This window comes from Strigops habroptila, chromosome 10 (genome assembly GCF_004027225.2).
Source record: "Strigops habroptila isolate Jane chromosome 10, bStrHab1.2.pri, whole genome shotgun sequence".
NCBI classification, from domain to species: Eukaryota; Metazoa; Chordata; class Aves; order Psittaciformes; family Psittacidae; genus Strigops; species Strigops habroptila.
The window spans coordinates 31544116-31688294 of NC_046359.1; the positions used below are offsets into that span (position 1 = coordinate 31544116).

The 144179-nt window shown below is 37.0% G+C and overlaps 1 long non-coding RNA gene across 1 annotated transcript; it reads left to right on the plus strand.

Annotated features, from left to right (window-relative positions):
• Positions 1 to 18505: 18505 nt before the first annotated feature.
• Positions 18506 to 72606, plus strand: LOC115613966. The gene is made up of 5 exons (XR_003993586.1): positions 18506 to 18636; positions 21282 to 21416; positions 23772 to 23951; positions 71616 to 71796; positions 72208 to 72606. It is a non-coding gene; the product is annotated as an uncharacterized LOC115613966 (long non-coding RNA).
• The last annotated feature ends 71573 nt before the right edge of the window (positions 72607 to 144179 follow it).

Consider the following 144179-nt stretch of genomic DNA (forward strand, 5'->3'; position numbering starts at 1 on the left):
AATTACGAGATAAAGAAGGTTCATAGCAATTAGTTGCCAGTCTTTACTAGATGAACCAGTTCTCAGGGGACAACCTTTTTTACAATCTACCCTTCCCCTAGGAAGCCACTTTACAGTTCCACTCCACTACAGCTCTAGGCTGTCTCCTCTCAAACCAAACCCTAAGCCAAACCAAACCCTAATTAGAGACAAATGGTATCTCTAGGTTCAGTCTAAGCCTCAGCACAAGCTCCTCATCCCTGTCCTTAATGAGGAATTTCTCAATGGAGAGCTCTTGGCAGCCTGTGCCTTCCATTGACAGCCTTAGCAAAAGCATCTGTACGCAAGCCAAATGAAGAAGTTCTCGGAGAAGAGACATGATTGCAGCTTACCCCTTGCTTTGGCAACCCTTTTCAGCCCCACTCCAACTGGAGCGTTAGTAAATGCCTCTCACTCCAAAGTACACCCAGTTCATATTAGGTTTCCTCTGAAGAAATCTTGATGTAGGGCAGGTGTTTGGTTTTAGGCTCAAGCACTTGTCTGTCGTTAGAGTTAGGCTTATGATTCATTTTCGGAGAGGGACATTCTAGAGCTTCAGTTGGGAGCAGAGCTGGAAGAGGTAGGCTGCAGACAGATTTCTCCTGTGACAACTTGTCCCTCTTCTTTGACAGTCTCTTTTCAGCCAATCTCCAGCTGATAGTCTAGGCTTTGTTGCTTCTTTGTCACTTAGCCCCGAGCCCCTCAGACATGGCCCTGAGGAAAGTGGTTAAAAGCAGAGAGTTTGGAGTTTTTCTAGCAACAAGAGACCTGTGTGAGGATGTTCGACTTGTGTTTTTCCAGCCATTCATCCTCATGGTGTGAATGGAGCTCTTACAGGACATACATTTTTAGTTGTTGTAATCTCATCATAACAGCAGTTGTGTTCATACCAGCCTTCACTGGGCTGGACATTGCAGGAGGTTACTTTAAAGCCAACAAACTATCAGGGTCAGACTAGTGATAGACCACCATCTGTTCAATGTTATACCTGTAAAGAAAATCAAGTAGTACATCTAATAATTTTCTTTAACATTGTGTAGCTACTGTAGAGGCTTTTCATGGAATTGCATGATTTCTGAGTTAGCACAAGGTGTCATTCTAGTTGCCTTTCCTGAAGGGAAGAGGGTTACCTAAGAGATTCAATTCTCTGCTGCGGTATTTTATTATTCAAAGTACAGATCCTTTTTGCACTTCGTCATTAACCTATATACACATAAGCAGCCACTTACTTGGTGACACAAATTCTGTTATAATTTGTCACTTCTGTTGGTGTGCTGGAACTTTGCCCTCTCTCTTGCATTTCCCTTTAATTAATATAGATTTTCAATTTAAAACAGTTCATAGGTTTTTATCAAAGCTTTCAAACAGAAACCTGAGAGTTTTAATGTTTCCTTTTACCTTTAACAGATCTAACTTCAGTGCATGTGGGAAATGTTAACTAATGAGAGTTTTTTTGAAGTAATTTGTAGAAGTACATATCTACAAATGATAAATTAAATGGGAACTTATTTGCTGACCACATATTAGTTTGGGGTAGGAATTGAGAGATGTCAAACTTTGATTTGCCTTAGGTTTATGTTTAAATATATAACCTTATTATGCAAAATTCTTTTTCAGGATTCCCCCCCCCCCATTTATTAGTTTGTTAATAAAATAATTAAAAATCAGGTTTAGGGCAGTATTCAAAAATAGGAATAAAAACTAGAATAAGTGTGATTGACAGAAGGATAAATACTTGGCCAGCACAACTTATTCTGAAGTCAGGAAAATTCTAAGTATACGTTTCCGTGTTTTATTAACTTTTACTCATCTCAGTTTTCCTTATCAGCCATTAAAACTGAAGAAGGAAGTGCCAGAATCCCATGCAGAAAGGTGTTCTTGCTTTATTTCTAGACAGAAAGCAGATGGAAAAGGCTGAAAATTTTGGTAGTATGTACTTCATTTCTTTTTCTCTCTCTTTTTTTTTTTTTTTTCTCCCCCCCCTTTCCCAAAGCTGGGGGGGGGGGAGGGGGCTAACTTCCAAAATACCTTTTTTTTAATTTTTCCTTTTACGATTAAAGAGCATAACCTGAAGTTTATGTATCTGTATTAAAAGGGCAGTCCTCAGACACATCATGCAAACCAGATGACAGGGATCATTTTAGCATAAAAACTAAAGTAGTAGGTGTTAACTCTACACTCTAGTAGTAGGTCATAATACTACACAGTGTCTGAAAATAAAACATCACTTGAAAACCAAGGTCATTTTTAAGAAGATGCTGAAACTTCCTTATAAGACTGTCTGGGGTTTTTTGTTGTTGTGTTTAGCAGTAGTGGAGGTAACAACATTAACTTTAGATTAACATTAACAAGGTTAACACTCCATTGATGTGAATGAAGAAATTCAGGTTCCTGTTCAGTCCTCTAGGACAGGATTAATGGGTTGTAGATATCAAGGTTGCAGGAATGACGCAGGGCTAGATGGTCTGGCTTAAAATTGCAGTAGTTCTTTCTGCGACATGCCTATCAGCAAATTTTTACAGGACGTCTGGGCTGTATCACGCTGCTTTTTCTAGTGCTGGAGAAGTGACAGACAGGGGACTAAGATTTTCTTCCCGCTGGAAAATTCTCCGTTACTACAGTAGGTCATAATTAAGTCAAAATAACATTCTTGCTCTCTCTCCAGGAGGAAACTGGAATCCTGACTCCCATGTTCACTGCTTGCTTAAGTGAATGGTGCCTATAAGCTGTTCCAGAATAGCCCCTTATGTCTCTGGGCATCAGCGTGGTGGTGGAGCTCTTTGTTCCCTGTGATTGAAAATGACATAAACTCAGTATACAAACTGTTGGAAGAGTTTGGTGACGTGAAGTTTTGCAAAATAGTGGCAATAGCAATTGAACATATGCACTTATTTCAGTGCTTTAATTGAGATAGTGAATAAAATTCTTATGTATGTGAATAAGAATAGAGCAGTCGGTGTGATCCTATCTCCGTATGTGAAATAAGTAAGAAATGCGTGTCAAAGTTTGCCTTTAATTGATGTTAAAAATCCTGAGAAGTATGCAGAAAAGAATTAACAGGTACCTGATCCAAAGTAGAAGTTCCGAAGACAAAGTTCTTTTCATTAGAGGCCTGAGCACTGTAATCTATTTTTTTTTCCCAAGTAAAGCTTAAGTGTTGAAATGTACCTCATAGCAAATGACTGTTTAAAGGTAACAAAAAAGAAGAGGAAAAGACATAAACATTAGAAATTCAGATTAGAAATAAACTGCATGCGTTTAGCAATGAGGGTTATTAAACTCTGGAATGGCTTATCTAGTGATGTGATAGATTACTAAATACTTCTAATCTTGAAAACAAGTTAGGTCCATCTTTGACTTGAAATCCTTGATTTTTTCATGTTTTCCTGCACTTGAAAATCATTGGTTTATTATTAATATATAAAAATTATCTTTCCATCAAGTCAGATGATGAACCACTCATGAAGAGCAATAGCACGTGACTATTCATATATGCATCTCTTCAGTTTTTAAAAGTAACATATCTAATTCTGGACAGAATTGTGCTAAATTGTTTGCCAAATCCCACTATGGGATAATGCCTTCTTAGAAGAAATGAAATTTAAAATACAAAAAGTAGTTTTGTTGCATGAGAAAATGGGACCTGCTTTTAAACAGGCAAGTATGGTTACGAACACTGAAGTGGATTCTGTGTCTATAGAGTGCAGTCATTCACTTTAACATTACTATTCCAGCTTGCCTTCAGCAGTCTTCTCAATTTAGTTATAAAATCAGTCATAAATTAAACTCCCAGTGCCGTAGTTGAGCTTTACCTTGTGTAGTATGTTCCTGACTGCTTCCTTTCTGCTTTGGCCTCTAACCTTTAACTGATTCTCTTTTTTACTTTGCTATTTCACTATTCTGCTGATGAGACTTTCTTCTTACCAGAGGTGGTTATTGTGCATCTTTTTGCTTTACTGATACTCCATTTACAGCAAAGCTCAGCTAAAAATAAGTATTTTCTTTTTCTCCAAAGCCCATTCATTTTCTTATTTTCTTACTCTGACTTTTTTCTTTTTTTAAAAATACGTAAAGGGATATGTGCCAGTGGCTTATTATGCTGCTTGTAAATCATTGATAAATTCCAGTCAGAAGAGTGGAGGCAGTTTATGGTCATGAAGTTAAGCTTGTTACTGTTTCGCGGGGTTTGGGGTTTTGTTTTTTCTCATGTTCTCTGAAGAACCAAGGCTTCTTTTTGAGATCTGTCATTGTGAATCCTATTTCAGGATTAAGCTCGTTATGCTGTATTTGGATATTCCTGGAAAGTACTTCGAGATACATTTTAGAATCAACTGACAAAATAAATATACATTATTTTTACGCTTTATGCAGTATTAGATACCAAATGTGGCAGAGCCATTTCTAACAGACTTGAATTCAGGACGCATCTGCATTTTGCTCTTTTGGCATGAACACTACATTTAGATACAAACCGAAAGACACAATAAGGAGCTGCTGTTAGATTCCAAATAAAGTTTATGTAATGAGTTCTGATTAAATGTTGGGAGTTTTACTTTACATTTATATTTGATGTCACAAAAAACTCATTAACTGTTCTCTGACTTCAGTGTCTCAGTTTTGAGATGATACATTAAATGGCTTCTTGGCATGTTGTATAATCTGACAGACGCAAAAGGGCTCAGGTAGAAAGAGACCAGCCACCTGCTCAAGAATAAAAAAGGCCAACCTGAGATTCCAGCATATGGGCCTTTAAGTTCCTTGAAACCAGCTATGTGCAATAGAAGACTCTGATTTTGAGTACAATTTTGACAATTTCAAACCTCACATTTTGAGGTTTTAAGGAGCATGTGTGTCATCCACAACTTCTGTGGAAGGAGTGATCCTCAGATCACCCTCGCCCATCAGATTACCTGGTCAGAGATCCACTTTGACTCACCCCAGGCTATGCCATTTCTTTGAGGTCCTGATCAGTTTTGCTTTCCAGCCTCACGTATGTGAGGGAAGTACTGTGGTCATTTAAGTCTGCCGTGTTGCCTGGCAAACAGTTCAGACAGATAGAACAACCTGCACAGGTGCATCTGGAAAGACAAATACTGAGTTTGATTTGATCGGAAATGTGCTTTGGCATTTAAATGCAGCAGAGATCTAGGACCAAGGGAGAAGAAATTGAACATGTAGCAGATGATCTTCTGGAAAGCTTACACTTTTTTTTTTTTTTTTTTTTAATTTAAGCTTCTCAACATTTCTCAAACACATTTCAATTTCAGCATCTATCTATAGATGGCATCTATCGCAGAAATTTTTCATCCAGTTCTGTCAGTCTTCATCTCATGATGTGCTTAACAATGAATCCTAGTGTGACTTGAAGGAAGGTGACCTATCTTCTTTGCAATTATCGTTGATTTTCATGCACAAGCAGAATCATAAGCTGTTTGTGCAAGCTTCTTCATTTTCCTGCCCTTGGGAGAGCATTATTAGCTATAATACTAGTATACATGGCCTGCTGATTTCCTAGGAAATGTCGCTTTTCATACACAGGACCCAAAACAATGTCCATGGATATCAATAGGAGACACTGTTTATTTTAATGGACTTTGGATTAGATCCAGGTTTCCCCAGCACTATTCTTTGTGGTTTCACTCAATAAACATCTCTATGAAAGAAAGAGAAATTTTGCAATACTAGTGCTCTTGTTAAAAGAAGTGCTTCACATTTCATCCTGCTTTTTACGGGATTTGCTATTGTATTCTGTTTTGTTTTGTTCTTACCTTTGGAGTTCAGTGGGTGTGAATAGTAAGGAATTTGGAACTCGTGAATTGCTTGATAATAATTGTGAGCCCTTTTAGGTGAAACAAAGCAGTAGTGCCAGCCATTGTAACACAACAGACCAGCCTCTGTTACCTGACAATTGGGTTAGCAATGTCTAGCTTTGAAAGTAAACACATGTTTATAAGCCTGTAGAGAGGAAATTGCTGAACAAATTTATTCCACAGATCATCAGATCATACTGACATTCTACTTTTTTTTTTTTTTTTTTGTGCTGCTCTCTGTGTAAGCATTTTAACTGTTGCTTCCCTAGACACTTCTACCTTCAGCATGTATAACAAGCTCCAGAGGTGGACCATGTTTTTGCTAATTTAACCCGTAGGATGGTTTTGTTTGACCCAATATTATTCCTACTGAAATACATTAAAAGCTTGCTTCTAATGATTACTGTGACTGCAGTCTCAGAGGCTCTAAGAAGACCTTACTCAGATTCTCAGGACTGTCCTCTGCAAAACAGTTGTATGGACTGGCGAGTAGATTGGAATTTTAAAGGTATTGAGGGGAGGACTCACATATGAGAATTATTCCATAAATCAACTCTAACAATCCAGTTACAGACCACAGAGTTACTGACTTAGCAGTTTTATCTAAACCATTGATTCTTGAGAGCTTTAAGGATAATTTGCTTAAATCAAGGTTATGTTAATTATGGAAACTTGATTAATTGCTGCAGTGCTCTGGCTTTCTTGAAACATATTAATCCTAATAGAGGCACCTAGGTACCAAAGCCTTGACAAATACCAAGTGTTGTGTATATGGCATACAATTTATGTTATCAGCAATATAACCATTACATTCAAAGACGCATTGTTTCCACCAAGTGTTATTGCACCATTTTGTGTAATTGTTCCTGACTGGCATAGCAATGTATATGACAAATGAAACAGTATACAATCAAATACCCAAGAATGCACTCTGCATTGCTTGCAAAAATGCAGCACATAAATACAAATTGAGCAAGAAAGAACCGAAGTTGACTTTGATTGGAACATAGGCAAATAGTGTAGGTTTGTTCCCTGTGTAGTTTAAACAACATGGAAAAGCAATTTACAACTAAATAAAGTGCTGGGTGTGCTTATCTGAAATTGCAAAATAGAGCTGCTGGGTTCTGAAGTTCAGATGAAATGGTACAGTGTTCTTTGTCTACTCATTTCTTTTAATCTTTTCTCACAAGGGACGAGGTGGCTCAGGGCCTTAGCAATGAGATCTGGCACTTTTTTTTTTTTTTTTGGTGAAACATTGAAAGAATTCTTAAACTGTGCTTTAGTTCTGGCATAAGCTCCAAAGAAGAAAGAGTTAAGCAAGCAAATGCTTTATAAATATTCAATATTAATGTTTTCCTTCTCCTCTTAAATTTGCCACCAGTGGTAAACTGGCAGGTTAATATTCCCCTCTGCACGTCTGTCACACTGTTTCTGTCATACAGGACATCACATTTCAGTGAGATGGTTGCCTTCAGCAGTAGATTCAGAAATGTCTAACTGCCAGCTTATACAAACAAATTTCAGTCTTCTATTGACAAGTGTTTCTCAGCTTGTTAACTTTTTGACTGTTTGGCTGAACATAATGGGCATCAGTTAGTTTTCATAGTTGCTCCCCATTTTACTTGTTTGAAAGACAGAAACGGCTTGGGTTTTCAGCAGTAGCTGAGCAGTGAAGAGCATAGCTTCAGAAGAGTAGGTACATGAGTGATAATACATACATACACCCACTTACACCCTCACATACAAATAGCTGTATAGGGTAAACTTACGGAAGTGCGTAGGTTCACAGATGAAAACATGAGGCTAATGAACTTCAGATGCTTAGACACATTTATCAGGCTCACTTCAAGCACCACTTCAATCTTACAGTATCGAAACACCATCTAAAACATAGCCTTGAGCAATACTGTGCTCCTTTGATCCCCAGAATAAGTAGAAAGAGCCTGAAGGCAGTTACATATCATGTGGGCTGTTTAAGGGCCTTGTAATCCGTAATTTGTAAACCATCATTCGTAACCAGTCATGAAACTGTTCCTCCTTTACACACGCCCCAAAAGCTCGGGTGAATGGTGGCGAGGGAGCTGCCACGTGCTGCCCTTGTGCCATGGAGAGTCTCACTGCAGAGTGGCAGCTCAGGTGCCCTTAGGGTTGCTTAAAGCTGCTTCTCCGACAACAGAGATTAAATTCAAGGCAAAATTCTTGTCACAGTTGTGGATCACTCAAGAAGAGGTAAGTAAAGGCACAGTGTGTGGTTATGCAATCTTTATATGCAGAAAAACGTACTGGTTTTACAAGGAATTACAGTTTTACGAAGATGCAAGTTAAGGCTTGGTACTGCCAGTGTCTAGAATTCATGCTATAGAAATATTACCCAGTTACCCAACAGCAACAATATATGTTTTCTTCAGTTTATTATATGACTCAGGGAATGGGTACATTAATAAACTGCAGTTAACACTATGAAGCGTTTTCATCTAGTTAGGCATTTTAAAAATCATTAGGAGTGGGAAAAGAGTCTGGAAGCCAGCGTCCTGGATCATCTGAGATGTATGAAATAATGAGCGCATTGGAAAATAGAGGTTGTTAGGCCTTATTTGGAGTTTACTTTGCTTCCTCCTTGTCTCCAAAGATGGAATTATGAAGCTCTGCTTGGGTTTTGTGATTTCTTTGTTATGTAAGTGCCCTGCTCAGAAATAATCAAAATGTATATATTTAAGGAAAGATATGCATATTATTTTACTATAGGTCAAATAATATTTACATGGGATGTACAGCAATGCAACTCACAGATAACAAGTATTTATAAGCTAACACAGAATTTAATGAAAAAATAGAAGGTAGTTATTTAACCAAAGTTAAAAACATTGTTTCCAAATTTATAGTAGATGATAGATATTTTTCTTTATACTAAATTTTAGATTCAGAGTCTTAGACTTAAATTATGTTTAATCCTCTTGAAATTTGGGGCATAAGTATTGTATATGTGATCAGTGGTCCTAGACAGAAATTAAATCTGTGGTTAATACCTTATTTGGAAGTCCCAACTACAGTAAAATTGCATATCACTATCTTAATGATGGAGTACATTGCAAATTTGAATTCCTTATATTTAGTTAGGAATTACATTGCATATGGTAAACAACTGAACATTTCAACTCTTCAAAGATGATAATGTATGTTCTTTAACTATAGATAAATATGTAGGCATGAATGACAGACTCCTACCATCAGTAGTCTTCAAAAGAGTCTATGTATTATGCCATTTAGGAAGTGGCTTTTGGTGGTGATAGTAATTCTTGCTGCATGAAAATCTGTGAACATTGTAGGACAAAGAAAAATGCTAATTTCTTCTGCGTGCCTTGGGATAAGGTTACAGGTGTTATGTTAGCCAGTACTGTTAGATATCTTCCACATGAGGAATAATTTCTTCAAATAGACATTTCAGCAACTACTTTTCTGTACACGACTTAGCTGGGACTTCATTCATCCCTTATACTTTTTAATTTTGTTTTTCCTCCTCCTTTTAGGTTTTCACACTACACTTACCAGCACAGACTCTTTCTTCCAAGTCCCTTTGACAGTCCCCAGGCTGCCTGCCACCTGTGGATGCAACTCTGTATGAGCCGCCCCTTCAGTTAAAGGGGCTGTGTTTGTAAGACTAACATATCCCTATACAGGCCAATATACCTGTGGTTGAAAACTGTATATTACATTTCTCATTGTCACTGGGCTACAGAGTTCTTGTGTACATTAGGCAGGCAGGGTCCACAGACTGGTGGATCAAGCTTTGCCTTTCAACTGAATTCAGTGTAACCCTAAAAGCTGTACTCAGTGTTGGAGGTTAGTATTTTTCTCTTTACTATCCAAATCTAAAGTGTGTGTCTGTTGGGATTTCAGACACCAAATGCTGATCTGAGCTCTTCCAGGTAACTGAGAACCTTCAGACCATTTTTATGTACAAGATAAACTTGTCACCGTCAGTAAAGATCTCTGTCACTTGTTACACTGAGTCTCTTCCCTCTCTGCTTTTTTAATACCATCAGATCTCGGGGAACTCACAATTTAAAAAGTAACATGTAAAAAGAAAAGTAATTTGCTGATTCCCTGACTTCCTGCTGCTGCATTGTCAGATAAAAATAAAGCACAATAAGATGAAAATGATTTTTTCAACAATTTAATGACTGTTAAGAGGAAAAAACCAACAAAACCAAAACCTCTGATTCTTTGCCCTAAATGGAGTCTCATCTCTTTACCAGAAAGGGTAGAGCTTTAGAATCAGATGCTGCCATTCACTCTTAGAAGTTTTGAAAAGTCAGCGTCCTATTCTTAACCTGGATTTTGAAGACATCTGGGTGCTTCAGCCGGTGAAATGTGTTTGTCAATCATTTGTATACAGACATCTGAATAGTTTAATGATAGTGCATTTTTTCTGGGTAGGGGTGTATTGTGAGGCTGTGCATCAGTGCTGATGTTGATAGTTGCACTTAAGTGCTGGCTTAGCAATGAGAGACGATGCATCTCAAAAGGCATCATGGGTTATTTTGCCTTTAGGAATCTTTGGATTTAGTAAAAAGAAAAAAGTTACTTTCTAGTAAAAGAGTTTTTAGTAAAAAAATCCTTAGTAAAAACTGGATGCAATATCTAATCTAACATCTGAAATAAGAGAACATTTTGCTTATTTAACCACTAAATTGTGTCAGACTAAAAGGGGAAAATGCATAGTTTTGTTCTGGAGACATCAACTGATAAAAATCAGTGCTTCCCTTTGAATCTTATCTCAGTAGTTCATAGACTTCATCCTTAGAATTTCTGAAAAATCAGAACTGTTTATATTTTCATTGAGCTTTCAGAGAACCTCTGCAGGTTGAGAGGTCCTAATTTTCCTTGACTAGTTTTCCTTCCTGAGTGAAGCCCACAGGAAAATCCTCAGCGAATGACAGTTCCAGCACCCTGAACACCAGACAGGTCACACCGGGTTGGTATAGCAGGCTCCTTGTGACATTTGGGAGCCTTTCATCCCAGGTCTAGAAGGGTACATCCCGCTCTGCCCAACTGTACTATTTCCTCATCCCTTTATTGTCATAGAGCACATGACCTCTGTAGTTAAAACCTAGGAGATTCTAATTAGGTGTAGGAAATGTTGATAGATGTTTTGTTTTGGCTTGCTTTTTCTCCAAGAGAAATTTTGAGTGCCTTTGGGTTTAATTTTTTTTTTTCTTCCAGGTTATTTATCGAGAATATGTGATCTTTAAAAAATATCAAGGTTATAAATACAAAAAGTGTTCCATACTGAAAGCAAGGATGACTGGCCACCAACCATATGAATAGAGGCAGAGCATCCTCCAAATGGTAAGTAGATTTTGGCTAAGGCAGAATTTGACCCCGTTTGCTCCTGCAGTTCTATCAAAGCAGAGATGGGATTGTGACAATTATTTGTTTGCTTGCAAACTTCAGACATGCAAAAGGAAATTTTAAGAACTGTATCCCACTATAAATAACTTTCTAAGACTGCATGAGTTCATTATAGTAATTACAACCATTTGGATTTATAGAGCAAATTCAGTCTATTCCATTTCCTAAGATTGGAGGTAGCTTTATGAAGTAAAAATTGGCAGTTTTACACTAGATACTTTAATAGCTAATTAAGCCTGCTACTTCATTATTTCGTCTTGAAAATGATACCATGCAGATGTAAAGCTTAAGAGAAGGGCAGTGTAAGTAGCTGTGATTACTGTCAAACTACTGACGATCTGTCAGAGTGAAACTACACAATAAAGTGAATGTGTGGTAGTTACCTTTCACGGTCATATCTGGTTTAGAAACTATTTGTTTGCTAAAGAAAAAGTGGTTGTAGTGGCAAGAATTCCTGGAAAACAGAGTTCCTGTTTTCAAAGCATTTTTCTTTTATAACAGTATTTGTTGTTAAAATCTGCTTTTGTTTTCAGCGAATATCTCCAATTGGTGAAAAATCAGTTACACCAATATATCAACCATTTTTTTTTCCTTTGTATTCAAATGAAAAGTGATCATTTAAAATCACATCTTCTCAGATAGTATTCAGTATGTCCATGAAGTAGTTAAGACATAGCATGCCAGGCAAAGAAACAAGCTTTCTGCCTTCCCTTTGAGATTAGAAGAACAGGATCCAGCTTTGACCTATGTAATATGACAGCCCTTTAAGATACTCTTTTTCTCATCAGGATGTATTGTCTGTAGTTTAACAACACAGTTGCAGGATCACTTGCCTTGTGGTTGGCATGTGGTTTTTCACACGTGTACGTGAGCAACTGATCCTAAAGTAAAGTAAAGGATTTAGGCTTTTAGGCTGAGCTCAGCAATAAGGTTTTGTGATCAGGTTGTGGGACAAAAGTGGTGTTCATGCCAGCATTTTAGGGTGTACAATTCATATTTCCATACATGCTGTATGGATGTGCTTTGCACATTATTTCAAGCCACACGGTTAGCAAATGTTGACTGATTAAGGCATAAAAGGAAAACTTGTTTTCCGCCATACTTTCTCCCACCATAAAGCAGTCTTACCCACCATCCTGCCTCATTACTCTTCAGTGCTGCACAGGGAAGTGGTGGACTCACCATCCTTGAACGTATTTAACAGATGAGTAGAAGTGGCGCATAGGGACATGGTTTAGTGGTGGACTTGGCAGTGCCAGGTTTATGGTTGGACTTGCTGATATTAAAGGTCATTTCAAACCTAAATGATTCGATGATATCACAGGGAAAAAAAAAATCTGAAACAATTAATAATGAGCCCATCCCTCAAACAATACAAGCTATAAAAAATAAGGCAAACCCCAAGCTTGCTTGTTATCCTTGCCAGCACAGAGTAGGACACACTGACACATACTTCCCTGACCTTGAGAACTAATTAGATGAGTTCTTTACACCTAGGAATGAAGTCTCACATGCTGAAAATATTCTGAATAGTTTCAAGGACAGAAATCCCTTTGGTCTCAAAAAAAAAGAAAAGAAAAGATCCCCCCATTGTTCTGCTCTGTACACACCTCCAAATATTGAAAATCCAGGATGATTTAAAGTCTTTATCCTCATATTTAAAATCTCCATGGAGATTTTTCCTGAGAGGAATTTTTAGCTTTAAAATTGAAACTGTCAGGCACAAGGAAAGCTCACACAGGTGAGTAGCAAATACTTCAGAGAAGTAAAGAATTACTGTGCAGTTCTCTGCAGTGGGAGATCAAACTGGCCGTGTGCCTCTTCACCCTGAAAACAGCATGTGAAGTTACCAGGTTTTGACTCGGTGTCATTTTGTCAGACAAGACATCCATTCACACACACAAGCCAAAGTATGCAAACCAGAAGAGTTATTTACTGTGGCAAATCAAGGAAGTATAAAATGAGAGACAAAAGGAAGGTTGTAAGTCTTATTTCTGGGTTTGGGTATGTACAACATTTTCAGATATTATAGAGATAAGCACATAAAAATATAAAGCTTGTTTTCCACTTCCTGAGAGTGCATAGGCTTTTGAGACATCAGTGTTAGTTATAGTGTTATAATTCTGTTAGATTTGTGCACAGATACCAAATTAAGTGATGACAATTTTATCTCAGCCTTGCTCCATAAAGCTAGTGTAGGGACCTACATTACAATTTGCATCTTTAATGTATTACATTCGAAAGTATATGTCTGAGGTAGGAAGTGTCTTTATGCCTATGTTACAAACTGGACACTGTAGCACAGAGAAATATTTTTTGTTGCAGTTAGGATCCCAGTGATGCAGGGATGGGTAATGAGATGTTTAGAGATGTCTGGGCTCCTATCATCACATCCAAGTTTGGTCTACATCATTTGCTTCAGGTCCCATTGGCAGTGATAGGAACGGATCCAATTTCTCGAATGACTTGTCCTGGCAATCTGGCTGGTGGATCATCCATTTTCTCTCAGGCATGAGAAAAGGCAATAGCCACAGAGAGCAAAGGACAGGACACTGACAAGTTCTGATTATACAGTGCAGCCAGTAGCAACAGCATTTGTTCTGGTTTCAATTCTGAGGGAGGAAGTTGGTAAGAAAATATTGTAAAAACTGAGGTTTGTCTAATGTTACTGTTTTCACATAGATTTTTTTGTCTAAGTGGTACACTTGTGTTCTCCTTTCTGGCTCTGTCATGCATAGCTATTTTATATGATACAAACCAACATGAAGCTGTGACACTGCCCCTGAACTGTGACATCCTGTCAGCTGGAAGCTGTCACGTGGGGAGAAGAACATGCAGTTCTTGCAGTAGAAGGTATTTGCAATGATCCCTCCATGAGAAGGTGCAGCCTGAATTTCTCCATGCCAGCTAGTGCCATAAACATGGAGAAGGTATGTGGAAGTCATTTTTACATATATATATTTTTCTTTTTTAAATGGTTGATGTTGTTTCTGCTTTGCAACTTCTAGCTGGCCTTCCATGAAGTGCTCAAAGAAGATTGTTATTCCTGTCTCTGACACAGGCACAAGGAAGGACAAGGACTATTGTTACAGAAACATATTCCCCAGGCTCTGGCACTTTTACTGTCTGGAGGTGGTAGAACATGTCTCTTCATTCCACCATCAAAGCAGAAGCGTGCTCAAGTTACCAACTGATCCAGTTCTGGAAAAAATGATCAGTCCCCTTACTCTGGTGATTTTTTTCTGGAACTTTTTAATTCTCTAAGGAGAGCTACTACTGCTGTAGAGAGTGTGTAGGTTACTCTGGACGCCCTCAAATCTTCCCCACACAGCTTAACCTTACACAATACTGGGACCTTATTAAGGCTCCCCCACTTTAAATCAATCAGATTCCATGCTCAGTGGAAGAGCAAAGGCAATACATGTGTGTATACAGCTATGGATCTGTTGTTGCTTTCATTATTGAACCTGGAGATTTTGCTGGTTGACTGTATATCCATCAAAAATACATTTCATATTCATTATGCAGTACAGCAAGAAATGGATACCGGATTCAGAGTAGAAAAAAAAAAAGCACAGAAGCACTAACAGCACCCTCCAGCAAAAGCATTTCAAATGTTTAAGCCACTGTATTCCAAGAGGCGAGATTTCAGTTTGTATTATTGCTCAAAATGGCTAAATATAGAAGCAAATGAAAAATCATCCACAGAGGGATGCTAACACGAAGGGCATCTTTCTCCCCTCACAGCTATATGACCCTGCCTGAATGGGGGTTAAAGGGATGTAAGTAAAAGCAGCATATGACTGGTAATTCTCCAGTTTCCTTTGAGGTACAAAAGGCAAGCCTGAGAGGTGTGAAGTTGGCCTGAATGTGAAAACAAAATCATAATGTGAATATGTGAATAAAATGAAAATAACCAGAACATTCTCTAACCAGTTTATAGTGTCATCTCCAGCCCAAGAGACAGCCTGAACCATGGTCTCTGCAGGTACCTCTTCTTTAGCATCACTGACTGCTGCTGCTGCTACCCACAGAGCCTCCTAACAAGCAGAAACTTTTAGCTGAACTAATGAGCCTGGGAAGGTGCAATGAAATCCATAGTTCGCTAAAGCTTCTGCTGTAACTCTGAGTCTCTTCTGTTCTTTGTGGCAAGAGATGCAGCAAGCCCTTCCTTGAAAATGCAAACACTTGCTGAATTCATTCCTGTTTTGGAAAGCACTGGAAGATTTTCATAGCTTCAAATGAAGATTTTCCTTGAAACCACAGAGAAGGGTGTTTTCTTTATCCTTTCACACAGGACAGCCCTGAAACCGAGGGAAATTGAGCACTTCTGCACTCCCACATATTTCCCAAACAGTTGATACTGGTAATTAATAGAGGCTTTATCCTAGGGCTGCTCGGTCAATTTGAAGTTCCAATATAACTTATGCCTTTGAAGCTATAAAAATGACATATAAATATGGATAAAACCATCATATATTCAACTTTGCCACATAGTGGATTAGGCAGGTAACTGGACCATACTTGGCAATGCAGTTAGGATGTTCTTCATGCATTTCATTTACATAGAAATGCTTACCCATTTTCACTGTTCCATGTTTTGTCTTCCTATACTATTATTTTAGCTGGGTTTTTTTAAGTGGAAAAAAACCATTCTTAAAATACTCACATTAAACGAAGGGGGGCTAATGGCATGTTGATACTTTTTCACGTACCTGCAAGGCTAGATATTACTGTCTCAGTGATATTAAGCTTGGAAGGCATTTTGCCAACAGAAGACACTAGAAGATACCCTGCAGAGCCAAACTATTGTTAATCTCCATACACTATATAACTTACAATACCTGGACATACACCAAAGAAGAAATATTTTGCTAGATCTACTTGTATTTTTTTAATCTAAGCAAGACATCAGCATTATGTATAGACACTTCTTGCAAGTATTTTATGACCTGTGTAACAAACTTACATTGTCTTAATGAGTATCAGGCTACTTGATGTGTTTGTTAAAGCAGTAGTTCCTGGGGGCATGGGTATATGAAGGCCTTTTGATTTTTATTTTAAAACATCTGAAAATCTCCCCTTGTGACTGCAAAATAAGCTTTGGAAAATGTGTGCCATGCAGGCTTAAAAGGCAGAAAAAAAACCATAAAAGAATGAAAACATAAATTTGAAAAGTCTAGAAAAAGGAAAGTCCGAGATTGTTTTTAGTGCCTGACATCAGATTTTTTTATTCTTTAGAATTGTTGAGACAGTACTATATTAGTGAATTTTACTATGAGCAAAACATAACATAAAAATGAATAGTAATGATGCTTGAGATACATTTTTTCCATGATCTGCGTGTAGTTCTGACATATACCACTGTTTAAGTCAAAATGCAATGCAACCTTTTATTTTTTTTCTTTTTTTACCATGAAAAAAAATCACAATTTCTAGTGAAAACCCCATTCTGCTAATACTTCTTCAGAATTTCTATTTTTTGTGTTACCAAAAATGCCCTTTGGAAATTGGAGGACAACTTAATAGTTATTTTAAACACTTCATAGTAGTTGACTTGCTAAATCAAGATAAATTACAGTCATGCCCAGACATGTTCATGAGCTTGTTGAGATCACAGCCTACAAACACATGAAACAACACAGGGTATTCCCTTCCATATGCAAGCTCCAGGAGCAGTTTTAAAGTTGTGAGGAGACATCAGCTCTGAGTTCCTCTTGAGTGTGAGGGCTTTAAATGGCAGAATGCTGACTGCTAATTACTAGAATGAAAATGTATGTTTTCTAAATGTGTGATAAACTGCTCTTGAAACGTGAGAACCCACAAACAGGATGTGGTTTTCTGCTACGCATATAGTTGTTCTAGGGTATTTTTTTGCATTCATTTTACAAACTCTGTTTTAACACAAGACCTAACTGGAAGTCACAAGAATTGTCATTTGAATATTTCTCACATTTTCCTTTTTATCTTGAGGTATCATCCATGAGAGAGTGCTACTACATGCTATTCACGCTGTGGTAGCCTCATGGTCCTCATGGCCATAACATAGTTTGGCAGATGCAACCATTAAGCTTAGCATTGCGCTATGAAGGTGGTATGTAGGGCAGTGTGGACACAAAGTGTGTGCACTTTCAGCATTTCAGAAATGATCCCTGCAGTGCACTGGTCCAGATTTTGTTGACTGGGCCAAAGTGCTTTGCCACTGACCGTGGAGGAAGGTATGTTCTTAATACATCTGGCTGCCTGGACCCAGCTTCTTTGAACAAGATTAAACATAGAAGTGACGGGAGTTGCTAACTGCTGTCTGCCTTTTTTACCTAAATGCTCACTTGTGCAGGATAATATCAATGGGAGTAAAATGATACAGGTTCAACCACAGGTATCTGTGGGGTTGAAAATGCCATGCTTTGCAAACTGCTATCAATTCCCTCTGCAAGTACTTTATATGACACAATCATATGAGGGTGGTGAGATACTGGCACAGGTTGCCCAGTGGCCGCCCCATCCCTGGCAGTGTTTAAGGCCAGGTTGGCCAGGGCTTGGAGCAACCTGCTCTAGTAGAAGGTGTCCCTGCCTGTGGCAGGGGTTGGAAGTAGATGAGCTTGCAGGTCCCTTCCAACCCAAATCATTCTGTGATTCTATGATAATGGCCTCTTGAAAACATAGTCTGTATATAAAGACTGCACTTAAAATGTGTAATGGTTTAGATACAAAGATTGCACTTGCTGGCGTTAGTCTTCATTAAGCTCCTTTGACTTCAAGATCCTGTCCCCACCATAGGCCAGCCAGGTGGGCTCCTGCTGAAGTTCAGAGTGAGGGGACAAATCGTTCTCTCTGTCAGTCCTGTCATAGCCATTTTATGTATGACACATTTTGGCCTTTGCCACATCTTTGACTATTTTATTACTTATAGTTAGTATTTTAAAGTCACCTTTTTCCCCTCCTCCTGTCACAAGAAAATGAATGCTGGTTGCTGGTACATTTTGACCTCATTTACATGCCCAAAATCTAGAATGACTCTGCTAACCTCACATCCACTGATTATTTCACAAAATACCAATTCCTGTATTCAAAACAACTTTCCAAACAACTTAATGGGATATTTCTCCTCCTTGTAACTACATCATTAACCTGAATCATGATAATATGTGATATACAGTCTCTGTTTTTTGGACCATGCAGCATTTCAGACATCTGCCTGCAGAATAAAGTGAGCAATGTCTACAATGATCTCTTTCTGTTATGTGTGTAAATATTGGCTTAATCATTTTTCTGTTTTTGTTTCAGCAGCAGTTTGCAGTATGCAGATGGACACTGACCAGCCTGCATTCAGTAGTTATATTGAAGATAAAGGTGGAGTCATGCTTGGAAGGCTGTACACCTCCAAAAATCAGAGGTTGCACATATTGAATGCTCTTCTGCATAACGTCAGGGTTAACTCTTCTTGCAGTGTGCTGCATGTGATATATTGGACAGCTTCCACGATATTCTCCTGTATGGCTGGCATATTCACAATTCAGTGTCATGGGCTCCATTCTCTCTGCAACAACAACAAAAAAAGTCAGAAAAGCTGATAAGCCTTTCTGTTAAGACTGCAGAGAAATGGTGGGTTAGCAGATGGTTTACACTGCATTTGGATGCTTTTTTTCCACTGCTTTTCTATGAGTAGGTCATACTGGCTGATGCAGCTGCTTGTGTTAAGTTCACTGCCACTAGCTGGCAGGGGCATTTTTCACTTTTGCTCCTTTTTCCTTTTTTGTAAGCAAGTGATTTGGGGTCAGAAGTGGGAAATAGTATATTATTTACAGCGCTTTTATCACTATAATGCTCTAATTACCTGATCTCTTGGTCCTTCTTTTTTTATTATTGCATTGTGACAAACTAAATGGCAAAAAATCTCTGATAATTCTTGAAGCAGAAGCTCCAGATTAATACCCATGAAAGTATTCAGACCAGTGTGTGCAAGCTTTTCTTCCTTTGAAATGAGTTTTGACATCAGTAGTGTGGATAGTTAAATGTTTGCCAGTGGAGGATGAGCCCTGCAATTGCACTACCCGTTCTGGACCTTTTCAGAAACAGATCTCGTCACCAAATCAGTATGTTTTCATATGGGTTTGATTGATCTAAAGAAGCAGAATTTCAGTACAGTGATGTGAGAGGATATGCAGAGAGTTTATTCAGTCAGTGTACCGGGGAAATGACCTTTTGTCTTAGAACAGGCAACTTTGTGATGTTGACATCAGTGTAAAGTACAATATGAATTAAAGGAAAAATATGGTTCCTTGTAATATCATATAGTGTTGTCCTGCAAGATACTGAGTGCCTAATCTTCAATTGTCTCCACAGAATCATGGAATCATACAATAGTTCCATCTGAAATAAAAACTTGTATTTAATGGTGACACTGTCTTCAATGTCAAAAATTTAAATGTTTTTTTCTATGTTGGATTATTTCTGCAAACAGAATAGCTATTAGTGAGTTATGTGGATCATACAGCGTAGGTGTCAGTAAACTGTTTCCCATATCAGTGCTGGAATGAGCATTTAACATGGAGAAATGCCAGCAAAACCCTAGAAACTGTATATTTCACTTCCTCTGTAACTGTTTTCCCTACTAATGAATATTGCAAATCAGTTTATTTGATTTTATGGTGTTTGTTTTCAGACTGGGTTGTAAAACCACCATATTAAGGTGAGATCCTCAAGCATTGCTGGGAATGAGATGTGTGCAAATGGCTGGAAGAGGGACCAGGCTGCCAGAGCCTTGTATAAAAACACCAGCTGGGCTCCCATGCGTGTACCTGGCTTAGTTTCCACGCAGTGTGGTGGTGGTTGTAGTGGAGCTTTATGTCCTCACAAGAGAAACGAGGAAAAAATAAAATAAATGAATTATACGGATACGCATGCTGTTTGTTGCAGGGACTTTTCTGTGTGTCCTCTTTGTGTCAAAACTTTTTCGGTCTGTCACAGTATCGTGTGGAAGAGATGAATTTTTAAATCATGTCCTGTTGTCTTAAAAATTGGGACATATGCTGTTGTCCTACTTCAATATAATCACCTATTTCTTCATTCAGGAAGTTTATTTCACCATAATTGCTGATGATATCTTTAAGGCATAGTCTAAGTAAGTCAAATAGATTTTACTGAAGGTTTGCCAAAATATACTAAAAACAAATTATTGTATAGCGGTTAAAGGGAAAAGGATATTAACAACAAAATCAATATTATTTCAAAAATAATATTTACCTTTGAGTTTTGTTAACAATCCTTGTTTGATATAATTATAAAAGTAGGATTGACCACATTACTTGACTCCTCCAACAATTTTGAAAATAGAAACATCATACTCTTCAGTAAAAATCTGCTTTGGAGGAACTAAATTAAAAACAAGAAGTTCATAAATATTTTCTAACATTACATTACCAGAAGTGTTATACTTTAAATAATATACATATTAGCACAGTATTTATTTTTTCTTTTGTGCAAAGACATTGTTTGTTTGTAGAAAATTCATGACAAAGGTAAGGACCTCAAAGTTCAGAGAACTAATTCAGATTTGCCTTTGGATTGTGCTTTTGCCACTCTTTTTTTCTACTGAGAAAAAAGTGTTTTTCTTGCTGACCTATGGGTAATATATTCTCTATTTAATAATCTAAGTATTTATTTAATACATTTATATAAATATTTACTACATTAATGATTATACTATTGAAATATTTATTTGATAATATAAATATTGCCAGTAGACTGGCAGAAGACTGGCTGTTACAGAAACAAGGAGAATAGTTTAAATCTACTTTGAGTTTTCTTCCCTAAATTACTAGTTTCTGTACTGGCAGAGGGAAGCAGAACTTTATCTCCCCTAAGAAAACTGTGAACACTTCTTTTTGCCATGTTCACTACAAGCAAAAACAAATTTCAAAATCTTTGGGAAAAAAAAAGTGGCTGACATATTTGTACTTTGAGCAAGCTATAATATGATTGTGGTTCTCTGGAGAGCTATTCTTAATTGTTCTCAAGACTGTGTGTTTTCTATACCAGGTCAGTATTGAAGGAACAGAAGAAGCGCCAGTCTTATAACCTCCAAAAGCAAAGAGGAGCTTAATAGCAAGAGGTCGAATGGATTGGGGTCCAATACAGCTGCAATGGGGAGTGTTTATCCAAAGAAGAACTCTGGTAAGGCTGTGAGAATAAGATTAATATTGGCATTTTTCTGTGAACAGAAAAAGAAGCACATGCTTCTAATTATTTCACATAATGCATTCAAAACATATGCTTGATAACCATGGAGAACATTTGATGGAGTGTTTACAGAATAATAAGCAGAACAGTTAGAATAACAGATCACTCTCTGTCCCTGGACCTGCTCCTATTTCCCCCATACTCCATTTCCTCAGCTCTGGTGTTTTTTTCCTATTCTTAAAGTCTTTTTAGATTGTTGCTTTTCTGGAGTTTGGGCTGATTTTAAATTTCTCATCAAACTATTTTATTCCCATTGACAATATATTTTGTATACCCCTCTGCCGGGTTCAAAGACAACAAAGCCCTGATGAATTTCTGGGTTTGAACTTGAGGTCAACTAAACCAAACCATTTCCCTCTCAACCACCCATTGTTATGCTATCTTTGAATAACCACAGAAAGGCAGAAACCTCTAAAACACCCAGTCTGAGAGCAGCAATCCCACACTTCCTGGCTTATCACCTTTTTTACTTGACTTCTCTAACCTGTATTTTAGCAAGTGCAGAGGCAGAAGGAGGTCAGATGATCCCCGGGCCAGTGTGAAGTATACCTGAATGCTGAATGCACACTATAAGGACTTCAGCAGAGTTCAGTGTTGGTGCCATCTCAATGGCAAAAAGTTAGACACTGGATGTCACTGTGGATGTACTCTAATTACTTCTACCTTGATTAGAGATTTCTACTTGTTTGGCATAAGCCACATTCTGTGATAACAGCTATTTAATTGGATTTTGGCTCTGGGTTCTCTTCGTCATAGGACAAGGGGGAATGGGTTAAAACTTAAACCGGGGAGATTTAGATGAGACATTAGGAAGAAATTCTTCCCTGTGGTGAGGTGCTGGCACAGGTTGCCCAGAGAAGCTGTGGCTGCCCCATCCCTGGCAGTGTTCAAGGCCAGGTTGGACACAGGGGCTTGGAGCAACGTGCTCTAGTGGAAGGTGTCCCTGCCCATAGCAGGGGGTTGGAACTGGATGAGCTTTGCAGTCCTTTCCAACCCAAACCAGTCTGGGATTCTATGATTCATTCACCAGAAGTTTGTTAAGTTAAATTAATTAATAACAAGACTGTGTTGATTTTTGGTGATGGTTTTGGCCAATGATTTCTTTTGGCAACTGGTAAGAGTAGCTTCACGTGAATTCACATACTCAATTGTTTAATTGAACTGGATAATTTTGAATATTCCTTCTCTCTCTCCCCCCCACCCCAGCAGTTAATTTTGAGATAAAAACAAATTAAAAAAATGGTAAAAAAATATGCAGAATCTGTCCAGTTCTGTTATTCCTGTGGGCAGCATGAAAACTCTGAAATTCAAGTCCTAACTAGATTTGACTGTGACCTTTTCCCTTGATCTGAAAGATAGCAAAGTACTAGATACATATGCCTTAAGCGTAGCTGCTTATCTTACACTGTATGCAGTAGTATACGAGTGGAAGGTCCAGCTTGTATGTGTGGGTGGGTAAGGTGAAACAAATCTAGCCAACATTCCCATTCCATAGCTCAGATCTGATGGACCCGTAGCATAAAAGAAGAGGTAAAAAATTGGATAAAGAGGTATAGGATGTCGCATGCATTAGTTTGGAGACTGAAACTGGTGTAGAGTTCATGATTCATCTGCGATGTGCCTAAATATCTTCGTATCACACATTTGATGGTGGCTGTTCTCTTTGTTTCTGTCTACCAAATGGTGTGATGAAGCAGGCAGGGAAAGGGAGGAGGGTTGGACAAGCAGCTCAAGACAGATATTTTTAAGTTTAAAACATTTAACTGCTGAATAGAATTTAAAATATCCTGTTTCTTTTTTTGCATGTTGTATTTTGGGAATATTTCCACATGATAGCACTAACAAGTGTCTCATTAAAGTTGCTTCAAAGGGACCTTTTGAAAGAAAAGAAATTCTATCATGAATATTGTTTTATGCATAGTGTGTGAAGCTATTCAGTATTACATGTTAAAAGTAAAATATTGCATCTATTAGAAATATTAAAAGCCTGTGTAGTATTCATAGTTGAATACATAAATACTCTGTTATTTCCTTTTCACTCAGTACTTAAAAAAAAATAATTGTTACATTGGTTTGTTAAAAGCATCTCATATTACATGACTTGGTTTTACCAATAGATAGAGCACAGTAACTTTCTTTTTGTCACTCAATTGACGAACACAGACTTGGCTTTCCCATAGCAAAACTCTTAACTATAATCCACTGTATTTCACAATTCTAAAGAATATTCAAATAGTCTGAAAGATCAAAATTAATTACGAATAACCTGGGTTTGTTTGTCTGTACCAGTCTAGGAGATCCATGAGGAGGGAGCTGCAGTAAGAAACCAGAATGCAGCAGTTCTAGAAGAGCTTGAGTTACAGTCCATGCATGACTGCTACAGCGAAATGAAAACTTCTTAAAGTTTTACTTTTTTCACTTTCCCAAAAGAAAAAATATGCTTAAAATTCAGCTCTACACTAGATTTGGGTAAGCTGTGTGCGCGGGTTGTTAAAGAGGAATATGGCTGAGAAGGGCAATCTAATCTTCCATCAATACAAAAGTTTGTATGCTGTGTATTGCTTCATAAATAATGTGAATTTGGGCAAACCAAAGTTGAGCTAGCAGAACATTCAGAAGTTGGAAAATAAGATTTTCACAGATTAAGTTAAGTTAAAAGGATAACTCATGTAATGTCAGTGTTTTAATACAGGCAAACATGAAACACAAGTGACAGTTGTCTTATGCAGTGCCATTATGGTAAGATACATGAATTATGGGAAGCTTTCATTATTCTCAAACCAAACATTACAAAAAGCTAGGAAAATATGTTGTAACCTAATGGGAATGTATTTTTTAAGCACTTAACAAATTTATCCTTGCCTTTATATATAACATGAATACTGCTTTTTAGAACAATATACGTTTTGTTTGCAATTTCAGATAATAATGGTAAGGACCCATTTTTACTCACTTAGAATTTTAATATTACTTCTCCTGGGTAGAGCTAAAGTTCTTTGAGTGACTTAATTTTTCCATTTTCATACCTTAGTGCAGTAAGACAGTATAGTATTTCTCAATTTTCCAGGAACATAATTTTTACTGAAGTCATTGAAACATTACTGCAGTGGTTTCACAGTTGAGAAACTAGTAGCCACACTCCCAGACTTTACTTGTGATTAATGTACAGATGTACATTACATCTGGGAGTCTTCTCTTTTTTAATTAGTAAAATGTTCATACAGGAGGAGTAAACAAGAAACCTAGAGAGAATGCTAACAGCTTATATTTCCAGTAGTGTGAAGCTATGTATAAATAGGACATGGTGCATCCACCTCCCCTATGAAACAAATATTTGTAATTGCTGAGATGGTTGATGTTGAAATAATAATCAGTTCTTCTTCGGTTCAATTTCAGGGAAAAGCCATAATTACATATGACAAATACACTGGAATTCACCCTACTGTCTATAAAAATTTCCATAAGTAATGTCAGCAGGAGAGGCACATGCTAAGAGTTTATTTCAGTTTGAAAAGGAAGACATTTTTCTTTCAGTGTTCACTAGGCATTTGGCAGTAAGTGATGTGACTTCTATGGTGTCATTTTTAGATATTTACATAATGATCTGAAATGTGGTTGTGTGAAAAGAAAGGTAGCCACACTGATCTACTTGCTAAACAGTTCCATCAAGCTTTTTATTGAAGGGTGGGTTTTGTAAGACACACTAAGTGATAGTTACATCTCAAGATTTCGCATCAGAATACGTATGCTTGTATGAAACTTGTTTATATTGCATGTTTGTGCTCTTTCATTCCATAAAATCTTATATACTCTAAGTGCCTCCTTATTTGAAATTTCCAGCAGACTGCTCATTTCAACTCAAAACATACACGAGTGCTGGCTGTTCACGGCCCAGCACTATCTTCACATAAAATACTTCATCCACAAATGAAACGCTGGCTTGGCAGATCAGATAAAAAAAGCAGAGTACATCCTGCACCCAGATCTGCTCTGTGGCTAGAAATAGGCAGGTGAAAGACAAAATTCTGCTTTATTTGGAATGTTAGTGTTATTTTGCAGTCCATTTCTGAAAGATTTCACTCCTTTTTTCTCCTGTATCACTAACCTTAGCAAGTGAAGAGAACCACATGGCTCGGGGTTTATGCATCCTGTTAGTTCTCCAGCCCTGCTACTTCTTTTTCAAGTGCATGCAAAAAGCATGAGGAATTCAACTGTGCATGAAGCAGCCCTCCAAGCCAAGTGCACCTGATGCACCACAACAGGAGGAAATGCAGGGCTAATGGAAGAAAGTGTCAGTCAGACACTTGTGGAAGGAGACTCCACAACTTCTTGGGCAATCTGTGCCAGTGCTCAGTCACTCTCAAAGCGAAAAAAGTATTTCTTTATGATCAGATAGACCCTCTTGTGTTTCAGGTGGTGCCCATTGCCTCTTCATGTCAGGTGTTAAACATATGTAGCAAGTAGAAGCAGAAATGTAACCTCTGTTACACCTACAATCTATAGAAAAAGGACAAAAAGGCCATCTACTAACTGAAAATTTGTAGTCTAAGAAAATTCCTGGTTTTGTTGTTAGTTGAGGGGCTCTTTACATGCCATGGGAAGTGCTACTGATATGGTCTTATATTTCAACTTCCATTAAGCTTACTTTTTGACTCCGTCCAGTACAAAAAGAGAGCAAAACAGGCTTGATTTCCTATGTATGAGAGAGGATCAGAGCTCTACACATGCCACAACCTCTGCCTTTTTCCTTCTAGACAATATATCTTTATGCAAATGGTCATTGCTACACTGACTTCTGTAGCACTGCACTGGTTCTCACCAGCCTGTCCCTAGGAGTTACAGACTAATGTTAAACAGGTATTTCATACGTATATGCCGATGTCATACACTTACAGCATAGTGTTCCTTGCATTCTGTCTCCACCTCTTTGTCTTAAGATTTCCAATAAAAAAACCCTCTTACGTTCCAGTCCCCACCAGCAATCTCCAATACACATAAGTGGGTTGTGGATTAGATGCAGCCTTGAGTAGAATTAGCTTAATGTCAACTCCAAATTCACTTCTTGTCTTTGTCTCCAAGGATGGTATCTGCAGAGGACAGGGGCATTTTTAATGCTGTATTTCAGGACCTTAGTTCTGGTTTGTTAACTCCAAAGATGTGTGATATATATGACGAAGACTGAAAGCCATTAGAGCCCCACATTCAGTTGACAGGACCATTTTACAGAGTAGTTTACTGCCTGCATGGTATCTTTCAGGACAGTAGGAAGCATCACTGATTTTAACTTGACTTTTCTTTTGTTCACTTAGCAAATAGGCATTGTGGAAAAACTCTCAGCTTTACCCAAGTGTCTTTTGTTTAAATATCAGAGCTGATTAAGTTAGGCCCAAAATATAGCCCTCTGAGAATAATGGATATAGAACCATAGTGTGAGTATTACTGTTGAAGGAGTTTTCCTAGACTTTAACTAAAAACATTTAAGTTAAAAATTAAGATGTTTTCTGGAACTATTGAAATCTCTGAGACAGCAGTATTTTACTGATTCATAAGGACTAGTGAATGTAACTCAAAAATACCATTTTCATTTGTCCCGAATCTGCCATCCTTCTCTCTGCTAAGTCTTTATGTCATTAAAACTCCCATTCCTATCACAGCTGTAACCAGTGGAGCAATGTGGGGGATGAAGTAACTAATAGCTAAACCATAGATGGAAACAACTGAATTCCAAAATAACTATAAAAAGGCTTTCCTAATCTGAACTAGACTTAATATGTGTAAACTTTATTTTGGAAATGTGTATTAGCCTCATTTTACAAATGATCTTACAAACAGCTCACAGCACAGAAAGAAGTGTGTGGGGTCCTGACTCTACTATGATATGGCTCTACCAAAACAGAGGCACACCAAAAATGCTAGAGGAGTTTCCATTGCCCTTGGTTGTCACCTTCTCTCCTGGTCATAAATCTATGTTAGAAAAATGGTAAGACTTGAAATAGGATTCACCCTCAACTTCTAGTGGTTATTTGGTCTAAGTTGTGCCTGCTGATGTAAAGGTGAATGTTGTCAAAACACTCCCATTTCCTCTCTGACATGGGTTTTAATAGTACACATTTTCAGTATTTGTTAATAAGAAGCAACTCAAATACACATAATGTGAGGACTAGCAAAGGTTTACCCCTTTAAAAGAAATGAGGAATAAACCACCATAAAACAGTTTAGCTGAACACCAGTGCCAATCCCAGTGACAGACATTGAATAAGCCTCTAGAGGTAGCATTGCCAGTAATATTTGGTCTAACCTGCAGCACCTTGGCTCTCCTAGCACTGGGTCTCTTTCGAGAAAACCTCCCCTGTTGTTCTGCACCATGCCAAACTGGGTCGTAGCCTTCACTTTGAGCTCTCCAAAAGTTTATTGGTGGGGGGGCACATGACTGAGACTACAGTGATGTTTTGAAAACTGAGGAGGCAATTTAGTCAGAATCAATAATAAGTAATAAAAACCAATCAGGAGAAACAGGCATAATGAAGATTGATTGATTCATACAATTAAGTGTGGCCATTTTGTCCATTTGTTTAGTGTCCTTAGGCTGTGATAATTCTACAGTTTGTGTAGCTGCTTTACTATTTCATGCTAGGTAATTTTAAAGAATGGATTGATCTATTGACATTTATAGCAAGGTAAGCATTAAAATACTCTGCCTGACTAGCTAAGGATTTTCTATCTCATTGGAGGTCTCTGAATGTATTGATAAGTAAAATGAAACTGATGAAAGTTTTCCTCTTAGGTCTTCTCTAACCACTGGGCTCTATCCTGCCTTTTTCACTTGGTTTGTGAGTTTAGTCCTTTTCTCATTTATCAGACTAAAATGTTCCAGAAAATCGTATCTTTAAAAGTACTCTACATTAGCTGAATGCAGCAGGCAGGTAAGTAGTCACTTACGCCAGTGACATTAACCCCATCTTCTTTAACAAAGACAAATGGGAACTAAGCACGTAATCTATGAAATCAGGCTGTCTTGTCTCCTTCTTTTAGCATAGCATAGATTTTTGTCCAGTTATTCCTGTATTGAACACAGATCCTTGTGTTTATGTGGTGTTTAGGCTTCAGACAAACATCTTGTCCCTATTAAAAGAGTTTGGAGGTGGAAGGATACTCTTTTCCTTCAGTATTTTCTTTCAGTGGTTGCCACTGTGTGTAACTTCTCTTTTCAAACTAACTGAGATTTCAGGTGGTTGGTTCTTTTGTAATTGGCAGACTCTCTCTGAGTGATAAGACCTATCAGCTCTAAACTTCCCTTTGAGCGAAACAGGATTAGATTCATTAAGGTCCTCTTTATACAGCCATACTTTTTTGGCCCTCAGTGCTGCTTCTTTAATAGCCTTTTTAAAGTATATTTAAAATAACAATGTATTTTAAAAGGAAGTTCAAGTATCATTCTTGCCAATGCTGTGTGCTGTTATGAAAGAACCACCCTCCCCACATTGCCATTATCTCTGGAGCCATGCAAGGTTCATGTTAGTCCTTGCAACATGAGTATCACCCTGCAAACTTTTTTCAGGGTTTTTTGTCTTCTGCGATTCCTGCATCTGTTTTACAGTAGAGCAGCTATATAACCAATGTGTAAAGGAGACTTTGCTGACCTCTCGGGAAGAGGTGCTTGGATGAAGTTGTTGATGAGAAACGGAAGAAAAAGAAGAAAGAACTGAAGTGCTGTAATCATGTACATCTGTCCCACAGGCAGGTTACTGGATACTTGTGAAATAGTGGTATGGTGGGGGCAAGGTAAATCCATGAAATCTTCCCAAGAGTTTAAAAGTATTAGTTCTTTGAAAGGCAAATGTGTTCCTTAACAAATTCTAATGAAGGTGCATTTAGTGAGTCTTTGGAAGAGTTATTCAACCACTCAGTAAAAAGAATCTTTGAGATGGAAGAAGCCAGTTTAAGTGATCTACTCTGTCAACATGTTCATTCCTAATACTGTAGGACTGATCAGTGCATTTTCTGGGTTTGGTGTGTGGAGAGGGTTTTTTTCAGGGGGTTTGCCCAAGCATTGAGTGTTGGTATGAATTCGCCTTATTTTGTTCATTATATTTTGTATGAAAATACCATGCCTTCAGGAAGTTTTAAACTATGGCACTGTTACAAAGATTCAGGTTCAAGGAATATGTTAGAAAGGACTAAGGCATTTTGATCAGGGACTAAGAATAAGACAAGTTTGTTGTTCTGTGGGCAAGATGCACAAGTAAAAGTCATCTGCACCAGTAAGCCAAATTGTCTGACAATTAAGAGTGAAACTTGCAGAGATTCTACAGATTAATATGCCCCTTCCTTTATTTTCTAGATGTGGAGCCCAGTTTTGCTGTAAAAGTTCCATATGGAGGGTAGGCTCAGGTCTTTTATAGCTACCAAGAAACCAGGATACCTTAATTGTCCTGGTTGGTTCTTTCTGTTCACAGAACATGGTGGTGGTTTTCAACAGGAGAAAGCACCTGAAGATCTCATCCACGCAGTATCACTGTGCACAATATTGTTGCAATATTTTATGGGTAAAGAATACAATTTTCTATGGTTTGCCTATTTCTATTCTGTTTAAAACCCAGAAACTTAAATTCAGAATATGCAACTTTCATGACATTGTGTTTTTTCATCCGTTTTATTGCTAAACTTCTTACTGTTTAAACTTTCTTACTGTTCAAAGAACTGGCCAAGCTCAAACTGTTTTGTAAGCTTGAATATTACTGGATGGACTGCTGTAGATAAGGTGCTATCTTACTGGGATGTTGATACCGTGGGATTGTTTTGCTCTCCCTGTCAAAACAGCATGGGGTTTTTCTCACGCTGTTGGTTTTTTTTTTTCCCCTTTTCTTCAAGTTCTTTAATTCACTGACAGTTTAACTGATCAGTGTGACAAAAACTCACTTTTAGTTCAGCCATTGACTCTTATAAACGCTGTAGGCTGAAGAAAAGCATCTTTCCAATGGCTCTTTGAAAACTGAGATTAAAAGCAATCAAAGAATACAGATACTTCTTGACTTGAGGGTACGTTCTAACGCATGGAGCAGAAAAGGCTCATACAAATCTAGTCAGGCAAACAGTTTGGTTTCCACAAACCCCCCAAAACCACTATAAATGAAATCGATATATCTGAATTTTGGAAGTTTCTTTGAAGTTTGTTTCAGAAAATGGATATGTTTTCAACCCCACAAGCCTGCACAATGTGGTATCTTTAGCTGTCAATATTCTTGCACATTCTTATTTCCTGTCAGTGCCGTGATGTCACTGTCATGAATCAAGGGCATGCACTGGTGATGATCAGAACAGCTCAGTCAGAAAAGCCCCTGTGCTACAAGGGCTGGGCAGTTATCACTTGAGAATGTGGGGATTGATGGTGGAAGGCTTATTGCTTCATTGACTCATGGAAGAAAAATGAATTGGTAATTAAAAAAAATCCCACTTGTGCCTTTTTGAGCTGTAGAATGGCAGAAGAATTAAAAGTAGGCATACGGACTAAAAATAGATATACTGTCCTTTCAAGTCCTCTTGTGTGATAGCAGTAGTAAGTCTGGGTAGGCTTGTTGGCACAGTACCTATAACCAGGTTAAGAATGTACATTCCTTTTCCTCCCCCCCCCCTCCCCCCCCAAGAAAGATGGTTTCTTTACATTCCTCCTATCAAAGTAATTACATATATATTTAATCGAAATCAAAACATTTGTCATTGGCCTGAACTCAGAGCACTTTACTGTAAGTCAGCTCAACGTAGTGTGGTAGAACCACTGTCTCTCTGCTTCTGCCCACCTCTATTCTTCTATTTTTAGACAGTGTCTTAGGTTGGTCTCAGTGTCATGTGTTGGAAGCATAGTCTCCTGACAATGCAGTACATGATACCACACAGGTAAGGTAAGGTCATCAAGAAGGGTGCATCTGACCAGTTAACCTTCGAAGAAGGAAAATTCCTGAGACATGCTGGACACAGTGTCAAGCTGACTCAAAATGAATCTATAGAAGTCTAACAAAAACTTGACCTGAATTAGAGGGATGTCATGTGAAATGGAGTTAATATGTTTAGGGCTACAAAAATGATCAGAGGGATAGAAAAGCTCAGGAAAGGCTGAGACAGTTGAGGTTGTTCAGCCTGGAGAAGAGAAGACTTTGGGGGGACCTGACTGCATTTCAGTACTTAAAAGGGGCCTATAAGAAAGATGGGGAGAGACTTTTTAGCAGGGCCTGTTCTGACAAGACGAGGGGTGATGGTTTTAAACTAAAAGAGGGGAGATTCAGGCTGGATGCGCAGAAGAAGTTTTTTACAAGGGTGGTAAAACACTGGCACAGGTTGCCCAGAGAGGTGGTGAATGCCCCATCTCTGGGGACATTCCAGGCCAGGCTGGATGTGGTTCTGGGCAACCTGATCTAGTTGAAGATGTCCCTGCTCATTGCAGGGGTGTTGACTAGATGAGCTTTGAAGGTCCCAAACTTCCAACCCAAACTATTCTGTATTTCTGTGATTCTGTGATTTCCAATTTGGATCTATTATTGGAGCTGTCAGTTCTGCAAGCTGATATTTTGATCTTGCCATTGTCCCTTTTTCAGGGAAAACTCCCAAGGCAAATTTCATCTCCTTCAAACTTTCTGCATTCTCCCCTGCCTTTCCTCTCCTGCATACAGGATCTTATAATATAATAGGTAAGGCTGAGTCTGCCCCCACCAGAAAAATCCACTTTTTATGCTTTTTTCTCTTCACTGGCCAGACACTGTTGCTGCAGTACAGAACCAATTTCCTCCTTGTCAGGTAAAATAATATACTGACCGATTAAAAAGTAGCCCAATATAGACCTCCCAAATAAAACTTGAAATTACAATACCATCCTTACCCTTAGGCTTTAGGCCAGTGTCTCTCTCCACTTTGGAAAACAGACTTCCTTCTTCGTGGTTGTCTTGTTTTTTCCATGTCCTGAAATTATTACAGCAGCTCTCAAAAAAGCTGCTTTTCTTTAATGTCAGCACTAGCCAGCTCAACTTTGGAGCTTCCAAAGAACTTTAGTCTCAGTCTCCCTGTTTAGAGGGACAGATATGATAGGGAATAGCAGTTAAAGCATGTTACCTCTCATAACTGGCCATCTTTTTTCTATGTATTTCTAGCAAAAGTCTGAATTGCAGAAATCAATATTTTTGCTGTTAATACTGCCAGAAAAGGAGCAGAATTCTGTGAAGAGGTTGTTGAGGTCCCAAGTTCCTCATAAACCATATGGAAATGAATAATCGAAATTCAGCTTTGTAAAAACGGAAGAAATTAAACATTAAAAAGCTGTTAAGAGCACATTATGATAATATACAATAGACTTAATAGAATTTATGTTACTCTCTTTTCCTCCTCACTTCAACTATATTATTCAGAGGAGAGGATGGTCTTTATCTGGGGTTGAATCAAAGCAGTGTATTATTTCCAAGAACTTTTTACATTGTTGTAGGTCCCATGAAGTAAATACACCAGACTTTCATAAAAGGATATTAATGTAATGTGATGTTAGCCGAGGATTGTTGGCTATACCCCTGTACAATGTTCCTATATGATCCTCAGCAAGTCACTCAGTATTTTTTTTATGGGATCACCAAAAGCAGGATTTAGGTGCCTAAAGATAAGCAGTACCTAATCCAGATATTTCAAGGAGACCTGGAACACATCAGGAGTGACTATGCAGCTCTGGGGGTGAGGATGCAAGCCATGGGTGTTTTCTCCATGATCCTGCTGATGAAAGGATAAGGCTTAGGAGCAGACAAATCCTCTGGGTCACCAAATGGCTTCACTACTGGTGTTTTTGACAGGAATTTACTTTCAGGATCAGGGGACATTTTCAAATATCAGGGACTGATAGGAAGATGTAGGATCCACCTAACAATGGAGGGTAAAAGCGTCCGTGTGAAGAGGCTAGCCAACTGGCTGAGGAGAGCTTTTAACTAGGAATGATGAGGGAAGGAGCTTACTAGAGTGAAAGAAGTGATTATTGCCCGCTACTCAGCACTCAACAGACTGCATTTAGACTATCTGGTCAAGTGTGCTCTCCCCACCCACCTCTCCCCAGTACAGGAAGGAAGCATTTAGTTTCATGGCTTGGGTTGGAGATAGCACAGGGGAAGCCACCAACGTGGTGAGGCCCTGGGAGGACAGCCTCCAGGACCAGGGATTGTTCAGGTTGGGGAAGAGGTGTCTTGGGGCCTCAGCAACAGCCGCTACCACCTATAGCGAGGTGGAGCTAGTCTCTTTGTAGTATTGAGAGATGACAAGAAACAATGTGCATCAATTTAAAGAGGAGAGGTTCAGACCAGATCTAAGCAAAAAACTTTTTTCACCCTGAAGACAATCAGGGTTGCCCAGAGAAGTGCCATTTCCAACCATGGTGGTTTTTAAGCCACAACTGGATAAAGCCCTGAGCAACATGGTCTGGTGACAGAGCTGACTCTGCTCTGAGCTGGCGGGTCTGATCAGAGAGGTCATTCCAACCTGAATTATCCTATGACTAGTCCTATCTTGAGGCAACTCAATTTTGCCATGCCAAAGCTGTCTAGCTCATTTTATGTGAGTCTAGATGGACACATGGTCCTGAATGGCAGATGTGATAAGGCTTCATGACAGAAAATAAGGTCAGTTTTATCCATGTCAATAAAATACAAAAACTGTATTTTATACTTTAATATAAAATTTTAATTTTTTTTCCCCAAATCCAGGCTTTATGACTGTTGGGTTTGTTCTATTTTCCAAACTAATGCAGTATCTTTGTACTTCGCTATTTCTATAAAGTGATTGGTGTGCAGTCTTCATGCAGGTGTTGCAAAATAAATGTGTATTTACGAACTGGTCAGAACAACTCATGTAGAGAAAGTCCTTGAGGAAATTAATAATTCAATAACAGGATTTTAAATCATGTAAAGTGAAGAAGGCATAGGATTACATATTTAATAAGGGACATAAAAACCTAGAGGTGGGGATCTGCTCATTAACTGAACATACTCTGTCCCATGAGTTGATTTGAGTCCTATGAAAGAAACAGCAGGTAAGCATGTAATTAAAACAATGTCCATGCATACTGTGTGTATGTTACAGATACACACAAAGCAGAGAGGTTTTAAAATTGAATTGACAAATTCTGTTATAGTATTTCTTACCTTTTGTATGCTTCACTACCAACCTTAATGTTTCCTGATGAAAAAGCTTTCTTTTTCCTCAGTCTTATATCTTCTAATGAAGTCTTTGGACAAGTGTTTCACGCCAACGGTGTAAAAGAGAAGCAATATAAAACTCAGACAAATTTCACATATGAGTTAAAATTATTCTTATGAAATTAAAGCTTGTGCAGAATTACTGATCTGACATAGACATATTTGTTTGTATAGGCTACAGGTTGTGTCTGGTATTCATGAACACAGTCGCTTCATGAGAACAACCAGGTTGCAAAATGCTGTCACAGATCTTGTCAGCTTTTCCTATACTGAAACTTCTGTTCTTGGTGGCCCCTTTCAGGTTGCAGTATGATACAATGCACTCTAACTACAGTGTGCTTGTAGCCACTGCCACTGTGAGGTTTCAGTGTACTGAAAGACTTCATTTTTCACATAGTGTGAAATTCGATAGAAGAGTATGTACATTTCTCTGGAGGAAAAAAAAAAAGGTTTTATATATGGAATTGTAAATCACCAGTATTTACTTTAAATTTTAATGAAATCCAATATGGTACAGATTGCAGAAAGCACTTTAAGCCCCTGTTTTGTACATGTGGAAAAGTGTAAATAAATAGGTCTTTACACTTTTTCCGTATTTTAGTTACGTAATAAAGTTTTCATAGGTAAAAATTTAAACAGGAAAATAAAACTTATTTTGGAATATGGTGGCAAAGCCTCAAAACGTACCTTTACAAGTCAGACCAGAGAGGGGTTGTTTATGTATAAGCTGAGTAGAAAGAACATACAAATGAATTATTGCTGATAGGCAAATGGCTCAGCTTGTAAAACGGTAAAAGCAGAATTGGTCTCACTGCAAAGTACTGTAGGAATATTTGCAGGCAAACAACATGTGCTTTATGCCTTTGCTAGAGTAGATAATGACTCTGTAGTGGCAATGAATCTCCTGATAAGACAGACTTAAACAGTTGAGCATGTCCTCGTTTATATTAGAAATGGGTTCAGGGCAATATGGCTTTGAACCTGTGACTCATTTCCAGTGAAAATGGTTCAAACAGTTGTGCATAGTCCTTGCTATTGGTCTCCTGTGCTTTCATTACTGGTCAAAATGTCCCTTTGGACATTGTCCAGGTTGAGCTGGTCAGAACCAGAAGGGATTCAGAAGGAAAAAAAAATATATGAAGCAATTTACATTTCCCAGGCATTAAAATTGATCTGTCCTTTTCTCAGGCTTCATGAAATTTGATGTTTATATCATTTAACATAAACTAATAATATTTTTTAGGCAAAGGAGCAGTGTCATACAGGGTGATATCTAGTAAGTGAACTTTTTGAAATTTTGATTTCATGTTGATGAAAAGCACTTGCAAAATGCTGTGAAAAACTAAATATGTTCTACTTTACAAGTTTCTCTATACCATTTACATGCAGAGGCTCTCTTCCTATGTAACCTGTAATGATGAAATGAGTGGTCTAGTAGGTGAGGGGAGCAAGGGATATCGCCTACCTGGAATTTAGTAAGGCTTTTGACACTGTCAGTGGATCCCAGGGGTCAAGGCTGGGTGTGATCCTATTCAACATCGTCCTTAATGATCTAGATGAAGGGTCAGAGTCCACTCTCAGCAACCTTGCAGAGACACAAAACTGGGAGGATTGGCTGTTGCACCAGAGGGTCATGCTGATGCCATCCAGAGGGACATTAACAAGCTGAAAAAATGGGCTGGCAGGAACCTCATGAAGTTCAACAAGAAGTGCAAAGTCATGCACCTAGGAAGGAAGAACCCCATGCAACAATTTATGCTGGGGGCAACCCACCCAGCTGGAAAGCAGCTTGCCAGAGACCTGAGGTCCTGGTGGATGCCAAGTTGAAGATGAGCCAACAAGGTGCACCTGCTGCAAAGAAGACTGACTGTATCCTGGGCTCCATGATGAGTGTTGCCAGCAGGTGAAGTGAAGTGAAGTGATAATTCCCCTCTATTTAGCACTGGTGAGGCCACACCTGAAGTGCTGTGTCCAGTTCTGGGCTCCTCATTACAAGAGCGATTTGGACATACTGGAGAGAGTCCAACAAAGGACCACTAAGATGATGGACTGGAGCAGTTTTCCTATGAGGAAAGGCTGAGAGAGCTGGGGCTGTTCAGCCTGGAGAATAGAGGCCTCAGAGAGGGATCTTATTAATGTATATAAATACGAGAAAGGAGGGTGCTTAGAGGATGGAGCCAGGCTCTTTTCAGTACTATCCAGTGGCAAAACCAGAGGCAACAGGCACAAACAGAAACATGGGAGGTACACAAACAGAAACATGTCAGGAAACATTTTTTACTGTGAGGATGACTGAGCACTGGCACAGCTTTCCCAGAGAGGTCGTGGAGTCTCCGTCTTGGAGATAACCCAAAAGCTGTCTCAATATGGTCTTAGGCAACTGGCTTTATAGGCGGTTGGACCGGAGCTCCCTACCAACCTTAACCATTCTGTGGTGGTCTGTCATTCAGGAGTGAAAAAATATTCAGTAAAACTTGAATTCAGCCATGTACACAAGTGCTTCCTGCTCCACCCAACAGGAAAAGAATAAAAATAATGACCCTTAGAAGTTGCATAAGTTTCAAATCTTCCAAAGTAGAAATAAATACACTTTCCTTTTTTTTTTTTTTCTTTCCCCCCATACAATAACAATCTCCATGGAGCTTCAGTGCAAAGTACATCTAAGGTACATGGTACATATGAAGTGACAAGCATAACAGAGAAAGAGTAAGGCCCTTCAGGGCTACGGACTTCCCTCTAAATGAAGAGTTGTTCAGTCCACCCTTAAAAGCACCCACATTTGCTAAGTGTGACAGTTGCTTTCAGGGTCAAACACTGTCATCTCCCTTCTTATTGAAAAGCACAGTGTAATAATGTACCTTGGGTTGCAGGTCTCCCCAGTACCACTTTACAAATTGGACAGTGCAAGGCTTTATCTCAGTATTGGGTTAAAGTGCCTGCATTCTTGGTGGAGACGGGCTACTATGCCAGTGCTGCCCCCAGCACTTCAGCTTATGTCAGGTGGAGTCAGACCCAGGGCAGCCACAGGAGGAGGCTGGCACAAGAGAACTTAAATCTTTATTTTCATATCGGTGTCTCTTTAAAAAGCATAACATTTTCTTTGAATTTTGTGCAAAGTTTTGCTCATCCTTTGGAGGAAACTATGTTTTTCATTAACACACTGGTAATTTCCATCATAACTCCCATGGTTCCTTAGGAGAATACTGCACACTTTATGCTAATCAAATGCTTCCCTTATGGCAGAGAACTCCGGAAGGGTGATGTAAAAAAAGAGCCAAGAGACACTTCACTATGAGAAATAGTTCCCAAATTCGTTGCCACACTCAGAAAATGGAAGAGATTTGTTTCTCTGTTTCTTTAGGAAGCAATAATAAAAGGACAATGCATCTATATACCAACAAAGAAAACATTTGTCCCTTTCTGAATTTTTAACATCAAGTGAAGTATGAAGAAAATTCAGCCATGGCTGTAATAACAAAAAAACCTCAAACAAACAAAAAAATCTAGCTTGCTTTGGGTTTAAATGTGGTAAGGAGAAACATATTTAGAAACCAGCCACAAGGCAGTAAAATTGATTTCTGGTTTATCTGGTATAGCTCTGTGTCTCTCACAGAGCTGGGAAGTAATTGATTGCTTGAAGCCTTGTAGCAGTAGTTAAAAATTGATAAATGCTAAAGCTGGCACAGTGTTTTATAGGTTCTCAAGAATTGTGGAGCTTCCATATTTCTTTCTCATCACCAGCTCTAGAACATGAGATGAAATTTAGAAGACACTTCATCTTAGTCTTAGTAAATTATATCCAGCAACTCTGAGACCTTTCACTGTGGGAGACAAAGCAAAATCTTTAGTTACATAGTACTGATCAATAACATGTGAAGACAAGGTCACTGTATTGTTTTAAATCAGCTGATCAGATTACATTAAAGAACAACAAAACATCTATGTCCATAAATGTCTAGAAAAATTATCGGTATTGATAGCTGTCATCCCATGAAATGAACTGCTGTAAAATATTGCAGAATTGGATCCTTTTAGCAAAGAAATGATGAAAGATTTCATTAACATAAGTTTTATTAGTGCAGGAAGTTGGCTTTTTGTATCAGCTGACCGCTGACTTTTATACTGGAGTAAGCATCTTTGTTGAAATATAGGAATTTCAATTTCTTTATTGAAATATAGAAGATCAGCCAGATCTTCTCTCACCCCCTTCCAGATGCCTTTCATACTGTCAGCAAAAGAAAGAAGTCAACAAGTTGCCCAGGTGGTCATTCTGGATGAATATCTTGACTTCCACAATAATGTATAGAGTCGTCATTTTGGGAAGAAAGAGAAAGATGAAATTCTTTTCTTTTAGATACTTATGGGTCTCCTGCTCTGCATATCACTTAAAACAGGTACTCAGATTAAGCTAGTAGTTGGGGATGTGTCCCTGTCACATCCCCAAGCTGTAACAGTGAGATGGTTTATACAGAGAAACTAGTTACTAAATGACTTACCTACAGTAATTCTTGTCATCTTGAGTAGTCCACATAAGAAATCTAGAACACAAAGTAACTGTGTACAATATAGTTTAGAACTGTGAGCCAAAAACTAAATTTTAGGTGAACAGTGACCGAGACTGAACTGTTAAACTTTCAGTTTACCAGCATAAACCCCAGAAATTAACTGTAAAATTCACTTTTACTTCATGTGTACAGGATCAGACTCAAATTACATGAGAAATAAATACCAGTTAACCTTTTAACAAAAAATGTTAGCTATATGCACCTTAGTACAAATAATCACCACATAATGATGTTTTTTCCATATCAGATTAGTAAATACTTAGTTTCATAGCTATGTTTCACTGAAACAGAAAGAGACAAATATTGAGGCAAATTTCAGTACTAGTTCCTTAACTGAATAGAAAATGCAGCAGGCAACAGAGCTCAAACTTCTATTTAGAGGTAGGGATCACATTATTTATTTGCTGACTATTTTGCTTAGCAAACAAAAACATTTTAAATTGTTTCTGTAAGCTTAGCAACTCAGTACTTTTCTTCAACATTGGTGGCAACATCTGTGATCAAACTGCAGTTGCCATTTGCAGGTGATTAGCATAAAAATAGCTTGTTTATTCATTAAAATCCTGCTCTTTAAGGCAATGGGTTTATGCTGATCTTCAAGTTGGAGCACCTCCTGCATGACACAGGCCAAAGCATTTCACATTGCAGTGCTTGTAGCAAACCCAACTGCCTTAGGAACACTGAAAGTATATAGGAATTCTTACTGTATTATTAATGTTTTAGGACATGTCCAGAATATCAGTTAATGTCATGAAGACTTAAAATACAATTACAGTAATGATGAAAGCAAAACCACCTCCTCCATTTGCCCCTTATCTACTTCTGTATGCACTCCTGTGTAACCTGCTCTAGGTCGTCCTGTCTTGGGGTTGGACTAGATCTCCAGAGGTTCCATCCAACCCTAATGATTCTGTGATTCTGTGATTAGTTTATCTACTCCCCAAGAGAGAGGATAGAGGGAAAGAAATACAGGCAAACACAACCATATTCTGAGGAGCTGCTTTTTCACTGAATCAGAAGGCACTGAAGAAACACTAATGCAAACTTTTCTAACCCAGTTAACTTCAAGATTCCAGTTCTAATGGTGTTGGCAAAATAGGTATTAAACACAAATCTTTGTAGCTTAACCTACTATGTTTTCCCAATGCAAATAAGTGCACGTGTGTGCTTTTCATCAGCTTGAGCTAAGACAGGTATGTTAATATCATCAGCATTATCCAGACTTGAAGGTATGGCTTGCCACCAGGAATTTCTTGCTGGGGAATGTTAATGTTGTCTTTAAAAATACATAATTTTACATATATAAATGAAACTAAACTAAATTAAATTAAATTAAGTTAAATACATTAGTGGAATTCTCTCCAGAAAGGTGAGAGACTTGTGCTTGGCCCAAAAACCTTGAGTTTGGATGCTATGAGATAAAATATAAGTAAACTCTTTCATCTTTGCTTGCCCTAATAAAATGTTCCTTTGAGCAAGAGAAGTTTCAATTACCATAAATCTAATGTCTTTTACCCAAGTCATTAGTTTTGAATTTGCCCTAGTAAAGAGTGGCTCAAATTGAGCAATAGGGTTCCCAGATGGTGCTTTGAGTTGTATTTGAAGCATGTATTTCACCCTGGCCTCATTCTTTGCCCTTTGCACCTGGTAAGAATAGAACTTTTTCTAAACACTCAAAGCTCAGGACTTGCTATCAATCTTCCAATTTCTTGCTCTCATCTTTTAACAGCTTTTTTGGGCTCCAGTGGGTACACAGACTTGTAAGTGGAACACACTCATATGCAAACGTTATGCTCAAAAATACATATCCCCACAAAATGCAACGCTGTGCTGAGATATTGTGCAAACAATGCATGTAATTAATCTTCCTAATGATGTATACCATTGAAAGTAGACAAGTAATAGTGCAGGATATAAAACGAACAAGCAAACAAAAAAATATTTCTTACTGTAGCAATCTCTTGCAGGTTAATACGCAGTTTGTAGTAAAAATCCTCTTTTTTTTAAGGAGACTAGATCTTAAAATTGTTGAATTTGTAATTAGCTTATCCAAAAACTTACTGAAAGATGAGCAGAGAACCATCAGTTCCTACTCAAAGCTGCATGTCTTTATCTAAAAAGAAACATGATGAATCACCACAGTTGCAGTTCTTTAAATATTTTCCATTTCTACACAATTCAGATCACTCTGTTGCAATAAGAATATATTGTCATTATATGACTTAAAGAATTGTCATATAATATGACAGCATCTTTCATTATGGAATGCAGTTTCATTCTCTTGAATTTAAATTACTTTTCCTTACTCGTTACACATCTTTTCTGTAACTTTCATTATAAGCATTTTTCTTTTGATAATTCACAAACATCCATAACTTCTGATAACTTTGCCTCCAAGGATAGAAAGATAAATAGTGTATCCATGAATAGTTCTGATCTTGATCTTGAAAATGCAACTACATATTATGATGAGTGTTTAGCAGCACACAAACAGAAAAGAAACCCCTGATTAATTGCTCTTTAAGCAGCTCTAGCAATAGAAATGCAGATAACCTCTTAACAGTGTGCTAAATTCTTCAAGTAGCTGTCAAACGTGTTTCCAGACAATATATAAAACTTCAGCTGGGTTTATCATGCTATGTTGTAAGACTACATAAACTGGAATCTTACAAAAGTGTTAAAAAAGACTTTACATTTTATTCTGCTTTAGGTGGGGGTACAATCACATTTGAGGGTTCTTGCTTCTCCCCATTGCAAATATAAGGTGTGAAGAACAACCACACATACTGATTCCATTGCCTTGGTTAGGTGCCACAGGCAGGGGGATCGGATCTGCCAATGTTCAATAAAACTCCTTAAAGCCTGAGTGACTTACTTACAGAAATAGTTCGAAGGATTTTAAATTAGTTAGGCTCTTAAGTTACTTCAACAATTTAAAACTGGACCAAAGAGGCTGGAAAAGCAAGACTACTTTCACAAAACTGCATGAAATAGTTGCCAAATCTGAATAAAGGAAGCTTTCTCTTCAAGGCACTATCTGCTTTTAAAAATTAAGAACTTGGGTCCAGGACAATGACATAGAAGTGTGTCAATTTTGTTAGGATTGTAGTATAAGTAAAGTAAGGTTTCTAACTAGGATTTATGACTTTCTTTTCTTTGTATATTTGGACCCCAATTCACAGTCCTGTGATAAGGTCCCTGGATGTTATAGAGCCTGCAGACTGGGCCCATCTCTATAATGTTTAGTAATGAAAAAGACCTATTTAGAAATGAGAAATTACAAGTAAATATGACTGCTTCACAGAAAAAAAAAAAAAGATAATATCAATTTCTTTTTATGGGCTGTTAGATTTTTCTTTGGATTCAACATTTTTATTGCTGCTGAAACATTTTTAGTGCTGAAAAATGAAATATAGAAGTAATCCTAAAACATTGGAGTTTGGGAGAATGGCCACATTGGTAATTACCCATAAGCCTTCACAACACAGCAAGGAATGTTTCTATGATTTATTTCTATTGCTTAGAAAAATCTAGAAAGCCTGTACAATATAGCATGCCCCGATATTAGCTTTACCTCAGCAACCTTACTGAAGCTTAACTTAATGAAGTAATAAATTCAGAAATGTGTTTCTGCATGCATTTGTTTCATAGATTTATTATAGATAAATCCACTTCTAAAATGCATTGGGATGAAAAGTCGACACTGCAGAAACTTCTTAAATACTGATGCATGTATTACAGTCTCCATTACCAATAATATATAGAAGGTAGAACATTTACTTTAATGATGATGAACAGAGACTAGACACAGACTGACTGCTGTACAGTAAGTCAGTATGGTTAAGTATAATTCTCAATAGCTGTTAAAAGGAAAAGGATATTGGCTCTATATAACAGGTAAATAGTTTCATATTTGTGCAATATATTTGCTCTTATTCCTATATAACCTATATGGAGACTATAGACGTAAAAGCAGTTAGGCAAATCTACTTACAGGAATAGTCTAGGTCCTTATGATTCTGCTCGTCACCAGATTAAATAGAAATATTTTCATTTACATTGCATCAGCCCCTTCTGGGTGAAGAGTTTTGGGTAAAGTTGTGACTTGCTTAAAAAGAATAGCAATTTTCCACTATCATTTCTGGAACCCCACACCAGCAAAAGTTTTAGCAGACTGGGCACACAATACATTAAAAGTTTTATTTTGTAAAGCATGGGTATGCTTATAACACAAGAATACCATTTCAAAGGTTTTAATCTTCAATCCTGAAGTTAACAACATTAGTAACATGAACATTTAGTTAATATTAGTAAACGTCACCTAATCACCATAAGGAGCTCATTACTGTAAGAGGAAAGAGAGCACTAGGTCTGTCAAATTGCTTTAACTCGCTATTTCCTGGACTTACATTAAGGATAAAGGTAATTCAGAAATGGCTTTTGCAATGTTTGGGAACCTCCCCTTCCCTTCTCTTTTTTAAAGAAGCTGTTTCAGACATGCTGGAATGCCCCTGTGTGCATGATGCTTCAGTGGTTGTCATTTGAAAAACCTCACTCATTGATGCCAATCAGAAATGAAGTATCTAATATTGATTTGGGTAAACCACAATATTTAGCCTCCTGAGCCATTGAGGTACCTCTTGAAACTTTATTCATAAAGTCTCTACGGTATTCCTTCTCAAAGCAGCCTTCCGGAGAAATACATTCCTTGGAATGTATGGTAGGCTTCACAGCATTGGGGGAGGCTGGTTACTGTAGGAACATGTGCCTCATGCGAGAAGAGCCTGGCCTGAATAGGAACCCAAACCGTAAGACGACTGTCTTCTCTTGAGACAATCAGGTTGCACAGGTGGATGTAGGAATCCATGTTAACTCACTTGAAAAGTTTTAGATCTCTCTGAAGGAAAAATGAAATATTTTCAACCCAATTGAAATTAAATTTTGACAATTGGATTGGATTGCACTGAAAGCAATTCCTTTCTGCAAAACATAATTCAGTCAAATATGTATTTTCAGAAGAAAAGTGTTTTATCTGTATTTATTCTTTATCAAGAAAACTTGCCACTAGTTCTCTCCTTTATCAACATACATACTGCACTTCATGGTTGCCCATTGCTGATGATGCTAAGCACATAAAGAAAGTATAGGTATTTTCAATCGAGTTTGTTCAACAGCTCAGTGGATCTCATTTCTGATTTTCTTTCTAAGTAACACCAGAAATGAGATATTAATCTGTGAATTCATGCAAGCGGAAGAAACTTGTAACCATCTACTTGTCTTACATACGCAATAATTTTGAAATCTCCTGTAACAGTGGGTATTTGTGTGCGTATGTTTGAGCCAGTACATACTTATGACTTTAACATGCCCATGGACCTTTGAGCTGCGTTTTCCACACATCTGTGCATGCATATAAATCTTAGAAGGCGTAACTGTAATAGTAACCTTTATCAAAGTCTGTTATGGAGGTGCACAAGATAAGACACCTTAAAAACATGACTGCAAACAACAGCTTCAAAATGTTTTTTCGGTATCAATCAGCCCAATTTTTCCTTCATGTTTCTGTGTAAAGATGAGGTTATGCATGGCCTCTGATGTTTTAGGTATGAAATTATGTACACAGTCATAATGAAGAACATTCAACAACAGCTTCATTTTCAAGTGTTGCAGATTTCAGTGCATTGCATTGAATCTAGAAGTAAAGGCTGTAAGAATATATCATTGTACTATTGCATTTAAACAGACTAGCAAAATCTAAGAGGAGGTTAGGATTATGCAGCTGGAAATATTTGTATCATAGCTACTGTAAAGTTGTGATTACATCCTGAAAATGCTTACTAAATAAATTGCTTATAGAACAAGGCAAGGTGTTTCTGCAGGGTAACTTCTTCCTTCAGCTCACAGGCAATATGCACCTTTCAAAGAAACTACTGAACATTTTATCCATTTGAAAACAACGTGATGTTGAAATTCACTTGTGAAAATACTGACCTGTTGTTCTTTGCAAGTGCACATATGCATGTAAATGAGCACAGAGTTTGGCTGGGAAGTTACAGACACAGTCTACACTGTTACCCAGCATTTTCTAAGAACATCTGCAGCATTATCCTGAGACTCTTTTTTGTGACTGAAAGCAAACTCTATGCTTTTGGGATCTGAATATAGTAATTCAAAGCTTCTTCAGTACAGAGAACAATTGTGTATTGTTTAGTGTATGAGGCTGAATTAAATGACAAAACTCAAAAGTGCTTTTCACTGACGAAGGAAGTGGCTTGCATTACTATAACTCCCAATGAACGAGCTATAGATTTACACAGTTAGCATATGGATGTTTATACAATTGCATCTAACTGCAGATGATATTTTTTAACCATATTTAATGGTAATTGGATTAAGTTCCATTCACATATCCCTTACAAAGAATATGTGATGATAGTAATAATCTAAGATAAAGGAGGCAAACCTATTTTATATACATATATTACACATGAATCATCATATTATTCTTGTGACTAACAAGAAGCTCTACTGTTCAAGGTCTGATGGACTAGAAAAATTGCCTGGATCACAGTGGGAGAACCACTGGATTCTTAATAAATTCAATAATTACTAGAATTGATAATACAGTATGTGGTGCATTGAATAGAGTGAAGTGTCATCATCTGATGATTACAAAGATGATTACAGGTGCTTGACAAAGTCCAGCAGTAAATATTAATGAGCAAATCAATTAATACCACCCCTAAATCCAGGGTACAGCCTTGTAAATTGGTTCAGCCACATTCTCTGCTCCTTTACCCTCTTGTTTCTGCCAGCAAACCTGCCCTCATCTCATTCATTCCCACAGAGCTCTTCACACTGCTGATTCAAAAGTCTTAATTTTACTTTTCTGCATTGTAGTCTTGACACAGAACTCAAAGTACTGGATTTTCACTCCCATGGGGATGTGCGTGCACAGAAGTGCCTGTTTTGTGATCACATTATCCATGCAGTTCCTTAGTACGCTTAACAAGTTATCATCATTTCTTATTATAACCCCTATCACAAGTCATGTGCTTTCCCAGAGATATCCCTATTCTTGAACCAGTAAGCAGAACAGCTTCAGAATTGAGAATCCTTTGCTTTTTCAGTGTCATTTGCACTAGTGTCACAATCAGCACAATAAGGTAGCATATTTTTGTTGGTTTAAATGTTTAACAACACAGTTGTATAGTGACTGGCTCAGATATGGAAAACTGAGGTGCTGAGTAACATACTCTCAGGTTAAGTCTATTGTAGCGTACTAAATTTATTCAGGTCCATGTCTGGCAGAGCCCTGGAACAGCCTGAGTGTATGCTATTAAACTTGTAGCCTCTAGAGCAGGATAAATACCTCAAACAGCCAATGTGGGATCATCCTTGGTCTCTGCTAACTCTTCAACTATGTCTGCTTATAGCCTGGGAAAATGCTACATGTCCTGAGCAAAACTGTGGCAGGGATCATGCAAGCACCACGGAGTAGAGCTAATCACATCCACTGCAGTGTGTGCTTCCGGGCATTGGTAATTTCCTCATGTTGAGGAACTATCCTTCACACCGTTTCAAATTCCCATTCATTCAGAAAATACAAACCCTGTATAAAATTGTTTTTTAAGAGAAGATTTGAAAGTAGTGTCTGTCAGTGAGTTCTAAAATACTCATGTTTTCAACATGTAAAGCACAGTATATTAGCTCTATGTACTAGAAAGAGTATCTCATTTTCATAATAACAGAATAATTCTACGAACTTAAGGTCAAGTTTTTTCTTCCTCCATCCCCTTCCCCATTAAGCTTGAACTGTTGATCCAGGGAAAATACAGTAGTTGGTTGAGGGAATAATTTACGTCAGTAATCAGAGAGTTAATTTCTGTACATCACCCCTTTTCTAGAGAACTTAAATCTTTACCATGAACAATTCTGTAGGCACGGTTTTCTTTCCATAGCCATCCATATATAATTTTATATGACAACTTCTTGCGCCTATTTACTATGATAACAATGATGCAGAAAGTAAGATAACTCAGAGGTGTGAAATGTGTGCAAGACTACTTCAGATCTGATACTTAACACTGTTCTTGTTTAAAGCTTGGCTACAGAGATAGTAGTGAATCAAACTAGCAGTTGACTCAAACAAGCAGTGCAGCTGGCATATATACAAGTGCTGAAGCAATCTTGAGACTAAAAACTGATAAAATATAGAACCATAGCCAGCTATAGAATACTGGGAATGTAACTTTGGTGTTTCTTGGTGTTTCAGACACTTAGGGTGAAATATTATTAACATCTTCCCATGTTTTTTCAAAGGCAGATAGACACATGCCTCAAACACGTATTCAGAATCAGTATTTCATTCTTGTTATCACATGTGCAGAATGTAAGGGCACATTTTTATCTGCACACTTTCTCTGACATGGCTGCAGAAGCATGTCTGAGAATGCTTCTTATACCAATTACACTGACTGTTTCTTCTTATCACACTAAATCATCTGTAACCATTTGTGTTCCCTGTGTGCTAGAAATGCAACTGCTGCCAAGGCAGAAGTACAACAGGAAAAGCAATCGATGGGCATTTGCAGGAGGTGCCAGGGCAGTTACATGAGCACCTCGTGTTCTCCAGCACACTAACAACAGCTCTGACACTGTCTTCCCCAGGCCATGAGAAACCAGCTACAGTACTCCAATGACACATTGATTGTGTTTTTTGATGGAAAGAAAGTGGGTCTTGTTATGTCTTGTAATGGAATTTCTACTGCTACGTGGGTACTAATTCCAGTCCTGGCAGCTACCACCAATGGATGAGGGGCTCTGCAGTGTGCTGTGGGTAAGAAATCACAGTGTGACCAGAAGTCAGCTGAAGAACTGTAAGAAGACTACTGGGAGTGGGTGCCCTTCCAAAAATTAGCACTTCCTGCCTCTAATTGCACCATGAGATATAGGAAAGTGTATCTTACGTGTAGGGTCTAGCAGATGCCTTGAGTGCTTCTAGTTGAGTTAAGAAGTGGCCTTTCAGTCATCTCCAGTACCAGAGCTGATTTCACACATCCTGAAAGGTCCAGCAGTGATCAATTTAAATGTCTTTTGTTTTCAACGTTTAGAGAGAAAAACATTTTAAGGACAGGTAGATAAGTCAATTAACAGCAGCAAGCCCCATTCCTGGGGAGGGCATAGTGTGAACATCTCTAATGCTCATACAAGGTGCCATCCAGTGTCACAAGAGTCACACAAGTGGCAGATCTGTCTCTAATGCCTACACATGACAGACCCTCTAATGGGAAAGATGACTCAGAGAAAAGGAACAGGACAAACAGCTTGACACCTAGGAATTTTGGTACCTATTTCCAGGTGCTAGAACTGTAGAGCGGGACCAGTTTGGGTCATTGAGAAACTGGAGGAGCTAGTCTTGAAGCTGTGGAAGTTGAGGGGGACACAAAATAGTCCCTAGATGTTTTCAGTAGTGCATAGCTTCAATAATGTGCAGTTTCTACTTTGAACAAGACTCTGACAGGGAAATGCAAAGGGCAAAGAAGGTCAGGAAGAGATGTATGGCAGAAAAGAGTAAGGTGAGTAGCAGGAAAGAGGGTTTTGAGGCTATCATCCTGCTGGGCACCAACAAGTAGCACAGTTTGCAGCTGGTGTCCAAAGGAGATTGTATCTCTCAAATCACCGTGCCCATCCTTGACAAGCTTCAGTAAACTTGATAAATGCATTCCACTGCTGCTGTCAGCAATGAAGTAGACAAAAGCTCTGTATCACCAGCTGAAAGAAAGGGTCATTTACTGGGGAACTTAAAAAAAAAGTAGATTTCCAATGAACTGGCAATCCTGCTGTTTAACCAGCTCTAGTGGTAAGCAGTGCTGTATCAATTGCTTTCAACACAGCCACTGTCACTTCTTTTGACAATCTGCATCTTTTAAATGCATATTTTCAATCAACACTTTAGACTTGTGAGCTGTCACTACGTTCACATGTCACTGTCGTTACTGCAATCACAAGTCATTGCTTATCAGAGTGATTGCCAGCAGTGCACTTCTGCCAAAACTGTCAATGCAGGTGGTTATAAGCTTTAATAAAGTAGTTTAAAGTGTGCGTGTGCATGTGTGATTGGGGGAGATGATAGAGAAAAAGAGACTAAATTGCACTTTTGAATGCTCAGGTGGTAGAGCTGTTACAGGATTACATGAGGATGAGAAAGAATTGTTATCAACTGTTCTAAGAAAAATAAAAAGCCCAACCAATTAAAAAAACCCACAAAACCACAAACCCAAAACTCTCAGGTAATGTAACTGAGTTTGGAGATGTGCACCTCTAACACCCTTTTGACATGAAATAGGCAGCATAAGTCAGGACACCTCTAGTCATGCACAAACACCTCTTCAGGTGTATCTGAGTAGCACCAGCAGATATGCTGGATTAAAAGTTGTCAAACATTAACCAACTGCACTAATGACATCTGTCAACATTATTTTTTACTGTAATCTCATACCATAAAGACAGTGGGAAAAGTTTGACCTTCTGATTTAAATTAGCAAGTGTGAAATAGTTTTGAAGCTCCATTACAGACCCCACATCTAAGACTGTCCTAGCCCTTGCGCGTTAAATCATCCTGTTTGTTACAAAAGTCTAGTTCATGAGTACTTAAGCCAGGGTAGGCTATTGGTACCGAGCAAGGTTGACAGTTGTCGTGGTTTAAGCCCATGTCCTGAACCCAGGACAACAGTTAATTAGAGCTGGTTCAAAATTTTCTGAGATTTGTTTGCTATTGAAAACATTAATTCATTTGACTAAGTATATTTTGCTGGAACAAATGACATTAAAATTTTTGTAACAAACTATTATTATTATTTTACAAATCATTTTAGGTTTTTGTAAGTATTGTATGAGCAAACTTAAAGACAATTTGCAATGTTTCAGTATTATTTATTTAAATTCTTTGATCTTTACACGATAAATTCTGAAATAATAAGTGTTTTTCCCCCAAATTCCTATCTGTGATGAGACTTTTGGTTAAGTTTCAGTAAATGGATTTTCTCTTACCATGACTTGATTTCTACTCATTTTACTTGTCTCTTCGCTGAAAAAAAAGTGGGCATGTAAGTTAAAAGCAAACATTATAACTGCATTCTGGCCAACTAATACTCCATCAGGTGATGGTACTTCATGTGATCCTGGAAAACCAAAACACTAAATGTTTTTTGTATAACAACACTAAAAATGTCTCAGTATTTGAACCTTCTCTGTAAACAGTGGACCTAAATATAGGGAATACTTAGACAAGATTTTGCATGAATATTTTCCCAACAAAAAAAGAGTGTAGAGCTTAAACAGGCCCCTGGTCAATACTGCACCCACCTAGCATAGCCTCATGTCAAAGCAGGCATGCTACTTTGCTTCAGGCATGCCACTTTGCTTCAGGCATGCCTAATACCTCTGCTGGTATTACAGAGGAATAGAGGAATGAAAAATGGGATTTAATATGAGTTAATAAACCTTGGGAAACTGAAGTTTGTGATTAGCTGACAACTGAATGCAGCCCATGGCTTGCCTTTTTTTTTTTTTTTTTTTTTTTTTTTTTTTTTTGGCTTATTTTTTTTAGATTCTGCATAACACAATGAGAGAACTAAAAGTAATTCCAATCCCCCTTCATTAAACAAAGAAAGTATCTCCTTACCTGGAAGTCTTTATTTGCTGAGGTGTTCAAGGCATCATTCTCCGCCCTCACTGCATACCCAGCTGGCTCCTTCTCTAGTTTTTTAATGCCTGCTCTGGATGTCATTATACTGTGGAAGTTATCATTTGGTCCTAGAGATGTAGAAGTAGCCATTTTTGTTCTGCAGTTACTAAAGTTAAATGTTAATTTTATTTTCCTTTCTGATTTAAACCCTTTGAATTTCCTCCATGCATACAAAGTTAGAAGTATTTTAAAAAAAAACAACATTCCAGTGGGGGATTGTGACAACACACTAATCTCTTCCTAAATGTGAAGCCATGGGTTTATAGCACACCAATAGTTCCCGTGGTTTGTGTGCTTTAAGTGATTTAGATTCCACAGGCAGGATGATGGCATGATTTACAGAAGTGTTGCAGGGTCACTGTTTATTGCAAGCCTATGTGAGAATGCATGTAAGTCCAGCAGCTTCTGCAATGAGGCTTAGGAAGGCCACACCGGTGTAAGAGATTCTGGAGTTTAGCTGGGATTTTTTATATGTCTCCTTCTCTTTTATAAATCTCTCCAACATCAACTGCCATTGCAATCAGTGTGGGTTTTGCAGATTTGTCAAAGTCGGATGACATTTATTTGACCATTGCATTTGAAGTGAGATAGCAAAATACTGTCCTGCTTATTTTGTTCAGTTACTTTGGTATGGAAGTCTTAAGTATACCAACTGAAGATGCCTCATTTTCTGCTTTAGAACTACCAACTCCCTGTTTTCTTGAGTTCAAAGTAACATCATCCTGAAACAAAACTTCTATAGCCACTGATTTGACTAACACACAACACGCAATATTCAGCAGGACAGCAATATACAACATTCAGAAAAAAATCCATTACAACCATGCGTGATCCCTTTTAATTCTTATCCCACAATGAGATGCAAGATAAGGATCTTCTCAGCCTCAGTAGAAATACATTTTTTTAAGGACATTTTTTTAAGGACATTTTTCTTGTTATACATATGTAATGTAAAATGCAACAGAGATGGTTACATCCTAAACTCTCATTGACAAGGCTTATAATTAAGGGTTTTGTGTGGTTAATATCTTCCTACACTGAGTCTATATTGTACCTGGGAGTCCAGAATGTGTGAGGGATCATCCTGAAATCTGCTCAGTAGCCACTGAAATGGTCTCCCACTGCTCTTCTGTTACTGCTTGAAAGCATGCTAGGTTCCAGCAGGGAAGTCCTGCAGCTGATGGAAGGAGAGCAGAGGAAATCTGGTTGTTAGGAGGGCCTGCAAGCCTCTGACAGAAGCAGGCTGCTGCAGGCAATTTGCAGTGGTGCTCTAGGACCTGAATCTCGTAGCACTCAGAAGATAAAGTACCTACATCAGCTGCCTAAAGCTGTATCAGCAGAAATTTTGCACACTGGAAACACAGAGAAGACCTCTAAATTACTGTGTAACCAGAATAGGTACTCCAATTTTTTCTAGCTTGCTGGGAGTGAATGAACTCCATCTTCAGCAGTGCTATATCAAATACTTTTTTTAGTAGGACCATGGATGTGAAACATGTAGTGGCTAAGCTGGGCAGGATGACAAGGACTGAGATCAGAGAAAAAAGTAAGATATCAACAAAAATAGCCACACGATGAACCCTAAACATCTGCAGAATTGCTTCAGCTTTTAAGAATTTAATTTCATTTGGCCTGTGTGAGCTGCCTCAGAACTTTTTAGATTGTCGTTACATGAAAAATGCTCTGTGATGCTTCTCTTGCTTGTGGTGCATTACATTCAAAAGCCATTACTTGAAGCCACTAAAAACAATAGCTGAAATAAAAAAAATCCCTCTAACTTTTTGTTCTGATAAACTTGGTCAAATTTTCAATTCTTTCTGTCAAAGCCACAAAACCCAAAACTTGCAGCTTTATGAAAGCCATGCTTTCTTATAGTGGCTTCAGCAGATGGGGCATTAAGAAAACCTGCGAATGCAAAAGGTTAATAATAAAATTGTGAAAATCTTTTGGCTGGGTAAGAATATGAACAGAGCAGCTCATCTACATTGAGCACCATTGCAAGACCTTGAGACTGTGCGGCAGCTTCCATCTTCGAAAATGATTCCCTGAATTCATCTGGAAAAGAATTGCAAGACTGTCAAGAATAATGCCAAAGTATGAGTTTTAATATTTGAGCACCTTAAAATTCATCCCTCTTTCTCCTGAGATCGGTACAGCTTTTTTTCTCCTTTGTAAAATTTTAGTCTTTACAACTACATATATGGCCTTAATTTTCTGAATAAGTGCATCCTTAAATAGCCTGACTAAGAAAAAGTTATCTACTGCTACCTTCCTCTGCCTTCAGATAGACATATTTTCATATTACTTGTATATGTGTGTGTGTTCCTTCATAAATACATTCTATGTATGATTCACTTTTTTATCTTGAGCAGGGTGTCCTAGCTTGCAGTTTGGATACTTCTGCATGCTTTGTTAGGTTAAATTCACTAAATCCAACATTTAGGTACCACTTTGGGCCTTCAGACCTCTCATGAGCTTGAAGACAGGTAAAGTTCACTGGTGGGGAAGCCAGCTTCCTTTCTCACCTCGCCTAATGACTTCCGACTTAAATACACAGGTCTCTTACTTCCTAAATGAATTCCCAAAGAATTGCCCAGTTGCAAGGAATACCCAAAGACAATCAGTATTCTGGTGTTTATCCCTGTGTTATTCTCACTCAAGTTGTTCAAATATTTAGAAAGTCAGACAGAAAATTAAAATTACTCTGTAGTTTGAGCGTCCACCAGGGACACCCAGAGCCTCTTCTCAGCTCTCACACAAAGCCCAACAGCTTCACCTGAATAAGACCAATTCCAGAATCTAAATCAGACAAAATGTGAATTATATTTTAGGAGCTCCACATCCTTAATGATGAAGAAGACAGGGAGCTTTCCTTGTCTCTTCCTAGGATACTCTGAAAGACCAGCTTCAATATTTTGTAACTACTAGATTATTAGATTATTCCTAATATAACTAGATAATATATTCCTAAATAACTAGATTATTCCTTTTTTTTAATTTCTCCTTATTCCTTTTTTTTTCTAATTTCTCCTTACTACAGTGGTTGATATGAACAAAGTTATTCTTATTTCTTAATGCTACATGACAACACATAATGAATTTTCATATTGCCTTGATTTTCCTATTGTCTATTCCTTATTTTTATTCACATTAGCTATACAATTCAGTACCATTATATTCTCCTGATTTTTGCTGTTCTTCTATTGCTGTAAGTTCTTTACCTCTCTCTAAAATAATACCTGGGGTTTGGTTTTGTTTTTTTTTTCCAAAATGAAATTTCCTTCCATAGGGAAAATTCATTGTATTTGAATGTATTTTAAGGAAAGGGCACATTTTGAAGAAGTTTTTAGTATCAAAAACGGGGGAAAAAAATCTGAAGTCATTAAATAATTGTGTTATGTAACTTTCAACATGAATTTTTTAAATGAAAGTTTTCCTTTTTATAATTTTATTCATAATTTTGCCAGCAATTATGCTACTGTCTCACAGAATAATGCAAGCCTTTTTCTCTGCTGAGTAATTCCAATCAGCTCAAAGTTGTACATAAGGGAGAAAATATTTTTCTTAGTCTTGTTGGTATCCCTTTCAAACGTTAGTAAGATCTTTGACAAGCCTGAAAGAATTCATATGTTTCCTCCATTTTCTTCAGTTCATGACTCTAAGCTATCAGTACCATATGTTTTATTTCTATACAGTAGCCTTCATATATGATTTCACACATTGTTTTTCCTATGGCAGGCAAGGAGAGATGCAACTGAAATGTATTATTAACTCAGAGCCTGAGGAGGAGCTGTCTTTTATTGCAAAGAGAGAGACCAAGAGCTTCTCTGTTCTGTAACTTCTCTGCACCTCATTACCAGTTTTAGCATGGTAAAAACCACCATATCATACAACTTCACAAGACAGATGCCTGCTTCATTCTGCTCTCCTCAGTGAATGTCTGGTGTCATTTATTTGGCTTTATTTTCTGTCGAATAGAGGACACGGGTCCTGCTGAGCTCTGGAGACTTTCTTACCCATGTAACATCTTTTGTTATTTGGCTTCACTTTCTGTACTGTGTATCCTCTTTATCAATCAAGTGAATGGATGAAGCTCTCCCAGATTGCTCATTCCCACGCAAAAGGAATGGACGACATAAGGAGATATTTTCCTCAGTGCAGGCAGCAGAGAGACACCTGCTAGGAGAAACACCTGTTACCACTGAAATCAATGGAAATTTTGGCATTTACCTCAGTGGATGTGGTGTGGACTTCATCAGGGTTTGGTCCAAAAGTTATCTGTCATTCCTAGCCATTGAGCTGATTAATTCCTGTGGCTCAATGCCAGTAATAGATAGATTCCCCTTTGTAACCAATCCAATGAGCAAACTATAAATGTTACTCATAAACACATTCTCTGGTCCTCACAGAGATGCTGTTCCTCTTGTACTGGACAGGAAGCCAGCACCCATTTACTATGTGTGTCTGGAGATAAGGCCAGAATTTAGCCCTAAGCTGCCTTTGCTGGCCACATTGCTGACTCCCTTATGCCACTTCACTCTGCTGTCCTAATTTCTATGCATGCTTTCAGATAGTCAGTGCTCACTGACACACAAACTGCTTAATCTTCCTCCAATTTAGCTTTTAGTATCATCAGTCGCCCACCTCTGTGCAGATCACTCATTTCAATTTCCCAGTGTGCTTTCAGTAATCAAGTATACATTCGTTTCATCTACTGCTTACCAAAACATTAATGCATCTGTCTCTCAATCTCTACAAGAGATGTCTCGGGGGGGACATTTCACCTTCTTTGGTGAGCGTAAGGCTTGTTTAAAGATACTGAAATGGGAAAATCAATAACACAAGACTTCTAGTCTTATGCTTGGTAAGTGCCTGACAGGTTCCAGTCCATACTGACAATATATCTCAGTTTTAAACTGAGCCTAATGGAGCTGGCTGAGGTGTTACACACAGGCTTCTGCTAAGAAATTGTCGGGAAGAGTCTTCTTCAGATTCTTTCTCTCTGAGTGTTCATTGTGATTCACTGCAAGCAACATGGCCATCATTCACCTGTACTAGCATGAAATTTGTACTGTTACCTATGCCAGAATCATGGCAGGCAGGCGAAGAATCATGATCTGCAGAAGGAGGGCGTTTATTTGCTCCTCTTTTAAAGGTCTTGCATTGAATTTCCAAGTTAACCTGCAGTTGGAAGCAAAGGGGAATTCCTCACAAGGAGAAGTATGGGAAGGATGGTGCTAACCAACAAGGCAGATCATGCTTCTATTACAGCTCCTTATGACTGAAGTGCAGCAGAGCTTATGTTGGCTTAACTGCCCCCCCTAGGAATTGGCACAGAAGCCACAGACAACACTGAATTTGTTTAACATAGATGTGAGAAATAATACAATAGGTAACAATTTTAAGTATATGCTGATCAGAGAAAGAAAGTGTGAGACATATTAGTTTTTAGCAAGAAATGTCAGAAAACAACAAAAAAATCCCAGCTTACAAATTGAAACAATTGAAGACATGGTTTTGGTGTCAATCTTCTATTTCTAACATACACTCACTCCTGTCCAGCTAAAAATTAACTGACCTCTCCTTTATCTACATTTAAGAGTTCTGTTACTTCTCATGGGTGTTTTCCATTCGTCATACATATGCTACTGATGCTCAGTGCACCCTACTGATCTTTGCCATGTAACATGGCCCTTCTACATGTCTTTTTATAAATGCTTGAAACTATCTTGGTGTGTATTTGCTGCAAAGTCTCAGCAGATGAGGATTTTGGGGAACGCTGAGATTGAGGCAATTTTTTTAGCACAGCCATGAATCTAAATAGTCACTGTCTTTCCACAGACATTATTTTCAGGTGTATGGGCATGGTTAGCAAAGGAAGCAAAACTCCTACACATGCTTATCTGCAAATAACACCCATACAAACCCTAGTAATATAAAAATGATGTGGCTAAATACAGAGGGAAACTGTTGTTATTGTGAGAGCATATTTACACCAGATAATAATGAAAATACAGTTCTGCTAACATTGGTTTCCAAACCACTTTCTTTATTACAGATACTACTTTTCTCAGAAGGTAAACTGAAGCAATTTGTAAAATAGTGAGTTTTTAATCATATTCTGAGTGCAGCTCTCAACACACTCTTCAGTGTGGCTTGACACTCGTTTGGGTACTGCAAGACTATTTATCTTTTGAGTTAAAAGCAGCAGAAGTAAAATGAAACAATCTAAGTTTAAACTGAACTGACTGCTTGAAAGACCCTATTTATGAAGAAAGAACATATTCGTACTGTGTTAATATTCTCATGTAGGACAGAGACATCTAAAACATAGTGTAAACTTGCTTGTTTCAGGCAGTTCTTTAGACTGTAATAGACTTTCGCCTCTGAAGTTATGGAAGAGAGGAGGCTGGCATTCTCCTCAGGCACCCTAGTGAGACAGAAGGCAAAGTCCTTCTATTTTCCTTCTGGAATGAGCTGTTCTTTCTCTAATGCTTCTTTAAATCAGAAACTTGCTTATAAAAACATAATGGTAGCGGAAACTCCTTGGCTGCACTTAAATCAACAATCCTCATGCCAGTTGCCTGTTAGCAATATAGATACACTTTGTCTTTTGCTGATAAGCACACTGAAACCTGTCAGGATATATTCTGTTACCCGTTTTTAATTAAAGATAAAAATCCAGCATTTTGTGTTACTGAAAGTGAGCCTGATCACCTATCTTGAAAAGCTGAGCTCTTGCTGTACTGAGGACTAGGAAATGTTGTTTATCAAACTGAGCAGAACTGAAATTGGAACAAAATTTCAGGGCATTGTTTGAACAATAGCTCCTTTCCCTTCAATTCTCAGGACAAAGTAAATATCGTAGATTGCTGGTAAACATTTTTCCCCTACCGATTTTATTCATGCCTTAAAGGTAGGTCTTGTTAGCTTGTTTCTTGCAGAATGGATGCCTAAAGCTGTGAGAACCTTTCAGGGTAAATCGTTACGTAGATCACAACTACAACTATGGGCTTTTATGGTCTTGTTTCCAAAACTCATCATAAGAAAATTACTAGCCAGCTGCTATTTCCTATCTCCTTTCACAGCATCTTTAGTTGTCTTCACACTAAATGCTTACAAATATCTGAGTAAGAAGAAAAGGAAATTGTTTCTGCAATTTAAAAGTTACTAACAATATATTGTAGAGAAGGGTCTTCAGAAGTTTGTATTTTAGACCCAATTGATAAGTTTTTACTCAATTTTTCAGAGAGAACATTTTAACTATTAAAACCTCCAAATATATGACATCAGGCTCTAAAATAGAGCTGTCCTCCAAATGCACTGTTCAAGAGTTTCTAGTCAGATTTTTTTAATTTAAAGAAAACAAAGCCAATAATGATTCATAAAATTATATTAATCCAGACAAAATGACATTCAATATGAAAGTACTAAATGTCTTGTCATGTGACATACAATCTCATAATAGAACAAGCTCTGCAAAATGTACCTTCTTCATTCTTATTTATCTATCTATGAAATGGCATGCACAAGAAACCCACAGATAGATGTTTTATAGAGCCTTAATAATTCTCACTTGGAAGAAGAATGTTCGTTATTATTTGAAAATTAAAAATCAAAATGAAAGCAAAAGACTACTTCTATGCTGCAAGCAAATATTTTGCAAAGGTTCAGTTGCCAAGTTCATTTGCTAAGTTCTGTTTCCAATTCTTGCACATGCAAACGAGTGTCAAGTAAGCCCTTCTATGGATACATAGTCCCAAATCTAGCATAGTTTATGTTGAAATTTTAAAACATCCCTGCAATTTTCTAGACAATAATATTTTGCATTTGCAAGTGGTCTATGTTCACATGAAGAAACCACTTCAATGGATTCACAGCCCCTCAGAATCTAGGTATTATTCTAAGAGTTTCTGCAGAGAAGAGCTTGAAGTCAGGATGTTGTGACCTACTATAATACCATTTTCAATACAAAATAATAGTAACTTTTTTAAAAAAAAAAAAAGCTCTGCAGCATCTTACTGATATAAACTTCCAAATGAAGGAAAATTTGGCACATAAATATTTGTAGAATTTGATCACTTACCTAAACACTATGTAAATTATTTTGTATTTCCAAGTATATCAATCAACCACAGTGGAAAGACTTGTTTTTTCCAGAAATATTTTTAGTACCTCTTTATTCATCTCTTGATCAACTATACTGTGTGTGCTCGCAGGGGTCTCCGCTGTTGTAAGTTGTTCTTACTGCCCGAGTTCCCTGATTTGTGACCTGATCTGATTTCTATGCAGGCCTTTTTTGGCTACCATTTGGAAAAGCACTTCAGACTGTGCTAATGCTTTAATAATTTGTGCTTGCTTTGTTCCAGTTGTGATTTCACAGATTTTCATTTACCTGTAGTGCCACAAAGACTGTATGAATATAATGTCCTACATTTTCAAGAATATACAATACACAAGAATGCTTCCACAGAGGTGTCACAGGATTTCTCAGAGGATAGATGGAAAGTCAGAGTGAAAAACACAATTGTTAGGTGTCAGTAAGCATACAGAAATATCTGTAATCCATTAAATAAATGTCACAATGGAGCTGAGAATGCCTAAAGAAATTCTGTGACTGATTTTAATGAACCTGGGGAGAAGATTCTGTCAACAAAGACATGAAGATGCTGCTGTGTTTGGAATAAGGGGTTAGGACCTATTCCAGAGCCAGACCCTAGAAACCAGAAAAGAAAATCTGCAATAAAATTTTACATAGAAACATAGAGGTTAAAAATAGTTACATTTTGATTTAAGGGTCAGAGAAGATGCTAATATCTCTATGATGTCTCAGGTTCCATTTGTTTCAGTTCAGTCAGTATAAAATGAGTCCACTGAAGCTAATGCACTGGCAGTCATGTAAGGCTGGTTGAAAGCTCAGACTTACAAATACAGTTTTAACTGGAGTAAAAAGTGGTAAGCATGGCAAATCGACATCAGTGGATCTCTATATATTTATTCCATATGAAACTGGTAAAATTTAACGCTGGATTACATGATGATGTAATATACCTGTATGAGCTTTCATTTAGATGCAAACATATATATTTTGCATGACTCCACTACACCAGACTGTACAAGGCCAGCCTTTAGGCCTTTTTATCTCCAGAGCAGCACAAACCAGCAAGGGTTTATAAGTCAAGTTGACCCTTGAAAACAATGCAGATTGCTTTAGTTTTTAATTCAGAAGGTTCTTCAGATATATAAACTAGTAGAAGAATATTCAAAAGGAAAACAAATTATGTAACATACTTTGTGAACATAATATGGCTCAACCTGTAATGTATTATACTGGTAAAACTATGCAGCTCTACCAGGAATGTTTAGGATCACAGTGCACTCATCATTTTTAATAGAATTCTGCCTGGAATTTACAGGTTGTGAGGACAATAGAGATTTTCATCTGTTATTTACTACTTGCTTTGATCTCCTGTCTCCGGGCTCCCAGATACATAAAACACAGAACTCTTGGACTGTCCTCCTGAAAATCCACCACAAAAGATAACAATCTTTGGTCCCTTGAGCGTAAATTTGAAGACATTAAACAGGGGCACTTTACATGGAGATTTTTTATTTTCTGTGTATAATTTAAATTATTTCAAAACTTCTTACGGAGACAAACTGGTGACAAAATCAGACCCAGCAAATTTCAGCTGTGTTAATAGAAAGGTACAGTGGATAAGATGCCTTGCATGTACCTTATTGTTAAAAATCAACTATACTAATCCTTATATGGATTAGCATGACAAAGGCTTTTCTGAGACTGTGCTCTCTATCATATGGTCAATGCACAGGTCAACAGATGAAAAAGAAAACCAAAACCTGTCTATGGACACCAAAGAATGTAGACTTCCAAGCTTTGGTCTATGTGAAGCATGGCAGGGGGGTTGGAACTAGATGATCTTTAAAGTCCCTACCAACCCAAACCATCCCATGATTCTGTGATCACAATGGTGAGAATATCCAGAAGGAAAAAGCCTATATTCCAGAACTATCCAGTGCTTGAACCACTGGCAGTTTAGACTTTGACTCAAGTATGAAAATGACACTTCTCCACACCATAGAAGTACTCTATACAGCAAGTAGAAGACAAATTCATTTCGGAAATGTTCTGTTATGTAGAGCAGAGATGGGTGCCTCTGAAAGTCAAGGCACTACATGATCCATGAAATGGTGTCATTGATGCTGTGATAGATTAGTCAACTCAACTAGACTGGAAGCTGGTTCAGTTATGGCCACACCACACCACAGTCAGCCATGTAGAGGTACTAGCTCTTATGTTTTCTAAACTGACTGGGAATTAAAATGGTTTCGACATATAAGTGCTGACCACAATGGCTCACACTGTCTAGTTCTTATCATATTTTCTTTTCTCCAGACCTTAAATTATGACTAAATTAACACTACCTGTTCCCTCAATAAAGCTTAGGCTCATTTTAAAATAAAATCAGCCAGAAGAAGTTATTAGAAAAATGATAAATTCAAAACCTTTCTCAGCTATGTGTCTAACATGGCACACATACTCTATAGCTATCTCTGTCCATCTTGTCTAACATGACATATGCTGTCAAAGAATGACAGCCAGTTCTGCACTTGAATTTAGTTATGTAAATATGATTAAATCACCAATTTAAAAAAGTTTTAATATTATTCTGATGTTAGCAAACCCAGAATTTTGCTTTGAGTCTTTTTTTTTTTTTAAACATCTGGAATCCAGGGAATAATTATCTTAATTAAGATGTATGAAGAGTCGTTGTCTATTTGGTATTTGTATATTTAGCACTTTCAAAAATGTCCATTTCATTAGCAGATGCCTCCACTACCTTTTTATTTATTTTTTTAGCTTTTCCCATTGTGATACAGAATATCCTTTTTTTTTTTCCTGAGTGCCTTTTAAAATGCAAATAAAATCATCTAGGACTGAATAAAGAAGAAATTTACATCTTGTCAACTTCTATGGTGAAAAGCAGGAATAAAAAGAGAGGCTCAGGTAGAAGGAAAGAAAATAAAGTGCACCTTGGTGAAGAATCTCATTGATGACTGTTGTCAGCTTCAGGATGGTGTCATGACTTTTTCTTCAGGAAAGCAGAACTTCATCTATTGTGGGTTATGCTGGAAGGCCCGATCAAAGATTTTTTTCTCTGTTTCTCATGGAGAGGAACTAACAAATAGGTATTGTGCAGGGTTTCCTGTAAAATCAACTTCCACCTCTGTGTCCAGTCTGTTACCACCATTGCCAGCAGTGTGAATGGGAGAACGCTGAAAATCACAAGTGCAGGTATCAATTTTTCAAATAACCTTTTAATACAAACAATTTAATTCAAGAAAACCCACATAACTATAATCAGTCTCAAAATACATTCACATCATTTCAGTAGCTTGATTTGAAGTTGTCATAGCACTCTAAGGCAACATTGAGGCATCTGGAATAGTAAAATGAATGACAGCCTGCTTTTGGACATGGATGATGCTGGTTACAAGAAGTTAATGTTTACTTTCTGTAGTATGATATGACTATGCAGAAAAGCATAGATGTCCTAATATGTTGTGTTGTCTTCTTTCTAGAGACAATGCTGTTAAGCTAAATCTTTCCAGAATCAAGAAAGGAGACTTCATTTTGCTTTAATTAGACTGATCGGGAGTTTTAAAGGACAAATCCAAACACATTTTAGAGCCTAAGAAAGAAAAGTTTGGACTGGTCAGAGAAACGATAGGTTAACTTTCCTGTGAAGTTTTTTCCCGCCTTTCCATGCTGAGTTTAATAACCCAAGTCAAGTGGCTTTGCTTCAAGTATGCAGTGAAAGCAAAAAACTCCATACCTGGGCTAGTCCCAGAGTTTCCTTCCCCAAATAGTGGTTCTGCTGAACCAAAGAATTATACTTTCTGGTGTTAATGAGGTATAAATCCATACAGTAGCTGGTAATTTTGGGTGCAGTAACTTGTACATTTCATGATGGAGGAACAGCAGTGAAACAATGTACAGGACTACCCCTTCATCCTTTCTGCTTTGTTCCTGGAAATCACTTCCTGAAGGCCACATCTCCTTGGATTTTTATCAGATTGTATTTTATACTTGCATGAAACAAAGCTGTCAGTCAGTAAGATGTGTTGCATTGACCAGATAAAACAGCCATATTTGCCTTCATCAAGCTTTTGTAAAGAAAACACTAAGAATGCTGATCTTACCAATGGCGTTTGGCCAGGAGGCCTTCATTTTCAAACAATATCTGTGAAATAAAACATTCATTTAGTTTCACTCATAATTGCTAATTATATTTATTTCCAATTAACTTTTCCTTTACAGATTGCTTGTGAGGAAGAACTTCAGGTCAAAATACATTTCCAAGTCTTATTTTTCACTGATGTGTCTTTAACCAACTCCTTCTCCCATCTGCAACTCAAATAAGCATGTTTGCTGTGTCATTTGATTTGGAATATTTACTTTTAATCTCAAGTATATCTCAATGTAATGTGTACCACCATAGGTACTGGGCATGTCATATTCCCTAGCATAACTCATGTCAGGTCTGAAAAGTAAAGGAAATTCCTACATTTACTATCAGGAGCTGACACACAGAGAGGCTCAGGACTTATTTAACAAAAGATTTGGGATCAGACATTTAGAGTTCCTTGCTCCTGGGGGAAAACTAGGACCCAAAGGCAGTGGTTTCTCAGGCTTCCTATATCAAGGATAAGAACTTCTGTGGGGTTTAGGTTCTTCTATGACTAGATGGTTCACTGTAGACAGAAGAAATATAGGTAGAGAAAGGAAATCCAGTTTCAGACTTAAGAAACTAAAGCCCACCTAAGTTCCAACTTGGCAGCGAAATCCTTTATGTCATCTAGCAGTGAGGTAACATCTTGTCTACTTTCTGTGTCAGGACAGAGGTTGATTGCTTGTTTGTAACAGTCCACATCATCACACTAACCATTAGCTGTCAAATACTATGTGCTTGGGCCCTTGCAAGGCTATTAATTGCAGTTTAAGATGTAATACATATAACCTAGTACACAGTCATTATTTTGATGTGTTGGCTGCTATGAAGTAACTAGCACAACACTATGTTTTATAATATATCTTTCTGAAAATTCACATAAACCTTAGATTAGTCTTCAGGGGAATACAAATGAAAAAATAAAGCAAAATAAAATGAGGCACAGCACTATGAAATAAGTTAAATTCTATGATAACAAACCCTTTTTTCTTGAATAGCGAACAGTGAATTTATGTGGTACATCACTGTTAAATTGCATGATAGGTAGAATTTTTTAGTATTTTGAAGTAAAAAGCATTCTGGATTGGCTATCTTTCTGTTATCCTTGAAAATAGATGTTTCGGTTCCTGATGTCAAAGAAAGGCTATACAATTATCAGAAGCCTTCATCCAAGACAAGATAGTTAAAATCTTTCTGGATATGGTAAAATCTTCCCTGAAATGCACACAGTCCCCAGTGGTCTTCAATCAGCCAAACTGCATATGGAAGGCCCCTCCACCTGCCTCCTTGGGAATTGTGCAGAGGGAGGTCCAGCAGTCCCATAAGCATTAGGCTTTTGAAGGTGGTTCTTTAAAGAAAGGGTTCCTCATCATTGAGAATTATTTCCACGGGGCTGAAGATTCTGTAAATGAAATAAAACAAAGAAGAAATATTCAGACTGGATTGATTTTTACTCTTTTCCTCTGTAGTTGATAACAACACCATCTGCTCAAGGATTTTCTGCTAGCAGGCTAAACTCATTGAATAAACTGCACACTCCAGATTGTTTGCTCCTCCGCTCTATATAGCAATCTACAATTGTTGATTAATTAAAGTCCAGAGTTCCCGAGTGAGAAAGGTATGTACTATTATTCCAGATGGGGAAACTAAGGCAGAGCGAGTTTACCTGACCTGTGAAAAGCAGCTGGAGAATTCAGTTTTAAATAGTAAATCACCAGAGCAACATTTCCCCATCATTACACAGCAGCCTGAAATATTGTCATACGCTTTCTTTTTACTATTTTTTTGAGCAGTGGGAATTTGGGGAAGGAACTCAACTAAAAGGTCCTTTCACATACCTTCAGGAGCAGCTGCAACTGCTAGTGATAAATAATGAAAAGTATACATTGCCATCTGATGTCAGACTGCTTTGCCTGGTTTATACCCTGAAATTTCATACGGCAGGGGTTTCTCTGACTGGATGAGTTCCAAGGTGGAAAACCATATGTGGAAACACATACCAGATGATCTCAACTATTGCATTGATCTTTCTGCCTGAAAATTAGTTAAATGAATATGCATTTGATGTTCAAACTGCATATTCCTCACTCCTCAAAATAAAAGACATGGTTGAAACAAAGGATTAAAAGGGTTAAATTACCAACCGGGTGCCTGGCCAACAGGAATGCAACTCAGGACTGAAAATTTTTACATAAGCAGAAAAACTAAATAGGCAAACAAATGAAGTTTGAAGACAATCCAGGAGACTCACAAAATGAAGACAAATACACCTTCTTGCCACAGAAGAGCTAAGAAATAATTGCAGACTTCTTATTTACAGATTATTTGTATAGCAACATTTGTATTCACTCTGTGTGCAGTTTGTGTATGTACAGCTCTGTAAACTGCATTTAGATTTGTATGGATGATTTAGCATATACAGGACTTAAAAAACAGTAAAGGTTATAATCACTGCACCCCTAAGCTTACACTGCAGTTTGAACAAGGATGGTTGTATGGCAATATTTCAGGAAGGAAGAAATATAATTAAGAAGCAGCTTTGAGCCTTGAGTTAAGGAGAAAAGAGGATGTTCTTGGCAGTGAAAAGGCCAGTCCCACAGCATGGCTGAGTTCTGCAGAGTGCCTGCAATCAGGAACAGATGCAGAGTGGAGCACGTGATGACCTCTGTTGTGTTTGGTGGCAATCTTGCTGTCACTCTGTGACCATGAGTTGTCATTAATGGGAAAGAAGCTCAGCAGGGCCAGAAATACCAGCGCAGAAAACAGAAATGGTCTCAAATGATCTCTCTCATGCATTAGCAATGAAATTAAATTAAGAGGACACACTGCGTAGGATTAGAGATGAATGGTTTAAAGTGAGAAATGAAATATGTGTAAAGTAGAGCCAGACTGCCAGGGCAAGACAAGATGATGGTTAGATGAGACGGGAGCATAATAATATCTCCCTGCAAACACTATTATTTGGTCCTGACTACTTTGGATAGCTTTGGATAGACTAACACAGTGATAAACCAACAAACAACTCAGGCATTGGGTGTGTTTGAATTGTGACTTCCAAATTCAGGATAAGCACTACCAAATTAAGAAGAAAACTGCAAAACATACCTGGGCAAAGACACCAGAAGGGAAAAGGATTATTTTGGAAGTTTGCCACAGGCCTTTGCAGCAATGTTATTTTCTCCATTGCTTCAGCTACACATGACATATGATATTAATTGATATTAAGTGATTATATTCCCTTTACATGATTCATAGGCAGTTACAGCTCTGACAAGTTAATTCGGTATTAACTGTTTTTTTATTTTAGCATTTTCTTCTCTAACAGAGATTAAATTATTCTCTACTTTAGTACAAAATTTAAAATGTCCTATTCATCTCACATCAAGAAAATTATCACTTCTTGCATCAGCAATTTCAACTGGCCTCTGCTGAATGAAAACTGATGCTAACAACTGGTAAAAAGCCAAGTAAACCAAATGGCACTTGCCGTATTATTTTTGCATTGCAATAGCCTGTCCCCAAACGTACAATACCCTTGACAACTGAGTATGTCAGCCTAAATTCTGATCAGACTATTTCTGGTGTAGATCCAAACTGAATTACTTTAATGAGCTGAAGAGCAAATTTTCCTTTTACCAAACATGTAGGCTACTGGCTTCATTCCATGGAAGATGCTAATGCTGACTGGGGAGGCTATCAGTTGTGGGAAAAGATGTGAAGAGCTAAGTCAAAATAGCTCATGGCTGGTCTAAGGTGCTGGAAAGAAAATAATACTCATGAAAATACATTTTTGTATTAAAGCACAGGGCCCAATGGAGATATGAATTACCTAAAATATAGAAAGACCAAGTGGTAACAGTATGTTTCGTGCAGCTGTAACATTTTCAGATCCCAGAATCTTGCTGAGATTGGTGGCAGTCTAACAGAGAAACTCAAGTTCCTGTCCCAAAAATCTTGCAATCCAAGCAGTTGAGAAAGAGGTAACATAGTGAGGAAAGAGATGAACAGAAATAACAATGAATGCTTCATTTCTAAGTAATAACAACACCAATATATTCTGATAAACACATATTAACAAGTCCTCCATGTTAGATTTCCATTCATCATGGAATAAAGAGTTGTTATTGTTTTTTAAAGAGACACCTTTCATAGCATTTTCCCCTGTACTAAGAGCATTAAGTCCAGAAATTCACATTTGCATAAAAAACATTTAGTTTATTCTGCAAGACAGAGATGGACCATTTAAAAATTCTACCACTCGGAAGTGGGTGCATGCACACACACAAACACGTACACTTTTTCTTCAGAGAATACAACTTCATTTTTCACACCATGTGCTCCCTCCATAACACTTCATTCTTCCCTTTGTGCTGCCTCATCAATTCAGGATTTAAGTCTTTTTTTTGTAAGTAGTCCCATTTTTTTTTTGCTTAAGAAGTGTTACAATTTCCAAGCAGCAAAACTTTTTGTACAGCTCTATGTTGTTACACTGTTGTTACAGCTCTATGCTGTTTCACTGTAAGTTGTTTGACTTACCATCGTTGCAAAAAAACTCCAGCTTCTTGTACATATATAGTGAAAGCCTTAAATGTTTTCCAGATATCTATCTGAAATACACTACTTCTAATTAAAAAATATCCTGCAGATTTACTGGTGAGAATAATGATGTAAAAAATAGACGTCTTTTTTAATAGAGGCAGTGGGCCAGTCTCATGTGTATGATATATCCACTCTGCTTTTTAGGTGTGGGGCAGTTTTTAGAATGATACTAAAGACAGTAAGTTTTCCCTTGAGTGGTTTATTAATAGTGGCATCACCTTGTACTGTACTTATCTTCTAGCTGCTCACCACATTTCTGTGCCGGCACCTTCAGTCTAGGGCTGGACTAAAATACCCTGAATCATTCTATGCAATGGAGTGTGGTTCTTCATTGGGTCTTTCAGGCCGGCAATAACTTAATGATGGTATCATACAGCAGAACAACCATTATCTTTGCATTGCTTATGTCTGCTGGAGACTGCAATGTAAATCTGGACAAAGAGGGATTAATTGCCCACACTGTGCAATTAAATAAAAGGTAGTGATGTCAATATACTATAAAAAAGGGGGGGGAAGGTGGAGATTCTAGTTATTAATGCTAGCAAATGTGCACGGAAGTAAGGAACTGGCTGGAAGGACTAGATGCATTCCTTAATCTTGCTTTGTGATAGAGCCATCAAAGAGCAAAACTGGTTGGGTAACGAACATAGCCTCTGATTTCCAGTCTTGCTATATTCATAGGTACTTTACACATTTTTTGTTTCATGCCAACATTGTACGGTGGTTCAGTTGTTTGGTTCTTTGTTTCTCTCTGTTGTTTTCCCTCCTCATGTATCCTTGAAGAGCTGACTTACCTCCTCTGCTAGTGATGTGTTCAGCTGCCAAAGCCTGGCTCTCTTGGGCTCCTCTTACAAAATAGTCTCCATTCCACAAACATTTCTTGTAGTTCATCTCTGCACTTGATCCTGTGTGAACTTACTTCTTATCGCTGTTCTTTAACAGCTATTTCAGCTGTTAGGCTCCTTGGAAGTTGTTCTCAGCGTTTTCCACTCACTGATACTGTACTGCAAGGAAACAAATGTTCAATGCCTCCACTCCATTATCAGAACCCATATGAGTCTTTCTTTCTCATTCCTGTTTGAAACAAAACCTTCTTTGAGTTTTTAATGAATTGCATTAAGTTCCCCTGTCACCGAAAGTCAGGAGAATAAAACTTATTAATACCAATGTAGCAGTAAGAAGCAAGCATTATTTATTACGGCACCAGATGCATGGGGGATAGCTCCTCCTACTGAAGTGAAAACAGAAAAGTGCTAGGTTTGATTACAGCCTTCAGCATCAAGCCTTAATATCTTGTGGTAAAATACAGAGTAGCTATACTTGACCCTGATGTAATTTCAAATTACCATACATTTGCAGTGTTAGGAATTCGGATAATTTGGATCAGTATTTGGACTTTTAAATATTATGGAGTCTACTCTGAAGCGTTCAGAAAAGTATCCGTTGCTCATCAGAGATATGTATCTGTCCTGACGCTTCTTTGAAGCTCAAGGCATATGAAACTTCTGAAACTTCTGAAATTTGAGAAACAAAAGAGACTTCAGTTGAGAATATTTAAGTGGTGCTGTTGATTTCTTTCTTTCAGAGTTGCCAGCCCAGCTAGATGAAACTTTATTTTTTATATACATATATATATAATGCATAGGATTTTTCTCCTGCTGCTTCATATTAAGTTCATATTAAGCTCAAGCCATTTAAAGAAAATCCTAGATTTCCTTTTTCCTTGAAACAACTGTGAAATATTACTAATAAAGTCCTTGCAAGTCCTACTTCAGTTGCTGTCAAGAACAGGCTTAAGCATCACCATCCAGGAGAGCACATTCAAGCTGCCTGGGGAATGTCAGTTAGAAAACTGAACAAAATGTGTTGTTTGATTTTATGTGCCATATGCTCAAATCTATGAAAACAAATGACCTGTTGAGAGTTACAGATAGCCAGTTATAGAATCTTTTAAAAGACCATAACAAAATTAAGACAATATCTACTTTATAAACTGGTGGTTATGACTGAAAACTTTCATCAAAGTAAGTCATCCTAGGAAGGAGGAAAAGCCACCATACACGAGTATTGCTCTATCAGAATGTCTCAAATGTAAGACAAAGTTAACCAATGAAAGAAACGAGTCTGCCTTCTAACAAGAAGCAAATCAAAGCTATATGTAGAGGTGGACACAACAGCTGAGTTAGAGTTGTTCATAAATAGTTCCTTTATGGCACCCCAGATGCCCACTCCCAGTGGGACTCTCACCTTTGTCTCTCTCCCAACCAAAACAGTTATAACCTTTACAAGTGCACATAGTGATAGGACAAGGGGGAATGGCTTTAAACTGACAGAGGGGAGATTTAAATGAGACATTAGGAAGAAGTTCTTCCCTGTGAGGGTGGTGAGGCCCTGGCACAGGGTGCCCAGAGAAGCCGTGGCTGCCCCATCCCTGGCAGTGTTCAAGGCCAGGTTGGACACAGGGGCTTAGAGCAACCTGCTCTAGTGGAAGCTGTCCCTGCCTGTTGCAGGGGCTTGGAACTAGAGGAGCTTTAAGGTCCCTTCCAACCCAAAAAGTTATGAGTTTTACAAAAAAAAACGGAGGCACGTTATCCTTCATCTGGCCATGTGCCACACAGTCTTGCTAAATATCAAGCACGGTGTTCAAAACACAGTGTACAAACATGAAGCCAGGTTTATCTTTGGGTTGCCCTGAAATTAAGAGGCCTCTGTGCTTTACCTTCTCATTAGCAAGGCTCCACTGCTTGTAATCTGCTGAAGCTGTTTTTCTAAATTGGCTCCTGGGTACTGAAAACATTAATTAAAGCACCAGGCCTGAGACTGCTGAAAAGAAGGCATTTCTAGATTCAGAGTGCTATTTTCCTAGGTCTGATGGATGTTCATAAACATCAAAGACTGGAGGACAAGAAACCTAAGATTCCACTCTTCCTCTTGTTTTCCCCAAATAGTTAAAGAAAAACAAATTATTCCTGTGTACAGAAATGACAGACAATAGCGACACTACTCTTAGACACCTTAACACAACATGGAATAGAGACAGCTAATATCTGTTAATGAACAGCTTGTAATTATTTGCATCCACAGTGCAGTACAATTGCTAACAGTAATAGTGTGGATGAGAGGAACTGTGGGAATATGGAGGTTATTCACTTCTAATTTTAGCACTATAATGAATACCTAACTTCTTAAATGCACTGACCAAATGAACTTACCCACTCTGTATTTATCATCACACCACTCATTAACACGGTGATAATTAACTCTATGTGAAGTTTCACAGTCTGAGGCACTATATTATTTAATATATTAACAGGTTTTATGTGGTTATTATTCATGCTAGTGCATTTGACATGCGACTACTGCCTGATATAATTTATAAAACTGGACATGCCATTTCACTGATCAGCAGTCAAGATTCAAGTTTCTCAGTCATATAACTTGCAGAATGGCTGGGAAATGTCTGTTACAAATATAAGTGCTTCAAAATGTGCTGTACATTTTGTTTCTTCATTCTTTCTCTTGGTGTCTGCATGTTTCTCCCTCCTTTGGTCTCTTTATTTTCTTCTGTTCCAAAGCAGCCTCAACTTTCTTATTCTTGTCATATTTATTTATTCTGTTGGAGAGAATAATTTTCTATACCTTTCCTTTTCTCAAAAAAATGTTTTTTATTTAAAAAAATAAAGTATGTTAATTATTTCTAATGTTTTCTATTCCCTTTTGTCACGAACTGTTGGGTTATATTTTTTCTTCAGAACTTTAAAATGACATGCTGAGAAAACTGTCATATGTGGATTCATGACTGTCTAAGGTCCACTGGATTTTGACATTACTCGGGGGATATCAGAGCTTTGCAGGAGTGACAAACAGCAATTGAGAAACATCAGGAAGATTCAGAAGTTCAGCTAATTCAAATCTCACCCTGTCAGACCCCAGGTAAGTTACCCTGCTGGCAACTAACAAAGACCCGAGGTGTAATTCTAATTTGTGTAAATCAAATGTAAATTTTGCTGCCCAGACTTTTGTTTCAGGCTCTCAAAAGCAAGCAGCTGCAAGGTCTGGTTTTATACCAGAGGTTCCCCTTTGTTTGGGGATATGTAGCTGAAGAATACATTTGTATAGCCCTTAGAGATACCCAAGTCCTAATGACATAGCAGGTACTTTCATTTTTGATGAGAAATGATACCACTCCTAAAGCAGGGGTGCGGCTTGCTGGAAATCTTCAGCTTTTCAGGGAAAAATACAAACCAGACCCCCAAAAGTTCCATCCTAAACTGTATGACTTAGCTCTGTTAAAAGCCCCACAGGGGTCCAGACAGGTAACTAATGCCATAACTCTCTTTACAGGCCAAGTCCCCTCAGGACAGAGCCACGTGGGACTCCTAGTCTACTCTGCACATGTTACTCAACTTAGGCCCATAAAAGATAATAAGGCACAAGGCATCTGCTTATGCTTTGAATAATGCATCCCTGTGACGTTTCTTAAAGTTTTGTTTATCTGAATCTTCATGGTGGTTTGGCTAACCCAGTAGTTTTTGGTTGTTACCTTTTGACAAACATCCAACAAACTTAAGTGTGACAACCCACTCTCTTCCTGTATTTCCCTGTTCTGAAGAAAAGTTGTCATTTCCAACATGAGCATCAGGACGCAACCACCTCCTTCCTCTCCATTGTCTTCTCCCTGTATCTGATAGCTCCCGGAGCATCTACGGAACTTTAAAAGTTTATTATGTGAATAGAAAGACACATATGGTTGGAAAGAGATGTAAAAGAAGACACATAGATTTTTATCAGTCTCAGAAAGGGGTTAATTCCATCCTTATTTTTTCTCAGCCAGAATACAATGTGGAAAGTGAAGAAAGGTTTAAAATAAGCCTTGGGGTACCTGGGGTTAAATACTGCAACCACAGATGACATAGTGCTAAGACTGTTATCTCCTCAGAAAACATATTCTATGCTTGGGATAATTAAACTGAAGATAATTTTTTAACCAGATGAGATTTCAAAAACCTTTCTCCATTCTCCCAGAAGCAGCAAGAAAACAACTCATATTTGACCTGGCCACTGTCCACTATCCACGACTCCTGCTCCTAGAAAGCTTGATAAAATAGGTTTATCTTGGTCCCTTACTCAGTGAAAAGTCTCACAGAGTCACCTCTACCATTATTTTCAATGAAGAATTCCAGTGACAGGAGCCTATTAAAAAAAAATAACAAACAGCTGCTTATTCATCAAATGGCATCTTGGTAATGATTTTTATCATGCCCCAGCTGACTTGACTGAAGATATTAAATGTTATTTTTGTTAGCACTGAATAGACAATGCATCTGGGAGGAAGTTATTTTGGTTCCCAAATCATTAATACAATTATTAGAGCCTGAGGGTCTCTAAACAGGCTAAATGAATTAGACATACAGGTCTTACAGAAGTTTGAAGAGGTGGCTATCAAAGTAGTGAGATGCTATTTTAAGCTCCCATGGCAAAATCTGTTTGGCTCCTGAGCCTGGAAGGCTGAATGATGGCTTTCAGATTCCAGGCTGATTTCCAGGCATCATCTTCACAAATAACCACTGAAACCGACTTCTCTGTAAATGGGCTAGGTTTGCCTAGAAGTTGTTAAAAGAATAACTAGGGTATTTCTAATTCCACTTTTCAGGACAGAATATGTATGATCAACAGATGGAGAGTCATCAATTACTGGAGAAATTGGTCCCAGTGCCATTGTAAATGAAACTACACAAGGAGAGGAAATATTTGTATGTTTTACAGTGATTGAGTTCAACAATAAGGTACATTACATTCACTTAAACAAAGAAAAGTAGAAAATAGAGGGGAAAACCTCATTAGGACATGCAACAGATAGGACTTGTAGAATACAGGTGGTTTTATTGTGTGTCCATTGCAAACTGCAATCAAAGACTTCTTTTTTTTGTAACAAAGGTACACTATTATCAAGTTCATGTTTGTGTGCTATCAAGAAGGAAAATGTGAAAAAAAGGTCTTGGCATTCCGATAATATATTTGAAGATTCATTTGTATTTTATGCATAGTCTGTAGATTTAGAGTACTGAACGTTATGCAGTAAATAAAACTAAATAGTAAATATTTTATAAATATTTTGAGTTAATATTATTTCCTTTTTTCAGAAACAGCAAAAGTTGTCACGAACCCATTTCAGACCCACTTTCTAGCTCTGAGCATAATGCTGAAGGAAGCAGGTGGAAGCAAAAATAGCAAGCATGCACTGTAATGTTTGTGGTGTGAATTATCTAAACGCAGCTACAATTGCATCAGATTTCATAAGTTTGACCCTTATACTGCCTGTATCAATACAGTATTTACGTCTGTATCTCATTAAGTTAATCCCACTGCTGTGGGATGAGAAGTGGCAGAGCAAATGACTTTAATAAGCCTTCACAGCCGTATCTCCAGCCCCTCAGACACATGCACAGCACAGGCTCAGTTAAATTCTGAGTCATCATTCAGGCTATGAGGGATTTAGAGCACAAACAGTTAATTCAATAACATAAAAATACATATAAAGACAGATAGTAGTGTCTGTTATCAGAGATGAGACCTGGCAAATGCACCTGGCAAACAGAAAGGAGAGGCAATTAATCAGTATCAAGCCCCACATTCAGAGGTAATGGAAAGAAAACAATAACAGTATGTGGTGCAGTTCTTAGTGAGAATCCTAAACAAGTATGAATTTATTTTGTCACAAACTGAGCCCAAAAGAAGTCCAAACAAGGTCATTGGTAAATTCCCTCAAAGTCCATTTAATCACAGATAATGTGATGAAGGTTAGTCCACTTTCCAGTAGGCTGTGATTTTACTGGACGTTCACATTGGATGCATAAAAGAAAATTCAAGGCTAATGTAAAAAACATTCCTGTCGGGGTGACAGGATATAGCTGAATAACTGGGAACCATCTGTCAGGCCTACCAATAAGTTCTATATAGGCTTCCCACTCCCCCCCCCCTCCCCCCCCCCAATACTGTGATCAGCTTTTTTCAGACCAAATTGATAGCAGCTTATTCATAAAGTCAGTTAGCTAAACAGTATAATACTGTGGGATTTATAACCTACTGCAGCCTTTGAATGCAATTTGGTTTCCCCATGCTCTTACGACAATGTGTTTAAGAGCTAAAAGCAGGCCTGTGGGATACATGCCTTTGTGTACATTAACATCTTATTGCAAAATTCCCGTTCTAGAAGACACAGAAGAAATTCCCCACCTTACATGCCTTTGCATTACTAAAAGAGACTTTTTAAAGCATGTTCCTCCTAGAAAAAGACTTCCAGTCAGAGGCAGGATCACCTTTATATTAGATACTTAGCATCCTTATTAATGCTCTACTACTCCTGGCTGAGTTCACCAGTCACTACTATCATAAATATTGTTTAGTACAGCTTGGTTCAGTTGCATAGAATTTTTCAAGTTTGACTTACCCATTGATGTCCATACCAAAAATCATTATTCTACAACTGTTATTACTATTGAAGATGCAGACGAAGTGAGCAGGTTTAACTAAAATAACATAATAGCTTTAAAACAGTTTAACCTATCTTTCCTTCACATAGCCTTCCTATAATGCTGCTCTCAAGGCTGCATCATGGTTGGCCTTGGTCCGCCAGCTTGGCAATGGGCATAAGGTGTCTACCATCAGATGTGATTATAGAAATGCTAATGCTGGTGTACTTTGTGTAGCATGCAGTTCTTAGGTCAGTTTTTGACCTTAATAGTTAGTATCTTCCTTGCTGAAAACCAGCTCCATATCACTGGCAGTGCCATACTCAGTAGGCACATCGTTAGGTTTAGGTATGTTCAGCAGCAGCTTACTCTGGTTCTACACTTTGTGGCAATTCAGTCTTGTTCAGAAACACACCTAAATACTAATTCCCCAAAAGCAGCACAGTATAATCATTTTTTGTCTCAAGCCATGACTAACAAAATGGAGGTGGTTTCTCACTTTTTTTCACAACAGCCTAACGGAGAAGCCTTCAGGACCCAAAACTTGAATGACTTTGAATTCAAAGCTGTCATAGAGAAGTGCCAAAATGTCCAAGGTATAGGGAAAGGACATTTAAAATGATACTGAAACTGTATAAAAATACATGGAGATAAATGGAGTCAGAAAAAAATTTAATCTTCTTTCCTGTTCAAAGCCCTGTCCTAAAGGTAGAGACGTGCATCTTCTTGTCTGATTCCTTCTAGCCTTTTGGCTCTTCTATCCTTGCTTGTTTGTGCCCAGTCACAGCCTGATAGTTACACTACCTAGCTGGGATATTGGAGCTGGGATGAAGACTCACATTTTCCTAACTGGAGGCCACTTCAGAACCACTATGTGTCACCATACGCTGGCCACTGCTTGACTATTGAAACAATAGGCACCAATTGCTGTCACCTCCTTTTCTAAGCACCTGATCACAGACCTCACCACCAAACATCCAGAAGTTCACAAGGGTTCTTAATTTTTAGCTTGGTGCTCATTAAACTCCCTGTGTATGAATAGTAGACCTGGGCAGCTTCTAGTCCAGACCTTAAGCATCCTCTATTACCCAGTAGAAGTGCCTCATTTTTGCCACAGACACTGGCATCTAATTCAGCTGGTCTGTAGCACCCTGCTGCTGCAATAGCTGTTTTATTTTTAAATGTTGAAGTCTACCACAGGTGTCTGCCTTCACCAGCTGGAAGCTGACCCAGAGATGTTTAATTTAACGCATTGAGTACTGCCAGGAAAACAGAGCCCTTCAGCCTTGGAACCAGGAACTCTTAATTCAGAATACCCGGAGAGAGCCCCCATGAAAATAAACCACGTTCCAAATTAAACTGCCACCACCATGCATCAGCCAGATGCATGGCAGCCGAAGTAAATAAAAGCAGAACTATTTCTGCATAAACTTCATTAGTAGGCTGAGCCTGAGTTGAGGATCACAAGAGGCCCTAAGGATAAGAAACTTCTCAGGGGATGATTCTTTTTCCAGCACACACTGTTCTCATGCAGCCCCTTTCTAGTCCCACTTCCACTGCAGCTCAAGTGCTTCTCTCTGTCCTAACCCCAAGCTTAGTACTGGCCTCGGCCTGAGTGCTAACCTAGAAATATTGAAACAAAAGGGTTGACAATCTTTTAGCTAATTTTCATTCAAATAAATGCGTTAGTAGAAGAGAGATCTAATCAAGTCAGACTACATGCAAAAACTGAATTAAGTCCTCCAATAAGAACCCATGTATTCTTTTATGTGTTTATTTCTGTGTAAACAATTTGCATTTTCCAACGGATATTTCCTTAATAATTTCCCCTAGTCCTACAATAAATGAAGTATAAGTAGAATTACATACCTGAAAGCAGAGAAGATTTCCAGACAGTCAAGCTTGCAGCACCTCTGCTGACTTAAGTGGAATTGTACAAAGAGACAAATTTTGATTCTTCTTCTTTAAACAGAGACTATTTTTCTGTAACAAAACCATGAAAAACATAAAAGAAAGGTAGAATTATCATCATATGAATAACAGAAACAATGTTAAAATTAACTCAATTTGTTACAGTTTTTCTCAATCATTGCAATATCTTAGCTTTCTAGTCATCACGGAAATTTTTACGTGGAGAAGCATCATCATACTAGGAGATAAATAATCCCATACAGTATCTGCTATTCAAGAAAATTATCTGTATTGAAACATAATTATCTCAGATGACATACTGACTGACTCCTAATTACAACAGATACAGCTAATTGCTTTAGTTTATCCTGTAAATAGCTCAGCATGTATCTTTATGAGAATTCAGTAATGACACATTGCTCAGTGGGACTGTATATGTAAATTGATTCCCAAGATTTTATGCATAAAGTTCTTATTTTTCAGTATTTGTAGAAGTTTTCCTTCCTATCTAACTTCTTAGAAACTTAATGATGGCGAATGGAAGAATATTCAGGGGAACTCAAGTGATACCAATTGGTACGGTTGGGATTTTTGGACACTGTTCTCAATACCTAAAGAGGAACTGAATCCCGGAGTCACATCTGCATCATACCATTTTAAAAAGCTTTTTTCCTCTGAAAAAAAATGGTAATTTACCAGTCTACTGCAAATGCATTTGTTCTGTAAAAACTGATCTACTCTTTTCCTCCTTTTGTTTACACCATGGAACAGCAGTAGTAGGCGAGAACTGTGTAGTGCTTGTGCTACCTGTCTACAGAAGTGAGGAATGAGTAGGAAGCTGCCATGATAGATACAGAGTTAAGTACCCAAATGCAGACAAAATTTGGTGGAAAATGGATGGAAGCCTGAATCTACTTAAAAATGATTCCTATCTGTGTTGTTCAGATCCTACAGCAAACTGTAGTTTGTCGAGGTATGCATTAGGAGACATCAAATGTGTAGTTATCAATTCTGCCCAAAACGTTGATTTTTATTTCTTTTATCCTAATTTCACCCGAAAAAGTAGAAATGTAAAAAAAATACAAGAAGCTTGTCTTACAAAATATTTTTATTCGAGTAAATTTAAACAAGTTAGTAATATGAAGCAGTATAACATATGTAGTGGACAAATTATGAGACTATATTGACTTTGGAGTAAGTTTCTTATTCTGAGTCATTATGGAACTTTTAGAATCAACTATCGATTGAACTTTTCACATTTGCGCTATAGCTAAAAGCTCTAAAAATATTCTCTGACCAGTTTCAAGTGCAGAGCATTACATTTTCTCCACTCCGAGTATGTTTTCAATCAAACAGTCCACCAGTCTTATTTAGGGTCCACATTTTTTTACTGGTATCAAGAGTTCTCAAAGATTTTTCTCAAACTCCTGACATCAACCAAAAGTGAGAATAATAAAAATGTATTTCACACATACACAAACTCATCTTAATCAATTTTAGGTTGCATATTTTATTATATAGTTGGGGGGGGGGGGAGGGTTAATAAGAAACAAATCAAACCACCATCTCTCGTCAGGATTTTACTCAAGCCAGCAAGGTGATCCAAGCATGACTCTAGTATCTTTTCTTGCGCTAAAAATTGACTGACAAGAAAGCACGTTTTTGTTTTCTACTGTAATATATCTGGAAAGTACTTGTAAACAAGTGCTATTCTTCATACGCATTTTTCATATTAGTACTTTACTCCAAATGCTGTGGCCAAATTCACATCTTGGTGTGTATTCTGCTTTTCTTCCCGTAGACTGAACATTTCCCTTTTTGCCTAAGTTCTCCTACCTACTGCCAAAAAGCCTGTTGTACATCTCCAGAGACAGCTGTAATTCAGTGGCAAAGAAAGTGATGTAATTTGTAAAATGCTTTATATTCCATTAGGGCAAATAGCAATATATAAGTTGAAGACATTTTGAAACAGCTCCTCAGGTGGTACACACGATGAGGTTGCTTCAGAGAAATTACGGAGACAGGTGGTATAAATCTGCTAGCACCTGCCTCAGTATAATCTCTTGGGTTGAGGACTGATTCTGTTTCACTGAAAAAGGGGAAAATAACAACCTTGATAGGGAACCTGGCAAAAAGACTGTGACTCTGTCTAAATTAGAATTCTATTTTTGTAATTGCCCCACTCCTCTCTGTCATTAATTAGACCATTAAAGAAGTTGTCTCACATTTAGATGCTCACAGCTGTGGCTTCAAAGCATTTATAAAAACAGAAATGTGGCAAGCTTTTAAATCCCACTTCACACTTTCTTATGTGTCTTTGTATTTGCATAAGCCTATGTAAAGTCTTCTCTATATAGCCATTAAATAAGAAATATGACTTCTTGCTCAGGAAGTTGATGATCACAGGTTGCTTGATGTTGGAGAATATTCTGAGAAACAGCAATAAATGAATATACATACACACATTCCTACCCTGCTCTTCCTGTCAGAGACATCATTGCAATCTTCTTTGCATTTGGATGATCATCTTTTGACACAGGCATTCAAAGTTAGAACAAAACATGTTTCCTGAAGTACCTCTGCAATATCAGAGGGCAGTAGTATGTCTCATTATTCTTTATTTCATTAGACACTACAACCCTGTACATTAAAACATGAATTGCCACAGATAGCAACTGCTGTGGCAGCTTTAAGTTTCCAAATTTTTTTTACCATTGACCACTTTCAAAAATATATCAAAATCCTTTCGAATGCAGTTAAAAGTTTAAGTAACGTGGGCTTGCAGTTGTCTTGGAGATTGTTTACCGTGCTTTCAGTTCAGATTTCTACAGAAAGTTTGCAATTCAACATTTCATTTATAAACACCGAATTACCAAGGATCAAGTCTCAACATGACAGGAACATAAAAAGGTATCAGTTCTCATGCAAGACTCTGAACTACAAAATCCTAGAAGTGATAGATCACACTGAATTCAGACTATTGAGTTCCCAATGAATCTTTAGATCAGTGAGGTTAAAATCAATTGTCTATAGTTTCTTTGAAATGTCACCTCACCTTTTACTTCCCCACTTAGGAAACAACAACTCATTAAGACAACTACCTGAGTCTTATCTTACTTTACAAGGTATATTTCATGTCTTGTGGTATCACTAAAAAGAATGCTTTTATGGTTTGATTTCTTCATGTAAAATTAATGAAGCTGAAAAGTCACATTGAAAAATTATGTTTACAGAAAGACTGTGATGCTAGCACATAAGAAATACATTTTTAAAGACACAGAAAAGGGTTAGAATTTATTAAAATGCAGTACCAGCATTCAAGTATAGAAGCAAACACAAATGGAAATTAATATTGGACAGCGAGAGATGAGTAAGAATTAAGATCAGGATATTTCCAGATTTCTGGTGGGAGTTGTTATTAAAGAAATATTTTTTCCATTCAAGTTGGTGACATGATATTGTTGAGCCTTGAAATGGTTTTACATTAATATTTATGACATTTTGCTTTAATTTATAATTTCTAATTATTTCAGAATGGCACACAAAAAGGAAAAAAAGAAGCAACTACAACAGGTTTATTTATGAAGTAATCAATTGCTGACTGATATAAATTGATAGGCAGATTGCTAGCAAATTATTTTAATTATCAATAATTATAATTATTTTAGAGACTTGGATCACCAGAAGGTTGCCTGTGATTTTTGTAATAGGGGAAACTGTTAGGATTTTCTATCTTTTGGCAAAATTTTGTCAATATGGAAAAAAAAGTCACACAAATTATGTATGACAAGGATCATCTCAATTTCTCTCTATGCTATTTTTGATACAGTGTGCATGTCAACCCTTTGTTAGACTTCTTGCATGTTCTTGCAGCTACAATGACCATCTCAATGCTTATTTGCTTCTATTACCAATACCTCTATATGAGCTCTTGTCAAGTATTAAGACCTCTTTGTACAAAATAAGGAAGAAAAAAGGGGAAGAAACAGAACAACCTGTTCTCAGGTTTGTAAAGACAAACCTCAGCTTGAGGACAGCCCAGATTTGTAAAGGTTTTTCTTACTGTGTTTTAAAAGTGCTTGTGACAGCTGGCATGCTTTTTCAAGCTTCCATGGAGACCCAGTCTCTGATCATAGTGCTCTAGACAGAATTCAGCAGCTATTACTGATGCTAGTAAATCAATCAAGGATATGATGTGCTCTATGCAATATCGGGGGAATTCTGTTTTACAATAATGATCTTAAAGACAACAAAAGAAAGTGGGAATATAAGCAATAATTTCACTTACATTAATAAAAAGTCTAGATTTCAAAAGTGTGGTATCCCACTGGTGTGGTGCTCCAAATGGAAGGCAGAAAGAGGTATTAAGAAAAGGCAGCCAAATGATTTTCCAATGTAGCACTCTGATGTTTATCACTCAGTATTTACATGTGGTTTCCACATTTTTCTCACGAGATTTCATAATAAGCACATTTAATCCTACTGTTTCTACTTTTGTGTACCATGTTGTTATTTCCAGGGAATCACCATCAGGTAGGAAATGGTTATCGGTCTATAGACCACACAGCTAGCTTGTCTGGTGAGGCTGCCATTAAGTGAAGTATAGATATCCATCCTGTAGGCACTTCCAGCTAGGAAGCAGATTGAGAACCTTGGTTCCTCCCCTCTGACTACAACATTAGTCAATATTAGAGTAAGGTGCATAATTGGACAAATTGCTGTCTTTCTGACTGATTGCAGGAAGTCCCCAAAGGAGACCACACTTTCGCTAGTATATTTATCACTTGAAATTATTTTAGTCATTAATTTCAGCAGGTGACTCTGCAAATCACCGCAAAAATCTAACCTGAGCCTGAACAGAAATGCAGTGTGTATAGTACACAAAGTTCCTTTTGCTTGCTTCTGTCAGTATAAATTCTCATTCACCTTAATATCTACAGTCACGAATTTGCATTTTACTTCTGGCTGTTCTCTGTTATCAAAGTATTTGCAAAGCGGCAGAATAATCCTCTCTCATGTCAAAGTGTCTTGTATCACCTGTCCTGGCCTTCCTCCTAGAATACTGACATTGCAATAACAAGGTATTCTCATTCGTATCTATTTCTGGTGAGCACAAGGATTTATTTTGCAGTTGGTTTCAAGGAAGAGAAAAGGTGGGGAAGGAATGGAGAGGTAGAGAGTAACCATTAATTGCTGAAGTAACCATTAATTGCTGATCACCATTAACCCACAAAAAAGCTATTTCATTCAAGATGTAATTGGCAGTAGTGATAAAGTATAGAATGTAATGGAGTCCTCTGAGATGTAATATGGGAGATTTATTTAAAGTAAGTTAGCAGGAAAGCCTGACAAATATATATTGCTTTACGATTGCTTGTGCCTTTGTTCTTCATTTGTCCTTCTCTACTACTTCTTATCCTCTTTTTCTAATATTTTGGTACACACTAAGCCCAGGAATGTTCATAAACATCCAAGATTAACCTCAGCCATGCTCTTGCTATCTTCTTTAGAAAAGCAAATTCAGAGAAAGTCTTCAGCTGAAGCGATGGTAGTCTGGTAAAGAGTCATCCCTCAGGAAAACAAGATCAACAGTGACCAATGGATTTGTAATCATCAACCAGGTAGCCCATCAGAGGTAGCTGGAAAAGCAGAGAAGATGGAGATGAAACATCTGAAAAGATAGCCTCTATCTTTTAAAAGATGGCTGAATTAAAAGCACATCTGACTGTTAATGAGAAATCCTAAGCAAATACACTCAAGTCTTTTGCATTAATCCTTCATGTCATCCTGTATCTTCCTCTTCAAACATGTTTTGCTTCTGTACTTTCCTTTGAACTACACACCAAAGATACTTCCATATTTACACTGCCATTAATCTTGGTATAGAAAACTCATGTACGCTTTCTTCTTTAGCCACGAATATATTGAGTGCTGGCCCTGGGACAGAATACAGATTCTGCTATCAAGTGTCATGTAAGACTGACAGATCAGATGTCAGACTCACAGTGACCACCCCTGCCAGCCAAAGTAACCTCTGTTTAGGCTGTCGAGGGAATAGAAATGGGCAAAATATGAGCTACTTAAAACTGCATTCACATGCATTACTGAAATGGGATCAGATCTATTGAATTGCTTGTCTGGTAAGTCTGGAAATTTGTAAAATATTTTTCATCTGTGCTCAAGAAGGGACATTACCTAAGTGCCGAGTGTTTATAGAAATAGTAGGACTTTGCGAGAGGCCTCTTTGTGAGGTCTACCTTGCTCTAAAGACTTAGTGACATTCTGCCCCCTAATATTTTTGCTGCACACTGAAGGAAATCCACTATGTTGATGACCTTCCCTTCCTTTGGTCTCTGGTGTCAGAAATTTACAGACCACCCAGGTTCATGAGGAGACCAAGGGCCTACAGAGACAAGCAGGCAGAAAGCCTGGTAGATGTAGCAATTCTCACATTAAAGCCCTCAAAAGATTTGACAGCATTAAGAAACAGTCTGGCTTGCTTTGTACCACCATGAGCATACCTCCAGACCTCTATTTCCACTACCATTCACAGATGAGCTCAAACACTGAAGCACAAGTAGAGCTTATGCATGCATTCTTCATATCCTATAAAACACACCTCCCACACTGCCAGACGTGAGGGAGACTGAAGGCATACCCCAGATTATTATTTAAGAAAAGTATGTCTTTCCACAAGCTATATTGTAATGTCTGATCCTTCACCATGCCTCCTGAGGCAAAGAATTAAAAGTAAGAACAGATTTGAGCTGCACTGGATGTTTTCCTTTGACACTATGGTGGAGCATTTTAAAAGGAAAATAATAAATAATCTCTTTTTACAGGGGAAGATACCCAACGTGCCATAACTATAATTTTCATAATTTTCCATATATAATTTTTGAAGGAAGCCAAACTGTTTAATAAAGGGAGATGGACAGTGAGGGAACAGAGCCCAGTTTCACTTCAAGTCTCTACATCTTGTAAAGAAAAGGATTCCTTTTGATTTTTCTTCAAAAAAATCTTTGTAAAAAGTCTAAATAGTAGTGCAGTGCAGAAACAACCTCATTTCTAAGCTTCCTGGAGAATTTTCCTGTTTCAGAGACAAAAAGGTTTAACAGGATTTGGAAAAAAGAAAAAAATCAACTGTCAGCTTTAATCATCAGTGAGATTAGTAGGAATTGCTCTTGAGCAACAGAATTCTGTTATACTGCACCTTAGCATTTTTGATAGTAAAATAATTTGGTTTTCTCTTCAGTTATTTGAAACCAGTCTTTCACTAGACATACAACTGATAACCCGATTTACTTTAGACAATGCTAGTGGTTAGAGAGAATGTTTTGATTCAGGTTCTCACACATTTAAGTGCCTGCAAGGCAGATAGAAACATCTTCATTCCCAACAAAAATGTATCACACAAGGTAATTTAGACGTCTCATTTCTGTTTCAAGATATGCTTAGGCCAGCTTTGAACAAGTTCTAACCATTAAAGTACAGCATTTTCAGAACACTTGACAACAATCATAAATATAATCTGTCTGATTAAAGACCATGTGAGCTTCTTATTTCACATCAGTTGATGTGAAGCCTAGGACTATAAAAAGAAGAAAATTACTGCAGCCATTATTTTGCAATTTTTTGTTTTTACATTGCTCCAGATTCCTTCAATACAACTTATTAATGGTTAAATGTTTAATAAGCACAATGTATTTCATGAACAGCAGCAAAAGGACGCTAACAGCTTTATTTTCAATGAACTATTCATCCCAAATGATACGCATAATTTGACTATGTTCTGAAACCAGAGCGACTCATTTGAAATCAGTGGAACCACACTGCCAGAGAAAACTACTGTTCATGGAAGAAACATTCCTTTTATTCTTTCTATCCCAGGATACATGAGTGCACTTGGAGATCCTGGGAGAACGGAATCATGAAAGAACTCTCTTACTGCTGCCCAGAACAGTTTATTCACAGAATCTCAACTTACTGAATTACCCTACTCCAAGCAAGATTTTTTAGGTCCAAGTGGGGCTTGCCACTTGGCATCTACTATGTTCTTAGAAGTATTTCTTGTCTAATACACATATAAATATGAAATTACATGATTTTAGAAACTCAGTAAATAAAAAAATACACAATTCTAAACCAATGACAAGTCTTATGAAGATTCATGCATTAAATAAGCAAGTATCAACTAAACCCACAAACCATTCTCAATCCAAACTGCGGTGCAACCTGATGTACTGGGCAACAAACCTGATTTCTCATGCCAGTGCTGCCCTTTGCTTACTGTTTTATTTCAGCGAAAACATTTCATTTCTCTGGCTCAAGCTCTTACAACCACAGACAAGGCCAGGCTGGACAGAGCCTTGGAGGACATGGTCTAGGGTGAGGCAAGGACTGCCCATGGCAGGGGGCTTGGAACTAGATGATCTTAAGGTCCTTTCCAACCCTAACTATTCTATGATTCTATGCTTACCCATTTTTCCTTTCTATATCAGACCTACCTACAGATTGACTACTTTGTAGATGAGAGGTATAAAAGTTCATCTAAGATGAAAATTTGAATGCACAAAAGTGGAGCTATCTAAAATTGCTACCTTCTTTGAAGGTCTCAGAGCAGGTCTCATGGATCACCTCCACAGATTTTTAAAGTGTATTTTTGTTTTTCAGACTGAGGTGTCATCTTGGAGTCTCTTAATGTCAACACAAACAGACCAAGGGAAAAATGACAGACATGGTTTTGATAGTTTTCCCTTAAAACTCAATATTTTAATATATCTGAAACGTTTTTAAAAGAGTGTTCAGATGTTATTTTAAAAAGTAGAATTTTAGGCTGAAGAAAGTCTTGATCCTGCAAAGATACATTACATGCTTAGCTCTCCATGTTCTGGGACATTTCATTGAAATCAATAGGACAATTCACAGGGCCAAAGTTGAATTTACAGGCAAGCCTTTGTCAATTTAGGTCTCTAAATAAAGCGAATATAGTTTTGTGGGTTTTTTTTGTGACTTTATTTCTCTCTTATCCTTTTTCCTGCTTTGTTCTTTTCAATAATTCCTAAGTAGTCTGCTTCAGACCTGACTGGGTAGATTAGAATCCTATGGGATATTGTTCAAGTAGGGTTGGCAGATTTCTCAGTTAATCAAACCCAAACAAGTATATTTAGTCACTGAAACTGTTTTTACAAGACTGCATATTTATTACTGAAGTCTTATAACTCCTTATAACTCCAGGAACAAAACACAACTAAAATCAATCACAAAGGAAAGAGATTCAGTGCTCCTGTATTCCTTTTGTAGTTCTGTTCCTTATACTCTGTAGAGTGATGAACTACAACTAAAACTTATTCAACAACACATATCAGTGTAGTTGCTGGAAATGTTCTGGAATAGCTTTGTAGCCTGATTCTGGCCCAGATATATGCAGACAGGAGTCTCCCTCTGAGATGCATCCCATAGAAAAAGAGGATTCAATTTTCTTCTGCTCATGTCATACTAATATTCCTATTACAAGCTACAAATCTATATCCACAAGGCAAATCAGCTGGTTGAAAATTCTAAAAGCATTATGCTTTTAATTAAACAACACTTTGATTGATCCCATTCACAGAATTTACTCTATTACTTTGACACAGGCTAGATGATGAGATTAAAAATGGTGGTAACTGAAATAATTTAAATGTCTCCATCTCTTAAGTTGTCAGCATTGCTTTAAAAGATGCAACTTGTTAGTTAACTGCTAAAAACTGTCTTTTGGGTTGTATCCATACAACCTATTCCTTTTGCAATTAAGAAACCCAGAAGACTTACTGGGGCATAGACCTGTTCAATGAATGTATTTGATAAGCTTCTTTTTTCCAAAACTTTTATCTTTTCTCTGAATAAAAATATAACTTTTCCTCAAGCACCAGTCAGATAATTGCTATCTCTCAGGAAGCACCAAGGACAGGCTGTTCCTGAGGGGAAGATGACTCCAGCTAAGGCAGCGCCCTACCAGTGGAGCACAGACTACAGTATCTGAGCCAGGTGGGCAGAGTCAGGCAGTGGTATCAAGTTCCATTGACAGCCCCAGGCCCTGCGAGAGGATAAACTATGGCCAAGGTCCAGCCAAAAACAAAAGAATGCTTGGCCAGAGATGAGGCTGGAGACAAGGCTACTAGAGACATCTAAAGGGTCTATCCAGGAAAGAAGCTATTTAGGGCATGGGCCTGAGATCCATCCAGAAGCAAGGCCAGAAACCAGCACTTCTACAACATAGCTTAGGGAAGAAACAGCTCCCTCGTCTGGGCTTAAATGGAGCCTTGGGGCAGTAGGTGTGGATGGGACTCCCATGTGCAGCTTGTCAGGGCCATTAAGACTAGTCAGTGTCCTGACAGTGTATCATTCTTTTCTAGGTTCAACTGCAGAAGAACATATGGACTCAAACAAACTTATCATATTAAAAGAAACTTGTCATCACTGTTCCAGTAGCATCTAAAAATGTGATTATGCCAACTAACTACAGTGGGCATAAGTGCTTGCTGGTGATATGTTTGCTCCAACTTGTTTATATTCATTTTATATGCTTGCTTCTTGCAAATACTAGGAGGAAAAATTTTTATTTCTTGGAAAGTTTCCAGCAAGCATATTTCATTGTAGTACAGAAATAGCTAAAAATAACGTTTTAGAAGATGAAATAGAAGAAGAAAGCATTGCTGCTTAAGCTGCTAACTAAAGCTATAAAAAGACCCCAAATTTAACTCCTTTCTTTGCAAAAAGATCTGAGTTAGTCCATAATCAAGTAGAGACGTTACTAAGAATGTTTCTTCAATATACTACTAATACTTAACTGATTAATACTTCTACTTAATTTGGTCTACAGGTATACCTGTGGCACATACAGAAGTGACAGAAAAGGCTTACGTAGTTCCTTATAATGTAAGGACTTCTTACATTATTGAATAAAGGCTTAGGTCACTTTCTTCAATAAAGTTAATAGAAAACTTACATGAGTGGTGGAAAATATTAGTCTTCCAAAACTACACAGAAAGCAGGGCTGAAAAGATATTCCTCTTCCCAGATGTTACGCAAGCTCAAAATCTAAAATAATGCTACATAGCCTAAGAAAGATGTGTAAGAACACTCCCTACTATCTGTGAGTTATATCCGCCTCAAAATGTTCCAGTGATATTAGTAGTTTGGCAACACCTCTAGCTATTATACCAAGAATTATATTCCTAATCGATATGAGGTAGTTACTGATAGAGCTTCTTACTGGGGAGACAGCAGAAAGACTCACAAAAAATAGGTTGTCATTAGAACTGATTATTAAGCTAACAGGGGAAAAAATATTAAAAACAGCTGAGATTGGGACTGTCTATTGATCTAGGTTCCTAAATTCTACTGAAATGGATTAGTTTATAACTAGCTTATGCTCACTTGAGAAGTGTATTGTTGCAAGGCCTATGGCACCAACATGGAGATAACCAAAAACTGTAAGAATACAGAAAATCAAAATTAATCTTTATTCTCCTGTAAGTTCCAAAGAGTTCTTTCCAAGGGCTGTATTGACTTTTGCATTTTTTCCTTAAGGGTATTCTCAAGCTTTCGGAGCCATAACTATAATATTTCAAAAATTACCAGCCCAGATGCTATGTGAAGAGGTTGTCTACTGCATTATGCTCAAATCCTTTGTTAATTACTTGCCAAAGCTTCTGGTAAAATTTCTTTAGCTCTTTTCCTTTTTAGGGAAATCCTTGTCAATTTTTTGTCCACCTGTTTAATATGAAGAATAACTTTGCCCAGTAAGCTCAAATTTCCTTGGAATCATGTCTGGTGTCAAAAAAAAACCAAAAACCAAAAAAAACCCCCAAAACCCCCAAAATAACCCAACAAACCAACTCCATTTTTTTCTAAATAACTCTTGCTAGCCTAGCTTTTCTTTCCTCCTGTCTACCTAACCTGTTTATATCTAGCAGCCCAACTAGCTGTCACTTCAGTTTAACAACAAAGACACCTGAACAAAGTGTATTTTAACTAAGCCATGCTTACCTCTTTCCTCCAGCTGCTCTAGAGTCCCACAGCACATTGTCTCACTCAAGTCTTCTGCCTCACAAGTCAGACTTTAATTGGCAATTGGAGATTCAGACACAGAATGGGAAAAAATAGCTGGCAAGACAATATCTAGTGTTTTTGCTGTTTCATACTGCAGGGTTTGTAAATCCTAATGCATTTAACACAGTCTTAACAATAAGAAAACCTTAAAGAAATCAAAATAAATCCTTTGTGGAAGAGGAAATGGATGAAAAAAGCAAAGCGTGCACTGCTTAACAAATGACTTGTGTAGCTTTAGTGAGAAAACCTATTGGTAAGCACTATCATAAAGAGGGGAAGGCACTAAGAAATCAACCAGCAAAGCCTCTCAGTCATCGTGGGGTGGAGAGGAAATCTGTATTGAAGAAAGTGTCAAAATGCCACAAACTCCTTCCAGAAACTTCTCCCAAAAACTAAGAGAGCGCCAACACAAATTATCCCTACCAGGTCTGACAAGGCATTATGGTCTGACCTGGTCTTCTTCACAATCTGGACATAGGAGGCCCTCACACTGTAGTTCACAGAATAAACCCATTAGCATTACTGCCTCTCCTTGTAGCAGCTGCAGCTCTTTCCACTCGCAGCAAAGCTCTAGTAGAGACCAGGAGGAAATAGCTGTGCTCCCCTCCTGGCAGCTCAACAGTTGTAATGAACGTGCTTTCTGGGAGGTAAAGTTGCTTCAAGATGCTCTCACTGTCAGTGAGATTACTCTTCAGAGATACACTAATTAACCATTGGAAGCATGCATGAAGATTTTCCTTTAACCCCCACATGACTGCTTTACTCCTGGGTTGTCTGAAAGGGGCCAAGAAGGGGCCATAGAGGACTGACCTCTTTCATCTACCTCTAGCGCTCTCTAGACCTGCCACTTTGTAAAAAATCTTGTCATATTATATAATATGGGGTTTTATAAAAAAGGATGCAGAACCAGAGTGGCCAGCTAAAGCAGTTCTTGGATGAAGCTTGTGAGAAGCAAGAATCTCTGAGTATGCTCTTTGCAATGCCTAAAACAGTGGTCGGGAGCAACAACAGACCATAATATATGGAAGAGTGACTGCTGCTCACAACGGAGACACCCTGGGTTCCTGGTGGCTTTTCAGTCCCAGCTACCCATGAATTCCACAACCCAGTGCCACAGGAGCTTGGGGAATGGAGAACTACAAAAGACAGACTTTGCTATCACAGCGCAACCATAATGTCTTCCTCCAGGTCTTCAAGCAGGAAATGAACAGTGTATGGTCTATAGACAAAGGAGGCAGAATAGCAATTTACTAGACCATATTGTTCCTCCACCTATATCCAGCTTTCAGCTGATTCTTTTTAGCTGATCTGACACTGACAGAAGATGACATGTATTATGCTGTCTCCTCAGGAAGTTTTAGTAACTACCTTGAACAGCCTTTGGATATATGTAAAGATTAGGGATTAGTTAAACTACTTCATGGAAAAGTGCAACCAGTCAAAAAATCAGTGCATCTGGCATGACGCATTTATGGCAGAGCCTAGAATACTGAAATATCATTAACGACTGAAGCCACATTGGGCTACTGAGTTTTGAACTGGACCTTGAAAATCCTACTTAGGGATTCTTCGGATTCAAATAAAGGCTTAAATTGGAGAATTGAAAGGAGGCAATAAGCTAATCAAATTTATGAATTATTTAAAGGTTGGGAAATGAAACATTAAGTATATTTCAGGAAAGGAATAATAATATGAGCTTGATAAATTGGAAAAATTAGACTGGCATCAATCATGTAGTTAATAAAGATATACACAGGCACTTAAATAGAGACAAATAATGAGATGTAAAGAAACAGTAGAAAATAGAGGTTAACTATCTCAACTTCAAAACAGGCAACAAGAAAGCAAATGCAAGGCTTGAATAGTATTATTAGGAGCATTATCTGTAAAATCAGCGATTAGTATATTTCCCTTTATTTTACACTGTTAAGGACCCAGCTTCAACATTTTCATCACACTTCAAAAAGAGAATGAACAAAGTGAGAGAGTTCACAACCTTGAATGACAGAAAGTGATTAAAAGTTAAGAAAGTGAAGCTGATGATAAAAGAGCTTGCTTAAACTCAAGAAAAGATAACTCAAGGAAGACAAAGTTGTCAGGAAATAATAATACGGATGTTATAAAAAGACAAGCATCGATTATTCTGACTTCTCAGTGAGGACAAGAGCAAAATAGAATGTGTTTAACTTAAACTACAACACAAATAGTCTGTTTAAACATTAGGAAAAACAATTGTCAAATGTCAGAAAGCTAGCATAGTGCTAGACATTATGGAAAAAACGGTCATATATCCACCCAGAGCCATGGAAAGAAGTCTAAATATCAAACAAATGCTACGTGGGCATTCTCAAGAGATTGCTATTATCATGTCCTTATATTCCAAATGGAATTCCATTTCTTATATTCCTGTCCTTATATTCCAAATGGATTCCAAATGGAAAAGGAAGGTATGTCTCATTGCTAAAAGGAAGAGTAATTAATCATTTAATAAACTAACTTTTTAAGTAGAAAGTAATGACAGAGACATACACCCTGTCAGTAAATATGATTCATTCAGAAACTATTTTAGAATTAGTCTGGATGAATGTTACATAGATTTTGATTTGATCAACCATACATGACTTTCATACAGTCTGTTCTAGTTATCTTGGGGAGTTGGTCAGGCAAATCTTTTTAAGTTCATGAACTTGGTATCAAAAATCTAACTAAAGAATTTCCTAACACATGAAACAAGTACGAATGTAAGTGTAACTTCCCAATATTTTACAATTGTTCTGAAACAAGACATATGATGAACTGTATTTATTTTAAGGGTGACCACATGATCATTGGTAACTGCATATATAATCTCTGTAGGAAATGTATTTATTATTTTGACATAAACTATGACAGCCTTTGCTTTCAATGTACCCTTTTATGGAATAGTTTGAACACAAGCAGTCCAGAGTTCCCTGACTAGAATTAACAAATAAGCCTGCATGATTTCTTGAGAATTTAATACTGATTCTTTTAAACACCATTTACATACAGTATCTTAGCTTAAAGCAATTTTGTTAAGCATCCACAAGTAGTTTGATTTCCATTCTTGTCTATCTTCAGTGCTGAGGTATTCCATCCTAATTCAGAAACTATATTAAATACATTTTTGTCAAATACATGCCTATATATGAAGCTACTTCTGCCCAGGTGCTTATTAGCACTCCAGTGCTGCAATTTCAAATGTTTACCTCTCTGTACCTTCACTAATGGCATCATAACCTTACAATACCGGCCAGAGTAACTGGATTGTTCTTGTTTGCTTGTTTCATCTGATCCAGGAGTGCTGGAATGTACTGTACTCCCCTGAACACATCCATAATGTCAAAAGCAATCTGTTGGGACCACCATAATTTTGCAGGGATTTCAGCTAAGAGCTTTTCTTTAAATTTTTTTTTTTGTAAATATTAACCTAATACATGTTTTTAGTTGGTAATGGATTTTATAAGACAGTATTAATTGCTTCTGACTAAAACAAAGAACAATGCTTGTATTTTCTGACGTTTAAATAACTCTGTCTTTATAGCACCTTACTTTTTTTCCCACAAGACCATGCAGCTCGGAGTGGAATAAGCTTAAATTCTATTCAGTGTTTGAAATCCAGTATACAATTCCTGAGTATGTATATACAGTGAAAAATGAATGATGCTGCAGGTGGACCAGAGGGTCTATGGAAGTGTGTGAACCAGGCAGGGTCTATGAAAATTTTGATCTGACATCGCTTTGTAGTATATATATCCCTATAGTAAGGGATTGTTCCCTAAATTGAAATGGAGTAGTAATTTCAACCTAAGCAGTACCCAGCTGTGCTTTCTGATTTTAAAGGAAAGCCCTAACAAATTCTCAGAATTCCAGATTAATTCCATCCTGAGATGGCAGTGTTCAAGGCCAGGTTGGACAGAGCCTTGGGAGACATGGTCTAGTGTGAGGCATCCCTGCCCATGGCAGGGGAGTTGGAACTAGATGATCTTAAGGTCCTTTCCAACCCTTACTATTCTATGATTCTATGGAATTCAGAAGTCCTACATGCAACCAGTTCAAATATCCAAAAATGTATGGGAGGGGAAATCATATCCAAAAATGTCACTCTCAGTAAAAATCACTGCAAGAAGAGATTCCTAATCAAAGAGCCATCTTTCACCTACAGTTGTCTATAGTTTTACTGTAAAACTAAAAAAGAAGAACCTCATGAATAGTTTTAACCGTAATTTACGATTATGGTGCACTATGTAGCTCATGTCATGCACCACAACAACTCACAAAGCTGTAAAACCCCAAAAGCTGGTTGACCAGTTTATGCACAAGTTCTGCAATAAGAAATGAAGAATTCTGTGTGGGAAAGTTGTATACTTTCAGTACCTACAGAGTTGTCCATATATTGCACCAAGCTTAGAAATTTATCAGGCACAAAAGCAGAACAGAAAATAAGGACGTATGTCACATGTCAGCTATCTAATACTGTACTTTATCCTGCTAAGAATCCTACTCTAAAAACAATGACATCCCCAGCAATACATGAATTGTTCTCTCAGCACTTTTTCCTAATCTTAAATCTCTGCTCAGTGGAAGTGAAAACACTGCCAATTTTTTTGTGCAGATTCATAAAAAATGAGGATTAGCAAAGCATCAGTTAAGAAGGTTACACTGTACTTTCTGAGATATCAGAAAGGAGCATCTGCCATGCTTTGCATAGCTACAAGATCGGTTTGGCAACAATCACCTAGATGACTGTTAGAAGTCCAATTATAATCCTAGCCATTATTTCACTTGGTCTCAAAAGTATGACTTCCACATAACAAGATGTGTCTTCACTCTTTTTTTTCACAACTGTAAAAATGTTTCATGGAAATTCTGTTTTCATTATGCTATTAATAATCATAAAACAAATACAGGGAAATATTCAGAAGTGACAGAATGTTACCCAAAAGATTAAAGTTCAGTTTACTTATCTATGCAACTATTAGAGAAGTAACTATTTATTATTGAATGGAATATTGACACCAGAAATTGTACTACCAAAATCAAGGGGATTTTTTCAGTTAATCAGAAATCCTTATTTTTATGAATATTTAACAAGGTGTTGCTAGTTTTGTTGTAAACTACTGCATGGTGAACAGCAGATAAAATTCCAGTTCTTTGAGTTGCATGTAGAAGTCCTATGCAACGTACTGGTGCCAGCAAAAATACACACTGCGAAGACCAAACAAGGTAAAATACTTAGAACAAGTTAGGCAGCTGAAGAAATGACCTGCAGAAGTTTATTAACTATATTCTTTTACTTGTGATAGAATCAAAGATTTAATCCATCTCATGTAAATTTGAATTGGTTTAATCATCAAATAAGACTATTTCTCTTTAGCAGCTCATACTACCATGTCATACTTTACCACTGAAAATAAAGAACGCATCTGTTGTACCTGCCAGGCTAATTTAGGCAGCATTTCATTCCACAGAACTTGCAGATTTAGCCAAGATTTGTTGAAATGTAACAGAGAATATGTAAAGATGGCTACTTGCCAAGAGCAAGATTCCTGTTTGTCCAGAAGCTGACAAATTTCAGAAGCCCCACATCTGCTATCACCATGCAATGACATTATGTCAGGTCAGAGGGAAGGGAAAGGATTCTTTGTTTCTGCATGATCTCAAGTGTGGACATAAATGTGTATGTTACAGTTCTAGCAAGAACAGTGGCAAAAGCAGTACACTGAAAATTATGTGCATGTGTGTGTGTATTTGCAGAACCAGATTCTGAGGAAGGACAGCATATTTCATGAATTTGAGTCACTGGAGCAAACACATTTTCTCTTCAAAATTCTTCACCCAAAGAGTAAGGATAATTTTTTCTTAAGACATCTGGAAAATGAACGTTCAGAAGGTAAAAATGCAAGTTAAAACATTATTAAACAGCAGAGTATGGGAGTAACATAAAACTAGGGTATTGTTTTGTTGTTTCTGCTTGCTTTCTGACTACCTTAGAAAGAACTTGACAATGGTGAATTGGGAGAATAAGAAATCAAGAAGGACATCTGAAGTGTCTTAACATATATTGTTGAAGAAAATGAAATGTTATTGGTGGAGATATAAAGCAAACACAAGCAAAGAGGCCAATATGAACGTAAGCACACCAGTCAACTCATTGACACAAAAAGGGCTGGACATGGAGCTAAGACACTGTCTCTGGTAGAGTAGTACTAGTAATTCAGCTGAGTCTTTTGATATTAGGCATCTACATGGATTATGAACAAAATCAAAGTATCTGATCAAATCTTTTCTGGTGAACTTTAACCAACATCTGACTTTATTCAGCTCAGCTAGCAGCTTGTCACAAAACAGGCCAGTAATGCAATCCACCCAACTCTAAGAGTGGGTTCTTAGAGTCGGGCTTTTCTTAGGAAAATAGGATATAACCAAATGTTCTGTTTATTATTCAATATAGCACTAGCAAAAATAAAAACAGAATAAAAAAGTTGTATTTATTCTTTCTGTTTCCCTTAAAAGTGAATATTGTGGTTCTGAAATCCTGTGGTCCTGAAAAGATCCTCACATCTTTAAGGAATTTACTTTAAAAGATGTTTCTTACAGTGCAACAAATAAGTCTGAAAAATACTAGCAACTTCTCCTCTAAAAGCATAGAAAAAAAAGCATTGTTTGCTTGTGAAGCTACCATAGGTGACTTTTTAGTAAGTAACATATAAAAAGTCTGAAAAATAGTAGCTGCTGACTGAAATTGTCCAAATACTGTCTTTTCTTATTTTTGAATGTGCACAGGATTTCCACAGTATGATCTTATTTGGAAAGGTTACAACAATTTGTAAGGTAACTTAGTGATTCTGTAATTTATGCCTTATATATTATAGTCCATATATGAACTGTGTGTATAGGTTCACCTATACAACCTGTCCATCTTATTTTTTTTAATTCAGTCAGGCAGAAGAAGTTTGAATTAACAGTAAAACTGCAGATGTGTGACAGCACATGTATTATTCTGATGAAAAAAAATAGATAGTTCACTGACAGGGCTTCACAGCTAAATTTGCTTTCTTTGCTTGCCTCTGTTTAGTCCTATCACCACTAACTGACAGGCTGGGAATATGAAAAACAAACAAGCAAAAACAAACAGATGAAAAATCCTCTTTTTTCTTTTTTTTTTTCAATTTTATGATTGGTGACGGGTGCTTATTTGTGCTAGAATTAGGTATTACCATCACAAAATGCATTTTCTAGGTGAAATAAAGATGCTGTCAGTGACTACAACATTTTCATTCTGTCAAACAAGTGAGAAAGGAAGAAGACCTCTGATCATGGTAGAATCCTATTCCATCCAAATACAAATAAAGTGTCAGATGAACACATTACTGAGAAGAATTTTTTTAGTTTTAAAGTAAAAATCAATAAAGTCTGGAGCATTGATTAACATCACACAGCAAATATACACAAAGCCAGCTACTTTCATCTTGTGAACCCCGTTCTTTCCTTAGCGTGAAACTGACCTTTCAAAAATCATAGAATCATACAATAGTTTGGGTTGGAAGGGACCTTCAAAGCTCATCTAGTCCAACCCCCTTGCAATGACCAGGGACATCTTCACCTACATCAGGTTGTATTTCCTTCACGATTTCAGAGACCACAGAAATTGGCAGCCGCAACAGCAGCTATTGTGATTCATGGCAGAAATCACTATTATGTCTGAGACACAATTTTTGCAAGCACCGTTAAAGCTAAGAAAGCTGAAAAAAATACGGCAGTCATTGCTGGCAGCTAGGCACGCTGCACTGGTGGCTGCTGAGTCAGGTGCAGTGCTGCTGCCCCCAGGCCACCTCTCCAACCACTTCAGACAGCCAGAGCCTGCAATGCAGTCACTGCCTTATCTGCTCCTGTCAAAACACTCTGGGTTAGCAAAAATGCTGTCAATAGTAGCCTTTTGGTTGGATTTTGTTAAAACTGAGATTGTTTTTGTAGAGCTGAGCTACAGAGGTACTATAACATGTGTAAGTCTGACAGCAGACCATGGATGTGGGCTGGGGAGGGGATGGGCAGCCTCAAGGATGTGATCTCTTAACCTGACTCAGCTGCAGCTGTACAGCTGGTCATATCCTAGAATCATAAAGCCAGCTAGGTTGGAAAAGACCTTTAAGATCATCAAGTCCAACCATTCCCCCAGCACTGCCAAGGCCACCACTAAACCATGTCACTAAGGGCCTTGGCTACATAGTTTTTGAACATTCTCCCAAGTGAGCATATTTCAGACCCATAAAATCTTGCTCTTACAAAAACCAATATAGATGGGGTGACTGAAGAACTGGGAGCTTGAAAACAATATTTAAATAGAAATAAGTACCTAAAACCTTAAACTACTCTTATATATATTTATACACTCTTGTAATTTTCTGATCTCTGTATTTCTTTCTAACCCCCTGTCCCCCCCCCCCTTTTTTTTTATTCCAGTGGCAGAAAACAAACAAACAAAAAAAAGCCTCATAAGTCCTGAGATGGGGCATCAGAAGTGTTTTTCACCCCAGCATCACTTTCTCAAAAAACAGATAAATTTCCCTTCTAATGCAGCTCATCAAACATGGGATCAATCAGAGACAGACAGGAGATATAGATTTGGACCACTTAAGGCTAATGGGGATAAAAAACTAGAGTTGCCTTTGCCTGAGTGATAGGGCTCTAAAAATGCACTCATATTTTTCAAGAGAAAGCTGAGAAAGACAACCAAATCCACAGGGTCACCTACACCGCAGCTGTTACAACCTGCCAATTCCAATCTCATGCACACTGAAATTTGTGAAAGAGGTGGAATTTCGGATCTGTTCCTTCTAGCTTGTCTTAGAAATCCCTTTTTGGTGTACCATTCTCATGACCCCTGTTTGCGTCTGCTCTTTCCACGAGTATATTACATGAAGGTGGATGCTGTAATCTTGTGAATTCTGATGCAGAATATCAGTATGGCTGTATTAAAATAGCGCCTACAGAAATTATCTGACAACTATGTAATTACCAAAGCATGCAAAATCTACAAAACTTAATACTTCAAAATGAAAATGGAACCATGGCCTTGATTAAAGAGTTTTTTCCCTACCATAATATCCCCTGGGAATTTTAAAATTCCATATAAAGATCATAATTCTGCAACCAGCTTCATAACTTTCTGTGTCTACCTTATAAACCTGCCTTATTGCCATTAAACTTGAAATATAATTCCACAAAATACGCTACATACAGCTGGTGCTGAGTAATAAAAGAATTTTTGTTCTGTTTTCCAAGATCTTATTCTTCATCTTTCTTCTATATACTATGTGAATTCTGAATACCAACATTATGAATTCAAGTTTTCCTTAAATGTGTAGCCCGATTAAGAATACACTGTGGTTTTTTTCAGGTTGGTCTTTATAAATCCAAGTGTGCTATCAGCTAAATCTGATGAGAAACACAGATGTTCTGAACTTTCAATTAATATCTCAGGTGACTGCTGAACTGCAAACAAATTCATTTGATGCACCATAACCCCAGTGGAATAAAATCTTCCCTGATAAATATATTATTCAAAGTCAAAACACAACTTTCTAATTTCAGCTGAGGACACTATAAAATGCCTATGACAATGAGCTGAGAATTAATAAAATATCTATTGCAGAGATTCACTTCTGTTTTCTGAATTTGGAGGTTGCTAGGTGATGATAAAATAAGTTGATTGAATCAATAGAAAATGCTTATGGGGAACTATGAAATGGATTGCAGGGTACAATTCTTTGAACATGAATTAGCATATTGTTATGAGAATGAAGGCATTTTATAGAATTACAGGGCTGAAGATTTGATAAAAAACTTACTATCAGAAGTCATGAGCATGAAAATTATTCTGGAGACACTTAATGGTTAGTAAAGAAAAGCAATAAATAACTGAGAATAAGAGAAAAGGAGAACACTGGAGAAGATGCAAGAAATCAAAGAGCCAGGCTGCTTTTTAGATCTAGAAAAACTGCAACTGAAACCTGTTTTGATACAATTAGGGTAAAATGCTGTTAAGAATATGTACTTATACAGGTACAGTCAAAGGGAAAAGAACATTTCTTTGTTTAAAAAGCTTCATCAGCTTCCCTACCTAATTAGAAGATCCTTACAATACTTCACTTCTTCAGAATAAGAATACAGTCTCAATGGCAGAGACCAAGATAATCCACCAAACTACCATTAACAGAAGCAGATCACTCTGTATATTTCCCAGGCATTATAACATGAAACTCCTAAAAGAACCACTACGCTTTGTTTAATTTTCCTTATAGAAAAATCTAAATAGCTCAGTGCAATGATCAAGCTGTACTTTTATACTCTGACGGAGTTAGCAGCATATTTACTGCCACCTTTCTAAAGTAATACTGCCTTGGGTGTATTGTTTTTGTCTTAAAGTAACATTTACTTAAAGCAAAGAATCATCATGAAAAGGGATTGTGGCATTAATGAAAATCAAGCTACATGGGAGAGCACTGGAGAAAATGGAACGTCATAGATGTAGGAATAAGTGAAAATGAAATGCAAAAAACATCTGTAGCAACTTAACCTTTAACCTTGGGAACGATTATAGGGACCTCTCTGGGAACCAAAAGGAAAGAAGAAAATGCAGGACTGAAAACAATGCACAGATCTGAATTCTACTTTAGCAAAATCTGCCAGAAAATGCAGTATGTTTATGGAAAACTTCTTACCAGATGCCAGCTATTAAATAACAGCATTAATGTGACAGACAATATTGAATCTCCGATGCTATGACATGCACGATGAATAAGCATGAATAAGCAGGATTCTCATTATCCATTTACTGGAGCACTGCAATAGTGGCAAAGACCATGGGCATAGGTTACCTCTGAAGTTTCTATGAGACATATCTTGTCTATCTCTTCCGCGCAGCTCAAGGCTACTGGGCAGTAGTTTCTTGAAGGAAAATCTGGCTTAATTGCTCATTCTGTGCCTTTGCCTTGATAAACTCCAGCTGCTTGACTTTTTATGGGGTTTCTTTATGCCACAGCTTAACTTCAGAACCGCACTGGGATGCCTCCTCGGAATGTGCTTTTTCCTTTGTTAGCGCTCTCAGCCTTTGGCAGGTTTTTGGGCACCCCACTGGCTACTAGTAAGATCAGACTGAAACATCTCCTGCATTTCAGCTGTCCTTTTCTTTTGCCTAGCTTCTTTCAGATTATTTGTGTGCACTGTCAAAACAGTTTATGCCAATAGACTTAAAACACTTGCCCATGCAGTCACAGACTAAGTATTTGTTAACCCTGGGGAAATTTCACGCCAACACTTAAGTGCAGTTCCACTCCACTGGCATTAGCGACATCGAAAATTTAGCACAGTTAGGCTCTTTTTGAGAGTATGGGTCAGGGCGTAAAGCAAACAGGAAGCTATGTGAATGCAGTCTGCATGTTAACAAACTGAGACAAGCAGTCCGAAGGCTGAGATGTTATGTTCTGCCTCTCTGCAGGACTTATTAGCCTGGGGCAAGCCCAGTGCTAAACTGCATCTACCTGTTTTCCAGAGAGCTTGTAAGGAAGAGCCTGCAGCTTTCTGAAAAACACCAGGTAAATACTCTGTTGAATAAAGTCTATATACTAAGAGATGCCTAGGTTAGCTCAGAGTTCCCAACATTGATCTTGCTTCTGGACATCTGGTAATCATGGGAATTTCCTTGAAAATTCTTATAGTCCGAACATGGCTTAGGGCAGGTGGCTAAATCAACTTTCCCACAATGACCAAAACCTGTCATGGAGACAAATACTAAAGATCCTGATCTATCCAGTACTACTCAAGATAAGGGTAGCAAATTCTGGACTAAAAGACCAATGAACAGTGACATCAAAATTGAGCTGAAATTAAGTTCTATGCTCACTTAACGTAAAGCTTCACATTATCACCTGTTTGAAGCAAGCTGCTTTTCCAGCCACTTCTCTACTAGATATTGTTTAAACCATGATCACAAAAGTGAAGAGTTGCTTACATCAGATACCATGTAAGTATAATCAAGGAAAGGTAATGTGTGGTCACATGGGAGTTGGCATTGCAGCCACAGATTCATTTCTTCTTCATTATTTATTAGAATTAGGCAAAATTAAATTCCAGGCATCACTATAAAACAGTGATATTACTGTCCCTTACCAGGTTATGTCATAGTTTGTATAATTTTGTTTATGCTTTAAAGGAGTTACTGTTCCATGAAATTCACGGTTCTGAATAAGAAGTTTTGTTTGACATTTTCAGGAGGTCCTCAGCTGGCCTTTGGCATTCAGGAAAGCTAGCACCACGTCCTTTCTCAGGGTACTGTTCTAAAGAGTGGTAGTAATATCTGTTTCTGCCTGCTTTACAGTTCTGTCAAGGAATTTCATGTCTTCCAAATGGGATAATAAAAACAACTGATAGCACTAAACTGTTTTATTTTCTCTCACACAGGTGCTTATTTAGTGACAGTTTAAAAAAAAAAAAAAAAGGCTTCAACCACCTATAGTACATAGAGCTGTGTAACTCTGAAAACACCTTTGTAACGGATCTATAGCAGAAAAAAAGTGAGCTGCATCGAGGAGATTGTCCAGCCTAACAAATGTGCTCTCAGCTGTACAGATCCGTACTTCTCTGTATTTGTAAAATACTACTTCAAATATTAGAACCCTGGTTATGGTAAATATACTTAAGATCAGCTCAGTGCTGAAGACAGTGAGTGCACTGGTTTTAATAAAGCCACATCCCATCCAAAATATTACCAATAACCTAAGATGGCCTTTAACTTACAATGCCATGTTACTGTAGTAGTGTGATATTGATGAATTGTGATATGATATTTGGTTAATACACATAATCAAATAAAAATATATATTTTTAGTTTTGAACACAAACATAACATCGTAATGTTATGATGTCATAATTTAATCACCAAAATGAGCAGTACACAAATACTGTATATTTAAAAATATATCAAATAATTCAGAAGTTACAGGAATTTATTGCTAAACTGTTTCTGATTAGCAATATTGACTTTGTCACTATTGAAATTTAGAAAACTGATATTTTGCATAGGAAGAATAAAATTCAAGCATTTCAGTAGTAACAAAAATGTCAAAGGTTTGGCGTTTTTTTAATATGTAAAGGATGAAGATTAATAATATTAGTTTTAAAAGTCTGCAATAATGTTTAAAATTCTACTTTGGAGGAATATTTTTCAATACATTTTAACAGTTTTTCAGTAAGAACTCTTGTCCCTTCTTTCCTCCTACAGTACAGACTTTTTACGGAACTTAAGTACCAGACTGTTAACCTATAATTCGAAGTTTGCATCATCTCAAATCTATTCTGTATGTAATTAAACACTTTAATCTATATTATATTGAATTTAACCATTATGACATTTTGAAAAAAGAGTAAGCTGTCCTCTAATGTAAATGGTTAGTAAACATATGAAAAGAATTTTTCTGGAAATATATATCACACCTAATTATATTATTCTAATTATCATATATCAAGGTGCCTGGACAATTAAAACTGACAAATTCCAAAGTTGTAATTTTTATGAGTAAGTCATAAGTCACTGTTTTTTTAACTTGTGCATCACAATTAAACTTAGACATTCAAACCAATGTATAATTATAAAACCACTTTAGGTGGTGCCCATTCCTATGTCAGGAAACCTGTGAGAGTTTTGCCGTTGAGTTCAACAGCTGCTAAGACACACCTCTAGTAAAAGTTTAAAATCAAAGCTCTGAAAGCAAATCCTGGAATCCCATTTTATAGTTGGAAGTCTTGTACACAAAGGAAATAACTTATACCCTTCCAAACTTACACAGTAAGCCCACAGTGAATCCATAAAAGTATCTATATGTCACATGAAACGTATCTCATCACATGAAAATGTAATCCAGTGTTCTGAATAATAGCATCTTTCTTCACTTTTCTATATTTATCACAAAGTAAATATTATGTATGTTATTGAAGTTAATAGTTTTGATGCCAGATGGTCTAGCTTTTCAGTTCAAGGCAACATATGTTTAAACAAAAGCATTATTTTTCTAACTTAAAGCACCAAACCTAATTTCCTATTAATAGTTATGCATTCGGGAATCAGATTCCGAATTTGTAAATATTTTGACAGTATCTGGACATTCACAGCAGGAACTAAAATTTTGACAGGAATTATCCAGAATGCATTAGCAGTCCTTTTGCTTAATACCTATATTACCTGCTTGCAAAAACAATACTAATTTGGTGTTCACAGACACAATAAACAGCAAGTACTCAGCAAACAGTTCACAGGCAACCAATAGGCTGAATATAGTCTACAAAAATATGGCATAAATAACTGTAAATAATAAATATACCTGCAGAAGCCAAAAAGGGGCAGCATACAAAGATTGTTATTGGCATGATGCAATATATTTGTAACTTGATTTCTTAACTGAACTTTAAAATATTGGCACTGAAATCAAAATAAAGGAGTCGTGCAAAAAACCACTTCTAGCCCTGTTGTCACTGCAGTACCATTGATTCTGTCAGTACTGAGGGTACATTTGACATAAATCACTATAGTTAAATCCCCTCACTTATCACACACTTATCACAAGTTGTCTGTGTTGATGAGCAGGGGCCATATGTATCCACGTTCCTAGCTCGCTTCTGGGGCTGACTAAAAGAAGAAAAATTGTCAGATGAGGCTTTAAAAGGTCTTCTTTCTCCACTACTGCAGGAATAAAAAGGCCAAGGCCAGGACATGAGTTTGAGCAATGTTACTCCTAGCACAGACTTTATACGATCTCCACATGTAGCTTCTTCGTCAGGCATAACTCACTACTGCAGTGCATACATCAGTACTTAAACTTAGAAAGGTATTGAAGTTTTTGATCAAGCTAGTAAGCAAACTTCTTATTTTTCAATTTGCTTATTGTTAATTGTAAGCGGAAATCAAGTTTTAAGTGCAAACTTACCACTTAGAGAATCAGAACATAGCTTTTAATCAAAATCAGAGTGAACTTAAACCCATGAAATTTATACAATTCCTCACAAAATCAGAATTATTAATTTTAAAAACCAAAGGATTAACAGTCTCCCATCCTGCCCCTCATTAGTGCTAGATGAACTATATGTAGGTGTGGGTCTTAAAATATTCTTCAGTGCTTGCTTTTTTGTCTGTTAGCATTGCTGAGTATTTAAACAGCAGAAAATACGTTGCCTTTACAAACATTTCATAATGTCTCCTAAAAGGATGGTGGAATTCCACTTGATCTTTTAAATCAATATCCAAGTAAGTCCAACATTAGACAAAATTAATTCACTCATCTCTTCCTTCATACCTTCTGGCAAGTACAGCTTCCAGCACCACAGCAAATAGTATATTTATACCTGTGTGTTCACATGTGAAGGCCTTATTCAGGATTAAATAATACATAACTTGACAATGTATTATTTACTTCAGGAAACACAAAGTGATTGATGCAGTCAAATGCAATATACTTCAGCACACAGCGGAGAAGCTGAAAATTCAGGAGAAAGAAAAAAATCCACAAAACCCCAAACCAAATCACTTTTGTTCCTGAAACAGGAATTAAAACAAAGAGTCAGGCTTTCACGAAAGAAACCTAGGCACCAAGAAATCGAAAGGTGAAGAAAATACTCATTCCATTTTAGTTTGCTATGTTCAAACGTTTTTTTCCAGTTTACGTAGTTTTAGTTTCAAATTACTAATTTTTCTAAACTTCTTTTGCTGCAGCATGTTTTACATTTTCTTCCTATTAAAGTATTAACTGTATTAATGGTGTAATCACAAGGGCTTGACCTATTTAGTTAAAAGAATGTCATTTTGTGCCTTTCTCTGAGCACTTCTTGCAAGCTAATTATAAGTCTCATCTTTCTGAAATTTAAGTTTTCTCCATAGACATGAAAAGCTGGGCCCCAAAACCAGAATCATAAATAACAGAATTATAAAACAAAATCACTGCCCTACACAAGGGTAAAAAATGGAGACCTTTCCTTTTTTTGCCAGTGACTCCTTGATTCTACAACCATAGATCACATTACAGCCTCATTTGCCAACACATCACACATAGAAATCATGCTGAGTTATTTACCTGCTCTGATCCCAGTCTTTTTCGTATTGTCTCCTCAAAGCAGCCTCTTCTTTCTGCTCCTATGCCTTCACGTAGGTATTATGTATATAATTTTGCATTAATTTTTTTTCTTTCAATAGGCTTAATTTACCTCTCAGTCTCAAGAGTTCTTCCACCTTGATAGTTTAGCTGTCCCCAAGCTTGGTAAGTGACTTTTAAGTGATTTTATATTTACTTTGGACTACTAAAGGAATACTAAATAATATTAGACCTATTATTTATCTCTCAAAATTCTGCTAAAAACACCCCCAGTGACAACTACTTTTGAGATCTGTCAACCAGCTAGCTCTTAACTCATTTCACATGGGCTTTATAAATATGAATAGTGCTATTTTCCTATCACAATGTTGAAGGCAACTATATTATATATAGTTACCTTTATCCATCAAAACTGCAAACTCAGATATTGAAAATAAATTTATACCAACAGATAGATTTTGCATATGGTGTATTAAGTATTTTTTACATTCTTTGGTGCTTTATCAGTTTAGGATTATTTTTTTTTCCCCCATCTTGATCATTTCTGATGTTTTGATGTTCTACTAGAAGCCTGTCAGATTAACCAAATTACAGGAGGTTGTCTTGCTTGCCTTTCCTGAAAAAAGGCCCAACAGCTTTGCAGGGTACCCCAGTCTATTTATTTCAGTAGATATATTAAAACCTGAAATATTTAAATATATTTTCAACCAGTTCTTTTGGGGAAAGTGTGCAGTGTTCAGGGATTACTCTGTATTTAAGTTTCTTTTGAGGAATCTTGTTCACTTACTGTCCTACCCCAAATGGAGAAAGGGAACAGATTTCAACTGCTGTTTAAGAAATGTCACCCTTGAAAGCACAATTCGCAAGTGATTTAGCCCTACTAATTTAAAAAGTTGAATCCCTAGGAGATGCTATCTAGTGTCTGCTACTACTAATGGACTAGAGTGCTTCATTGTTGTCAATCACATCACCAGATACACCTACATCATTTCACAGCTTTCCAAATACAACTTATTGTTTCTTATTAGTGAATACCTGTGCCTCTTCTACATTATTATTAATGGTTCATTATCTCCATCTGGCTTATGACCCAGCAGGATTTATTATGTTCCAAATATAGTTAAAACACCCCCCACCACCACCTAGCTCATTATTTTATTGATTTTCATTAAGAGCCAGGGATTTCTTTCATGCTATCTCTAACTTCTCTTGTCAATCTTCAACAGTTTCAAACTTCTAATTTTGACTGATTATTATTTTCTTATCTCCTCTTTCCTATTACCATGTGATTCTTTTTAATAGCTATTTATTGCCTTCATTTCATTGCTTGTGTTGTTCAGTGAATTGAGCAAACCAAGAAGAAATAGGCACACTCAGAAAAGGCCACAGAGAAGAGGAATGCCCATATAAGTGGGAAAAGAACACAAGTCTTGAATTTGAAATTGGTACTTCAGAGGAAAGACTTCACCTCTGTAAAAAGATATTTGACATGTACGAGTGCTAAGTATGACGTAAGAATGAAGTATTTTTACTCTGTTTTATCAAAAGACTGGACTGTGGAGTCTTTATCAAAAGACTTTTTTCATCATCCTGGACTGTGGAGTTGTGACCTAGCATGCATTTTTAATATTCGTTCACATTCTCTCTCAATTCTTCTCTCAAAAGCGTAAACCCCAGTCCTCATAATAGTTATTACAGGCATTCTCCAGCATACGTTTGTAAATAGAAGTCCCGATTAATAATAAACTGATGCTTTAAAAGAGTAGCTTATCCTGTTCTCTAGTCTGATTTGACCAGTACAGAGCAGACCTCTTCCTGCATTTGTTGTTGAACTGTGCTAGATAACACACTGACTTGCAGGCATTCAAGATCTAGCACTTCTGAGTTTTCAGCAGCCTTAAATCAGTTAATTATTTCTTTAATACAGAAAATGTCTTTCTCACAGATAGAAACATGGATTCTAAATTCCAGAATGAGGTAAAACAGTTTACAGTATTCTGGTCATGTGAATCACCCCAATCAGTATCTTCAATAATACCATCTATATAAAATGTTTCAAACCACTGACAATTTCTAGCTTTTGTTTGTTTTAACATTTAGCCTTGGTAACAATGCAGTTTTAAAACTGCCTTTCTTCACAATTTTGTGAGCTTGAGTTTATACAGGATTTGTTTATTTATTGTTTTCTAGGATGCTTCTGCTTACCTGTCACTGAGATCAGTGCTTTCCTATGAGAACAGGCTGACTTGCTCACTTGACTGTTTTTCTTGTGAAAACACAGCACCCCCAAAACACAAACACATCATACATACAACTGTTCACCTCTTGTATTTTCTGCCATCTGTCTCTTGTTTATGAAACTGTAAGGACATCTGCAAAAAAACTTCAAATTTTTCACCTATGCAGTTGCCTTCAGAGCTCACACTGGAAGAGGCTTTTTTAAGTATGCAGTGATTCCATATCTTAGTTATATAGATATCCTATATAAAGTTATGGATAACTTTATACTTCTGACAAACCCTGCTGTTACGATTTCTACTACATGAGTGTAGAACACCTTGTATTTTGTTTTTAAAAAGATTTTCACTATTTGTGATACAGAATTCTTGACAAGTTCTTGCTTCTGTAACATGCTTGAGTAACTCCCCTTAGTACCCTTCTTCATGCCAAACAGCATTCACTAAACAGGTTCCCGGTAACTGTGTTTTGTCCTTCCAAAACAGCTACCTCACTATATGACTCATCAAATACATGATAAAAATGTAACATTCCTAGCTAGATAGAAGACCTCCTACTTCTCCTTAGCAGTTCATTATCAAATCACCAATCTGTTTCATTTTCTTTGTAGCGTTTCTGGCAGGGATCTCAAACTATGTCATCCCAAGAAAAATTTCATTTTCTCAAATACTGTGTTGATATTTTCATTCCAGACCACTGACCTTCTTCACAATTATCAGATTATACTTAATATTGCTGCAATCTCTTTTTTCACTTTGAAGTATTTTAAGGATGAGGGCTTCATCAATATGTAGGTTACTGGCTGAATCCTTACAGACAGGGAGACGGAGAGTTGGAGTGGGAAGCAGAACAGAAAACACAACCTGTCCAAGGCAGCTTAGTCATTGCACTTGATTACTCATTATCTTCTTCTATTACCTGCTGCAAAGCCATCTGTTAGTGGAAGGAACTTTACTCTGTTTCTCCAAATTTGCTCAAAATCCCTTGTTTATCACTCTGTTCAAGCAGTTTCTTGGGACTGCTTGTACACATAAAGTTATTTGTGTTCTTACATGTTTACAAGGTCAAATGTTTGCCAACAAGATTAAGAAGTTACCAGTGTTTTCATTCTTCAATGAATAGAAACATTATCAAACTCCCACAAATAAAACATTAAAAAAAAAAATTATCTTCATCCTCCATTTTTTCTCCAGTCCTTGTGATATTTTTCACTGAATGTATTTGATGAAAAAAAGAGTTACAACTATTAGTCACTTCAGCAAATAATTCCGAACATTTTGGTTTTTTTAGATACTAACCTCACCCAGGCCACATAGGGACAGATGGTGTTCATGTTCAAGCTTTACAGTATTGCACATTTTAACTTTGCAGTACATTGAACCAAACTTCTCTTAAGGTGAACTTAACTTAATCAGTTAACTCCTAATCCAGTATTTTCATTTCCTCGAATAATACTGTTTGGTATTTATAAGCCTGTTGGTCAAAAAACAAATAATGTATAATAGTTTTCCCCATAAAAACTCAGTGCAGTAAAACATTATTATAACAGCTATAACATTATATAGTTTTACTGAGTTGCAGAATTCATGTTTAGTTGTACAAAAGCTTTACTACTCACAGCTATTCTAATTTTTTCATTGTTTTTACCCTTGAAACTAACATCTTTAATATTCAGGCTTTAATATCTCCTAGTATAAAGTACCAACTTGCTTTATAGCTAAATATTTTGCTGTGGGCTTATAAACAGAAATACAGTATCTATTTGAGTTGAGGTTTTTTAATGACATAGAAGGAACAGTATCATTTTCTTATTGAGAGCTTTCCATAAATATTGCTAATAAATAGGCAGATAAATAGATGGAAAGCAGTCAAATTTAATCTACTTTTGTAAGAACAGGTATTTGCAGCGAAATTACTGGGCACTGGGAAGAAATCAAACACATTAGGTTAGATGCTGTGTTGTAAAAAAGGTTTTTAACTTTACATTCCAGATGTGCTAAAATAGGAATTCCAAAGGTAATTGTTGAAATTGATATAATTTTCTTCTGTCCAAAGAGTATTTTTGCTTGACAACTTGATTTTATCTGGCACTTTACTGAATTAATTTTATTCAAATTAGCATCCTGTAAAAACACTGAACTTACAAACCACTCCTAATGAATAAACTGTATTGGATTTTTCCTCATCATCATCACAAATTGCTTATAGAAAGGTATGTTTATCAATTTTGTCTTTTTGAAATACCTGTGACAAATTGCTTGTTTAGTATCTTCTAATGAGAAAATTGCTGTACAAAACCCCAAGTGTTCAAAATTCACCTTGTGCTATTTTTAATGCCCGTCTTTGAACTCTGCTGTTCAGCTCCCCAAATCAGTCCATTGTAAGTGAGAAACTGCAGTATTTCTTCTAAGGAAAATCATGACTATTCACTTCATGACTATTGACTTCATATTTGTCCTACACTCTACTTCTTATAGTATTCATGACACACACACGACTCATAAACTGTTGAAGCAACTGTTTAAAAAACTTAGTTTTCAGTTAATAATGAGGTATGAATTCATGATAGTGATGATTATAGAAGATCATTTGAATGTCCTATAGGGGGAACATTTTGATGTAACAACAGAGGTAAAAGAATGGAAGAGTAAGCAGTTTCTCATTGTTCTTATTAACTAACCAGAGAGTTTAAATGCATCAAGAGACCATCCTGTAAAATCAGGGGAACACTAAAACCTGGCATATAAAAGAGAATTACTCAAGAGACAGTTCAGCTGTACATTAAACCACTTCCAGCTGAAAGGTAAGACAGATACAACACTCTAATCATCTGTTTCTACATATGTGCAGGGGTTTGGGTATTCACAAGAGTTTTTGATTCTCATCTGTGTTGACTAGTTTATACACTATGTTTGATTTTCTAAACTTCTGTTGTATTGTTCTTTTTAAATACCCTAAAGAAATTCAAGTCCAGGGAAGCTTCCTCAATTTTTTAGAGTAGCAGCCTCAGCGAAGCCTTTCAGCAAATTTACATCCAGATTTTGCTTGGAGTATACAAAGTCCAACAACTCCTTCAGGCTTACAATTTCATTTGGCTTTCTTCTGATGGGGGGAAAAGTCTATGCCAATTGTCATCGTTCACTAACAGCAGAGGTGAATTTGTTCCTATCTGATAAATCTGACATTTCATTAGATGAAGCTGGTAGATTGATTCACTTTTAAAAGCATGCAGACATTTCTCTATATCTTCATGTTAAGAAGAGAAACAGCTGAATTAAAAAACTAAAATTAAATATGGCATAGAGTTCCAACTGTCACTTTTCATTTAAGAACATTCCAGGGATTATTAAGGAATTTAGAAATTGTAATACTACAAATTCAGATCATCAGAACTGTAATGATTTAGCCAAGATTGACCAAAAGCAGACCATCCAGCAAAACAGTTCAGGTTTTGAACTTGCCATTAGATTTCAAACAGCCACAGCCAAGGATCCATTAGCGCAGCAAACCAAAGGTTGTTATTTGATCCTAAGATCACGATTTCTCTCTTCCCTAGGTTGGAGGGTTCACCCTCATTAGAATACGATTTTCACAGTAACGATAAAAGGAATAAAAACCTCTTATCATCTAGTTGGTGACAATTATCCATTCCAAATTTGCTTAAGTTTTCCTTTAGTATTAACATTTTCTGTAAATTTCTCTTTTCTTTATCCTTTCTTTAGTTCCGACCCTCTGACCATACAGAAAGTTCTATAAAAAACTTGCTTTAGACTCCCCTTGCCATTGCACAGTTTTCCTGCTTTCTCACATCTAAAGTACCTGAACAATTTGTCTGTTCCAATTGTCTGAAGACATTCCTCCTTGAAAAAGAGATTCCATTATTAGGTTTAATGAGTAAGAAGGAAGAAAAACCTCTTTTACTTTTTACTTGCTCTGTCTGCGCTATTCTCTTCAACTGTCTTTGTTTTCATAGTTCTGCACTGACTGGTATGTCTGTGTTTTTACTGAGAACTTTATTCTCCCCTCTCCCAGACTCATCCAGTGGCTTGTCCTATTGCATCTTAGGAACAGTGGAAGCCAAGTTGTTCTTAAAACTCTTCACCAAAACCTCCCAAATCTTCTAGTCTACCAACTCAGCCTTTCTTTCTTTTCACGTGTTCCTCACATCTGAACACCAGCCCAGCATGAAAGAATACCAGTTGTTATCCTTAACCCCTGACATCTGTCTTTGTTTCTTCATCATTTTCATTTTTCCTTCCCGAGCATGAAAATCTTGTAATATACCAGACTGTTCTTGTTTCGGTTTGGGTGTTGTTTTTTCCCGCCCCACCACCCCCCCGACACAGTCTTCACATCCATAGTGTGAAGATATTTTGCCAAAGATTTGTCTCTAACATTGTCTCTTTAAATTCTGAACAAGTAAAAATATTATAAAGATGTTATCACTTGTACTTATCAGCTCATATCGGAATTGACATGGCTGGATGAATAAAAGACAAACAGGCAGAAGCAATTTGTGGGAAACAAGCTAATAAAAGGTTAAAAAGAAATGATAATACAGAGGAAAAATGAAAAGGAATGAACTTGTTTTGTATTAATTCATTGTATTAATTGAACTTGTTTTGTATTAATTTTATCCTTTCCTCTATGGAATTAGAAATACATGTACGGTAATCTGGAAGCAGGATTTTTTTTTACATGTTTAATGGCTTATCTGATGCATCCAAACTCTGCTATCAAAATAAACTCTCAGAAATTCTGAAATTTTTGTGATACTCAAAAGGTAACTCCTTTTTTACCCCCTCACATCACCACCAGCACAAGCTTTTCAATGCAAAGCTTCCTTTATGTTTTATCATAGTAGACTTCTGCAGGCATTTTAGGTTCTCAGTGCTGAGAGAAAAGCAAGATTACCAGGTGTAGCTGGTTCCAGTGTGCCACTTTCTCAGGTGATCTGTTTAAACTCAAACTTGAAAGGTACTACCTAGTAAATACCCATGTTCCCCAAGCAGACTGTTATTCCACCTCTTCTCTGCTCCTGGCATTCGTTTCTTCTTTTATTTTTACTAAATTATCATTAGCAGGATGAGGACAATATTTAGCCAAGATAGTAAGTGGCTAACCCCAACTTCCAGCAGGAGTCTTGCCTCCACCAGCCATCACATGCATTCTCTCTATCATTCTCTAGAAGAGCATAAGAGTATTCACAAATATTTTCTTTATGTATACACAGATATACTTTATCTAGAAAGATACATTTATATATGTATATATAAAGCTATGTGTTCATATATAAATACACTAAATATATATCTCCATATCCACATCTAGTGGAAGGTGTTCCTTCCCTTGGCAGGGAGATTGGAACTAGATGATCTTAACATCCTTTCCAACCCAAACCAGTCTATGATTCTACATATGTAAAATGTAGGTATATAATGTATAAGACTTCGTTTAAGAAGAGCTAAAGAAATGAGTATTTAAAGTTTAAATGTGCATATAAAGGAATTACACAAAAGTAAGAGCTTGAGCAGGGGCTGGATCTCAACTGGAGCTTGAGTAGGCTCCAGATCAGAGAAGTATTCAGGTGTTACCATGTTCTTGGTAGGAACAGTATAGTTTATCACACATAGGGTACCTGGATGCAGGCCTGATGCAACCATGCATGCCAACACACAGGACATACTGTAGTCTTGTAGGACAGATGTCATTCACTGGCTGTGGGTAAATAGCACAGAAGTTTTCCCTGTCTTGGTGTGTGAAGACAAAGTGTTGGCTGTGCTCCTGGGTAAAAAAAAAAAAAAAATAATAAAAATATATATATAAAAATTAAAAAACATATTATTTTGTATATTTAGACCTAGTATATAAATACCTCTATAATGAATTAAGACCCTCAATGTTGTTGTGTATGTCTATTTCATTCAAAGCTTCTTAGTTGAGATTTTCCTCCCTCTAAGCTCTCTGGAGTTACACTCATTCCTCTAAAGCAGTACATGTATAGGTAGTATATACCTATAAGCCTTCTACCTATATATACCTAGCGTATACCTATATCTCGTACCTATAAGCCATCATTAATTCATCTTGAACTTCTTTATGTAGCTTAACTAAAGTTATTTTGACATACTACATGAGAATCCAGATGCATTTTTATATGTATGTTTTTATTATTTACTCCCTGTACAATATATCCCTTTTGGTTTCCTGGAGTTAGAAATCCTGGCCCAGCAGCAACATACTAGCTTATGATCACTTTCATTTAGTTGACTTCTTTTTAATTATTTTCACAGTTTTGTTGGATTTAATTTTATGCATCCTAGTTCGGTCCATAAAATTAAAACATTAATAACTGTCTCTGAGTGTTTAACAACATGAACTCTTTTTTTAAATGAAGCTGTTCATTAAGCCAAGTTATTTGCACATTGCATGACATGCTACTGTGAAAGAGAGAAAAGACTCATTCATATGTGATAGTGCTCACCCTATTATGCCTGAGACTTGTGTCAGCACTTGATTTGCAAATTCTATTTTTACTAGTTTATAGCTCAGCTGTATAATCTTTCTGTGGGCTGAAACTTGACAAAGAATAGCTCCACTCCAGAGTCCATTTGAGCACCAAATTTCAAATACAATACATTTCCATAACTTTCTGGGCATGCATGACACATCAGGCTTTATTTTTGTCAGCTCTTATAAGCTAAGAAAAGTTGGGCAAATCCAGGCACCAGAAGAATAATACTGGCAATTCAAAGTTTTTTCAATTTGGTAATGAGTCGATACTGCCTTGATGTCAACAGGCTAGGTACTGCTGGACCTGACACTTCTGGATTTAGAAACATCTATGTATTACCTACCATTGATGATAACTCCAGATGCTTGTTATTTCTAAGATCACACTGTGGCAAAAACATTAAACGCACGGTTAAATAAATTGTATACAAGTAAAATACGTATTTGTGTGCATACACAGACCTATAATGTGCAATTACAGATTGTTAAATTCAGATCAGTATGGATTAAAGTTCTATTTAAAGTGCTATTTTCATATAAAAACTTGGTTATGACTCCAAAAATCACATGATCTGAAAATAAACTAAAAATTTATAACCTCAAAAATCTTGTACTTTTCACCAATCATCAACTTTTAATCAAGTTCATTGAACAACAGGGTCACAAAATCTAGGACTCCAAAAACTGCATAACTGTATTTATCTGCTCTTTGTATCAATACAAGATGCATTACAAACATTGAAAGACAGAAATACTACTTTCAGGAGAATAAAATCTACGGACAAGTTTGCAGTTTTTCTAGGAAAATGATTTACCTATAAATCTATATTTCAGCATGGAATTATGATAAGAGTTTACAACAGTAATGGAGAACTAATAGAAAAGTATAAAGCTTGTGCACAAATATATTACAGGGTATGTCTCATACTCTCAGGTTTTACAGGTCTAATCAACAGTTGAAACCGGTTGAAACAGATGATAGTATTACATCTTTAGGATTAAATCTGATAATCCCAGTCATAATTTAAACAGTAATACCTATCCTTAGTCATAAAGCATGCCAGTTTTTAAGGAAGTGACTCTGAAGTGACTCTCAGATTTCACTTTAGTCCTTGAAGAACTATAAGTAATAGTGAATAACCATTTTCTGTACATCATGTCCATATAATTTATTTCAAACACATTTATTATACTATACACACACACACACACACCCCTTTCCCCTACCAACTTGTCCTGAGCCATGCTTTGTGCAATTTCACCTCATATGAAAATGATTTCATACCTTTGCTTATTCTTGTTACCCTTTTCTGGACTTCTCATTCTACCACATACGCACTGTGCTCAATGTTCAAGAAATGTGTGCATCTTGAGTTCATATGGATTGAGACAAAGTGGCATAACTATGTCTCCCATCTTCTTTATTTCTTGCCTACTCATATCCCTTTTCAAATTACTAAGGAAGATATGGCATAGTAAAGAAATAAAAAATGATCCATCACTGATACTTCTGGGACTCACTGGTAACTTGAGCTCACCACAACTTTTTTCCCTGTCTTTGAGTTGGTTCTTAATTCATGAATTGATCTTTGCTTCTGTTAGTGTAAGAGAATTAGGAAGGCATCATGTCAAAAACATTTTTGACTACCCTAATTCCTAAAAACAGGCAGGTTACCTTCATTCCACTCTCCAACTACGATTTCAAGGAAACCTAATAAAATTTCACGGATGTAACTTCTTTCTTGCAAAAGCAATGTTGACTGTACATCCATTGTATCATACTTGTCCATACGTCTTATAGCTCTGTCAGTATGTTTTCTTCCAATTTATCCACTTGATAAATCAGATTTTCTGGTCTATTGCTCTTCAATAGACTCTCTTCCCTCTCACCATATAAAGAGTCACACTGCATCTACAATTCTCTGGTCTTCTGGCCCTGAGGCCATACAAAAGCTAATAGGTCAAGGAAAATTTTATTAGCTTTGTGCATATACTATCCAGAATGGTAAGTAGTTGCTACTCTCAAACTTTTGGCATTGACACTTAAATTTAAAACAATTTTTCAGCTTCATTCCCACTAAAAACTTAGATAGCAATTGCCCTAAAATAATGGCTACCAAATAATTCTTTCTCCTTTTTCTGTTTTTACCTTTTTTCAACTTGCTTTCAAGAGTGCTCCTTTCATTTCTTGACCATTTGTGGACCTATCAATTCTGTAAAGGTCAATGCATTTGGAAAAGAAGTTTTATTTGTAGGGCTAGGGGTTGGGGTTTTTTTTCCTTTTAGCAAGTTTTTCATTGTCTTGTTAAAGAATTGCCATGTTAAAGTTTTAACTTCCTGGTATGCCCTTTATTGTTTCTTTCAGTTGGACACATCTTATAAAAATATCTTGTATTTCTAGTATCTTTCTTTACTCTCCCGTTAAAGATGCAAGCCTTGCCTCTACATCCTTTCCTCTCTTCTGCCCACTTCTGTTGCTGTTTTTTGTAGGGTATGCATCTATTCTGTACATTCACTGTCGCATCTTTAAATGCTTGAGCTGCTGCAACTATTGCAGCCTTTTGGGCAGGTATTTCAACCAGCTGCTTCATTTCCCTCTCTACAGCAAAATACTAGTGTAGTGGATTCTTACCTTTTCTAAAGTGATTTTATATAAGCACCTTCTGGTTATTTTGAAAGAGAAGTAACGTTTTCCTATGTGCTGCTTAGGTGTTTTCCTTTCAGCCTGTTGCTCTGAGAAGCTATCTTTCAAAGCGTAGCAAATTTACATGTCAATGAGTTTAGGTTCTGCTTTTATGAGTTCTACTTACTACACTCATTACTACCATCCTAGTAGGGTGCCTAGTAACTGTATATATTCTGGTATTATAGCTGCTACACTCCCCTAAACTACCTCTTGACTTTCAGACTCATATAGACACTGTGGTTCTTTTTTGATACACTTCAAGTTATTGCCTTATTTCACTCCATGCTTTCTTCATTTCTTCATCTTTTAGAACCACTTCTCCATGAACTTCAGTATTTCTAAGTACTTTAGTCCAAAATATTAAGTGATTCCATAGATTATAATTTATTTTTTCATCAACTTTGTACATGCCCAATATAGCAACAGCCTTATTTAAACCCAGGCTTTTCAGTCCATGCCTTTTATTTCTGGATTCTGATATTTGTACAGAAGCACAGTACACTTATCTTTGTTCTAACTTTCATTTCATTGTGGCTGTTGTTTGGTGTTTCCTACAAGAAATTTATTGATTTCAGTCCTATCTTTCGTTGCTGTGAATAATATTGAATTTAAATTAATGTAGCCCTGGGGAATGAAACACTTGCTGACTTTCAAGCAGTTTTTATTTTAATGATTCGATTCAGAGGTTTCCTAATTTGACATGCCAGAAACCTTACTCCATTTTAGCTTTAGTGAAGCAATCCTTCCCCCCATAGGTTCTCTGGTTTTAATCCTGCATGTTTTTCTCAACCAGGGACCAACATTTTTCTGCTCTTGGAGATCTTCCAGAGAAATGGTGCAGTACTTCATGGAAATCCTGGTCTTAGTTTGCACTTGACAGGTTTGGGTTGTTCTGTTTCGCTTTAACAAATGTAAGCTCTACTTCCAGATGAAAAACTGAATGATACAGCTATCTGTAAGAAAGACAGACCTCTTTCTCCAATCAGCTGCTTATGAAAACACAAATAATTTCTTGTTTCCTGAAATGTTCATCAAAATCAGCACATTACTGCAAAAGTTATGTCTCTATCCGAAGATCCTAATTTGCTGAAGAACTCTTACAACAAAAATTCCTGACAAGCTACAGAGGTATTGCCACATCCTCAGGTATGAATGCAAGAATAGACAAAACAAAGTCACAGAAAAATCTTGCAAGTTTGATGATCTTTATGTGTAAATAGGAGTGATTCCAGTAGCTGATCAAGGTTATCTGAGTCTGTCTGTTTGTAAGTACTCTTAAATATTCATCTGGCAAATATTGGAAATGCCAGAAATTCTTCAAATCCAACAAGATGGCATATGCTGCTACTTTATAGACTATCTTTTTTGTTCCCCTGTGATCTCCTCTAGAAAGGTTTAATTTTTATTTCTAAAATGATTTCAAATGCTTCAAGAATTATTATTTTAAAAGAAAGAAAAACAAACCACAAACCATTGAGTGTTTTCATTAATCAGGGACAAAATTGTCAGAAAGCCCTGTAGGGTTTGGTTTTGCATTTAAGTACACTTTTACGAAGTGTACTTTAACAAAGCCTTGACAAAGGTTTCCAAGAAACTTGCAGACAGGCTACAAAACTGAAGGACTCCATATGGAAGTAAAGCCTTTTTTGTCCTTGAACACCACCTGGTCTTAATGTTTGACTATTTAACATAACCTGATTAACCATGCTGCTGTTTTGACATTGCCAAATTAGAAACCGGCAGACCCCCAGATCTCAGAAGTTCATAACAGAAGCCTCCAAAATACAAGAACAGGATGATACTAGAGTCCCCAGAGGTACAAACACAAATCACAAAACCCTGTTATTAATAGCTGCAACAAAGGGTAGTACCTTTTCCACAGCGTAAGTGGAAACTGCAAAGGACTGCGTAACAACCTATTGATGCTCATTAATGTCATCAGCAGAGACATCTTTGGGATGCAGTTGTGGGGGGAGAGGGAGGAGAAGAGAAAGAAGAGGAAGGGGGAAAGGAGGTTGAAGTTATAATTTGCAATGGTAGGGCTCATTTCTAAAATCTGCAATATATTTCTGATACTCCTCTGAAGTTTCAAGAAGGTTTGCTATAAGGCATTTGGCAACATGCAGAGGTTCATCCAGTACATTGTTTTGTAGTAGGAATACGCAACATAACAAGCAGAATTTTGTTGGATTTCTGGCTTTGGTATTCGTTGAACTAAAGCAGCACGGAAGTATGGAAGTCAGAGGGGCTCCATGGAAAGAGGGGTAAACCTATATTTTTTGAACTGCAGAATCAGAAAATGTGCTGGCATAAATTTCTGGAATAAAAACTTTCAAAATTTTTATAATGTTTTTATTAATAAATCTATACACATTGAAAAGTCAATTACCTTACTAGAAAATGAGCATAGGTGTTCCTGCCTCAGTTTTCAAACTGTAATTATTTTGCACCTGTCTAGTCTTACACTGAGGGATCTAAAAAGCAAGTTCTTTCAGAAATGCGATTATCTACTTAAAAGGGAGTACTGTTAAGATAATACTGAACGCTTTACAAAATCCTTCCCATACTCTTATTTTTAGGATTAACGAAGAAAAATTTAAGTACCTTTAGGGTTCAGGCAACAATTTAGAGGCAGAGAGAATATAATTTTGATCTCCAATAGCTAACCATTGCCTTCCTGAGTAACAGTGCATGGATGAACACCAAAAACTAATTGTATCATATCTGATATTATTTATTGTACTATAAATCTGAGCCCTGGTAACCAGACTGCACTTAGCCTATACCACTTACAGTATGAAAACTATTCTCTCAGACCAGCTTTAACATCTTTAAAAACTAGTCTCAATATGAGCTCCATCATCTGTTTGATACTTTGCAAACTGAATGGACTAAATCTGCACATGATCAGTTACCACGGATTCTACCTAATGAGCAGTAACTTGCTAAAGTGTGGTAACTCACTCGCTTCCAGCATATGCTTACACTCTAAGAAAATATTCAGAACTATCCTGAGCCTTTTCTAGCTAAGTCTTCCAGACTGCCACCCATCTGCTGCTACCAAAAATATGAACTCACTAATACATTTGATTAAATGGATTCTGCTGCCACTATTTCATTTGAAGTTTCAGTGAAAACAACAGATAGCAGCTTTGTACTTCTGTAACGCTCCAGATGGTGATAATTCTTTTCTAAGCATCCTAGGACTGCAGGTAGAAGTATGTTGACAAAACACATCACTGAAATGTTAACACTGCTTGACATTCAAAGTTAAAACAATTATTTTTACCTGCTTTTAGTATTTATTAATGCCATACACTCTTTGTTGATTGGAAGGCAGTCAGCATTGTCTTGTATCTAGAGATGAGACTATCAGTACTTTTTTTTCTACTGTCATCGATACAGCAACACCAAAAGATGTTCAATGAAATTTAAGATTATTTTGATAAAATGTGAACACTATGGCCTGCAATTTCCTCTGCCATAAGCAATTGGACAATAAGCCACAAATTCTACTCCAGAAAGTACTTACAATAGAGTTTTGGTCTTACATACCATGCCAGTGCCTCGACCTGCATCAGATAATTGCCTGTAGCATACATCCAGACTTGATGGATCCTATGAACAATATAGCATAAATGCAGCATAGCATTTAAGAATGGATTCAACTCTACTGAAAACTCAAATTTGAGTTTTGTAATAGGATCATGAAAGAACATGCTATAATATTTAACAGCAGTTTTGTGATACCTTTTTCCAGGTTCTTCAGATCTTTCAGGAGGTTTTGATTAAGTTCTCTCTCTCACTTCTTTTAATGCAGATCCACATTGTCAATTTGTGTGGGCCTATTTGAAATGAGCAGCAATGTGGTTTGCATTTCACTTACTCTAACAGATTTTTATAAGAATTTAAAAGCTGTAGCATGCAGTTGATGAAGGTTGGATATATTCAATATTTCTAAAAATGGTCCTTTTGTTAATTTTCTTAGCAACTTTTTAATTTTATAATTGCAAAGAAAAATTATACTGATTCTTTAACATTACACTGGGTTAAAGAGTATTTTTTTTTTCAAATCTTGTTTATTTTGAAACTTTTTACAGTCTGCTCCACTCTCTCAACTTCTAATATGTTGGTGAAGCCTCTCCATGCTCAGTAATTGAACACAGTCTTCCGGCTCGCAGGCTTTTCTCACTGGTTCTGGTGTGGCAAATTCCTCTAAATGTAAGTGCTACTATCTCTCCCCTACATACATAAATACTCCCAAGCACCTGCTATGCAGATGACAGCCATTCTCCTAAAAGGCTAAAGCATACGCCTATGTTGGAAATGTACAGTCTACAATGCTACCAAAGCTGGCAGGCCCAAGAGCAACAGGTCCAACTTTTCTGGTGTCAAACCTACAACACACAACATCTGTTTGTCCAGTATTTCCAAAATATCTACAGCCTAGGCTGCCAGACTTCCCCAAATGCAGTAAATCATTGCCAGAAGTGGTAGGGCAGTAGATTACCACTCAAATTGGTTGTTTAGTCTCTAAAAGCCACAGCTTACTACTCATATCAGTGGAGCCGGCAGGACCGAGTAAAGCACGTATTTCAATGTTGACAATCCTCCAAAAACATTTTACAGACAGTTCTTCTGTTAGTGGTTGTTTTACCTAGATTTATATCTTTACAGAAGTCATATGCTGCTTTGCTGGCACAGCAGGTCTGCATGTATGTGAGCCCTAGGCCTCTGGAGGAAAAAAGTCCTTTCAGCTGGGGACTGGTATCAGCCATTGCTCAGCATAAACAAATCCCAGTGACACAGTGCTTGTCAGAAAGAGACATTAATAATGTAGAGGCATTGACACTGGCAATTTTTCACTGGCACTGATGAGTTGCTGAAGTTGGGTCTTTCATAAAAAGATATGTTTTACTACAACATGTCTGTTGAGTTTTTCTCAGATTCTTAGCTCAGTTTTCAAGTTGAAAGATAAGAAACCTCTCCCAAACAGACAGAGTTTTGGAGCATTTGGGATGAAGAGATGAGGGTTAGAAACTATATCTCCACTTTGCATTTGGCAGATGAGTTGTCAACCAGCAGTTGATGAATGCTTCCCTTTAGTTTTTCCTGAAAGATAGCATTTAAACAATCTTCATCTCATTTTGACACGAGATGGAAAATTTTCAACTTCTAAACGAACTGGGAAAGATCTATTGAACAAGAAAAACTGCTCCTGAAGAGGATCTGAACTATTCTGAAATAGACAGCTATGTGGCCTTGGACAAGTTATTTAGTTTCTCTCCTACTGTTTACACAGAGATAATACAATTGCCTAGCTTCTACTGAGAATCAACTATTGTCTGTGGTGTGCTTAGCGAACTTGAAGTGCTCTACCATTTCTTGCAAGCTAGAACAAGTTTCATAGCACCTATGATGTGTGAACATGGACTTTGCAGTCTGCAAGGGACAGTTCATTTGACCAAAGGATTAAACTGAGCTTTAAAATATTATTTTGCATGCAGCATGCTGCAGTATCACTCTTACAGGCAACATTGGGAGTGGTGAAAGAAACCTATCTAGTGCTGTCAGCTCTGCTACTCTTTTTCCAAAAACACTTTTAAAAACAGTTTTACTCTGAGGCTAAAAGCGTGCAGTCACTGGTAAGATTTCAGGGGCATTGATACAAAAATTAAGCTGAATTATGTATTTAATGAGTCAAGACTTAGAATAGGATAGTGGGGATAGGCTTCTTTTATTGATTTAAATCCATATCACGTTTAACCCCGTATAATATTACATACAGAAGTAAATTGATTACTCCTTACTGAGCTCTAATTATCCAGAAGTTTTGGCAGTTGAAGGAGAAGCTGAAAGGTAATGTTGCCTTGACAAACTAATGGAGGTAGCTGTTGTTTTAAAACACAGTGAAAAGTTATAAAACCACAATGCTACGGACAATGAAGAGAGCAGATTTCAACTTCTACAAAACAGTGTTCCCATGACAAAATGCTTCTCTAAATTTATGGGAAATCACATACAGTTTTAGCTCCATTTTTAGAGAAACAGCTTTTTATCTTCCTAATTCTATGCATGTGACTAATCCAGATTACTTAATTGGGTCTACTCATGTACTTAACATTGAACATGTACTTCAGTGTTGGTATGATTAGCTTCTTGATGACTATATGGTGGAGTCATGTCCCATTCATCTTATACCAGATGCATTTTGTAAATTATTTTTATGCTAAGCATTATATATTATATTGAATTTGAAAAAATAATTATTAGATTACTGTTATTAGCTGGTTGCCATCACTGCTTAGACAGTTGCAGAGCACCTTCTAGGGTTATTATCAACATGAACTGTGGGAGGCTGATCTTCCTGTATAAAACTGACTCATTCTGCTAATAAAAGGGGTTTTATTTTAGAGCTATCTCTATGAGAGTAGCCATTCACCTCTTGACACCCACCTTATAATAAGATTATTTTTTTTAAAGTGGAATATGTTCTTTCCAATGACTGACACAATCTGTACACCGATATATAAAAACATTTCTGAAGTACCTAAAATGCATTTTTTCATTGTTTTTCTCTCTTATCCCCTAAATGTTTACTCCAAACCATACTCTAACCCATCTCCTAATAAACCTTGAAATGTGCCATATTCTCTGGATTCCTATCATCAGAATTATTTTCTCCACATCAACAAAGCTGACCTACTGATACTGAGCACATGCCTGCAACTCACGTCATTATGTCATTTATTAGGTCTTGTAAAAACAATTAATACTTTTTCAATTCTAAAATGGGAGCAATAGTCTTCTGTGCCCAGTTACAAAAGCAAAGGAACCATTTATTCCCTGAAATAAAATACCTGGGGAAAGGTGAGTGGTAACTGTGCATCATTACCCAAATGTGAAATTTTCTGATGTTAATAGAACTGGTATTATACTAAACCATTAGAAAATATTATTCAAAATGCAATAGATTAAGGCACATGCCAGTATTTGCTTTTCTCTGAAAGCAAAGGCAAAAACTCTGGCAAAAACTGGTTTAGGGCTCAAAATGTGGGGGTTTAGGACAAAAAAAAAGACAAAAAGTGCAAAAGCACTTTCCACCATTTAGTACGCGTATGCAGTCATTACTAAAAATGTGCTACTGTATATTTGCAAACTGAATTTTATCTAAGTCTCATAGTGAAGCATCTCATCCACTTGAAAAGATTGTACATCCATATTCCTGAAATACAGCTAAGGAAGTTTAAATTTCTCTATGAAAAGAAAGTATGGTCAATGGATGGCTATTTCATTGCTCAAAGCAATGCATTAGAGGGAAGAAAATTTACCATACACCTTATGTCAGTTGATATGTATCCCATAAACAGGCTTGTAGAATCCGAGACTTTGTATAAATGAGAACGAAAGGCACTCACATATGATTGCATGTATATTCTGCACATATATGTGCATGTATATATGGTTTTGTGAACTTGACTGTGTCATAATTGTATTTGCACAATAACTTATTTTTAACCTTGTACATAGAATGCTCATCAGGGCCTTTCCTTCTGCCCCTTAGTCATTTAACCATGGAATACAGTAAAATACAAATAAAAACAAAGTAGAAGGTGAAAGTCATTTGCCATAGCTTTCAAAGATACACATTTTTCCCTTGAAAATACATAGAACAGAGAATACATAAAAGCTAACACCGAAAGTATTTCTATAGGCTCAACTAGTATGTAATTACTACTTATATGAAGAGGTATGGACTGAAATAACATTAGCTACCTGATATCCATTAGTGTTAACTAGCTCTCTTCATCTTTTTCACTACTGCCCCACAATGAGCCCCATAACAGTTCATTATTTGCTTCCTAATTGCCAGGTAGTGGATAGCAAAGACTCTCCAACCTTTTGTCACTTTATTGCTGGTGATTGGGGCACTGCCTAGCAATAGGACAATCTACTTCAAAATGCTGTCCTAACTTAGCCCCAGTAGAGGTTAGAATTGCACTCAAAAGTAGGTCATGGAAGACAGGTAACTTTTCCACATTCTATACACCAAATTGTATCAGAACACAATGGCTCTTCTATTCCATTTAAAATGATAAGAGCCAAGTTCCCTGCTGTAATGAATAACGACTGAAGTTGAAGGGGAAAATGCATACACATACATTAGGTTATCTACAAGTTACGGTGCTGCTTTTGAAGATAAGAGATGTAACTTGTCAAGTTTTTTTCCTGATTCACATAGCAAGGACTTAACTTTATCTTCTTCAATGAAAAGCATGGTTAATATTTGAAGACATTTCTAACAATGATGTGTTACAAAATATAGGGTTTAGGATATGATATTTGGTTTAGACCTTTAAATAGCCTAGTCAGCAATGAAATGTATATAAAATAGTATCAACAATAACAAGTTATTTTAAAATCATACTATAAAGCCATTATTTTAAAAGTTTGCTTACAGAACAGCATGGCATAGAAGACTGCATCTAACCTAAGAATATATTCCCAAATGTGTAAGATGGTGCACACTTAAAGTTTCAGACTTAAGAAATAAATTCCCCTTTGGCATTATGCTGGGGAAAGGCACTTCACGTGGAAAGAGTGATTCCACTTAACATTGTGATACCCTGCTTACACAGTTATAACCTTTGTCATCTCACTAAATGCTGAGTGGAAGGTTTTAACTTTAATGATACAGTAGAATGGGTATCACAGCAGAAGTCATCTTTTCCAGCATGCCCTATTAAAAGATTTCTAGTATTGCTATGGAAATCACTTACAATTGCAAGACACTTGACATCATTAAATGCACTGAGTGGGCTGTAATACAAGATCTAGTGAGTGAAATGCTACTCTGTCATTCCAGCATGGACCAGCATGGATCAATACCAGTACTTTTTAATACATTTTAGTCACATTCAAAGCTACTTTTCGAAAACAGTATTTGTATTCAGAAAATACTTACTAGCAGCCTGTCCACCCAGTAATCACCTACTTTTTTTTAATCTTTAATGTTTTCTATTTGTTCACCAACTGATGCTTTTTATTATGTGTCACAAGTGTCACATTTTCGCCACAGCTTGTCATTACTATTTACTGGGTAACCTAAGAGAGCAGATGCTAACCTTTTCATTAAAAAAACATAGGCTAACTAGACAGACACCAAATCAGAATGGCAATTACATACATTCACGTGCCAGTAACCTCAAAAATGATGAGATCTTTTCCTTTGACACTTGTCACTTCAGAGGAGTTGTTGAAACCTTAAGGATTTTCCTGTGACATTATACATGTTAGTCTATAATACTTCTATTCTTTCCTACATTTCTGGGTATTAACAAAGCAGTGAGAAGTAAATTAATTTGGTAACTTTTCAATCATAAGACAGTTATATTAATATCAAGGAGAGAACGAAGTATTTTTCTAATACTTCATGTCATTTCACAAACAATTATGTCAGGATAACAGTGGGCTTATGAGAAAACAATTCAGAGTCCATTTTTTTTTGTGGGAAAACTACTAAATATTTAGAAAGAAACTAGGCAAGTGTAGTCCTTTGCAAGCCCTCAACGGTCACCATACTGAATCAAAATGATAGATAACAAAGCTGGGGTTGTGGGTTGTGATGTCTTTTTAGAAATCTTGCTGTTGTCCTCAGTACTAAGTATTTCTGCTTTTCTCCACACTGTGCTTCTTCCAATTGCAGACATTAAGGACAGCCTCCCTAGATGCTTCTGTATTCGAAAGGATGCATCTTTCACCAGCCAGTCATAGGTTTCCCTTTATGTTTTTGCCAATGTTTAGGGGGATTGGGATAAGGCAAATTCCTAATATAGATCCCGAATGCACAAGTGGAAGGACAGCTTGGAAACTCTGAATATTAAGCTTTCCAAACCAAAGTTTGGAATGTACATAAAGGTTGCAGTTCACCCAGAGGGTTCAGGCCTGTCATTTGACAGATGAAGACATGCCTTTAAAAATCACATCTGCACTTCCTATTCTTACATTCTGTTATACTGAAGCTATAAGCTGAAGCATAAAGGTGAGGGAACAAAGACACAACCACGGATGACTTCAATGTTTTGCCCTAGAACACCTGCAACACAAAATCCATTTGAGTCACTGTGGAGCTCAGCTGACCTCCACACACATCAGAGCTCCAGGGTTCACATTTCACCACGTCTTCTGTGTTATGACTGAGAGCCTGGATAACAGGCTTTGTATTATTACCCCATTACTGCCCATATATGCTGTCCATCTGGATAGCTGCCAAAGACCTGCAGCCACATATATGCCTCTCTTCTACTACTCCCTAAAGAAATCTTGAGTGTAGAAGCCAAGAGATGGATTGCAGACTGAGAGGAAGTTGGCTACTTACCCTCACTAGCTATTGAAAGCCAGCACACCCTAACATGTGCTAAAAGCCATGCAGAAGCAATCTGATTTTGGTAGCAGCAAAGAGGACCTGCCCCTTCTGAGCTCCCTGTGACACATGCAGTGAGGAGTCTCTCTTGGCATGGAAGAGTGAAAGAAAGTATTAGTTGCCTGTAAAATGATAATAGAGTATTTTCTTTGCAGCAAGCATTTGTAGATTTTAGAATAAAGCATGTAGGAAAGTTCTAAAGCATCTGCATTTCAAAAATAAGCAAGGGAATTTCTGAAAATGGAGGGTCAAATATTCAGTTGGCATAGTCCTTGTGATTTTGTCAGAGCAATGCCCCTCTACAGCTACAAAGAGTCGTGCCACAGATTACACATTGACTTCTGTAAGGAACAAAAAAATAGCAAACCTCAGATGAGCTTTGAGTGGGGGAAGAAATAACTGCTCATCTGAGGGAGCGTATAAGGTTTCAGAGAAGAGCTGAAGTTCCACCCACCTGTTTTGTTTTGTTTCTTAATATCAGCATGTGCTCCCTTGCTTTGGAATGAAGGCAACCTCTTCACATGGTGGACTGAAATGTTCACAGAGACCAGGCATCTTTTAAGTCTAAATCAGATTACTTCTGTTATCTGGCAAAAAGATGGATTAACAATCCGAAACCCTGGTGGGAGATGCTAGGACGCTGACCTTCCCAGTAAGTAAATAGAAGGAATATAAGCAGTGGGAATGAAGATGGGAAACACTGAAGGAGGATGTAGACAGATGGAATTCCAACCTAAGCTTGACAGAGGTAGCAAGTCATCCCTGATGCAGAAAGTTTTGAGTGACTTTCAGACAAATAGTTTTTAAATCATTTGTCTGTTCCAAGAACGCCTTTTCTTTGATGTAATCTGTCCTAAATACTAGGTCCCTCTCCCTCTGGAAATTCATTCCTACTTTGTACTTGGTACAGACAAGCCACCTCTGCCTCAAAATTATCCCATCACTCCCTACAAACTTCTAGAGTCGTGAAAAGGATGGTTTAAGAAAAGTATCGATGCACATGGATGTCCAAATGGATACAGGAGAAACACAGCTTTTGACAGGTCCCTTTTCAAGTCAACTGGACTTCATTCTGCCATTGCCAGAGAGCGCTGTGATGGGACAGCTATCTTTACTACCAAATCCCTCTTAAGGTTGATGCACCACCAGAGCAAAGTTGCTTGTCTAAGAACATAAACTAGTATCAGAAAGATTAATTTAACTGTTTTAAAAATATTTGTAGCACTGGTGAAACCTAGAACATGGTGAAATGTGTGGATATCGGTAAGCAGTTTGCTGCAAACAGCTATTGTAAAGTCTATCTCCTTGTGCTTTAGCTCACCTGTCATTCTCACTCTGTCCATGTAGTGATGCACTGGAAGCTTTGTCCTCCGCCATCCTAAACAGTTTCAATTCATTCCAGTCCTGTCACAGCTCATTTTTTTCACCCACACATTGCAGATTTCTAGAGAAATCTCTGTATGAGGTAGCATTTGTCAGACTTCTCCTCAGATTCTCTGAAAATCTCAGCCTCCTGGACTAGTTCCATATTTTGAATGCTTATGTCTGGCCATGGCCCAAACAGAGCACATTTGTCAGCTCACCCAGGACATTAATATTCACTTTGTGTCCCATCCCTTACAGCTAGCATTTAAGCCTTGAGAATAGCAGAAAGATGCCTCAGAGCATGTGAAAGGATATTATTTCCTCCTTTAAATAGAAAAAATATATTATATCAGAGCAACCAGCATGCTCAATGATTAATTTTTAAAAGCAGAACTCTCCAAGTTATATTAAGAGCCCCAACAGCAAATACTGCATATGCAGTTGAGAATATTTAATAGTAATTTTAAGTTACATAACTACTAAATTATTTGAAACAGACATTTCTGCTGTTCTAAGCATACACAGACACACAGACTCATGAATAATTGTCTCTCCTTTCTGAATGACCTGTCCCTTTTCTTCTGATGCCTGTCTCTGAATTGATTAAGTTTGATGAATAGATGAATACAAATTAATCTCCAGTTTTTTGTCTAAGTTAGATTTTATTTCTGAAGTGGGGAAGTCAAAATAGTTTCTACTAGGCATATCTTGCATGTTCTTCATAAATGTCATACATCTGCAATGAAATTCATACTTGAATTACTTCAAGAAGTTTCCACTGTTACTTTTAATTCCTTTTCTTGATCCTCTTTTCGGCTTGTCTATAATGAGTGTTTTTCTTATATGAAAATGCTGTAAAAGCAGTTGTATGATGCACTATATATTTTCAGGACATGGAAATACCTTGCTCCTTAGGAAATTATAAAGTTTAAAATGCAGCATTAACCTCTTTCAAGTAACATACCTCTCTCTCCAGTCTACTTTCTTTCAAAAATGGATTTCTTTATATGTATACCCTTTTATTTTCTGGGATACTTTAGAAATATTTTAATAATCTTCTCATTTTTTCCCTTTTAAATACTAGCAGCCTGATAAAATTTGCAATAAAAGAATTTAAAACATTACATTAACTTCATCAGAAGTTGATCAACTAGGATTAAAACCAGAGTGTATTTACAACAAGCCTCAGCAAAATGCTGAGATATTGCTTAATACATGACAAGATTTAGAAATAAAACTTTCATCATGTCCTTCCACACGATTTTATTATTATTCTGGAAAATGGAGCAAATTATTCTGAAAGCTAAACTTTAAAGAGTCCAAGGTTGAATTTATTTGCTATATGTGGATAGTTTACATTCTAAATAAATACGGTACTAGAGACTGATCCAAGAAATAACCAAAAGCTCATAGCCAGGTACACATAGGCACCGGAGTTCATCAGCTTGCATGGCTGAGAAGTCCTAAGGAGCCAAATTCCCTTCTCAAGTCTCCCACAGGTTTCTAACAAGCTACATCCCTGCTTACTCCTGAAACCAGCCTTTTCTGTGGTGGCAGGGAGCTGTGCTCCACTGGACAATGAAACTTAGGGTCCCCACCATGCAGAGGCTTTTGAGACAGAATTCTGTAGCCAAAGGCTCTTGACACTGTGCTTTTGTCTGAAATATTACACAGATGTACGCAATATGTTTCAGTCTTTCAGGAGAAACACAGCTCTTACTAGAGAAGTAACTACCTTAAACAAGGTAGATGGCAATTTTTTTTTGCAAAAGGTAACCAAGGGTACCCAATCATGGCTTCTGGTAACAATGGAAAGGTTTTGTTAACATTACTGGAAGCTAGACTGGATCACGAATCATTACAGCACTCGGTAATTAGAGCCTTTCTTTCATTTGACAAGATAATAAAAAATTGGTGATCTGTTAAGAGTGCAACAAGAAAGAACAAAATTCATTTTTATGCAAAAAGGGATTGTGCTACAATGCAACAGTCTTCCAGAGGTTTCTTATTTATAGATTTTTCTCTAAAAGGTGATAGTCGTCACCTTAATATCTTGCCACTTTATGTGAATATGTAGATTTATCCTCAGAAGACCTCTAAAACATGGAACAAATTAATTCAGTGTTACAAGGTGACAAACTGTGGCTGAGGAAGTCAGACACAGTGGAAGAATCACAAACTCTGACTCTACAGAAAAATCAGAAATTCAGTGAAAAGACAAGCTTCAACATGTTCCACATTATTGAGAATGGGAAAGAAAAGCCTCTACTAAATACGTGACACCAAAAACTAAAAAGCACATTTTAACCACAGATCTTCATAGTGTGTTTCTTACAGCAATCTTTCATATCAGAAAGTTTTCAAGTTGGTATATTTTTCCCCACATTGAAGGAAAACCAAAACCAAACAAAATAATCAAGCTTCCTTTAAAAATCAAATCAGCAAGAACAGTCACAGTAGTTTTCAATCTTCAGCCTTCAAGTAATAGGTTTTTCCCTTCTCCCCTAGTTTTATTAGAGTGATTCTATTTTCTTGTCAAACTGCATATCCACTTTTGAAAAAGCAGGCTGTGTTTGCTTTAGGCTCCATGCAAGGAGAGTAACATCCCACAAGAAGCTTTATCATACGGTCAAAGCTGACGACCTACTACAATAATCTTGAGAGGAAAATGAAATATCACTCTTGTGAAGTCTCTTGGGACTTCCACTTTTCCTTGAGTATAATAACTCTCTGAATGCGATGGATCCCCCGAGGTATAAGCATATTTTCACTGAGTTCAAAGGACCTAGATCAGTTTACACAAGATATAAATTCAGCCCCCTTGATTTTTTATATTATTGAAAAATGTCACTTATTTCCTAACAAGTAGCCTTCTTACTAATTGTTTAGCTGCACAAATGTATCTTTAAAAATATCTCCATGCTTACAATGCACGAAGAATTTTAAGTCAGGAAGATGTGGAAGTTCTTCAGTAACCAGTCTCCATGCCTGAGAAATTAAATCTGCAGATATTCCATTTTGTATTTCATCAGTGCAATCACAAATGTACTCCAAGAAGTCCCGTCTCTTCATGCATTGTGTTTTAATATAAGTAAGAATACTACACTGCTGTTAGATGCCAGTAAAGCAGCCTGAACGGCTAGCAGGTAGAATCCAGGCTGGCCCGCAGAATAAGGGGAAATGATTAATCAGAGATGAACCCCCAAAACATGAGTCTATGGTATTGTTCAAAGGATTTTTCACTCTAGAGACAGACTGCTATCAGAATAAGTTCTTGGTTTCTTTTAAAGAATTTCTATTTGTGGCTTGAAAGAAAGCTGAAAGTTCATCACATAAGAGAAAGCAAAACATTTACCAAACCCCTATGAACCACTATCCACTCACTTCTCTCCATAAGCAAACATTTCATGTGTTAGAAACATTAGTTTTAGGTGGCTGGCTTGATTTCAGTGAAGAAAAAAGCTATACAATGTTATGTAGATGGCTTACTTGAATTTCAGAAACAAACAAAGAATTGCTCTCATTCCATTATAAAAATATCTCTCTTGCTTCTGAAACAGGCCCATTTTTATACAAATAACAGAACAAATAACAAATATGGATGATGTAGCAAGGATAAATTTTTGTCTTTAACTTTCTTCTTGCCAAATACTGGAGTGACATTAATCAGTAGATGCTTTTGCCTGGTAACTACATGATGTCCTGTTTACTTGTTTGTGCTTTCAAGTATAAGCAGGATACTGAAGCCTTTAACCTATGGACTTGCAAGCATATACACACATAACAAGGAAGACAATTACAGCTGTGCTATAGCTGCACTTCCAGTGAATTTCTACATTTGTAAACAAGTCTGTGACAGGCAACCATGGAGCCTTTGGAAACTAGAAATTATAGACCAGTTTAACAATCCCTTTAGCAGTAGAGCGAGCAGTGTAATTGCATGTGAATTCTTCAATTTGAATAGAAATTAACATATAGACCGCATATTTTAGAGACACAGATGCAAGTGATTTGCTTATTCTATCTTGTTTATATCATATTTAAATACAACACAAGTTTAACAAAATAAAGGATATCCCTGGCTAAGAAACTAGGTGTTGATAGATTCAAAATTCCCAAAAATGTCATAAAAATAAGACCCAAATATGTGAAAATAAATAAATAAATAAACTGAAATCTACCAATATTTTGCCTCAGAAGTACCAGAAATGTCATAAAAGAAGCTTGGAATCGGTGGCTTTCCATCTGCTAGGCAGAAGCACAGGGAAGATCTGGAACCTGTATGAGCTGCTGACTGGACCTGACGTAGTCTCACAGTTATCTCCCATAAAGTAAAACTAAGAAAATTAGTGACCAGTTTTACCAGTGATCTTCCTCTAGCAATGAAACTAAAGAACTAACTGCCTGCAGCTACCCCAATTTCCTTAGAGTTCACAGATGCAGTGGATGAAGTCAGTTCTGAGATCAGAATATATATTTTACATCGCAGGATTTTAAAAGTATACCTATGAAGGTAATTATGTTGTTGTTAGTGCACAATGAAGTAAAAAGCCCTTTTCCCTTGGAAATATCAAACCATTATGTTATCTTAACCCATTATTAATACAACAAAAAAAGAATTCATAACACTGCTTCTTCAAAACTCCTTCCAGTGAGAAAGTTGATGATGCTCCCAAATATGCAGGCAGAAAAGCAGCTCTAGTAAGCATGTGACCTCTTATAAGTTACATTAACAACAAAAGATCGCTACCATTCCATTTTCTCAGGCAAAACCTTCATCAACTAAAAGACTCAATACAAGAACATTAAATTTGCTTGAATAACAGGGATAGAACTTTATCATGAGAACTAAAAAGGGTGCAACTGTAATAAAGGTGGGGTGTTTTTTTTTCTTAGCTCTCAGAATTTTTGTGAAGGATCTTAAGAGGGGGGAGCACTGATGAGGTATGTTTCTGCACTCAGTGTCCTTTGTAGATAGGACATTATTGCTTTTCAAGGAAAATATATATACTTTAATTGAAAAGAACATTGACATTGACTTCTATTACACATTCAGAGTAAGTATTGTTTGTTTCTCCCAGAGATGTACATTATCTTGAAATTCTTCCTTACTTCATGGTATGGTGCTCAAGAAAAAATTAGGAAGAATTCCAAGTTTGTTTATAATTCTTTTATCGTTATTTTTAATGCTCCTGTGTACTTTAATAAAAACAAGGAAGAATTTCCACACCAATATGTAATTAAACCACGAACCTCACTGTCATAAGAAAGTTCAAATTGTACATACTATCCACAATCAATACATAGAACAAGTCTTTCCTGAAGATTGATGTCTGATTCATATCAAGCTGCTTGTCTGCATGTGAAAAGACTGACCTTTAAGACAAGGAAGAGAGAATCGGATATTACAAAATGTTTTTTTGTCTGGTGGGATGGCTCTTGGAATGGAAATTGCTTATCAAAAACTAATATAATTGCATGAAAGGTAAGATTTCTCAGGAAGAAGATCCCAGGGAAATAATTATATTTTTCAGTATTTCTATATTTTTACATCTTTTGGTAAGAGAGAAATACTTTTTTCTTTTCGTTCATACACCAAGAACCTTGGATAAACTTAATTTCAACCCCAGAATAAACCAAAGCTGAACAGGAGTGATTCCCTCACAGTTTTAGATGGGTATCAGCTTTCACTTGCTGAGACTTTGCAGGCTGTACTTGTACCCATGCACATCATGACCATTTTCCTAATCAGCTACTTATGCCAAGGCACATCTCAATTCTCCTTCCATCATTTAACGCTTGAAACGTGCCCTCCCACATATACATAGTCGGAAATCTGCCAGTTCATGGCTGTGTCCGTAATACTTTCAAATGCACATGTACTCCTAAGCTCCTTTGGACTGAGTTTCATGGAATTAAAATTCTTCGGGAGCATAAATTCTCCTCACTTGCCTTGCTTCCATTTCTGTATCTATGCTGCTTGAGTATCCAAGTTTTGATTTTAGAGCTAGGAAAAATCAGACTGAAGTATGTTAAAGTTTGCTGCAGATGAGCCTGCTCATTGCAGGGGGGTTGGACTAGATGGCCTTCAAAGGTCCTTTCCGACCCAAACTATTCTATGATTCTATGTTAAGTTTCAGAGAGATTGAAATGAAGCATGTTACAGCAAGTATGGAGTACTATAGATTGAATATATCTTGGTAATCAATAATGCAGAACTACAGAAAAACACCAGTTTCTTCTGACCTGGGAAAAAGCAACCGAAATGTAGTAACAAACAAAAATTTTCAGGTTTAGCGTTAGTTTTGATCAGAACAGGGTCTCAATTATCATTTGCTTCAGGCTCACCTTCATTCTGGTTTTACCTGAACTTCACTTAGGTGGTGAACAGCCTGAGAGCAGGTTGTTACTTCAGACAGTCACAAAGAAGTAATGCTCAGCAGCAGCTTTGAGCTTTAATGATGAATGTGTATACCTGTTTCTTTCTGTTTTTCTCTTAGTTGCCAGAAGAAGTGAGTATAGCACCCCAAAAAAGACTTTGCTGTTGACTTTGCAACAAACAGTTTATGAACCAATCAGACCCTTTCTCACAAAAGCTTTGTAGTTCGGTGTTTCATACACTGGCCATGGGGATGAGCTGAACCAAGGTAATTTCACAACCTATTGCATAATGCAAACAGGCTCATAGAAGATACCCTGTCATAGTAAAATCTTTATTTATATAAGCACCAGAAGATGAGCCCCAGTTCTTGTTACTCAATTGTTTTGGTGCATAAGGAGCCAAGGTATTTGCTGTATAACAAGCAAGTTATTCTTGCAAATGTATACTTTAATGAAAGAAAGCTGCTTAAAAAGTCAAAAAGCCAGAATAGGTCTTTGATCATCCTTATTTTCACTACTTTACTGAAAAAGAGCATATGTACTATCACTGAGCTGCTTATACTCACAAGTCACATATTCAGGCACAGACACAGAGATGGCAAATTATTTCACCTCAGATGAGCAGGTATATGCTCCCAGCAGATAAAGACCCAAATTTTGGACACAGCCCAAGCTCATGTTGAATAAATGAAACAAAATCTGCTCACTCGAAGTTTAAAACAAAGGATCCTGTCTTGTATGAAACAGGAGAACTAATGAAGGATGATGATTGAGCTGGGACAACCTTCACAGGATTAACATCTACTGAGGCTTTCATTATTTTAGCAAAAAAGAATAAAGGCAAGTAGCCACTGTAAAAGAACATTGTAAAAAAATCTTTCTCAATGAGATGGGTTCCTGTTGTTTCTGTTTTGTAAAGTGTTTTTAATCTTTTAATCTTGAAAGCTGACTATTTGCCGTACTTCATAATAACAGTTTATTTTAAATGGCCACACAAGTGTATACAATACACTGTGATTTGCTGAACTGTCTGTTGCTGCAAATTGTAACTGTCGCATTCAGGATTGATTTATAGACACAGGAAGACTGCCGACACAGACTTTGTACTACTCTGCTGAGTTCAGAGTTACTCAGAGTTTAAACTGGTGCATTCAACAGCAGAATGAGATCATGTAGATAGAAAACTATACTTTTTGTAGAGGAGAAAAGGCTTGCAAACACTAAATTTATTTATATTTGAAAAGATATTTGTGCAGGACTGAAATTTTACAGCCACAAAGACTACACAACAAGAAAATTAGGAATATGACACAAATAACAGAAGCCAACAAATAACTTTAAGTGCACAACACTATACCATTTTCTTCACAATACATGAGCTGAACAGTTTTACACATTACTAGTAGAGCATTTGATGTAAGTATGTGAGAAGAACTCAGTTTCAGGACAGGTGTGATATGCATTTTAAGCTAAGAAACAAAGCCTTAGGGAGATACTGCTTCTACTACTTGTCACCAGACTTCTCCCTATGAAAACTTCCATGCATGCTTCAAAAGGAAAATATTCTGAAAGCAGGGAGTGCAATTTGATTTCTTTTTTCAAGACTTATATTCAATTGCTTATGTATCCTCTTAAAGAGTAGATCAGCAAGCCAGTTTTTGTTCAAATGCATTGAAACCTCTTTGCTGTTTTATCCCTCTTGTGGGAATGTGCAAGTGTATAGGAACGTGGCTGTGAACTTCCATATATATATATACAGACCTTAGGAGTAGTCAGGGTATAATTTAGTTAGAACATTTCCCACCTGCAATAGTGGAGGAACATGGAATACCAACTGAGCTCAGGCAAATAGTACAACTAACAGGATTTGGTAACAGGATCCAGTGTGAGATCAACTGGATCCCCACTGATTTCACCGGGGTTTGAACGAACTGCAATAAAACTTATCCTAACTCTTCAGCAAAAGACTAGTTTGCAGCTTGTATCTCACGAAGCTGTTTGATGCTGCTTGCAAGCTCTCACAAATTATGCAAGTTAAATTTTAAGTTCTCCACTGGCAAATTATACACTTGTCCTAACCACATACCACCTATATGATACCACAGCAGTGACATCCTCCTTATCTGCTGCATGATTATTTAAAACGCATTTAGGCAGAGCCAGCTTTTGAAGCCCATAATGTCAACAGTGGCACACTCCTCTCTCACAAGAAAGTGGATGAATAAACATAAAACAGAATTTCACTTCTTAATAAAATACCAAATAACTGTTATCGCTCATTTTGTTTTGAAAGCAGACTTCTAGGTGGGGGAAAAAACACTTACATATCTTCTTCTACAGGGCTGAGAGTTTATCAGTGAACTTTCTTAAAGATAGCTGCTTAGAAACTGTCACACAGAGCCATCAGGGCTAATGGTGACAAACATGATTTCAAGTGCTTTCCACACAGAACTAACAGCAGCAGACCTTAGATTCAGCATGAGTCCCAGTACTACTCTTCAAGACACTGCAAATGAGAGCAGGGTGGTCTTCAGAAAAGAAAATACTTTCCAAATTCTCTTTCCAAAAGAATTGTTTGCGATCTGGAGTGGCATTAGTTTTCCAGGCAAAAATGAGGGACTTGGTTGAATGGAAATGAAGCAGTTGAGATACCTCACAGAAGTATACGTATAAATGCATTTGCCTCTCTTGATGCACTGCTTTTATAGCCAGCAGTTCTCCATGCTGAATGTCTGGCAAACTGTTTTCATAAGAACAGGTAGCATTAATTAGCAAAATTAGCACTTAACAGAGTTTAAGCTTTAAGCAAGCAGGGAAAATATTTTCTTTCAATAGATGTTTTAGAATTACCAGTACATATATTAAAAATGGGAAGTTGGCTTAGAGGGATTTTTAGCTTTTCACTCATTTTCACACGTAATTCTGAGAGCACAAGAACTGCAGGTGTTGCTTTACAAGATGCTACAAAGTTTCTCGCTGTACTCAATTGTCAGCACAAAGCAAATAACTGTACAAAAGACAGAACTAGCCTTCCAAAATAGTTTCCCATACCTCTCCCACAGTAAATGTTAAAAGTGGGTAAACCTTCAGCTGTGATGAAACAGAACCACCTCAGGACCAGTGTGAGTGATTCATTGGTCAGTAAGGGCTATGCTAATATTTACTGCGTCCATATGCAGAACTCAGTCCTTGAATTCCTTAGAAAGGGGAGCTTAGAAGAAATATTTTGGAATTCCTGCTCTATTGTTGACCCAAAACTGACTATTGAAAAAAGCAGAGTACTAAGGAAACAGTTCTCCCTCATTTCATATATAGAATACATTTTGAGCATCTTGAAAGATGTTTGAAAAGATAGGGTCTTGAAAAGATAGGGTCTAACAGCCTACATATCTGCAATCCAGCTGTGGTGTCTAGAAATAAAAAAAACACCCGTGGTTTTGCCTGCAATATGCTTTTGCAACAGCAGACATGATTCTTTATCCATTTAGAGTCATACTCATTAAAATTTTTAAAATAATACATATAAAATGCTTGAAATAATTTCTTTTTTTCTCAGAACACACTAAGGACCACTCAGCAGCATCAAATAGAAAAAAAATAACACATTCAGTTACGTATAGGCATTAACACATGGTACATTTGCTAAGCTAGCTATTACAACAGAGGAGCAGATGAGGTTTTTCTTCCCCAGCTACATCTTGTCCCAAATCCTTGTCTAATCCATGACCGCAGCCTAAGAAGGTCCCTAAGCTTAGCTGGTTCGGACCACTTACACTTAAATACTGGAACAGCCTAAAGACACTTTCATTATACACAGTCACTAAAGTTATTTTATTTTCACCTAGTCCAAATCAAATAACTGGCATAAATCCTTTCACATTTTATCTGCCACTATATTACAAAGAATCAAAATGGACCTTCAACATCTTTGTCTAATCTGTAGATTAATATTAACTGTAGTGGGTTTAAAATCATCTTTATGAATAAGGAAATCATGTCATATGTGTAGGGTTAAATGGAGTTCATATTCAATAAGTAAAGGAACAGTCAGGTATTTGAAGATCCTAACTAATGAGCAAACCCACTTTGAAAACTGCAGCTTTCAAAGCTCATGAGTTTATGAGATTTTAATTAAAGTGATCTGCTGTTAATTTAACATATACCCTAGATACTCAGGTATTGAATTAAGCAGATTTGACGATACAGGGTTTCTTTAATTATCACTATTCTTCTAAGGGTATTTGCATTGCTGTATTAGATCTGCTCCACACGGACAGTGGTTTTAAGAGCAACAGAGCTAGATTTATCTCATTGCTTAAGGCATTGGCTTAATTATCCCTGTTCTGCAGGGCCTGTAATAAAATTCTCAATTAAAACATTCTTAGAGTAGTTTGGATTAAGTTTGATTTTTTAAAAATTCTTCCAAACAACTAATAAACAAAAGAAGGGGGGCCTTTTAATGACAAAGTAAGATTTTTTCGGTGTGTCACCATATCCTTTTTGAATGTGGAGCAAAAGGAGCAGAGCTCAGAATTTGCAACCACACATTTACAAAATGTTGAATGCCTGATCCTAAGTATTGCAGTGGGAATTGCTGGGTGCTGATAAAGTGTGACAACCCAATCTCCATCAGCAGGTACTGAGTACCTGAAGCCTCAACTTCCAAGGAATTAAAAGGGTTTTTCTGTCTCTCAACATCTGTTTACATTCAAACCCTCTGCAGGAATATGATTTTGCATAACCCCTACCTTAATCAGAGTCCAATCTCAACAGAAGAATATAACTTTTATGAAAAAACCCAAATTGGTACTACTTTCCATTCAAGTTGTGCTCCTGTTCTCATGTTTATTGTTTCAACTTTTCTTAATGTTAAAGATTTATCTTACCTAACAACTTGTAAATATGCCCCTGAAGTTTATTACATGTGGCAAGAATTTCATACAAACATAGACAGAACGGCCCAGAGGATATGTGTAATAACATTTCAGCAAAACAGACCTTGTGAGAAAAGAAATACCACAATCCAAAGTGTGTCTTTCAAGGTATTTTAAGTGCCTTAAAGTATCATTTTATTTTACTTGAGGTTATATATACCAAATGATAATGATTTCCTAGTGCTTTGTCTAGTGTATATTTTCCACAGTCTAAGCTTTTTACCCTCAGACTTCTTCTCCTTGGATTCTGTTTACATTTTCCCTTTCTCTTCAACCAATTACTCCTTAAGTAAAAGGCACAATCTAAGCTTCCTAGCACTTAACAATTTCCTCTTAAATCTCAGAGCCTCCTCATTGGAAAAAGGACACAATCATCTGGAATTTAAGATTTACATGACTGATCACATCTTTGGTCCATGAGGTTTTACAGCTTCAGTATAATAATGGTCATAATGCTGCAGAATACAGGAAAGGAAGAAAATGCATGTCCTCTCGTCTGTTTTTTTATTAGATGTGATTTTGGTAGCAATGTTAACTCCCTCGGATGTAGACATTTGTGATAGATTGAAATTCTTGGAAAAATAGCCTGTCATTTCATTTTTTATCACCTTTCTCTCAGAAATGTAGCTAAAATGAGTTTCATGAAGAGTATATCCAGACTACACTAATAATTCTTTTCTCCATGGCAAAACACAAGGAACTGCCTGTCATCCTCAGAGGTGTGACACTGTAACATTGAAACACCAGTGCCCAAGGAAAGAAGTAGTACAGAGTTAGAAAATAATTTGCCTTAGTCATTCCCCACTGGTTTAACCTAGGTAGTCTCCTTTGTGTCTCTAGGGAACAATGGGATAAAAAAAAACCCACAAAAAAAGATCTGGATAAGATGCACCACTATCTGCAAGAGACAACACCTCAGACAACATGGATGTCCCTTCAGAGTCCCTGTCTATACATTGACAGGAAGATCTACTCTCTGTATCTTTCTGAACACATTCTTATGATTAAAACCAGTATGAAATGATCTTAATTCACTTTCACAATATGTAATGATCTCTGCCAAGAGATTTGTAGCATGTGAAGGTTTTTCAGTTTCTCCTATGTTCAAGGGAGAAGGAAAGAGAAAAGGCTTCTCAGCAATATGCTGAGAGGCCCTCAGCAATACAAGTGAAGGAACAAACTCATCACTGGCAACAGGAAATTACTTCTTAGAAGCCTTTTTCTTTTGAGGAAGACAGCTGAGCAGCAAGAAGTGATCCTTAATACCTGCTGTCTGGGCAGCAATTCTGTGGTACTCCCATAGTCATTTTTGGGAGCTAGCTACCTGGCATTAAAACTCCTGTGCCAATATCCCAGGTACAATCAAATTTCTTTCACTGGTACAGCTGACTAGCTTTGCTGTCTGTACATGTTGATTAGCTCTAAAGAGATCACTCTTTGACCATACAAAAAGAGATCAATCCATTCTTGGTCATACAAGAAATTGACTGACTTTGTAGAGAGACTGAATCAATAGCTATATGAATGTATACTTTCCCAACTGATTCAGGATGTACTACTTAGCAGCTGATGCTTACAGTTAAAATTTTAAATCTTTCAATATTTAGCATCTCAAGGAAATCTATAAGTGAGAAAAAATAAAGAATGCTACACAATTTACTATAATTGGAACCTTTCTCCTTGTGACTAACAGGTAGCTTGTACAAGAGCTATAACCATTTTTTATTGTATCATTAAAGTTTCAAGAAAAAGAAGTTCAGAGAATACTATTATAATAGCATTTCATTAGGCATTAGAAAGAGGTTTGGGAAAAGATCTGGTTTTTATCTCAATTTATGTCACATCAACTCCTGAATTTACACGTTCACTGTTGGGAGTGTGGTCCAGAAATGTCCTGAGGAACTTGTAATGGTGGTGGGTTTCTTGTAAGTAACAGATTCTTTAATCCTAACTCTAACTTAAACTTGAATTGTGTGATTAATCAATTTACATCGTTATTCTTAAGACAAATACTTTAGGAAAACTTCCACTAACATTTTTCTTGAATAACTAATTCAGAATAATTCTTTTCACAACGTCTTCTCATTATTACTCAGGCTTTATCTCCATTCCTACCTGACAAGAGCACAGGAGGACAAGAGGTAAGACAGTACCCCAAGTATTGACATGTCCCCTGAGAACAGCACAGATTAATCCTTTTATCCTTTTTATATAGCTACTGTAAATACATTATTTTTCTTCTTCATTTGCTGCAGTATAATGGGAAATAACTGAGCTTCCCAAAACAGTCATCAGCCTTCTTATTAAAAGTCTGAATGAGTTCACAGTTCCTTAGTATATGAGTTTAGGTTACTGTCTACCTATACACTACTAGTTACTCGTATTCAATTTCAGCTGCTGTTATAAAAGCCAACCTGTTACAGACTGCCAGGACTCCTCAAGTACATTCAAATACAAATTAGAGATTCTCACATCTCCTGTAATTTTTACTTGCAGACCAGCTTTAGTGTAATCAGCAAACATTAGTAAATACACTGCCCACTTCCTTCTCTAACTGCGAGATTTGCTGCTTGACAGTATAGCAATTTTCTACGGCATCTGGCTTCATATCTGCATTAAGATTATGGTACTTCTTCCCCTAAGTTGTTTTTAGCTTTGGTTTCTCAAACCATGCTATTGACCTAGGAAGATTCAAAAGAGGAGGGTAGAATGAGACCAGGAGAAGTATGCTAAAACACGGAAGTCAGCAATATAAAACCGTGTATGTTATCCTGGAGACAAGATGACAATTGACTACTGGAAATACTTTTACTAATCCATTTTTAAAAGCACATTAGAATGGCAAAATATAAAGGTCACAGGCAGACATCTACACATCTTAGGTAAGTGAAAGGGAGACATCATTAACTCTTATTATACACATATAATAAAGTGTTATTAATATATTAATATAACATAATATGCATTATGTTATATATTTATATATATCAATATAACATTATTAACAGTGTTACTGCAATCACTGTATACTTGCAAAATAAAGCTTTGTTCTATAGGCTAGTATTCTCAAAATTTATTTCACTATAATTAAGCATATATCCAGTAACAAATACACATATGCTAACTTGGTAGTCACATGCTTCAAAAGGCATTCTGAGAGATCACCTCGGACAGTAACTGTAAATCATTTTATGCTAATATCAGTTTACACAGTTCTGAGCTGTATTTAACTCAGCATATATTAACTTTCCAAACATATACACTGTATTTTTTCTACAAGTCATTAATAACATATCAGTCAACCACCCCTGGGATCTATGCATAGAAAGAGACAAACTGAAGAAATACATTTTTAAAGGTGTTCCATGTTTTCTTCATGATGAAATGACCTGGCTCAAACTAAATAAAAATGGTATCAATCATAAGAGATCTCTCTATGAATAATATCAAATAATTTTTTTTGTTTCCTCTTGCTTTAGCCAGTGTATATAGTTTATGACAAGACATTATTTCTTGCAATTTTTATTTTCTCTGAGGTCTCTTGGGTCACAATGCTATCTGGAATAAAATGGCACAGCTCTGTTGACTACAGTGCAATAATGCTATCTAAACCCACCCTGAAAGATTCATGAGCATAAAACTGTTAAAATGTATTTTGTCAGATATCTTTCATTTCTTTTTTGCCAACTTTTAAGGAAAGCAGTAGGCATAATTATCCTTTTAATAAGCAGTGTAGGTGTGATCATCTTGTATTGTTTTCAACCCACTATTATGCAATATTTAACTTTAATAAACCTCTCACTCTATTTCACATCCATTTCTGGTGATGTGTAGCAGTCTGCAATTCCTAATGACTTTCTAAACCCACAATGAACAAAAAAATCTCCAAAAGAAACAAAAATGCACGGACTATTTCACCTACTTTTAGAAATAGTTGCTGTTACTTTACTTAACTTACTTGGTTGATTTTTTCAAGATTTATGACATATCCAAGCATAATTTGCTTATGTTTTTTATTGGAATGTCAAATGAATACTATCTATGGCCTAATGCATATAGCAAACCTGAGATAAAGCACACTGAAAGGATATGATGAAGTGTTATAGAAAGCATTCCATAACATAAAGATATGAAATGGGT